Source organism: Podarcis cretensis, assembly GCF_951804945.1.
Source record: "Podarcis cretensis genome assembly, chromosome: 17".
Lineage (NCBI taxonomy): Eukaryota > Metazoa > Chordata > Lepidosauria > Squamata > Lacertidae > Podarcis > Podarcis cretensis.
Genome location: NC_137187.1, coordinates 38,132,676 through 38,252,823, shown reverse-complemented (window position 1 = coordinate 38,252,823; position 120,148 = coordinate 38,132,676). Strand labels below are relative to the sequence as shown.

The 120,148-nt window shown below is 48.0% G+C and overlaps 3 protein-coding genes and 2 long non-coding RNA genes across 7 annotated transcripts; 1 reads left to right on the top strand and 4 right to left on the bottom strand.

Annotated features, from left to right (window-relative positions):
• Positions 1–1,368: 1,368 nt before the first annotated feature.
• Positions 1,369–39,677, top strand: PRICKLE3 (prickle planar cell polarity protein 3). 2 transcript variants are annotated; one of them, XM_079960038.1, is made up of 9 exons: positions 1,369–1,515; positions 11,324–11,409; positions 13,273–13,456; positions 18,379–18,492; positions 29,110–29,247; positions 32,555–32,758; positions 34,681–34,867; positions 36,574–37,089; positions 38,174–39,677. In XM_079960038.1, exons 1-9 carry the CDS (start codon positions 1,474–1,476, stop codon positions 38,824–38,826), a joined length of 2,124 nt encoding a protein of 707 aa, XP_079816164.1. In that variant the 5' UTR covers positions 1,369–1,473; the 3' UTR covers positions 38,827–39,677. The 2 variants fall into 2 exon arrangements, with proteins under 2 accessions (XP_079816164.1, XP_079816165.1); XM_079960039.1 differs by lacking the exon at positions 1,369–1,515 and adding an exon at positions 4,917–5,517.
• A 4,533-nt stretch (positions 39,678–44,210) lies between these two features.
• On the bottom strand, positions 44,211–66,386 carry PLP2 (proteolipid protein 2). Its single transcript, XM_079960164.1, has 5 exons — positions 66,208–66,386; positions 53,250–53,405; positions 49,116–49,211; positions 47,524–47,614; positions 44,211–44,934 (listed from the first exon to the last, which is right to left on the bottom strand). The coding sequence occupies exons 1-5, from the start codon at positions 66,295–66,297 to the stop codon at positions 44,915–44,917; spliced, it is 453 nt and encodes a 150-aa protein (XP_079816290.1). The 5' UTR covers positions 66,298–66,386; the 3' UTR covers positions 44,211–44,914.
• On the bottom strand, positions 45,738–47,517 carry LOC307206786. The gene is made up of 2 exons (XR_013834492.1): positions 47,178–47,517; positions 45,738–46,793 (listed from the first exon to the last, which is right to left on the bottom strand). It is a non-coding gene; the product is annotated as an uncharacterized lncRNA (long non-coding RNA).
• On the bottom strand, positions 56,128–58,260 carry LOC307206788. Its single transcript, XR_013834494.1, has 2 exons — positions 57,572–58,260; positions 56,128–57,202 (listed from the first exon to the last, which is right to left on the bottom strand). It is a non-coding gene; the product is annotated as an uncharacterized lncRNA (long non-coding RNA).
• A 15,544-nt stretch (positions 66,387–81,930) lies between the features above and the next one.
• On the bottom strand, positions 81,931–119,803 carry LOC307206699 (uncharacterized protein). 2 transcript variants are annotated; one of them, XM_079960045.1, is made up of 11 exons: positions 119,567–119,803; positions 113,265–113,440; positions 113,062–113,138; positions 108,621–109,166; positions 103,201–103,530; positions 92,696–92,845; positions 92,373–92,455; positions 89,854–89,997; positions 89,018–89,156; positions 88,211–88,325; positions 85,616–85,752 (listed from the first exon to the last, which is right to left on the bottom strand). In XM_079960045.1, coding segments are annotated over exons 2-11 (1,650 nt in total). In that variant the 5' UTR covers positions 113,330–113,440; positions 119,567–119,803; the 3' UTR covers positions 85,616–85,751. The 2 variants fall into 2 exon arrangements, with proteins under 2 accessions (XP_079816170.1, XP_079816171.1); XM_079960044.1 differs by lacking the exon at positions 88,211–88,325 and having other exon boundaries at positions 81,931–85,752.
• Positions 119,804–120,148: the final 345 nt, after the last annotated feature.

Here is a 120,148-nt window from a genome sequence, read left to right as displayed (position 1 = left end):
TCTCGCAGCTTTCACAGTGTAATGAGCTAAGCTCACTGGACCAAGTTCACCCAGTGGAGATCCAATGTTCCACCTATTATACTGCCCAACAAATCTGCTGGTGCTGACAGTAGTAGGTAATATCAAAATATGATTTATCTCCTGCAGAGGAAGGGATTTGCCATCTTCTCCAGTGTAACCTGCAGGCTGCAAGGATGGAATTTAAAATTATACTCCCAAGATGTTTTTATTCACAATTATAATGGCATCCATTAGCAAATCTAGGCTTGCTCGCTCCCTTGTTTTAATATGCTCAAGTACAAATATGGGCTAGAAGTATATACTTAAACATTGCTTCAGGAGAGAGTTTACACTGGCAAGTCTCCAAATGATGCCATCTTTGGTAACAGCCCAGACTTGGTAGGATTCCATAAAAGTCTCACTTGTGCTACTGTGATAGTAATTGTCTTAGATCTCCCTCGCTCTTTGTTTATTAGAGTCCACAGTCACAGAGCTGGAGAAGAAGTTCTCTCCCAGGTACACTAAAAATCAATTACTGGTCTATATATTGAAATTTGCTAGGATATCTTCTAAAGTGCCTTTATCTGTTTTTGTGTGTGTTTTATAGCAAAATTTGACTCTGAATTTGTTTACCATCATGTTGCAAATTAAGCAGGAGAAAAGCAGCGTTTTAAATAAGCTATTCGTTCGTGCCTCGTGGCACGTTGTTAGGGGCCAGTGGCTAAAGTAATCAAACTGAACGAAACATCTTAATATTCTGTAGGTAAGAGCCGAGGAGGCCCGTAAAAACGCATGGATGGAAGAGGGCAGGTGCCTCGTTCTAAGGTGGTGGGTGGAGGAGTGGCTGGGGGTCTGGAGAGGAAGAATGTGGCAGCGAGGCCAGAGGAAGGTAAAAAGGATCGCGCTGATCGGAAGTGACAGCAGCGGGCACAGAAAGGGTGCGGGGAAGGGGTCGAAGAAGGGTGATGGATGGGAGGTGACAGCGGGAAAGGACCGGCGAGGACGGGGCTGGAGGGACTGGAGGAGCCCCGGCCAGCTTGGTGGCGCAATGCAAAGCCACCCGCTACTCGGGGGTTCAATCCTGCCTGGCGGGTGGTCCCTGACCTCTTCCCGGGAGGCCGCCCCACCGCGCGCGCAGAGGATCCTTTTGCGCTCTTGTCCGGCTGCAGAGACGGGCCATTGCGCGACTCACTCCCGCAGCAAACTGGAGAAGCCGGTAGGAGGAGAGCGGCGCGCCGCGGAGAAGGCGATCCTGCGGGGAGGAGGGACGGGAGCCTGGCGCGTCGCAGGGCAGGCGAAGGGGCGGGCCCGGGTGTCGGGCGGCGGGGAGGGATCGGCACGCAGCACCTCCTCCCCTGGGGAGGGAAGAGCAACGCCGCCGCCGCCGCCGCCGCCGCCGCAGCGCCCGGGCGCAAAGCGGGAGCCTGGAGGTGGGCGCGTCGCCCGGGCGCTGGAGACGGCGGGATCGGGGCCATGTTTCAGCGCGGGTCGCGGCGGCGCCGATCCACCCGAGCCGTGAGTCTTTCTCCCTGCGGAGGCGGCGGGGAAGGCGAGGAGGCGGGGAGCCAGCCTGCCGGGACGCCGACCAGGCCCGCGCCGGTGCAGCGCTGGCTGGCCAGGAAGGGGCGGGCGGGCCAAAGGCACCCCAGGATCGGGGGAAGGGGGGTCCCTAAGGGGCGTTGCTCCCCCCATTTCCTCTCCCCGAGGGAATCGGGACCTCTGTGCCGGATCAGACCCGAGGCCTTTCAGGAGGCGACCCCCAAGCCGGACCTGCTGTTCCCCGGCGGGCTGCTTCTGATCTCCGTCGCGGCCAGGGGCCGTGGGTCGATTTATTCTCCATGCATTTGTCTGATCCATTTTAAAAAGCCACCTAGGTGGTCACTACCACGTGCTGTGGCAGCGCATTCCAGGGTGGGAAGCAGAATTTCCTCTCGTCTGTCGCGAATCTCCCTCCCTTCATTTTATAATAGAGGGAGAAAAGCTTGTTTCTATACACTGACTCGGTGCTAGGTCTAATTTTATATACCTGTGTTATATCCCCACCCCTTACTCACCTTTTTTTTCCAACCCCCAAACACTGCCCTCCAGTCCTCTGATCGTTTGAATTGCACTTTTCTGCATTCTTTCTAGCCGGACAATATCCTTTTGAGTTTTTGCAACCTGAATTATACCCCGTATTCCCAGTGTAGTTCTACCATAGGCTTGTATAAGGGCATTTCAGTATTGACAGTTTTATTTTCAATTTCTTTCCTTATGATTCCCTAAGGTGGAATTCACCCTTTTCACAGCTGCCACATGTCAAGACAGCATTTTCACTGGCCTATCCATCCTTCACAACCTTACAGTCTCTTTTGTGGTCTGGCATCACTAGGTTTAAGTGCAATTAGGATTTTGTGAGAAATGTTGTGAAAACCGTATAAAAACCCAAGTACACAGCTTCTACAAAGATTTGTTGGCACCTTTGAAGAACTCTAGGAGGATAATGAGACAGGATTTGCCTTTGCAGAAGCCATGCTGATTCTTCTTCAGAAAGGCTTGTTCTTCTATATGCTTGATAATCTTATCTTTAATAATTTCAGCAAATTTACCCAGAACAGATGTTAGGCTAATTTGCTTGTAATTTCCTAGATTCCCCCAATTACTATTATTTAAATAGTTTTATATTTGCCACCTTCCAGTCCTCAGGTACAGAGGTCAATTCTAGGGAGAAGTTGCATGTTTTTTTTAAAGACCAACAATTTCATATTTGAGTACTTCAAGAACTTTTAGGTGGATACCATCTGGGCTCAGCATTGTGCTAATTTTTAATTTGTTAATAAGGTTTACCTCTGTCACCACAGCCTTGCTAAAAAAAGCCACTTCAGGCATAGGCATCTTTTGCACTGACATATTGTGAGAGTTTTAAAAGGACTGTTGTACCATAAATAAGGCTTTCTATGGAGCTACTTAGGGACGCAGGTGGCGCTGTGGTGTAAACCACTGAGCCTTGGGCTTGCCGATCGGAAGGTCGGCTGTTCGAATCCCAGCGACGGGGTGAGCTCCCATTGTTCGGTCCCTGCTCCTGCCAACCTAGCCGTTTGAAAGCACGTCAAAGTGCAAGTAGATAAATAGGTACCACTCCGGCGGGAAGGTAAACGGCGTTTCCGTGTGCTGCTCTGGTTTGGCCAGAAGCGGCTTAGTCATGCTGGCCACATGACCCAGAAAAACTGTCCGCAGACAAACATCGGCTTCCTCGGCCAGTAAAGCGAGATGAGCGCCACAACCCCAGAGTCGGCCACGACTGGACCTAATGGTCAGGGGTCCCTTTACCTTTACCTATGTGGTGCAAGGGCCTCCCTTTCCTGTGCTCAGAAGAAGCTATGGGGTACTGAGTTACAGGAGATGGCTGTGAAAGCAGTATAGGTTAGATGTTAAGGTCTAAGTGTTTAGTGGGACACTGAGGTATGGGGAGTATGTGTTGTAAGAGTTATTAAAGGGTTGCTACAGATGTCGGGACTCTGGGCAATATAGGGTTCAGTGGGCCACTGTGTTGTGCCATTGCATGGGCATCCCAAGGCATTTCAGAGGAGTTATATGGCACCAGGATCTCTTCCCCCTCCGTTCTATGGACCAGAGAAGATGCTGAGAAAGGTTGAGGCCTAGAAACATTGTAAGATGTTCTCTAGAGCAGTATGGAGCCTTATGAGATAATGTGTTGCCCAGCTCATTGAAGGACTGCTGCTGCAGAAAACGCTGTCAGTTCCTGTGTTCCTTGGTTTGGTGGTGTGTGTGACCTTGCACACCCTATAGAAACTAAGCTGTGGTTGATGACTTGAGGGAGTTCTGATGAGAATTGTTGTAGCTGTTACCCAAGGTGATTATAATGGCTTACTCTGGGGTCCCAGGGCCCTCTATGGGGTACTGTGTTGCAGAATCCTCAAAAAGTGTTCATGAGTCACTTGGACAGTGCTTGCTAGATATTGGGATTCTTGCAAAGAATGTTACAGAGAGGCTTTGGTTTCATCCAGGAAGACTGTTCTTAAACAAAAGCATATTTTAAGGACCAGACTATTCCTGATCTCTGGAGTAACCCTCCAATTGTTGCTGGACTACAGTGCACATCAGACCTGGCCATCATGGCCAGTGGTCAAGGATTATGGAAGTCGTAGTTCAACAACTTCTATAGGGTACCATGTTGCCTACCGCTGCCTTTAGTGTTAAGAGGTCCTGGGTGTGCATTCTTATGGCTTTAAAAGAAATTTCTGGAGTGGGCCATGCAAGAGTAAAGTACGCTTACTTGAGGACTGCAGCAAATTTACTTCAGTGTCAATGGTTTGGTCCCTGCATACCTCTAAAGCACAACCTCCACACCTATGTTCCATCATGACCAATAACCAAGAGCGTTTGCTTGCACATACCACCCCTGTCCTAAATTTGAGCAGCAACGCCATGTGGATAGAATATTGCATGGGGCCACTTCCTTCTTGAAGGCCGCACCAGAGACAATGCTAACCTTTGTATTTGTGGGCAGGTGGGGAAGCAGTTGGTGGCTGGGAATATGAAAGTGTTTATTTTAATACATTTAAATATGTTGCATATTCCTATGAAATGCTGCCTTTAGTTGTTTTATATCTAGCATATAACCATAGTCTTGATATATCAGTGCTCTGAAACCTGAGACGTTATAGGCAAGGTACATAGGAACTTTCCTTCTACTGGATCAGGCCATTAGCCCATCTAGGCCCGTATTGTCCACACTGATTGACGGCGGCTCTCCAAGGCCTGAACAGAAAAATATAATTGTGTGTATGTGCTGGTAGCTGTTGAGCATCACATTGCCAAGAGATCCAAAATGCTTTGGGGTCTGTTCCAGGGCTCACGAGGAATTCTGGGGGTGTCTGAGCTACTGGAGCTTCTACAATTCCTATTTTGCAGAGGATATAGGTCTGTCCCTAAATCTTGCCGCTATGGCTGACATTGAGTTTTCCCAATGTATGGATTGTGTTATTCTTATAGCATTTTGTATCCCCTTAGTCAAGTGCCATGACGCTCTTGACACTAAATGAGTTAACAGGCAAAGTAACGTTTAAAATTGCCTCTGTGTGCAATTCATTACAGACATCCGACCCTGCCCTGTTGTGGGGGTCTGCAGCACAGGAAGAGGCGATTTAATCTCTTCCTGCTCCAGCTGCAAACTCCCTATCCCCACCCCAATGACTGCAAAGCTTGTGGGGGGAGTGGAATTCCCACTGGTGCCATTAACTTCTCTTCAGCTGGAGTCTGGAGATGAGGACTAAAGAGTTAAATCAAAGGCTTAATGGAAGAGGTGGGGTTTGCCAGAAGAGGTAGAAAGGTGGGGAGTTGTGTTGTGAGAGGGAGGGCGTTCTCCAACTAAGGCCTAAGGGGCAAAGAGAGAATGGGCGGAGGTGTTTAAGAGAGCAGGTGACTTTTCGGCAGCTAACCCCAAAGTCGTGGAGTTGAAGGAGTGAAGATCGCAGCTGGCAGAGATCTCTCCGGACGCAAAGGCAGGGAAATAAGGTGGGAAATGAGAAATCAAGCCTGTAAAGGTTGGGTTTGGGGTGATGGGGACCCTTGTGCTGTTCCTGAAGAAGACAACCGAGGCAATTATACAGCAAAGGTTCCTACGCTGGAGCTGGCCAGAAGGAGATGATGCACCAGCAGTAAGAAATATGAAGGTTGTGTTGGTCAAAAGAAGGCTCCCCTGTAGCCATGGCAACAGATGTGGAGATGCTGTCATCTCAGGACTTATTGTAGACCCTTAGCAGGAGATCTAGGGCAGTATTCAGCAATTAATGCGTCTAACTTAATTTCAGTGGGTCTACACTAATTAAGACTTACGGTAGTTGAACGCTCACCTGTAGCCCTTAATTTGTTGTGCTCATGTCCCAGTGTTGGGGTGTCCATGGGAGTGGAGGTTTCTGTTGTTTTCCTGCCTTGCCTCTGCCTTGGGGTGAATGGGGACCAGGTTGTTAACTCTCTGACTGGCCTCCTGGCTGACCTGGTTAGAGCAATCCAGGTTAGGTCCACACCTCTTGTTTGGTTCTGAGGGCTTGGGGTTGACAGGTGCAGTTCGGCAGCTGCAGTGGACACCTTTTGTGGGTGCATAAAGCTCAACCCCGCATGATTGCCACCTGCCAACTGTCCCGCTCCTCCTCTCTGTTTTCCATCTACTTTTCTTGGAATGTAGATGTGAGTTTTGGAACAAGATATTGGCAGCGGGCAGAGATCCAAATCTCAAGGTGAAATTGGGCCCAGAGACTCACAAAATTGTGTGTGTAGGTGTCGAATGGGGCTGGTGGGCGGGTTGAGATTGAGCAAGAGAAAAGGATAGAGAGATTGTGTAGGAGCAGGAGTTCAGTAGGGTTCTCTGTCTTTACAATTCGTAATTCGGTGCAACGCTGCAGCTGGGAGCGCCACAGACCCAAATCCTGCCGTGACGGATCAGGAGAAGTCTTTCCCTTCCAGTTAACGTTGGGATTATTTAAGGCATTTTGGGGTCACGCTGGGCCATGGGGTGGGTAGAGGGCTGGTGGGGCTGGCGCGGGGGAGGGGGTTCTTGAACAGGGAGCAACTGTTGTGTGGGAGAAAGCATAGGGGTCCTATACGATGTATCCCAAATCTGGGATTTGGGGGGTGGGCTGGGGGGAGATTGCTTATTACGTCAGCCCTGGCAGATTTGATTTCCCAAAGCTGCATCTGATGAAATAGATCTCCGCCTTCCTTGAAATCCCTTCTAAGCTGCAGGAGGATGGGTAGCGGCAGCAGTTGGCAGATGTGAGGGGGAAAGAATCATCTTGTTTGTGGATACTGTGCAATCTCTCCAGCACCACGGAATAAGTTTTGGTTACAGTTTTGCTTCTTCCTGGTGGTGGCTGTCATCTTTTCGTTCCAAAAACCTTACCTCTGTGGGCATGGGTAAGGGGGCCTTTTCCTGAGCAGATATATCTATATCATCTATATCTATATATGAATCAAAGGGTCACATTCGTTTCTCTATGAACAGACAGTTCCTTTCTGATGGCAAGCTCATTTTTAAAGTTGCTGCAACAGCAGAGCCTTTGAGCATATACAGAGTGCTTCTCAAAACTGAAGGGCACACTCTTCTGTTCATAACAACACATGCGTTTAACACACAAACGATCATTTGCTTTACATCTTTATGCTGCGGCAACAGAGTTGAAGACTGAAATTCTGGTAGATGGGTAAAAATTCTGGCCAGGTAGAGATCATGGTTCCCTAGTTTGCTTTTCCTTATTTTTAAAAGTTTCGCGCTGCCTTTCCACAGCTTGAGATGGGTCACATATTATTTTTTTTTAATGAGAACAATATATAGAGTTGACAGCAGGTAGTTAAAAGTGAAACTTCAGACTGGGGGGGGGGGGTCCAGGGGTGCCAGGAATGTCTCACTGAGGCGCCGGAGCTAGCCTTTTCTACTGCCTCCATCTTGACTCTGTCATGCTCGGTTCGCCCTTTTTTTCCAAAGGGATTTTTTTCCTGCCCAGTTTCCAGGCACTGCTTCAGCGATTCTTGCCTTGGGGGAAGTGGGAGCGGCTCCTGGCACCTTCTCCCCCCCCCCCCCCGCTTTCCTGGTGTGTCATCTTAGCTGTTCATTGGCACAAAGAAAAGAGGCAAGACGGATGAAAAGTGGCAGGAAGGGAGACTTAGGAAAGTTCTTGTTCTGCATCGAGGTCTTTCCACTTTTACCCTGTTTCGCCCCCCAATTATTATTTTTTGAGGCACTTAGCTGCCCATTTTCTCAGCCACCTGCGGTGGCAGGAAGCCAACATCTGGCCTGTTTATGTCTTGCTGAACTGAGCTGAGGCAGGTCCTGGCCTGTGGGTGGCTTCCGGCACCCAAATGAAGTTACGCTTCTCCCACAGTGCCTTGCTGCTCTCAGACGGGAATTAGCTTCCTTACTAATCCTTCTTTAGGCCAAAGTGCAGACAGGATTTCACCCACGAGTCTCCAGCTGCTGCGGTTAACAGTCAGGAGTAATAATAATAATAATAATAATAATAATAATAATAATAATAATTTATTTATACCCCGCCCATCTAGCTGGGTTTCCCCAGCTACTCTGGGCGGCTTCCAACAAAATGTTAAAATACAATAGTCTGTTAAACATTAAAAGCTTCCCTAAACAGGGCTGCCTTCAGATGTCTTCTAAAAGTCTGGTAGTTGTTGTTCTCTTTGACATCTAGTGGGAGGGCGTTCCACAGGGTGGGTGCCACTACCGAGAAGGCCCTCTGCCTGGTTCCCTGTAACTTGGCTTCTCACAGCAAGGCAACCGCCAGAAGGCCCTTGGCGCTGGACCTCAGTGTCCGGGTAGAATGATGGGGGTGGAGACGCTTCTTCAGGTGTACTGGACTGAGACTGTTTAGGGCTTTAAAGGTCAACACCAACACTTTGAACTGGCTCGGAAATCAACTGGGAGCCAATGTAGGTCTTTCAAGACCGGTGTTATGTGGCCTCGGCGACCACTCCTAGTCACCAGTCTAGCTGCCGCATTCTGGATTAGTTGTAGTTTCCGGGTCACCTTCAAAGGTAGCCCCACAAAGAGTGCATTGCAGTAGTCCAAGCGAGAGATAACTGGAGCATGCACCACTTTGGCGAGACAGTCCGCGGGCAGATACCAGATGGAGCTGGTAGACAGCTGCCCTGGACACAGAATTGACCTGTGCCTCCATGGACAGCTGCGAGTCCAGAATGACTCCCAGGTTGCGCTCCTGGTCCTCCAGGAGCACAGTTACCCCATTCAGGACCAGGGAGTCCTCCACACCTGCCCAACTCCTGGCCCCCCCAAAACAGTACTTCTGTCTTGTCAGGATTTAACCTCAATCTTTTAGCGGCCATCCATCCATCCTCCAGCCGCCTCCAAGCACTCACACAGTACTTTCACTGTCTTCACTGGTTCTGATTTGAAAGAGAGGTAGAGCTGGGTATCATCTGCATACTGATGAACACCCAGCCCAAACTTCCTGATGATCTCTCCCAGCGGCTGCATGTAAGTGTTGACAAGCATGGGGGAGAGGACAGAACCCTGAGGCACCCCACAAGTGAGAGCCCAGGGGCCTGAACACTCATCCCCCAACACCACTTTCTGAACAGGACCGGTGTGAGGGAATATATTGCCATTAAGAAATATGCCCGGGCGTCCTGATTTTGGAAGCAGCTGCCCATGTTGGTACAGGCCCCTGTCACTGGGGCCACAGTCAGGGGACCTTGTAGAAATGTCTCTAAGCTTAAGATGCTGCTGCTTGAAGGTTTGAGGGGCAGGCTTCATGAGATCTGCTTTGCAACGGCAGACCCTTGTTCCAAGAGAGTGGCCACAGAGTGGGTTCTGCCATGAAGCTCACCTTGGGCCAGTCAGTATATCTTAGCCTAACCCAGCTCACAGGGTTGTTGTGAGAATAAAATGAGGAGGCGCAGGGCCACGTGCACCAACTTTTGCTCCATGGAGAAATGATGCTGATATAAACACAGTAATTAACAAATAAATGCTGAATATCTTCTCCTAGCTGCCTTGTACCCAGCATTGCCTGAGAATTCTAAGAACCCCCCCCCCACAAAAAAACCAGTGCAGTTTTGAAATCTGTGTTTTAAACCAGAGTTCCTTGATCTCAGGAACCATCATGTAAAATTTAGTTACCGCTTTCTTAGCCGCTGTCCGTCCAAATGCATAGCAAATTACCAAAATATATGGTCGAAGATGGGAACAGTCACAAAGGTGTGTATAGCTGGTGTCAATAGGAAACTGGTGTGTGGTTGTCGATTCCTGGTTATTCAGGATTCCTGACCGATGGGAGCAGATGGACAGAGCTGGTGTCAATACTGGTGGAAATGGGGGTTGCATATTGATCGCAATCAACGGGTGCAAACCATAGCGATGAGGGTGTGCTGGCGGGATTGGCAGACCTGGTGAATGGGTAGATGCTGAACCAAAAACAAACCCCTGTGTTGCAATAAGAACCAGTCACAACAATACAAACACAACACGTAGGCTAATAGTCAAGTCAAGTCAAGTAACCTTTATCGGCATCACATAAGAACATTCAGAATACATTTAAAATAGCTAGGCCAGTGCGATCTCGTCGCCACCCCAACAGCACAGTCACCTGCCAAAGGGCAGAAGAGGCGAGCAATCCAACTCATCTTTGTGGGTTTCCAGCAAGGGCAGGATCTTTGGCGACAAAAAATCAAATAGAGGAACTTAGCTACTGTCTTGGTGAGCTCCTGGTCTCTCCCCTGTAGTAATAAGCGCATAACCTCCGTCTCTGGTTTCCATGTTGGAATACATAGATGGTCTAGAAATCGTTGGCAGAGATCATCATACATTTTACAGTTAAGGGCCATGTGAGCTAGAGTTTCCACCTGGTGGGCATCGCATGGGCAGATCCTATCTCCTTCTGCCAAACCCACAAACCTGCCCCAAAGGAAGTTAGAAGGATTAGAATTAATCTTGCGGATTAAACAAAAATTGTAAATAATTAAGATTAAATTCCTGTGCCCAAGGGAGTCGAAAATAAAGAGGGGAGCATGTTTTTTCCGCAGCTGAGATTAGTTCCTGGTGATCTATGTCCCACAGCCTAGTTTTTAACATGGTCTTGGCGACTGGGAAAGCCACAGCGCCCAGGAGATCCTCTGAAAGCCTGAGTTGTAGGCTAATAGTTAGTAGAGAATATATAATAGAATTATGATATCATTCAAATTATAGGAATAATCCAATACTACTGAAGTAGCTCAGTTTTGTTATCATTCATCAGTTGTATGCCTTGTATCTTCTTTCCAGTTGATGAAGACTATTACAAAACAGTAGTATCATTTTGGAGACACTGTCCTTTTGAGGCTTTTGAGACGTCTTCCATTGAAACTTTTGAAAGACTATTGTGAGACTGTCCTTAGACATCTGTTTTGAACACAGGGCTTGACCATCCTTGCTACCACTCTGTTATATTGTACATAAGAACTTTGATTGGCTTATTCCTATAATTTGAATGATATCATTATTCTGTTCTATATTCTCTACTAACTATGAGCCTACGTGTTGTGTTTGTATTGTTGTGATGGATAGATGCTGGCTTCTGGGTAGGAGTGTGCACTGTCACAATAAAACTAACAATTTTATTATTTATGCCCCTCCTATCTGGTTGGGTTCCCCCAGCCACTCTGGGAGGCTTACAGCATCTATAAAAATATAGTCAAATATCGAGCATTAAAAGCTTCCCGATACAGGGCTGTACAGGGTATTATCTGGTGATACTGGTGGATGTTGGTGCTGCTGATGTTTCTGCTGCTGACTTCTTGTCCCTCTGTCCCACAACAGCTGCCTGAGGTGGAGGACCCTGACCGGGGCCAACCGTGTCAGAGGTGCGGAGAGCAGTGCCCAGGCTTCCTAGTGCATGGATGGAGGTAGGAGAATGTGCTGCCCCTCCCTCCATCAAATCTCCCTCCATCCTCTATGAGTTCTGCCCCTCCCCAACTGTCTCCCTGTTTATTGGACCTCTAGGGATTATTTGTGCTGTGTTGCCCTCCTTTGCCATGGGTTGTATCTAACTGGGTCCCTTCTATCACTTGACACCTCCCATGCTGCTTCAAAGGCTCCCCAACCCCCTGGAGCACATATGGGGAGGTGGGCTGCAGAAGGAGGGAATAAGCAAAAAATGGCCTCTCCCCCAGCTGTCCATGGAAGCCTCCGCTGGATTCAAGGGTCTTCTATGGGCAGAGAAACACAGTTGGACCCAAACCCCTGTGGATCCACAGCCTTTCGGGCTGCCATCTGCTTCCTAGGGAGTAAGTCCCATTGAAGACGGCAGGATGGATTTCTGAGCAAGAGGAGAAACTGCAGGGTGTGCATCTCTTTCCTCCTTTTCTACCTTGCTGATTTGATTCGCTCTGTCTTGCCCGCCTTTCATCCCTCCCGTCTTGTACTTAGCGCCCTGCCTGCTGCCCCTCAAGCCTTTCTGAACAGAAATCTAGATAAGCAAGTTAAAACCTTCCCCCCTTTCCTCCTGTCACTATGGATTCTCCTTATTCCACATCCTCTAATTTGTCCCTTGCCTCTCTGTTCGCATTCATGTCTTCCTCTTGCAGACACATCACTCCAGACTCATTTTTCTCTCTTTTTCACATCCAGCCTCCCCCCCAAAAAATTGAATTGCAGCAGGAAAGCAGTGGAGTGGAAGAGCCTTTCCTTTCTGTCTCTTTCCATCACTCACTTCATTTCCGCCCACCCCCTGCCCCCCGCCCTGGCGTAGCCCCCACCCTGCATCTTTCATTGTCCTCGTTCATTTCCAGGCACTTGTCACGCCTTGCCTCGCTGTGGTCTTGCTGCCCGCAGAGACTGTAAGACACGGCAGGCAGGAATCTCTCCCCTTCCTCTCTCTTTAATGAGCTGATGGCCCCGTTTTGCAGGAATAGCACAGCCTGCCGTTGGGGCCCTTTCGCCCCACTCCTGCGTTCCCGTTTTGTGGGGCTGGAGAAATTCTCATGATGAACTTGATCTTAACAGTGCGATTAGGGGTGGGCGATTCATGGGAAGTAAGTGTGGTCTGTGTCATTTGCATTGCAGGGGCCGTGGTAAAACACAAACGTGGGAACTTGCACTGGAAGCCGCCCTTGGGGGATTTGCATGAAGGAGTGGGGCAGGTTAAACCACAGAGCCTAGGACTTGCCGATCAGAAGGTCGACAGTTCGAATCCCCGCGACGGGGTGAGCTCCCATTGCTCGGTCCCAGCTCCTGCCAACATAGCAGTTCGAAAGCACGTCAAAGTAAAATAGGTACCACTCTGGCAGGAAGGTAAACGGCGTTTCCGTGCGCTGCTCTGGTTTCGCCAGAAGTGGCTTAGTCATGCTGGCCACACGACCCAGAAGCACAACCCCAGAGTCGGCCACGACTGGACTTAACAGTCAGGTGTCCCTTTACCTTTACCTTTAAGGATGAATTAGCACAGTGGTCCCCCACCACCACCCTGCTTTCTTCACACCATCAAGTTTGAACCTATCTTGTTATTTGGCTACTCAAACATCCTGTTTTTCCCTTATAACTGGTGGTCACAGCGACATTTGAGGTCTCTGCCTCCGTGTAGACTTGGTGCACCTTTTATATTTGTCAGGGTTGTGTCTCTTAGGGCTCAACAGGCGAGCGAGTTATGGCAAAGCGTTGAGGATCTTGAGGCAGCAGTAGAGCTTTGCTGGGCAGCTTGGTTGTCTCAGGGTCTAGTTGGTGTTCGGGGACTGTATCCCTGGAGACATTACGTTTCCCTTCCTCTGCAGGAAGATCTGCCAACACTGCAAGTGCCCAAGGGAGGAGCATGCGGTGCGCATGGTGCCTGTCGACCTGGAGAGGATGATGTGCCGCCTCATCTCTGACTTCCAGCGCCACTCAATCTCAGACGACGACTCTGGCTGCGCCTCTGAGGAGTACGCCTGGGTGCCCCCAGGACTCAAGCCTGAGCAGGTAACCCTAGAGCAGGGTCTGTTTGGGATCCAGGATTGGAACTTCTGTACAGTGGACGCTCGGGTTGCGAATGTGATCCGTGCGGGATGCACGTTCACAACCCACAGCGTCCGCAACTCGCAGCGGCGTGTCTGCGCACACGCGGGTTGCGATTCGGCGCTTCTGCGCATGTGCGACCGCCAAAACCCGGAAGTAACCCGTTCTGGTACTTACGGGTTTCGGCGGTCCGTAACCTGAAAAACTGCAACCTGAAGCATCTGTAACCCGAGGTATGACTATATCTTTAAAATTATTTGCAAACAAATAATAGGCTTATTATTGAATCACCGTACTTTTCTGTGTATAAGACTACATTTTTTTCTTTTAAAATCATGCTAAAAAGTGGGGGTCATCTTATACATTGGTAGTGCATAGGGTGGACGTTTGATTGGTTGCTGCTGCAGCTGTCAGTGGCTACTGTGCGTGTTATTGGTTGCTGCATCAAAGGTGTTGTTGATTGGCTGATGCTCCGGCAGTTGGGCGGGTGATTGGCAGCTTCTTCCGGTGATGGGACAGACGGAAGGTGGATTTTGCAACACGTGCGGGTGATCCCCCCTAAAAAAAAGCTCAACATCCCTGGGCAATCCTCTGCAAAAACAGCTGAACAACTCTGTGCCATCTCCCCCATTTTCTTAAATTTGAGTCCCCCAAAGTAGGGGGCGTGTTATACACGGGGGCGTCTTATAGATGGAAAATTATGGTGATTTTTTTGGTCATGTTTATATCTTAGGGTTTTGTGTCCTCAAATGCAAAACTGTCTACTTTGGTCTCAGTTTTGTCCCAGTGTGACTGTCATGGCTCCCCCAACACACACACACTATCCACAGGTGGGGGGGCCCATAGTTTGGTGAGTGTCCTGAGCAACGTCACATGCCCTTGCCTTCCCATCCAACTTGGAACTACAGTTCCCAGAGTTCCCAGGAAGAGGAGGGAATGACTTCCAAAGCTAGTTTAAGTCTGCAGCGTAAATTGGAGGCCTTCAAAGCTGCAGTTTCATGTCACGTAGCTTTTCTCTTTGAAGGAGGTCACGGAGATAAGTGAGGAAGTAATTGGTAAATTTCAGAAGGAGAAAAATATATGCTCTGTGCTGTTGGAGCCCTGCTAAGTCAAGAGGAGGCAGTTCTTATGAACCCCCCTGGGCCTTTCTGACCCAGAAGCCTTGCTACACCCTTGGCCACGTCATGATAATCTAAGATTATAATAATACCCTTTAAACTACAAGCTGTTCTCTTTGTGTTATTAAGGCTGCTTGTTAGAAGGGGGAGGGAAAAGCAGAGGCTGGTGACTATAGTAAATAACCACACCGAGACACAAACGCTGGCCTTTGGGATCCAGGATTCCCGTTCTCCTTAAGGAGTTAAATTAGATCCACCGCCAGACAGGAGCCAATTCGACCTGGTAGGGAGTGCAGGCAGCTGCCCTGGAGGCTAGAATTCCACAGGCTCCAGGTTAACCAGGAAAATCTTTTAGGGAGAGCCCAGTCCTCTGCCCACCCACTCAAGACATTTCAGGGTCATGTGGTCTGGAGAGGGAGGGGGAACCGCCCCACCCCTTTCCCCTCATTTCATACAACGGAACGGAGGGAGAACCCCTTCCCTTAGGAACAGGTGAAAAGGAAAGTGCAGTCAGGAAAGCACTTGGGAAGGACATTTGTTATATACCGTATTTTTCGTCCTATAGGGCGCACCGGCCCATAGGACGCACCTCGTTTTTTTTGGGGGGGGGAATGAATAAAAAAAAATTATTTCCCCCCCCCCCAGCTGCGGCTGCCGCCCCAAGCCTTGCGCACACCTGCCCAAAGCACGGGAAGCCCTCCGGAGGGCTCTGCGTGCTTTGGGCGACAGGCTGCCACCCCAAGCCTTGCATGCTCGGCGGGACCTCCCACCGGGCGCGCAAGGCTTGTGGACACTCGCCGGGGCTGCAGGCTGCTGCTCGCAAGCCTTGTGAGCCCGCGGGAATTCCTGCCGAGATTGCAAGGCTTGCAGATAGCTTTCTGAAGCCTGGAGAGCGAGAGGGGTTGGTGCGCACCCATGCCTCTCGCTCTCCAGGCTTCAGCGAAAGCCTGCATTCGCCCCATAGGACGCACACACATTTCCCATTCATTTTTGGAGGGGAAAAAGTGCATCCTATGGGGCGAAAAATACGGTATTTATCGCCTACCTTCGGCAGCATAAATCCTTACCCTCAAGTTCACCTTCACAATAACCCTGTTAGGTAGGTTAGGCAGAGAGATGATGACTGGCTCAAAGTCACCCAGAGAACTTTCCCCCCCAAAAGCTATTTTTTATTAAAGCTCGAAAAACAAAGAAAAAGCAATATACAGAAATAACATCAAATATCAAGCATTTTTTAATAGAAAAACTAAAAGAAAGAAAAAGAACAGGCTTCCCATTCTCCGTCTATCAGCTTAAAAAACTTATTTAAAACTCTTACAGTCATACCTCGGGATAAATGTGCTTCAAGTTAAGTATTTTTGGGTTGTGCTCCACGGCGACCTGGAAGTAACGGAGCGCGCTACTTCCGAGTTTCGCCGCGCGTGCATGCGCAGATGATCAAAATGACGTCATGTGCATGCACGGAAGCGGTGAAACACGACCCACAGATGTGCAGACGCGGGTTGCGTTCGCTTCAGGATGTGAACGGGGCTCCAGAACGGATCCCATTCGCATCCCGAGGTACCACTGTACTCTGTAATAACATCCAACTTGTCTAATCTCCTTAAAGTCAACCAGTGCATTTTTTTGACCGCGTGGGGAATGGAACCGAGGAGGTTCTGCTCAGCGTAGACCCACTGAAATGAACAGACATTAGTAAGTTAGGGCCATTAATAACTAGCAAATACTAATCATTATGAACATGTTCACACATCATGGTAAATCAGTGAATGGTTTACTGTAATGCACCTACCTGGACTGTTTATCTCTTCTTTGCTCGCATCCAGAGAAAACAATTAAGCCCAACCAAGGATTGTGGTCTGTTTCATATCAACAAATGACAATCAATAAAGTGGAGCAAATCTTCAGTACAGATCATAGTTCGTTGGGACAAAGCAAACCACAATTTCTAGTTCAGATGTAATGCTAAGCCAGGGATCTTGGTTTGTTTCCTTCCATCACAAGCAGTAAGGAGAAAGGCAGCTGCAATTCACTTAGACAATAAGCCGTGGATTATTCCTGGCCTACTGTGACGTGCGAACTATGATGGGCTGTGTGTGGGATCAAAATCCCTTGACCTGTCAGTGCAAGGATTCCCACTAGTGCAACAAAACTTCCCCCACTTCTTCTCCCACCGCACACACCCTGGACCCTCCTCAAGTCTGCTCTGGGGGGTGGAGGGGAACCCCCAGAAGAAATTTAGGGGGCTCACAGTGGGAGTGAAGTCCAGTTGCAAAGGGTAAGAATTTTTCACTGAGAGCTCATTGTTGAAAAGCAGTATATAAATGTTCCAAATAAACGTACGAAGGGTTGTTTTTTCCTTTTGTCGCAAGTGTTTTCCTTCTCTGACTAACCCATAATAGTGAATGGCAGCAATTTTTGTGTATTGAGAAGGGGGACTAATAGAATGCATTCAGGGACACATTTCTAGTGAGGAGAAAAACTACTTCTGTAAGATGCAAATTCAGTCCCTCCACTCATCCCCAGAGCAAAGATGACATTGGGTTGGATCCAGACTAGCAGTGCAACCCCATAGGAGTGTATTCAGAAGTGTGCCCCATTGAATTCAATGGGATCTACTCTCAGGTGAGTGAGCACAGAATTGCAGATTCATTTAGTTGTACTTAGGTCCCATTGAAATCAGTGGATCAAGTGATATTCTAAATTTCAGAAGCAATTTACTGGGTCAACTGATGTTCTAAAATTTTCAGGCTAGGATAATCGGTGCACTTTTTATTTTAAAGGAAGTCATTTGGTCTGATCTTTACCTTAATAAAGTTGAGGATTGTTCAGAACAAAATGGTAGGAAGTTTTTAAAAAGAGGCGGTGTCAATTTAATTACAAACTAGTTGCTGCCTTTTTTTGTAGTGTGTTGTGTTGTGAAATCTGATCACTTCAGCAAGGCCAGGCTGTAATCTGATTAGCACAGCTCTTGTTTTAAGCTGATTACTGAGAAACATTTCTTTAAGACTTTCCATTGCTTTCATTGTATAAGGTGTTTACCCTGCTTATCTTGTTGATTATCAGGAGAACCCATGGGGCATGATGACCAAGAGAGAGTGCTTTTTCTGAGGCCATGGGCTGAGCTTATGAGCTCAGAGTGGTCTCTATCCCGTGCACCTGAGTAGCTCTCTCTGTGCACTGTTTGGAGAGTTGCTAGGAGTCCCGTTCTCCTTATAGAGCTACAATTCTCGAGAGTTCCCTGTGAAGAAGGACTGATAGTTAAACCACTCCTGGAACTGTGCCTCTGTGAGGGCAATAGGGCATCTTCTAACAACTCTCAATACCCTTAGCAAACTACACTTCCCAGGATCCTTTGGGGGGAAGCCATGGCTGTTTAAAGGGGCATCATTTTGCTTTAAACATGTGGTATGAATGTAGCCCAGGCATGGCCAAACTTGGCCCTCCAGCTGTTTGGGGACTACAGTTCCCATCATCCCTGACTACTGGTCCTATTAGCTAGGGATGATGGAAGTTGTAGTTCCAAAACAGTTGGAGGGCCAAGTTTGGCCATGCCTGATGTAGCCTGAAGGAGATCACCGCGTCAATCCAAATTCGCTTCCACATTTTGAATGTTCCTGTAAAGAACTTGCCTTCCTTGGACTCCTGGAAAACTTGGAGACGGAGCAGAAGGCCTCTGCTTGGGCTGCTGGGCAGCAGGACTCTAGCCCTTGTGAGCCTCACTTCTGATCTCCCCTATTTGACCCACTAATGACTCTTTACCTCCAGGTCTATCAGTTCTTCAGCTGCCTCCCAGAGGACAAAGTCCCCTATGTCAACAGCCCTGGGGAAAGGTACCGCATTCGCCAGCTGCTCCACCAGCTTCCCCCCCATGACAGCGAGGTGAGAAGGGCATTTTATTATTCCACACTGAGAAGGAACAGGATGATTTAAGAGGGAATGGGTGTGCTTGCGAGCTCAGAGGGGTCGTATTGGCAGTACCTCGGGTTAAGAACTTAATTCGTTCTGGAGGCTTGTTCTTAACCTGAAACTGTTCTTAACCTGAAGCACCACTTTAGCTAATGGGGCCTCCTGCTGCCGCTGTGCCACCGTCACACAATTTCTGTTTACATCCTGAAGCAAAGTTCTTAACCTGAGGTACTATTTCTGGGTTAGCAGAGTCTGTAACCTGAAGCAACTGTAACCTGAGGTACCACTGTACAGATTTTGCAGCAGAATTCAAAAGGATGCTGTAAACTGGGGTCAAATGACGACTCTCATCAGTCCCATCCAGTGCTGGCTGGGGATGATGGGCATTGTTGTCAAACAACATTTGTAGGCCAACAGGTTGATTACGGGTAACCCTGTGGGTGGTGACCAGATGTACGTTTTGCATGCTCCGTCATTGAAGGCTGCAACTGAGGCCCTGCTGTTAGTCCACTACTTTTAGAAATACAGCTGGCAGGCGCTAGGGACAGGGCCTTTTTGGTGTTTTTGCCTCACATTTATGGAATTCCCTCCCTGGAGAGATCCAAAAGGCTCCCTTTCTTTCTGTTTGTGAGGTGGGTTTTGGAAAGTTTTCTTCAGACATGTATTTGTTGCAGATTTTCTCTCTGTGTCTGCTGTTTCCTTATTGCTGGTTTAGTGTGTTTATTAATCGCTTTGAGTGCATTGATAATGATATATTTTTTAATAATCATTTTATTATTTGTACTCGGTCCACCTGACTGGGTTGCCCCAGCCACCCTGGGCGGCTTCCAGCATATACAAAAACACAATAGAATGTTAAAAACTTCCCCATACAGTAGAAAAGCAGGGTAGACTTTTTTGTTTTAAATAAACATTCATTTTCTTCAACTAGGAGCTGGCAACTCTCATTCATTCCTTTGTTCGTTTGTTCATTCATTCATTCAAAGGCGGCAGTGCCCTCCTATGTGGGACTGCCCTTGATGACTGCCTGGAGGTCTCCGTGCAAAGTCCTGGCTGGGGCAAATTGCTGGGAGCACATCAGTTAGGGCTCAATGTCTGCATCGGCTTCACATGACTTTCAGGACTCAATTTTGTATGCGACTTTTGATTTATAAAGCCCTTATGGCCTTCAGGCCTGCATACCTCAGAAACTGCCTTCTCTGCTTTTCATCTTTGCCTTTTCAGATCTACTGAGAGCACCTTTGTGACTGTCACAATCCAGGCACTGTGTTTGAACAGCAAGGGCGTGTACAGAGGCCTTGGTGGCTGCCCCACGGCTGTAGAAAATCCCCCTAGAGGGCTGCTCCAAATCCAAACTTTAAGACCTTATAGAGCAAGTTTGCAAAAGGCTTCTATTAGCAGTCCAGGGTTCTTAATCACAAGGAAGAGGCTTCTATGTGTACCATTCTTTATTATTAATGTTGTATGTGGGACTGCTGGATAGCTGGGGGCTGCAGGCTGGGCTAGTCTAGGGGTTTGGCACACTTCTCCCTCACATGTTAGGGAATGCACGTGGGGGTGCTTATCTCCCCACACCTATTGCTTTTGAGCTTCTTATCCTACAGGTGCCACATTAATACCCATTCCATATTTGTGAGAATTTGATCTTTTTAATGTAGCAGCGCCAGCTAAAAACATCCTCATTTAGGCAAGTCTACACAGGTGGTGCTGTGGGTTAAACCACTGAGCCTAGGGCTTGCCGATCGGAAGGTCAGCGGTTCGAATTCCCGTGACGGAGTGAGCTCCTGTTGCTTGGTCCCTGCTCCTGCCAACCTAGCAGTTCGAAAGCACGTCAAAGTGCAAGTAGATAAATAGGTTCCGCTCTGGCGGGAAAGTAAACGGCATTTCCGTGTGCTGCTCTGGTTCGCCAGAAGCAGCTTAGTCATGCTGGCCTCATGACCAGGACAAACGCCGGCTCCCTCTGCCAGTAAAGCGAGATGAGCGCAGCAACCCCAGAGTCATTCACGACTGGACTCAACTGTCAGGGGTCCTTTACCTTTTTACCAGCTGCTTTGAAATGCTGATGTGAATTTTAACGTATTTTTGAATTTTAACCTTTGATATGTTTTTAAAGTACTGTTGTAATTTTTTCTTGCTTTTATCTTTTTTATAAAATACTTTGGGGGTGGTGTGTTGATTTTTTACAATCAAGTGGTATATAAATTTCATGAAATAAATAAATAAGTAAGTAAGTAAGTAAGTAAGTAAGTAAGTAAATAAATAAATAAATAAATAAATATAATAAACAGTCCTACTTCTCTTTCCAAACTTCATTTTTCGAGATCTGCCCCCCCCCCTTTCCCCAACTTGGGCTTGCCATCCGTTTGGCATGGGGGAGTTTATAGATCCTTTCATGCACACCAAGAGCCCACAGAGGTGGCAAACTAGTGACCTTCTGTATGTTGCTAGACTACAACTCCCATCATCCCTGGACCACTGTCTATACTGGTCGGGGCTGATAGGAACTGGAGTCCAGCAAGATATCTGGAGGGCAGCAGGTTTAACAATTGCCAACTATAGAATGGGAAAGGAATTTCCCCAGGGTGGTTGTGTTTGTTTTGCTTGCTTGCTTGAGGTGGAGATTTTTATTTTTTATATATTTTTTGCCTTCTCACTTTCTGTGTGTTGCTTTTGTCCTCCTGCCTTCAGTCATCAGCAGGTATCTGCTCTGCAGGCAATGTGTTCCCTCTTGCTCTCTGTTTGCAATCTGCACTACTGGGATTAATCTCTCTGTGTGTGACAGGCTGATAATCAGGGTAGAGAAAAGCAGGCATTCTTCTCCAAACGGGTCCTGTGTGTTCTGCTAATTAACGCACAGCACTTCATGTAGTCTGTTTCCCCACTGCTTTCCTTTTTCAAAATTATTCACTAAGGTAATCCAGATCTTTCATCAAGGGGAATTTGAGCTTTTCAGAATGTAAAAACCATGCAAGTCACACAGATGTGTTCCCTCCCCAGCCCTTGCCCCCTCACTTTGGACACTTTTCATGAAGCGTGGTTCACATACTACGTCTCAAGAAGGGCTAGAATTGTTTAATGAAAACTAGAGGTCTTCAGGGGTCAGCAAACTTTTTCAGCAGGGGGCTGGCCCACTGTCCCTCAGACCTTGTGGGGGGCCGGACTATATTTTGAAAAAAAATATATAAATAAATTCCTATGCCCCTCAAATAACCCAGAGATGCATTTAAAATAAAAGCACACATTCTAGTCATGTAAAAACACCAGGCAGGCCCCACAAATAACCCAGAGATGCATTTTAAATAAAAGGACACATTCTACTCATGTAAAAATACGCTGATTCCCAGACCGTCCGCGGGCCGGCTTTAGAAGGCGATTGGGTCAGATCTGGCCCCCAGGCCTTAGTTTGCCTACCCATACAAGCGCTGATTGTATGTATGCAGGGAAAGAGTGAAGGGGGGGGGGAGATCTGTGGCCTGGGGGGTCTCCTCCACTTCAGATTGTAATCCGATGAAAGTTGCTGTGCTAAATACCTTTGCCCTTCCCATTCACAAGGCTCTTGTCTGTTGCTCCCAGGGGGCTGGATTAATGATTAGGCTAAGTGCTCTCCAAAGGAGAGGCGCAGCACAATGCCATTTCGCAGCCTCGCTGCTCGAAATTGCTAGGCCAGGTCTGCACAATGCACGGCTAAGGACGTCGCTAGCAAAACACTTTCCCCACAGTCGTGGGGAAGGGCTGGCTTATGATGGGGACGCGGACAGATGGTGTGTAGTGACCATTAACTGACTGGAAATGTAAAATGCTGTTTGCGCAGGCTTTTGTTTTTATTTTATTTGTATCCTCTCTTTTCGCTTGCTAGGAGCCTGGGGTCTTAACCTGGCTGTTTTTGTGACGTGTGCTGGGTTGCTTGGGTGAATTGTAGAGTGGCAAGGGACCCCCAAAGGTCATCTAGTCCGATCCCCCTGCAATACAGGAATCTCAGCTAAAACATCCACGACAGGTGGCCATCCAACCTCTGCTTAAAAATCTCCAAGGAAGGAGAGTCTGCCACCTTTCGTGGGAGTCCGTTCCACTGTCAAACAACTCTTACCGTCAGAAAGTTTATCCTGATTTTTAGCCAGAATCTCTTTTCTTGTGACTTGAAGCCATGAGTTTGAGTCCTGACCTCCAGAGCAGCAGAAAACAAGCTTGCTGCATCTTCCATGTGGCAGCCCTTTAGATATTGGAAGATGGTCTTCTTTTCTCCATTGTGCTTGTATTCAAACCACCAGGTATGGGCAGGCTTGGGCTCTCTTTATACTTGCTTGTTATCAGGAACTGGTGCTCTGTCCATTGGTTGTCTGGATTTGATAGGCTGCCGGGTGGTGTTGACCTGGCTTCACCTTGTGAGTGGATGGTTCTCCATTTACATCGGTGGTGAGGAATTTGTGGTGGCCTCCATCAACCCCAACCAGCATCGCCGATAGCCAGGGATGATGGTGGTTGTAGTCCAGGGGTAGGCAACCTCAGACCCATGGCGGTTGTTTAACCGGCCCATGAGCCACCCGCTCGGTAAGACCCCACGCGCTGTGCTAAACCAGCATGGCATGGGGACTCACTTCTGTGGTGCCAGAAATCTCATTTGCGCATGCGCAGACGCCGGAAATTGTGTCTGCGCAGATGCAGACGCCGGAAATTGCAGGCACGCGCTCACACACACGCAATCCGGCCCACAGAGGGATCTCCACTGGAGTGAACCGGCCCAGGTGAAGTACACCTCGCCGACCCCTGTTGTAATCCAACAACATCTGGAGGGTTTCACATTCCCCATCCCTGGTGTAGACACACAAAACGCAGAAACACCTTAAACTTTAGGACTCTGTGAGATTTGTAGAGGTAGGAGGGAAAAGTTGGCACCTGAAGTTCTGGTAAGAAAGCTGCCACTGGCCATGATTCCTATGGGCGTGGAGTGGCATTGCTATCCCTTGGCGACTCTGAGGTGAAAATCCTCTGTATTTGGTGTTACGCTAGAAAACCACTTCTCGTTCATATTGGAAGTTCTGATAAGGGTGGCGCTGGGATTATTTCGCAGCAAAGAGGCACCTGACTCCTACAAAAATGGCGTCTTTGGAGGCCTGTGCCCTCTCCACCCTGTATAGACCTCGCTTTTGCTTTCCCCAGTGGCGTAGCGTGGGTTGTCAGCACCCGGGGCAAGGCAAGTAATTTGCACCCCCTAACCTGTGGATTTGCGCCCCCTAACCCGTGGATTTGCGCCCCCTAACCCTAACCCCCAGATGTTGCGCCCGGTGCAGCCGGGCCCCCCTGCACCCCCCACGCTACGCCACTGGCTTTCCCTCAAACACTTTGTGGGTCCTTTCTCTGAAACCAAAGGAACAAGGCTGGCAAACACAGGGAGATGAGGGAACTGGAAGAGTTTCTGTTTTTTTTTTTATATAAAGATTTTTATTAATTTCCAATTTTTTAACAAAAACAAAAGACAACAAAAAACAGACAAACAAAAAACTCATATTTTCATAACCTTATTTTCGTAACCCTCTTTTCCCGGACTTCCCCATACCTTTCCCTTTTTGCATCCTTAATTTAGTACCCTTATTCAGCAACCTATCTTGCCCAATTAAATATAAATTCGTCCTCTTTCTCTATTCCACCCTAAATTTTAAACCCAATTATCGCTGCAATTCTACGTCTTCTTTTCCCTCAGCATTTTAACACTCCTCAATTTTATAATAATTCTTAAGATACATCTTAAATTTCTTCCAATCTTCTTCCACAGTCTCTTTCTCTTGGTCGCGGATTCTGCCGGTCATTTCTGCCAGTCCCATAAAGTCAATCACTTTCGCCTGCCATTCCTCCAGCGTGGGTAGCTCTTGTGTCTTCCAATACTTTGCTAGAAGAATCCTTGCTGCCGTAGTAGCGTACAAAAAGAAATTCTTGTCCTTCTTCGGCACCAACTGGCCGACCATACCCAAGAGAAATGCCTCTGGTTTCTTGTTAAAGGTGCACTTAAGCACTTTCTTAATTTCATTGTAAATCATTTCCCAGAAGGCCTTAATCTTTGGGCAGGTCCACCAAAGGTGGAAAAAGGTACCCTCAGTCTCTTTACATTTCCAGCATTTGTTATTGGGCAAATGATAAATCTTCGCAAGCTTGACTGGGGTCATGTACCACCTATAAATCATTTTCATTATGTTTTCTCGTAAGGCATTACATGCCGTGAATTTAATACCTGTGGTCCATAACTGCTCCCAGTCAGCAAACATAATGTCATGACCTATGTCCTGTGCCCATTTAACCATAGCAGACTTCACTGTCTCATCTATTGTATTCCACTTCAACAGCAAGTTGTACATTCTTGATAAATTCTTAGTATTGGGTTCTAACAATTCTGTTTCTAATTTCGATTTCTCCACCTGGAAACCAATTTTCCTGTCTTGTTTGAAAGCCTCCATTATTTGGAAATAATGGAGCCAATCTCGTACCTTGGACTTTATTTTCTCATAACTTTGTAATCTAAATTCACCACCTTCTTGTTCTAAAATCTCAGAATATTTCGGCCAATTGGTTGTCATATTAAGTTTCTTTACCTCCTTAGCCTCCATAGGTGAAAGCCACCTGGGAGTTCTGTTTTCCAATAAATCTTTATACCGTATCCATACATTGTATAGTGCTTTCCTGACAATGTGATTTTTAAAACCCTTATACACTTTAACCTTGTCATACCAGATATATGCATGCCAACCAAAATTATTATCAAATCCTTCCAAATCTAGAATGTCTGCATTTTCAAGAAGTAGCCAATCTTTTAACCAGCAGAAAGCTGCCGATTCATAGTAAAGTCTTAGGTCCGGCAGGGCAAACCCCCCTCTTTCTTTAGAGTCAGTAAGTATCTTAAACTTGATTCTGGGCTTTTTGCCCTGCCAGACAAATTTAGATATGTCTTTCTGCCACTTCTTGAAACAGTCCAGTTTATCAACAATTTGTAATGTCTGAAACAAAAATAACATTCTAGGCAATACATTCATTTTGATCACAGCAATTCGACCTAACAAGGAAAGCTTCAGGTTTGACCATATTTCTAAATCTTTCTTTATCTCAGTCCAGCACTTGTCATAGTTGTCCTTAAATAAGTTCACATTCTTAGATGTCATGTTAATCCCCAGGTATTTTACACTCTTTGCCACCACTAACCCAGTTTCCTCTTGGAATCTTTCCCTTTCAACATTTGTTAAGTTCTTTTCCAGTACCTTGGTTTTTTGTTTATTCAACTTAAATCCTGCGACCTGGCCAAATATTTGAATTAATTCCAAAGCTCTTTTGGTACTAGTGTCTGGCTCTTGCAAGGTCAGTACTAAATCATCTGCAAAAGCCTTTAATTTGTAATGTCTGGCTCCGACCTGAATCCCTTTTACCAGCTGATCTCCCCTAATCATATTTAACAGGACCTCCAGGACCGATATAAAAAGTAATGGGGATATTGGGCACCCCTGACGTGTCCCTTTTTCTATAGGTAATTCATCCATAACCACATTATTTACAATTAGCTTCGCCTTTTGCTCAGAATAGATTGCACTTATACCATTTTCAAACCTTTGGCCTACCCCCATCCCATGGAGATTCTTTTTCATAAATTTCCAAGATATATTGTCAAAGGCTTTCTCCGCGTCCACGAAAATTAAAACTGCCTTCGTATTAATGTTCACTGTCAACATTTCTATGATGTCAATTATATTCCTTACATTAGTAGATATATGCCTACCCGGGAGAAAGCCAGCCTGATCTTTATGAATCTCCTCCACCAGCACCTTCTTTAATCTTTTTGCCAAAATGTCTGCAAAAATTTTGTAATCCACATTAAGTAATGATATAGGGCGGTAGTTTTTGATCTGTTTTTTATCAACCTCAGTCTTTGGTATAAGTGTGATGAAGGCTTCTTTCCACGTCTCAGGTGCCCTTTTCCCCTCTAATATCTCGTTACAAACCTCCTTAAGTGGCTGGATTATCCAGTCTTTCAAGGCTTTGTAATATCTGGAGGTTAGTCCATCTGGCCCTGGAGATTTCCCCAGTTGCATGTTTTGAATGGCACCCTCAATTTCTTGTTCAGTTATTTTCTCATTTAAAAACGCCATACTTTGTTGCGAAATTTTTTGTAATCCATATTTCTTAAGAAATTCTTCAATGTCTCTTTCGTTTTCCGGCCCTTGTGCATACAATCTTCTGAAATAGCTCTGAAAGCAATTGCTGATCTCATTTGGTTTCGAAATATTCTTTCCATCTACCTCCAAGCTTGTGACTGTGTTCAATTTCTGTCTCTTCTTCAATTGCCATGACAGGAGTTTCCCACATTTATCTGCCGATTCAAATGTCTTTTGTCTCATTCGTTTAATTTTCCATTCAATCTCCTGGTTCATCAATTCCATATATTGCTTCTGGTACAATTTGATTTGTCTCAAGATCTCATGTGACTTTGGGTTAGATCTCAATTTCTTTTCACTGTCTTTTATCTTTTCCAAAATTTTATCTTTCTTCTCCTGTTGTTTCCTCCTTTTCAAGGAATTCTGCTGTATCAAGAACCCCCTCATCACGGCCTTGCTTGCGTCCCAGATCACTCGTTTCTCCACTTCTGTCCTTAGATTTATCTCAAAATAGTCCTTCAAAGTCTTTTGGGCCTTTTGGTACACCTCTGGATCTTTAAATAGGGTGTCATTCATTCTCCATCTGAAGGAGCCAGCTGTTGTTGTTTTCATTTCCATCTTTACTGCATTATGGTCGGAGCATGTCTTTGGGCAGATTTCCACTTTCTTTATCTTAGGAGCCATCCCACTAGTAATCCATATTTGATCTATTCTTGTCCAGGTCATCTGTGATTCTGAAAAGAATGTTCCCTCCCTCTCGAGGGGATTTCTTGTTCTCCAAATGTCGATCAGGTCCAAGTTGTCAGTCATTTCAAAAAACTGGAAGAGTTTCTGCACACGGAGAGATTGAAAAAGATTAGGGCTCTCGAACCTTCCCAAGATGATGATGATGGGGAGGGGGGAAAGGATCAGATAAAGATCCTGATTAGTATTAGAGAAACCAGCTGTGGGGACTGCGGTTTATCCTTCCTTGTAATGAGAGGGCTGGAAGATGCCTGATGATGCCATTCAGCATTCTGGAAACAAGGGTACAGTAGTGATTTCCTCATTCAGGGAGCTATAAAACAACATGGCCCTTTGCCAAGGGATTTTGGGAAGGCCGGCTAGTGCCAGGCAAGGACTGCAGTCCTCATCCCACAGGTGCCAGGTTAACAAAGCTGGGCTGCCATTCCAAGGGTGTGCCTTGTCCTGGGGCAATGGTTGGCTGGAGCCCAAGGCTGAGTATCTGGTGGGTTCCCCCAGGTAGGGAAGGAGGGTGGGGCAAGGACGAGACAGGTAGGCCAGCATTTGATGGGAACTGCAGCGCTGTGCAACCCAAGAGATTTCTATAGGCGCTGTCCCACGTCCGTCCATTGGTAGCCAATCAGGATGGAAGGGATGGAGGGAGGGGGTTAAGGTGGCCTCTGTAGTTTATTTACCTACAGGACCTGGCCTAGAGTTCCCACTTTGAATCTCACCACATTTTTAAACGGGGACTAAAAACCAAGTTTGGGTTTCAAAAAGTAAGACACACCTGTGATTGAGGCGATGGCTGTTAGGGGGACACAAGCTAAGAGTGAAATTCAGAATCTCTCCCGCCCCCCTCAAAAAAAAACCCCTTGTCATTGTCAAAAGCTGAAGGTGAACTCTATCACAATCTGCACTTGGGAATGGGAATGGGAATGGGAAAGAAGACAGACATTTCAAAATGGCGCTGGGAGAGTAGGGGTTGACTTGCACCATTCCCCTGCTGCTGTGTCACAGACACCATTAGATGCTGTACAGTAGTTAAGATGGTAAGCCCATCGGGGCAGAGCCCTGCCTTGCTTCTTAATGTTAACTCTGTAAATCGCCGTGTTACGTCGGTGGTGCTTTGTAAATAATAACAGCATCGTTCCAAAAGGGGCAAATTGTGTTTTCTTAGCAATTTGCAGCTTCAGTGCAGGAAAAATATGATTTTCCAGGGACAGTTTTGATGGTGGAGGCAGCGCTATCAGAACCCCACCCACCTCCATTTGCAGATTGTATGGGTAACCACGGTGAATTCTCTGTGTTAAGACATAGTCTGGAAAAACCTTCAGATATGCACTGACATCTCTTTCCCGCTTTGACATGCTGTGCGGTTTCATCCTTGCAGGGCAAACATTTTATTTATTTTCCTTCTTATAAAGTTTCACCTTCCCTCAGGTCACTGCCTGGCTGCAGGGCTGTGTGGCTCTACTTGTTGCTGCTGCCTTTGATCTTTGTGCCCCAGGCCTGGAACCAGAGTGAGAGCTAAGCAGCTGAGTCCTCTTTTTTTGGTCTTGGTTTTAATTACAACATGTCTTTTTCTTTGGGGGCTCCCTTTGGGGACATAGGCAAAGCGCCTCTGGAACAGCAGCAGACACCCTGCCCCAAAGACGAGAAGACATCTTGACAGTATTGCTTTGGGCCCTCATTGACTAACTCTTCTTTCCCCTCTCCCCAAAAAATCTCTGCACAGGCTCAGTATTGCAGCTCTCTGGAAGAGGAAGAAGCGAAAGAACTGAAGTTATTCTCACAGCAACGGAAGCGAGAGAACCTGGGCCGTGGGACTGTCCGCCTCTTCCCCGTCACCATAACCGGAGCCATTTGTGAGCAGGTATTGGGCCTCACTCTGGCACTGCCAGTGTCAACACAGTTTGAGAACCAGGGCAGGGTTGAAGAATGGTTGGGAGACTGAACACAGAGAAGTCTTCAGAGCCAAGCTAGGTATCTGGCAGAAGACCAGTGGGGCTGGCAGCCCAGTACGCTGCTGAACGTCGAGAAAGCAGCAGCAGCAGCACAGAGGGTCTGGGATTTTGGAGAGGGTAAGTGGCAGGTGGGAGAAACTTAAAGGTAAAGGTAAAGGTACCCCTGCCCGTACGGGCCAGTCTTGACAGACTCTGGGGTTGTGCGCCCATCTCACTTAAGAGGCCAGGGGCCAGCGCTGTCCGGAGACACTTCCGGGTCACGTGGCCAGCGTGACATCGCTGCTCTGGCCAGAGCCAGAGCCAGAGCCACACACGGAAACGCCGTTTACCTTCCCGCTGGTAAGCGGTCCCTATTTATCTACTTGCACCCGGAGGTGCTTTCGAACTGCTAGGTTGGCAGGCGCTGGGACCGAGCAGCGGGACCGCACCCCGCCGCAGGGATTCGAACCGCCGACCTTTCGATCGGCAAGCCCTAGGCGCTGAGGCTTTAACCCACAGCGCCACCTGCGTCCCTATTGGGAGAAACTTACTTAGCCCTTTTTCTGCTTGCCACTTCTCACCATGCATTCCACACTCCCTGGGTCAACTGTGCCCAGCTGGCGTCTCCAGACATGGCGTACTTGGGCCGAGGGGAAGAGAGCAGGGAGAAGCGGTCACTCTTGCCCTTCAAATTGTGGCCTCCTCCTCTGCCCCATACTGGTTTCTTTTTTAAAAAAATTTTTAAAATTATTTTTAACATATCATTTTCAAATAATTAAACATACTTTTACATCTTATACAATTTTTTTGGACTTCCATCAGTCACATCTGAAAATTTTCCAATCTAATCACTTAATATATATTTCTTAATTTCACTAATACCTTTAAATCTTATGACTAATTTCTCTTCTTTCTCTATTTTGCAATATTTCATATATTTTTCCTTACAAAACTTCTTGTAGTCCTATTAGCGTAATTTGTTGATTACAATTGCTCTTCAAATAGTTCATTTTTCCCCCCCAATCTTCTGCAAATCTCTGATCCCGCAGGTTTTGAATCCTTCCTGTCATTTTATCTAATTCTGCGTAGTCCATTAATTTTGTCTGCCATTCTTCTTTCGTCGGGATTTCTTCTTGCTTCCGCCCCATACTGGTTTTTAGAGGGAGACATGTTAACTAAACAAAAATATTCCATCCAATGTCTGGTTTAGCACTCGCAACAGCAGATTCTCAGGGTTCAGCTCAATGTGTAGAAGCCATTACAAACCTCTGGTGGCTTGTTAAATCCACTGTGGCTGAACCTGAATCCAGAAGTTCAGATCTTATCAGTTGGGCTTCATAATTAGATTCATAAAGATAAAAAGGTAAAGGACCCCTGACAGTTAAGTCTGGTTGCAAATCACTGTGGGGTTGTGGTGCTCATCTCGCTTTACTGGCCGAGGGAGCCGACATTTGTCCACAGACAGTTTTTCTGGGTCATGTGGCCAGCAAACCAGAGCAGCACACGGAAACGCCGTTTACCCTCCCGCCAGAGTGGTACCTATTTATCTACTTGCACTTTGACGTGCTTTTGAACTGCTGGTTGGCAGGAGCTGGGGCCGAGCAACGGGAGCTCACCCCGTCGTGGGGATTCGAACCGCCAACCTTCCGATCGGCAAGCCCAAGGCTCAGTGGTTTAGACCACAGCGCCACCCGCGTCCATACTTAGGCCCAATTTGTGTGGTGTGAATGGTCTTTCCTGGTGCTCAGGGCCAGCATCTCTGTGTTCATGCGTGCAAGCGCTACTTAGGCTGGTCTCTTGATTCATGCTGTTCCTTCCCATGCCAGCAGTGCTGGTGCTCTAGGGAATTCTACGCGAGTGGGGCTTGCATAAGTTGCTCTTTCGATGTTGAGGTTGCTTCACTGGAAGTTGAATCAGGGTTGTGATCTGTTGGCAAGGGCAGCAAATTCCAGGGTGATCCCAGAACACACCCTTGCTTCTATTCCGGGTCATTCCTGGGCCATTGTGTGTTGGTAAAGAGCCCCATTCTCCACCCATCTCTGCATGTCGGAGATAAGAATTGTTGGCATGGCTCTGATTCACTCCTTGTTGTGAACCTGGACTATTGTAGCAGCTGGGATTTCTGACAGCTACTACAGTCCGCTGGCGAGAGCCTCCTTCCAGCCTCTCCTTCCAGCCTGTTCGTGTTGCTGCCACATGCCTCCTTCCTCGCCCTCTCATGTTGGTGGATGACAGTTCCCATTGGTCCCAGTGAACATGGTTGCAGGGGGGAGTTACAGCCCCCCAAGCAACTGGAGGGCACCACACTGGCAGACGCTGCAGTAGGCAGTGTGTTATGGCTCCTGGATTCTGTGTGTGTGTGTGTTTGTGTGTGTATGCGCGTGCGCGCGCGCGCGCACGCACACACACACACACACACACACACGTGGCAATTGCCCAAGAAAGTTATGAAGGTAGCTCTGTTCCACTGTATTTGCATTCTGTGATACACAGGAAGGGTTGGTCTCTAAAAAATTTGGAAGAGGAAATATGTGGGCTGTGAGTTGCACCTCCCACATGGAAATTTTGAATTTTGGCTCCTGGTACAAGAGGAGAGTTAAAATACATTGGAGGAGCAACAGCAACATCTAGTGTTCAGATGAGGTACTTGGCTCTTTTAATACACACAAAAATCCCAACTCTCGGCTCTGTTCTTCTCTTTTTTATTTAAATCTTGTTGATTGCCTTTCAGCGAAAATTCTCAAATGAAACAAGAAATGTTTAGAAACACAAACTGTGCACAAAAGCAATAGAGCAGCAACAAGGTCATTTGAGAGCACGCTCACCCTCGTAAAGCTTCCTGTGTAAACCAAACTGTTTTTGTGAGCAGCGCTGGAAGAAACATGGCTTCCTAATGGAGGGTGACAGTTGTGGTGCCACCCCTGAGGAGGCCCTGCCGTGAGCCTTGGGGAGTCTTATTTCTGAAGAGGAAATGCCCCTCTCTGAAGGCCTCTAGTCTCATAGGGTTATATGGGAGAAAACAGTAGCATGGTTAGGGCCTTGTCTGATTTATGGCACTCTGGCGAATAAGCAGCACCTTGAATTAAAAGTCTTGAAAGGTGACCGCTGCCTTGGACAGATTGGGTTTAAAGCAGAGATAGAGAACCTGTGGCTTCTGTAACGTATGTGTGGTGCTTCAAACCCTTTGCAAAGTAATATGTAAGTCTTAAGTGCTCTTGGTTTCTCTTCCCTTGGCAGTGCGGGAAGCAGATATGTGGTGGGGACATTGCGGTCTTTGCCAGCCGGGCTGGGCATGGCGCCTGCTGGCACCCACAGTGCTTTGTTTGCACCACCTGCCGGGAGCTCCTCGTTGACCTCATCTACTTCTACCAGGGTGGCAAGATCTACTGTGGGCGTCACCACGCCGAGCGCCTCAAACCGCGATGTGAGGCCTGCGATGAGGTGAGGGTTTGTGGCAGACACTCCGAAGGCCACAGGGTGGGGATATTGGATGGATGGATGGGTGGATGGATGGATAGATACTAGGGTTGCCATAAATCTGGAATTTCCTAGAGATACCCAGAATACTGCAGTCGGAAGCAGTGTCTGGGCAGAAATCGGCAAAAAACAAAAAAGTGTTGGTGCTGACCTTTAAAGCCCTAAACGGCCTCGGTCCAGTATATCTGAAGGAGTGTCTCCACCCCATTGTTCTGCCCGGATGCTGAGGTCCAGTGCCGAGGGCCTTCTGGCTGTTCCCTCATTGCGAGAAGCAAAGCTACAGGGAACCAGACAGAGGGCTTTCTCGGTAGTGGCGCCCGCCCTGTGGAACGCCCTCCTACCAGATGTCAAAGAGAACAACTACCAGACTTTTAAAAGACATCTGAAGGCAGCCCTGTTTAGGGAAGCTTTTAATGTTTAACAGACCACTGTATTTTAACATTTTGTTGGAAGCCACCCAGAGTGGCTAGGGAAACCCAGCCAGATGGGCAGGGTATAAATAATAAATTCTGTTCTGTTCTATTCTAAAATGCCTGGGAAAATCCATACGTATGGCAACCCATGTCGGTCCAGATTTTCACTTTTTGAAAGATGGCAGTCCTGATACACACACACGCACTCTCACACACACACACACGTTTTGAGATTTCTTCTCCAAATTGTGCACCAGGTCACATGCTTTTATGCCAGATGTTGATCAGACCTAGTTTTGCTGAGTCAAGAAGCAAATTTCTATTTCAGTTTTAAATTATTTAACCCAACGCAGAATGTTAGGAGATATGACTGTGGGACGGGGGTGATGACTAGTTTTTAGTTTTAAAAGCAAAAATTGGGCACTGGTTCACCACCCCTGGATGTCATTAGTTATTATGACGGAAGGGAAAGCTGAGAAAGGGCGAAGAGGAACAAGTGTCCTCCTGGGTACTTTTGTACCCATATATATATATATATATGGGTACACACACACACACTTTTTTGCTTACTTATGGCATTTTTATGCCACTCCACAACATTTCTGGGTGGCTTACAATGAAAACCAATGTAAATATAAAGCACAAAAGCATGAAATCGGAACTACATCTCCCTAGAAAGTGTAGTGATGGCCTTTTACAGTGTTGGCTGTAAAGGGGTTTTGACCAATTCATGGAGGATAAAACCTCCATTATCAGAGGAAGTCAGCCTCTGAATACCATTAGTTGAGAGTTACAAGTTGGGGTAGACCCACTGAGCTCGGGTTCTGCTAGGGTGGGCCTTTGGCCTGATCCAGCTGGACTCTTCTTAATCTTAAAATAAGGGACTTTTTGGCTTAACTCATCTAGTATCTACACCTGCCATCCCATTTCTGCAACCTTGCGTTTTGGGAAAGCCTTCAAGACTCAAGTCATTTTTGCCCTTGTTTCCTTGATGGATCATAATCATGTCATTGGAATTTGGAGTCTGTTTTTATTTCTATGACTGTTTCATTCTTGGTTTTAGTAATGCTGATTTTTAAAAAAATACCTGTCATTTTTATTATTGTAAACCACTTCCAGGGAGGAACCAAAGGGAAAGAGGTGTGTATTTCAGGTTCCCAAACCTCCCTGGCAGATCAGATTTCTACGTGTTCAGAAAGGGCACTTGATATAGCTCTCCTGGGACGTTACTTCATGAAGAGGCAGTAACTTTGCTGTGCCTTGAGTTCCAGAAGGGATTTTCTGGTTGGCTTAATGCCGTTGGGCTCCCCTCCCCCACATTTTCCTCTTTGCCCCTTGGCTCACTTGTCTGAGTTGCTCAAAGTTGTTGTGTTGCGTGTGAGTGGGATTCCCCACAAAGGGCTGCAGGCGTCTGCCTTCTGTTTACTTCCCTCCCCTCTGACTTGTGGCTCCCTTTCTTGCCCTGCCCAACAGATTATCTTTGCAGACGAATGCACAGAGGCTGAAGGCCGCCACTGGCACATGCGCCATTTCTGCTGCTTCGAGTGCGAGGAGGCGCTGGGCGGGCAGCGGTACATCATGCGCCAGAGCCGCCCCTACTGCTGCCGCTGCTATGAGAGCCTCTACGCAGAGTACTGTGACGCCTGTGGCGAGCACATTGGTATGGATGCCCAAAGCTATTTTGAGTAGGCGGGTGCTTTCTGCACAGTTTATTTGGCTTCCAGAACTAAGGTTTCCAGGTGGACTTTTTGTAAGAAATGGGGCAATAGATGAGATGGGCACTGGGCAAGGGGGGAGTTTGGGAAGAGGGTTCTCCTGAGGGGCCATTTGTGGGTTCCTTTTTATGAATTATCAGATAATTGGATCAGGCTATGCTTCACGTGGGACGAGGGTGGCGCTGTGGGTTAAACCACAGAGACTAGGGTTTGCCGATCAGAAGGTTGGCGGTTCGAATCCCCGCGACGGGATGAGCTCCCGTTACTCGGTCCCTGCTCCTGCCAAACCTAGCAGTTCAAAAGCACGTCAAAGTGCAAGTAGATAAATAGGTACTGCTCCGGTGGGAAGGTAAACGGCGTTTCTGTGCGCTGCTCTGGTTTGCCAGAAGCAGCTTAGTCCTGCTGGCCACATGACCCGGAAGCTGTACGCCAGCTCCCTCGGCCAATAAAGCAAGATGAGCGCCGCAACCCCAGAGTCGGCCACGACTGGACCTAACGGTCAGGTTTCCCTTTACCTTTATGCTTTACGGGGAAGGAAGCCAAGGTTTGTCTCCAGAACATGGTTTCCATGCCAGGACTCAGTCAACTTGAACACTGTGTTTGCAGAGTGTTTCTTTAGCATTGGGAAAACTCAGTTACGGCTGCGGTGCAGCCACAGACAGCTGCAATGGGAAAAACTCCCAGCAGTGGCAGACTTTGGGGTTTAGAATTTCAGCAGCGCCCGTGAGATGCCAAAATTTGGCGCCTCTCACCTTGCAATGTTTGTCATTGTTGTGGTGAGCTCTCAGTGCCCAGGGCAGGCAAAAACCTGTCGCACTCCCCCGAAACTCAGCTTTGCTCCCAGCCCAGAGATGACATGATTCCCAGATAGGGCGGATTTGATTTAAATAAAATCAATTTAAATCATGTTTTAAATCTCAATTTAAATCACATTTTAAATCACAATTTAAATCATTAGTCAGTAAGACTTGATTTAAATCATTTTTTTAACAGAAAGATTCATTCTTGCTGGTATAATCTTAATATTTACAAGCAGATGAAGGTTTCATTTTTGGAATAATAAATTTTCAGAGTAGTTTTTACAGTTATATCCAAAATTACAGATTTGGTTATACTATTAGAAATACATAGATAATTATGAAATTATTGTGAGGTTTAATAAGTTAACTGGACAACTTTTCTGCTGTACTTTATTGGAAGGAGAAGAATAATCATTTCCTTAATAACAATTTATTTAACTAAAACAGTAACATTATAGCATATGTATCCATGTTTGTTAACTGATGTGGTTAAACATTTGTTGTTGTTTTTTAAAAAAACTTAGACTGAGTTTTAGCACACATGAAAAACTTAAAACAAATCCTTATTTCCAGATGAATAGCCTTTGGACTATAATGTAACTTAAATGGAAAACTTTCTTTAGAAAGATTTTTCCTCCAAAAGCATTTTATTTTAAAAATGCAATTTAAATTTTAAAAAATCTGATTTTTTTTAAAAAAAAATCTGATGTAAATAAAAAAAATCTGATTTTGTTTTTATTTTTTAAAATCACTGATTTTTATCCACCCTGTCCCCAGATCTTTGATTGTGTGCTTGTGTAGTAATGAAGCACTGACCTGTCCCCTGGTTTGGCCTTTTCCTTTCCCTGCAGGCATTGACCAGGGCCAGATGACCTACGAGGGCCAGCACTGGCATGCCACAGATGCTTGCTTCAGCTGCTCCCGCTGCCACCAGCCCCTGCTGGGGAAGCCCTTCCTCCCCAAGCAGGGCCAGATCTTCTGCTCTCGGGCCTGCAGCCTGGGCGAGGACCCCAACGGCTCGGACTCCTGCGACTCGGCTTTCCAGAGTGCCCGCTCCCAAGACTCCCGGCGAGCCAGCTGGCAGCAACGGCGGGTTCAGGCCCAGCGCTCGCCCTCCTCCTCCCACGTCGCCCGCTCCATTTCCTTTGGAGGGCAGCCGGCACCCGCTAGTTCGGCCCCGAGGATCCGAAGGAGCTGGAGTGGCTTATCTGGAGCAGGGGAAGAGGTGCCGACGGAAACAGAGGAGCTCTCGGATCCAGATAGCAACGGCTCAGGCTGCAGCCAGAGTTGTGAGGAGCCCGTCAAATGCACCTCTCGGGGTACTTCCACTTGTCCACCACCAGCCATGGACCAGGAGCCAGGAACAGGTGAGGCAGAACCAAGTGTGTTGGTGGATTTTGGGGGAGGGAACGTGGCATCGTATCACCACCACAAACTTCTGGATGTTATTTGGGAAGGCCTTCCCTTGAGGCTGACCCAGAAACTCCAGCGGGTGCAGAAAGCCGCGGCGAGACTCTTTACGGGGTCCTCGCCGTGGGATCACATTCACCCGGTGCTATACCAGCTGCACTGGCTCCCGGTGGAGTACAGGGTCAGGTTTAAGGTGCTGGTTTTAACCTTTAAAGCCCTATATGGCCTAGGACCCTTGTACCTACGGGACCGCCTCTCCTGGTATGTCCCACGGAGGACTTTATGGTCTTCAAATAAAAACATCTTGGAGATCCAGGGCCACAGGGAGATTAGGCTGGCCTCAACCAGAGCCAGGGCTTTTTCAGCCATGGCCCCGATCTGGTGGAATGCCCTGTCACAAGAGACTAGGGCCCTGCGGGACTTGATATCTTTCCGCAGGGTCTGCAAGACAGAGCTGTTCTGCTTGGCCTTTGGCCAAGGCACAGTCTGCCCCCCCCCTTTTGTAATCCTCATAGAACTCTAGCCCAATGGTTGCCATTAATTTGACTCTGAATTGATTTTAGAATGAATTGATTTTAGAATGTATTTCAATTAAATGATTATCATTTTTTGTAAACTGTGTTATTTTTACTGTTGTTAGCCGCTCTGAGCCTGGCTTCGGCTGGGGAGGGCGGGATATAAATAAAATTGTATTATTATTATTACAGTCATACCTCGGGTTGAAGTAGCTTCGGGTTGAGTGTTTTCGGGTTGTGCTCTGCATCGACCCGGAAGTAATGGAATGCGTTACTTCTGGGTTTCACTGCTCGCGCATGCGCAGACGCTCAAAATGACGTCGCACGCATGCGCGGAAGCAGCGAATCGCGACCCGTGCAGGCGCACAGACGTGAGTTGCGTTCGCTTCAGGATGCGAACAGGGCTCCGGAACGGATCCCATTCACATCCAGAGGTACCACTGTATTATTATTATAATTATTATTATTATTATTATTTGGAGTCTGGGCCTCTTTCTCTAACAGTCTTGTTTCTCCCTTCCCCCAGGGACTGAGAAGCGACCATGTTTCCAACGCACATCCCCCTTGCGCCATTCTATGCCGGAACTGGGCATCCACCCCTCCAAGATCCCAGACTGGAGCAGCAGCTCAGCTTCCAAACTCCAAGCATCTGCCCAGCTGCGACCCAGCGAGGGGCCTGAACTGGGGATGGCAAGCTTTGCCCGGGGAGGGGCACCCCGAGTTAGCTTCCGGGAGCCCCTGGTCTCGGGGGAGCCCAGTGCTCCTGGTCTCAAGGAGACCTCCGTCGATGCTCAGCTGCTTCAGAACGGAAGCGTTAGCCGGGGACACCCTCGCTCCACCTCGGACAACTCTCTCAACCTGGGGAGCCAGGGCTGGCGGCCGCCAAGGAAAGGCGCAGCGGAGGGCAGAGGAGCGAGCCTCTCCTACTCCGCTTCCGAGGGGGCTTTTCCTGCCTGGCACCGGCGTTACCCGCCCCGGGGATGGGACTTCAGCTCTTCCGATTCCTCTGATTCCTCCTCGGAGGAGGAAGGCTATTTTTTGGGGGAGCCGATACCCCTGCCTCCTCATTTACGAGGTGGAGCTAGCCCCACAGAGTCCACGCCACCCACTGACTCGATACGTAAGCGGCAGCGCCGAAGGCTGCGTGTGGTCCGGGACAAGAATTGCGTCGTTGCGTAGACCTGACTTCCACCTTCTGGACTTTGGCCACAAGAATCCAAGTATGAAATCGGGATTTAGGCTTGGAACCACGGACCTTTGCTCCGTCCGCCATGACTGCTTTGACTCACGACCCCTCGCCAGGGATCCTCTTCAAGTGACCTCTCCATTGCAACCGTTGAAATCCCCTCACCTTTCCTCAGGGACCCTTGTGTGCTCTCTTTTCCATGGTGACCTTTGATCTTTAGATGTGACCCTTCTGTGAAGAACCTTATCTCCTCTCTCTGGTGGTCTTTGAACTTTGGTTGTGTTTCTTTTCCATTGTGGCCTTTTGACCTCTCAACTGTGACCTTTTGAACATGAATTAACCCTTCTGTCTTGAACCTTCGGAGTGATGGTCTTTTGTACCTCTGCACTGTGCCCTGTGAACTTCCAACTGCAGTCTCTTACCTGGGAACCCTTGAACTTTGGTTTTGACCTTTCCACTGTGACCTCTGAACTTATCTCACCTCTCCTGGGTTGACCCTTGTTGATCATTGACTTTCAAGTTGCCATTATTAATTGCCTGCTTTCAAGCTCTGGGTGCTTAATTCTCTATAGATCAGGTGTTTGGTGTGTGTAAATGTTGTGGGGGGTGAACTCCTTTCTACATCTGGTACAGGTTTGCACCCAATCGAAGATGGACACCAGGTGTCTTCTATAGGGCAAAGCCTGCAACAGATCTTTTTGATCCACCTCAAACTACTCTTCTCTGTCCTGTCTTCTTGCACTTTGTGCATCTCTTGAGTTTGCAATTTTTAAAATTTGGATGGGTTTTTTTTCTAATTGAGGATTTAATTTAATTGAAATTTAAATAAAAATATATGAAAACACTTGTGTGCTGCAGTGGATCGTCACAGGATGTTGGGCCTTAATCAAGGAAAGCAGGATGCTGTGCAGCGAACATGCAGAATGGTCCTCTGTGCAGGAGGGATATGGTGACTTCTTGCATCCCTGTCTTGAACCAAGGAGCAACAGACAAAACACTTCAGTGCACTCTTCGCTAGTTTCATAACGAAGCCCCTGGAAGCTAACCTAAACATACAGTCGTACCCCTGGCTGAAGTCGCTTCCGGTTAAGCCTTTTCGGGTTGCGCTCCGTGGCGACCCGGAAGCCACGGAGCGCCTTACTTCCGGGTTTCGCCACATGCGCAGACGCTCAAAATGACGTCACACGAATGCGCGGAAGCAGCGAATCGCAACCCGCACGCACAGATGCAGGTTGCATTTACTTCAGGATGCGAACGGGGCTCCGCAACGGATCCCATTCGCATCCAGAGGTAAATATATATTTATTTACGGCTATTAGCCCATAAAATATGTACAAACATAAAAACACAAAAGCATAAAAACCAATACATCTAACAACAGAAGGGGAACACCACGATGCAAGGGTGGGTCATTGAGCAGTGACAAATAACAGGTTGGGGCCCGGAAAGATCCAAGGGACGGTTCACAGAAAAAGGAGAACTGGAGACGAGATCCGTCATGCACTCTCATCATAACTGTCCGATTAGTTTTTGTTGTTGTTTTTGGGTGGTTTTTGTGTGTGAGATAACCGCATTCAGGAATCTCGCCACCTGCAGAGTTACAGAAGGATCTGTATCCTGCAAAAGCAGTGCGGCATGTGACTCAACAGGCCTGCCAACCAAGCGCAGTAAAGCAGGACCCAGGAATTTAGTCCTAGCTATGCTATGTAAGGGACAGTTGAACATTATATGTGGAAGAGATTCAACTGTTTTCCCGTCACACTCGCATAGCGGAGAGATCCAGAGGTAAAACTGTACAAGGCAATTTTCTCTGCCCCCCCCAACTGTATGGCAGGCTAAAGGTAAAGGTAAAGGTACCCCTGCCCGTACGGGCCAGTCTTGACAGACTCTGGGGTTGTGCGCCCATCTCACTTAAGAGGCCAGGGGCCAGCGCTGTCCGGAGACACTTCTGGGTCACGTGGCCAGCGTGACATCGCTGCTCTGGCCAGAGCCAGAGCCAGAGCCAGAGCCGCACACGGAAACACCGTTTACCTTCCCGTTGGTAAGCGGTCCCTATTTATCTACTTGCACCCGGAGGTGCTTTCGAACTGCTAGGTTGGCAGGCGCTGGGACCGAGCAGCGGGAGCGCACCCCGCCGCAGGGATTCGAACCGCCGACCTTTCGATCGGCAAGTCCTAGGCGCTGAGGCTTTAACCCACAGCGCCACCTGCGTCCCAGGCTACTGTGGAGTAAATCCTTTGTTCCTTTATAGTCACCTCTTCTGTTTTACACTCAGCTTTAATTACCGTAGACCAGGCATGTCCAAAGTCCATTTCAGGGACCTAATCTGGCCCGCTGGTCGATTTAAACGGGCTCCCGTGGCAGTATATGTTGTGAGGTAAAATTCCCAAAAAATCCTCAGCAGCTTCAATTCTAAAAAAAGCTCACGGCCCTCACGCATGTTCACTTCATCAAATCTGGCCCTCTTTGAACACCCCTGCTGTACACTAAGGACACTAAGTAATGAGAAAGTTTCAAACAACTCAATGGAGGCTTGTACCCATTTATTTAGTGGAGATTTTGTGTACACAGCACTTGGGTGTGTGAGCTGGCTCTCAAGGCATTCGCGTTTAAGGATAAAAATAAAGCACAGTCATTCACGCAGCAGAGTTAAGCTCAATATAGCCGCAGTGTGCTGCTAAGTTAGACTTAGTCCTCTAGGGAGAATTTCCCTCCTTCTAGGGGGGCAGCCCCTTGTTTATTATTTATGCTCCTGTGCCAGATTCATAGCCCCAGCTATAACAAACATCCCTGGCATATTAGTGCTGAATTTGCAGCCAGGTTGTTGCCGTTCTGGAGTTCCCTCTGCCCCACATTCTATCTGAGCACATTTTATCATCTTCATTTGTCTCCTGTTTGCTAAAGGAGCACGCATGAGAATATTACGCCAATTTAGTCTTCCAGTAAACAACCCAAAGAATGACCAAGGCTATTCTGCCAACTTCATGGTGGAACACGGATCCGGCCCAAAATCCAGTGCTGTAGCTGCTGTTTCCTGCACCCTGTGAGTTGCCTTCTTTTTTATGATACTCTGCATGTACAGTGGTACCTCGGGTTAAGAACTTAATTTGTTCTGGAGGTCTGTTCTTAACCTGAAACTGTTCTTAACCTGAAGCACCACTTTAGCTAATGGGGCCTCCTGCTGCTGCCGCGCCGCCACTGCGTGATTTCTGTTCTCAACCTGAAGCAAAGTTCTTAACCTGAGGTGAAGCGTCTGTAACTTGAGGTACCACTGTACCGTGTCATCGAAGAACATGGAGCTTGACGATAGCCCCTGTGTAGGTAGTTTGGGGATTGGAGAGCTGGCCTGGCCTTTGTTAACGCTTTCACTTCCTACTTTTCCTTTTGGGTGCTGTGTGCAGCACATATCTGTTTTTTTAGTTGGTCTCAGGCATTCTGTAGAGTCTGCTTCACTTCAGCAAAGTACCTTTGGATCACTTCCTAGCCCCAAGCATTTATGAGTGTAGAACGGCAATGGCCACATCAATCTAGCCCCTCTGAGATGGCAACAACTTAAAGGAGGTCTTCAGTGGGATGGGAGCAAGCAAAGAGCTCATGATTGTCCTTCTGAAGGGGATCTTTTAGGAGACTTCTCTCTCCACCACATGCACAAAATCCAATGCAATTAGAGATTTAAAAAACAGAAGCCCTGCCAAGCTGCTCCAGGGGCCACATTTGGCTGTTCCATCTGGCCCTCATGGCAGCAGAGAAACTAGACTGAGGGAAAGAAGGCCGGTGGGTAGGAGAAGGAAGAGAAGGATAAATAAGTCACAGAGTGCAGTGATTTTGGCCCCTGCAGAATGCTGCCTTGTCTGTATAATCAGAATTTTATCTCTTCACGAGGGCTAGATACCGTGTGCTTTAAAACAGAATTTCTTTCAAAGGGCAGCAAGGAAAGTCTTACAGTGGCCAGAAGTGTTTATAAAGGCACTCAAAAGAGCAAGCAGATGTTAGTACTAATTCAGCCATGTTTTATTTGCGTTTTAAAACATTTGTTTCACTGAACAAGCACGTGCACACACACACAAAATCAAGCTGCATGAGGGACGGATAGGAAAGGGAAGAAAGAGCAATAGAGAAGTGAGGGTGGGCTAGGGAAAACATACCTCCCCCTTCCTCCCTTCTCTCTGCCCACAAAGATATAATCTTAAGGATAATGTGATGCTCCTCATGACAGCTCCTCATTCCCCTAGAAGCAAAAAGCACCTGTACCCTTTTGCCTGTTTGCATATACAGTGGTGCCCCACAAGACGAATGCCTCGCAAGACGAAAAACGTGCAAGACGAAAGGGTTTTCCGTTTTTCGAGGCACTTCGCAAGACGAATTTCCCTATGGGCTTGCTTCGCAAGACGAAAACGTCTTGCGAGTCTTGCGATTTTTTCCCCTTTCCCCCCTTTTTCTAAGCCGCTAAGCCGCTAATAGCCGCTAAAAGCTGCTAATAGCGTTAATCTGCTAATAGGGATGCTTCGCAAGACGAAAAAACCGCTAGACGAAGAGACTCGCGGAACGGATTATTTTCGTCTTGCGAGGCACCACTGTATATCTATATCACCCAGAGCCCATAATCAAGGCTATGACCACTTTGCATGACACCAAAATAAAAAGCAGAAGGTCTACACCAAAGCAATCCAAGTTTTCTTCCAAGGAAACTGGATTCTGTGACCGCTATAAAGTGGGCATATTTGCATCTATTTCCCCATTATGAAATGTTTGCTCATTTTACATTAGAGTGGAAGCAATAAACTAAGAGGAAATAAAGCTAAGCAGAGCATTGGAACCTCACTCGCTGACCCCCCCAAGATATGACTCAGGACCCCCCCGATATAAAATTTCAGCAGGTGTCACCCACCCAACTCCAAAACATCTTTGCAACCACATTTTTGTTTATGCAGAATTGCAGAACATGAAGCACAGATGTGCAAGGAGTGGTGGGGAAGTGACTTTATATATTTATATAGTTGTGAGTTTTTTTGGGGAACCCCCTAAATCCTAGAAATTAATAAATGGTAGGATTTTGATCATTTGGAATTGAAGGGAAAACTGCAGTCCAGCGCAAAAATTCAGGCTAATCTTTTTCCAAGCCAGGGCCTCACCTGGGAAAGAGGGGCTAACATGACAGAAATGTGTTGATGGCCCATTTAAGAGGGATCTTGGGGCAGGGCAGACAGAAAGTTGCCAGGGTAACTGGGTGTGAGGTGAAAGGTAAAGAATATCTTTAGCAAAATGTGCCTGGAAGGAGGAGAGAAGACAGTTCCATATTGGGCAGGTTGGCTGAAGGCTGCCTGGGAGAGATGAAGTTTGAGTGTTAGTTCAACAACAAAAAAGGCAATCACTTCCATTATAATTGGCAGTCGAGGTGGTTTAATAAATTCTCAACAACATTCAAAGGAACTAGGTCCATTGTCTTCTAGAGTCATCAAAACACACGCTCCCTAAGCTTTTTTTTTATTATGTTTCTTAAAAATAGTGATCTCTTAGGCTGGAGACCCCAGAGTGAGCATAAGCTAACTAGATGCAAGCACCAGCCTCTGGTCCGCTCTCCCCATTTTAAATGAGGAGAAACTGAGGCACAGAAAAAGGAAGGCACTTAAAATGATTCTGTGGAGTTCTCTTCCACTCCATTCTCCACCCCACATTTCCTAGAACTGGAGATAGAATCCAGGGGTCCCATTTCCTCCCCCCTCAGCCCACTGTGTAAACTGCTTGAGCCCCTAAACTGATTTGAAGCTTCCCCTCTCCGTCCTCCCTCAATGAGCCCATTTATTGGGGGCCAATAATTCTTTTATCAAGTTGACAGAAGCTACCTTTGTTTTCCACAATTACGGTAAGTCAGAAATAGGAGAGAGCGTTGGCAGAAATAAGAGTGGAATTATCTTTCTCAAAAATTGGTGAACCTCACTGAGACGTCCAGAAGAGAGGGGTGACATTGTCAAATTTATAGACTGGGGTAGTTTTCTACCAGGAGATCCAGCAGGAAACTAAAGGTGATGGGTCCAGGATTGGGGCCTAGTCATGATGTGGAAGCAAGAGAACGGCGTGTCTTCAGATCCCATCTGAAGGACCTGTAAAGGAGCAGACAAATGCCAAAATCATCATGTTTTCAATGTAACAAGTAATGATAAAGAACAAGGAACAACAAAATCGGCAGAAAATAATATAAGATAAAATAGCTCTATCACTAATACTGAGAAGAAGTGAGATGGCAGTCCTCTCTGGAGGGCAAAAGAGGCAGACACCACACCACTGACTTGCATGACTGCTACATGAAGAAAGTGATTCTTCGCACTCAGTATCTCCAGTATCTTTAACACAAATGACCATTCAATTTGGTCAAGTGCTTTGAGTATATCTAGTTACACTTAAGGAGATGGGGGTCTTCTGGGAATGGCTTTAGTATATAAGCCAGTGTTAGAAACTCAGATATATAAGCTAGGGCCCAAATGTCTCCCTAAACCAGGCACCCCCAAACTCAGCCCTCCAGATGTTTTGGACTACAACTCCCATCATCCCTAGCTAACAGGACCAGTGGTCAGGGATGATGGGAATTGTAGTCCCAAAACATCTGGAGGGCTGAGTTTGGGGGTGCCTGCCCTAAACCAAGCTTACAATTGCCAAAACGGAATGTCTAGTTGCCATTTTGGGGCAAGACAGCTTTAAAGTCTTATTTTTCAAATGTGGGACTGACTGGGATTGGTTCACAGTTAAACATCTGAGTAGTTCAGAGGACAACCTTGAGCTCAGTTAAGAGCCTGGAGAACTTAAAGAAGAAAAGGCACTTGATCCAGGGACAGTCCACATAGATATCGGCCTATTCCGACCTCTTTTTCTTAACTGTGACTGCTCCTGCTCAGGTTGCACAGAAAAAGCATTTTGGTTCCAGAAATTCATTCCGATTGGGCAGATAAAATATAACGGATAGAATTTGACAGGAAGGGCTATTAGTGTGTGAAAACAGTCCAGATCCAAGGATCCCCAGGCATGCACCTCCAGGTGGTGGATATGTCAGACACCATCCTGGAATCCAGGCATCTTCACTTGGTCGAAAGCCAGGTGCAAAATGTGCTAATTTCTAAGGCTGTATATAGCAGTTAAACATCTGGTAGACTGGGCGAGACAACAACAACAAATGAACAACCATCGCAGAAACACAGACAAGGCACCATCAAGTGAGTGGTGCATTAATTAACCTACAAATGACTGCACCTTGCAGTGCAGAAGAGGGGCTTCACCACTACGACTGTAATACCATACAAAACATAGCTCCTGCCCCCCAAGTGGAACTGTGAACCTTCAACAAGGGAGATTAGACAAGTGGTGTAAGCAGCAAAAACATTAGTCAGTGTGACTTGCAAAATCACAAGATCAACTTGCAAAACTTCCCTTTTTCCTGGACTGTTGAATAGGACCTGGCTGCTGTTTCACAATGTTTTCCCTCTTCTCTTCTTTGCCTGGCTTGTCCATCCTGCTTCTCCATCATCTGGTTTCACTGCATGTTCTAATCCCAAATCCATCACAACTACAATTTGAAGGTCTCCAAGCATGGAGATCACCTCACACAGAAAAAGTGGAGAGAAATTTGCTCTGGTGTCAAACTCAGGTTAAGAACTTAATTCATTCCAGAGGTCCGTTCTTAACATGAAACTTTTCTTAACCTGAGGTACCACTTTAGCTAATGGGGCCTCCTTCTGCCGCCGCACAATTTCTGTTCTCATCCTGAAGCAAAGTTCTTAACTCGAGGTGCTATTTCTGGGTTAGCGGAGTCTGTAACCTGAAGCGTCTGTAACCTGAGGTACCACTGCATTTTAAAAGGGAAGTTCCAGCTGTGGGGAGGCCTGATGAGGCCCATACCAGACATGGGTAGGCTGTGGGATATTGAGGGGACCTTGTCACCTGCTTGAAAATTTTAGGGCCCCCTCAGCCCCTTCTAGGGACGCAGGTGGCGCTGTGGGTTAAAGCCTCAGCGCCTAGGGCTTGCCGATCGAAAGGTCGGCGGTTCGAATCCCTGCGGCGGGGTGCGCTCCCGCTGCTGGGTCCCAGCGCCTGCCAACCTAGCAGTTCGAAAGCACCTCCGGGTGCAAGTAGATAAATAGGGACCGCTTACCAGCGGGAAGGTAAACGGCGTTTCCGTGTGCGGCTCTGGCTCGCCAGAGCAGCGATGTCACACTGGCCACGTGACCCGGAAGTGTCTCCGGACAGCGCTGGCCCCTGGCCTCTTAAGTGAGATGGGCGCACAACCCCAGAGTCTGTCAAGACTGGCCCGTACGGGCAGGGGTACCTTTACCTTTACCTTTACAGCCCCTTCTACATGGTGCCCCTGCTAGGGAAACATATCAAAGCACAGTGTTTATGGTACTCACAAACTACCACACCGGCAATGGGAATGAATTGGAAAGGGCACCCAGCTTCTGAGCAGTTAGAACTTGAATGGCAACTCAGCCAGGGCCTTGAGTGAGGAAGGCCGAGGCTTGCAAATGAAACAAAACAGAGTTGGGCTTGTTCAGCATGCAAACCCTTCAACCGTGTGTGTGTACTAGCTAGCAAGTTCTCTTATGTCTGGCTGGCTGGCTGATTACTGATGCACCAAGCAAAAGCCATCTAAGAGCCGCCAATTGCCACAGGATCACACTCTTCCTTGCACAGAGAAGACCTACCAGTGGGAGCTGCTGCATGTGATTTCCTGAGGGTTGGTAAGATGGTGTAGGCATCGTAGCCAAAAAGGATTCCTGTCAGCATTCCAATCACCTGTCGGAAGGAAGTGGAAGTTTAGTATGGGCCTTTATCTGCTTTTAAGAGTACATTTCTGCAGTTGTACTCCAGGTAGGAAGTGGGCTTTTTATATTATTATTGGCAGTTGCTTTTGGTAGAATGGTCCCATTTATTCCTCTATTTGGGTTGTCAAGCTTCATTTTGCTTCTTCTAAATTAAAGTAGCTACTTGCGCCAAGAGGCATGGCAATTTTGATTCGGTTGCACTGATTGTGCATTTATTTGGGGCATGAGCTAGACAAAGTTAAGCTCTCTGAAGTCCCACTGAGTTCAAGTGGGAGTGATTTAAAGCGCATGCTCACCAAAAAAATCAGCATGGCTTGAAAGTACCCAACAGTATATCCATTGTTTCAGACTCCTGTTTGGCAAAATGGTGACTGCAAAAGTGAAAAAGCCATAAGCTAACTTCTTTGTGTTTGGGAGATGAAGAAAAGACCCAAGAACTCAACAGGAGGAAACCCAACGCAACACAAAGCTGTAGTGCACACTGGACCTTTGAAGACCCTGCAAAGTGCAGTTTATCCTTCTGAGTTACAACTCCCAGGAACCCTTAAACTTCAGTGCCCAGAATTATTTGAGGGAAAGAATGTGCTTTGAATATGCTTTGAAAGCATAATGTGTATGCAGTACAATGGGCCCCAGTTGTGTTTATACAGGATTCACAGTGCAGAGGCACAGCCAATCATTCATGCATTGTTTCAGAAATTGCTCCAAATTTAAACCATTGAAGGACCATACATAGTGATCTCTTTTGGGTACGGAGGCATGCGATCTTGTACAGCCAGTTGGGCACAGTATTTGGGGATTACCCATGCATATTGACAAGACAGTGGTCCATGCTGGCTAATCTGCCACATACTGAAGGAGGCAACTGGTTCATGGAGACTAAGCCAGACTGCTTGCTGCTAGGGTTGCGAATTTGTCTAATCCTCTTTTAAAGCCACCCAAATTGGTGGCCTTCTCTGCCTCCTGGGGAGTGACTTCCATAGTTTGAATGCACACTTTCTTTTATCTGTCCTAAAACTTCCAAAGTTCAGCTTCGTTGGATGTCCACAAAGTGCTATGAGAAAGGATGAACAACTTTTATCTCCCCACTTACTGCATGCATGCCATATAGCTTAAGGTTACCAGACGTCCCCGTTTCCCGGGGACAGTCCCCAGGTTTACAAATCAGTTCCCTGACAAAATCCATTCATTCCTACTGAAGTTGAAAAGTGTCCCCTGATTCATTGAAAAAAAATCTGGTAACCTTAATATAGCTGTGCCTGCAGAGAGCCCTCTTATTGTATCTTTCTCAAAGGGGCCTGCTAAATGGGTGTAGAGGAGATCCTTACAGGAGTTCTCCAACTAGCAAAGCCCAAATGTGCCTCGTGTCTCCCCGTTCACAGCAACATTCCTACATATTCCTGCTGCTGGCCAAATTAGCACTCCAGCTTCCTTTCCCTCCCCTCCATGAATTTTTGTTAGCTTCTATGTACCGCAGCTGCGATGCCAGCTCCATCTCTGTGTCCTATGAGAACGATAAGGGATGTGATGAGGAAAGCAACAGCCCCAATGAGAGCCCTTATGAAATCCTAAAAGGAGGCAACAGAAAGGGAGAAAAAAGTTAATACTGGAACTAGGGTTATCAAAGAAGTTAAAGCAGGATTAGCTGAGCCAACCACCTACCTCTGAGCCAATCCTTGACACACATTTTTAATACCACCATAACTTCAAGGTAGATGGGTTTTTTTTGAGACTTAAGGTGGTCCAACAGAGAAGAGGACAGGGTCCTTGCTTTTTTTAAATAGCGAATTATAAAGGGAAAAGGGAAAAGGACCCCTGGATGGTAAAGTCCAGTCAAAGGAGACTATGGGGTTGCGGCGCTCATCTCGCTTTCAGGCCAAGGGAGCCGGCGTTTGTCCGCATACAGCTTTCCTTGGCCAGCATGAATAAACTGCTTCTGGCGCAATGGGACACCGTGACAGAAACCAGAGCGCACGGAAATGCCGTTTAACTTCCTGCTGCAGTGGTAGCTATTTATTTGCTAGCACTGGTATGCTTTCGAACTGCTAGGGTGGCAGAAGCTGAGACAGAGCAATGGGAGCTCACCCTGTTGCGTGGATTCAAACTGCCAACCTTCCGATTGGCAAGCCCAAGGGGCTCAGTGCTTTAGACCACAGCACCACCCGCGTCCCTAATAGCTAAGTAAAGAACATACAAACACATTGTATGGGTTGCCAGGAGGTCGCCCTCCCCAGTTCTACTCAGCGCAATGTAGGCAGGATATTTTAAAATGCAGAATTTGGTTTGTTTCAGTGGAGAACCCTTAGCACAGATAGACACAGTGGCCCAGTTTGCTCATTGCTTCAAACCAGCGGTGGGAATCCTCAGGTCTGGGGGCTCAATGCCATTCTCCAGGACTCTACCTGGCCCTCGATCAGCTTCCCAGTCCATGCCCAGACCACCTCCCTCACTGGTCCTGCTCCGCACTCTCCTCAGCTAGTAAGAAAGTGTCAGTACCAGATTACTAAATAGGTTGAGTAGGCACCAGTCTATGGGTCCCATGCCTTTTCGGGGCACCATGACAATGGCTCAAAATAATATTGATTTGATCTTGAAGGAAATGTACAATCAATCTTTCTTAGTTCAATGCCATCCCACCAGAGAGCCTTTACAAGGGGGTGGGGCAGGATTTTGCTTGCCTAGGGGCCTCCACAGGGCTTAATCCGGCATTGGGAAGTGTCCGTGAACCACAACAACGTCTGTTGCTTGCCTGGGTGGAGATGGGGAGCTGGTGCGTAGAAACTTCAGAAGTTTGCATGGCTGGAACGAAGTCTACTCTACAAGGGCAAGAGTCACCTCTTTCGCCCTGACTGCCACTAGCCAAGTTACACCCAGAAGGGTTGTCCGCATGAGCGTAGCCAAGAGAGGAGGCAGCTACCCCCCATCAAGTAAAACAATAGAAATACTTAACTAATTGACCAATCACATAGGTTCTGCCCCCCCAACAAAGTCCTGCCCCCTCAATAAAAATATTGGCTACGCCCATGGTTGTCCACAAGGAAAACCTCCCCACCCCACCCCACCCTTTAAGCCAGGGGTCAGCAAACTTTTTCAGCAGGGGGCCGGTCCACTGTCCCTCAGATCTTGGGGGGAGGGAGGAAATGAATGAATTCCTATGCCCCACAAATAACCCAGAGATGCTGTCAGAGCTGCCCAAGGTCCCAGCTCACAGAGGACCAACGCCAGGTCGTGGTTATATACAAAAGTCTTTATTGAAGTTCAGTTTCCATTCCAAAGCCGTAGCGCGCAGCTCTACGTCTTAAACCCTAGACCGCCGAAGTTCCGTCTGAGTCTCCTCCCCCTAGACACCAGTTTAAGACTCTAGCCTTACTCCACCTCTTCCGTTGTTCTTTCCTCCTCTGGGTCCGTCTGGCCGCCGGGGAGTTGTCCTTTCTGGACTCTTCTGATGCTGAAGAGTCCCCGGATTCTTCCCCCTGCCTCCGGCGTGCTTTAGGACCTGGCTCCCAATCCGAGCTCCCTGCTGTCCCGCGCGCCTGTACATTTGAACTTGGCGCGCGCGCCCACCCGGCCACCTTCCTCCTGACCGTTACACTGCTCCTGTCACTGCTTCCCCCTTCGGGGGGGCTAGCTGGATCTGACTTCCCCTCCGTTCCCTCACTCAGCGATAGGGGCGTGGTCAGCCCTGACTCATGGGACTCTTCCCCCCCCGCTACGCTCTGGTGGGGAAACTGGTCCCGATCTCCAGCTGCTGCTTTGGGAGTCGCTGCTGGCCCCTAGCTTCTGGTGCGTCCCTCCCGGGACCCCCCTTGCCCTGGCCATCGGAGCCCCCTTCTGTGAATCTTCCGATTCGCTGGAGAGGCTCATGGAATCTCTCGGGCCACTGTCATCTTCCCCTACGCTGCCCTCAGATTCTTCCCCTTCGCTCTCCATCTCCCCTCTTCCCTGTGCTTCTGCTCCTGAGCCCCTGACAGATGCGTTTTAAATAAAAGCACACATTCTACTCCTGTAAAAACACGCTGATTTCCGGACCGTCTGCAGGCCAGATTTAGAAGGTGATTGGGCCGGATCCGGCCCCCAGGCCTTAGTTTGCCTTCCCATGCTTTAAGCAGTTTCAAGTAAATGAACAGCAGGTCAGCGCGCAGTGCTCGGATCACGGTCACTCCCTGCCCTCAGCCAGTCAGCATGGAGTGGGGGACAAACTGCAGAATGATTTCATAGGTAAAGGTAAAGGTAAAGGTACCCCTGCCCGTACGGGCCAGTCTTGACAGACTCTGGGGTTGTGCGCCCATCTCACTTAAGAGGCCAGGGGCCAGCGCTGTCCGGAGACACTTCCGGGTCACGTGGCCAGCGTGACATCGCTGCTCTGGCGAGCCAGAGCCGCACACGGAAACGCCGTTTACCTTCCCGCTGGTAAGCGGTCCCTATTTATCTATTTGCACCCGGAGGTGCTTTCAAACTGCTAGGTTGGCAGGCGCTGGGACCGAGCAGCGGGAGCGCACCCTGCCGCAGGGATTCGAACCGCCGACCTTTCGATCGGCAAGCCCTAGGCGCTGAGGCTTTAACCCACAGCGCCACCTGCATCCCGAATGATTTCATACTGGTGTGCAAAGTGTTTTTCTTGAGTTGGGGGGACATCCCGTGAGTGCTGGTTGACAAGCAACCTGAACACGGCCTCCGGTTTGTTTCCTCTCCAGCACACTGGAGGAAGGAGCAGGGCAGGGACAAAGCCTATACCAGGCAGAGGCAACTTGAACCTCCAGATGTTTTGGGACTACAACTCCCATCATCCCTAGCTAACAGGATCAGTGGTCAGGCCCAGACCGGGGGGGCGGCATATGGGCCACTTGGCACGGGCCTCCAATTCCAAAGGGGGCCTCGGTCAGCGTATTCACAATCGCAGGGGATGCACTGGGGCGAATGCGGAAGCGCAAAGAACGCCTAAATGGTTTAGCAATGATAAACATAAACCACGATAAGGTGAAGTTGCTTGATTTTTCCGAATTCAAGAATTCGCAGAAAAGAAAGCTAGGAAAGCATTTTTAAATGTAAATACTTAAAATAATCCTTTTCCCTATGTATTTTTTAAAAAGCACTATTGTATATCCATATTATCCATTTTGTCTTTCTATGCAAATATGGTTCAAGCCTTGAAATAAAATTATTTGTCAGCATAACCTTTGTGAAAATTATTTATATACTTGTTTATAAGACTTCAGTTATCCCCAGGGTAAAAAAAGGGGGGGCACATTATCTACCTGGCCCGGCCCCTGCCTGGCTCTGCAAGGCCCTGCCAGTGGTCAGGGATGATGGGAGTTGTAGTCCCAAGACATCTGGAGGGCCAAGTTTGCCTATGCCTGGTCTATACTTTTAAGCAACAGACACATGCAAGCTGCTCTCCCCCCCCTTGAACCACAACCTAATCTGCCCCCCTCTCACCCGCAATCCAGATGATTTGGGCATGCTGACTGGGGATGATGGAAGTTGTAGTCCCAGGTGGGGAAAGCTCTTGTAAAGTGATGTGGGCCCCACATTCCCAGGCCCTTTGGGCATGCTGTGCGAATGCCCTGCCCCACATTCCCAGTGCCAGGGGCAGAAGAGAAGCTTACCGTCCATCCCCAGTGGATGAAAGTGATCTGGTGGTGCAAGTTACACATGAAGAAGATGAAGATGACAATGCCGTAAATGAGCATGAAGCAGGCTAAACCCGAGTAGCCTGGTGTCACGGAGGCCCCATAACAGATCAGGATGAGGATGCACGCAATCTGGCAGAGAAAGGAGAAAAAGAGCCGTCAAAGGGCAGAACTCATGAAAAGGAGCGGCGAAGACAAGCACTGAGAGAAGAACTGGCAGTCAGGTGGGTGGGGTACAAATAATCGACTTAATAGTAATCATAAATGAAGCATTTTTCAAAGATCTAATATTGTAGGTTGGGGTTCAGAAGTGAAACCCTGGGACTGAAAATTACCTGTTCCAGCAATAATAATAATAAATAATAATAAATATAATAATTATTAATAATTATAATAATATTATATAATATAATTATATTGTATAATTATTGATAATAAAAAATAAAAATTATTATTATTATTATTATTATTAAATTATAATATATACTGCCCGTTGAAGATCGCAGGGTGGTTCACAACATAAAAATGCAAAATGAGAACACAAAATACATAATAAAAGCAAGAACAAAGCCAAACCAGTAATGCTCCCTCCCACAAACACATTTAAAAGGACATAGAATCAGCCAAAGGCCTGATTAAAGAGAAATAATTTTGCCTGGTGCCTAAAAACATATCAACAGCCCTTGTTAGCTAGGCAGGCAGGTATTTCCCTTTGCCCTACTGTACCCTATTGCTATTACTGCTCAGCCAGCAGCCACAACGGCTATATTCTCCCTCCACTGATGGAGCCTGTGGGTGGAATTCAACATCGTGCTCAGGAGATTGTTCTGTCAGTGTGAGCATTTCTGCTTGCACAGTGGAACAATCTCCTCACTCCTACCCTGGCATAGATCAATATATCATAATGTTTAGATGGTGATATATCACAATGTTGAAAACCGGGTATCACACAGCCCTAGTTAGTTGTTGTAAACAGGTAATATAATGACATATCATTTTATGAGGGGAGAGAGACTTTCTTCCCCATGTCGTTTCCACATGCTTTGCCCCATATTCCAGCCCTCTAAGCCTTTCCCAGACCAGCAGCTGGGAAGAGAGGAGTTCAGGGATATTCTTTTTATTTTTTAAAAATAGTTTTATAAGTTGTGTTTCCTTGTTTCTCAATTTGATCTTTTTATATGGTTTTGTATGTTTCATGGTATTTTATGCACTGCAACTTGCTATTGTTTTCATTGATTTTTGTTGTTTAGTCGTGTCCGCCTCTTCGTGACCCCATGGACTAGAGCACGCCAGGCACTCCTGTCTTCCACTGCCTCCTGCAGTTTGGCCAAACTCATGCTGGTAGCTTCGAGAACACTGTCCAACCATCTTGTCCTCTGTCGTCCCCTTCTCCTTGTGCCCTCCATCTTTCCCAACATCAGGGTCTTTTCCAGGGAGTCTTCTCTTCTCATGAGGTGGCCAAAGTATTGGAGCATCAGCTTCAGGATCTGTCCTTCCAGTGAGCACTCAGGGCTGATTTCCTTAAGAATGGATATGTTTGATCTTCTTGCAGTCCATGGGACTCTCAAGAGTCTCCTCCAGCACCATAATTCAAAAGCATCCATTCTTCGGCGATCAGCCTTCTTTATGGTCCAGCTCTCACTTCCATACATCACTACTGGGAAAACCATGGCTTTAACAATACGGACCTTTGTTGGTAAGGTGATGTCTCTGCTTTTTAATATGCTGTCTAGGTTTGCCATCGCCAAGGAGCAGGCGTCTTTTAATTTCGTGACTGCTATCACCATTGATTATAGATTGGTAATTCCTTTTTGTGGTTGATAAGTGTAAACTGTTTAATTATTATTTGCTGATGTTTAATTTTACTGTTTACTATTAGATTCTGATGGATTGCTGAATGCTGCTTTCTTTGATATAATTTATGTTAAAGTTATTGTGACTTTTTATATTGGATCAGATTGTTACTATTAATGTTTGATGTTTTTGTATGTGTTGGAAGTTGCCCAGAGTGGCTGGGGCAACCAACCAGATGGATGGGGTAATAATAATAATAATAATAATAATAATAATAATAATAGATTTTTTTTATATATATATATATATATAATATTATATCGGTATATAGTTGCAGTAGACAATTTATTTCTCTGATACCTGGTCAGGTATTACTAGGATTGTTGCAGGATTAGCTGAGAGTCAGTATAAACCGTTAGTAATTCCGGTGTGAAAGCAAAGAAATGACAAACACTCAGCAGCCTTCTTGGGACTGCGCCACTTGGAATGCCTGGGCAACAGGGCTGCTCCAACCATGAGGCAAGGTGAGGCAGCCGCCCCAGGCAGCAGGATTGACAGGCAAAGCAGATCCAGCCCCCAAGGAATGCCCCGTCCACTGCTGCTCTTGCAGTGGCAGCAACGACTGCAGCATGCTTCTGCAAGGCTGGATCTGCCCCCTCCTTGGCCACCACCTCTATACAGTGGTACCTTGGGTTAAGAACTTAATTCGTTCTGGAGGTCCGTTCTTAACCTAAGACTGTTCTTAACCTGAAGCACCACTTTAGCTCCAGTGCGCGATTTCTGTTCTCATCCTGAAGCAAAGTTCTTTCTTTTTTTAAAAATAGTTTTATTAGAAATTTCAACATAACAATTTATCAAAAACATGTCATCATCATTTCTCTCCCCCTATTATCCCTCCCCCTCCCCCCAAAAAACCCACCCTCCCCCAGACTTCCCTCAGCTCCTCTCTGTTTTTTTCAACACATGTTATTCTCTGCATATTATAAAATCGTAAAGATCCTCAATTTATCTGTCTATATGTTATCAATAATAAATTTGTGTATGTTTATTCAAAACCTCCCAAGGAGTCCAGTTCATTTTGTTGTTTCTTTAAATAGTTTTTAAAAGGTTCCCATTCTTCTTTAAAGTCACAGTTGTCCTTATCACGCAATTTGTGTGTCAATTTCGCCAGTTCCACAAAATCCAACAGTTTCTCTTGCCACAGTTCTTTGGTCGGGATTTCTTCATTCTTCCATCCTTGTAATATTAAGACTCTTGCTGCGTTGTCTCATACATGAAAATGTTCTTCAGTTTCCTTGGCAGGGCAGGTCCTGAAGCAAAGTTCTTAACCTGGGGTACTATTTCTGGGTTAGCGGAGTCTGTAACCTGAAGCGTCTGTAACCCGAGTGTAATGAATGTATGGGGGTTGCTCGTGCGTAAGTTGCCACCACTCCTGGCTAGGTAGCCTGGTTAAACCTTTCCTGACTGGACAGCCCTTCACTTCGTGGCTGTTCAGTCGCTAGCAGAATCCGTCAGTGGGCGTTTCTTAAACTTCTTCCAGCACAGAAGCTCTTTGACGCCAAGTCTACGCCTACTTTCCCTGCGCGGAAGTCTTCTGCGCAGGGTGGGTGTGGGCAGAGGAGGACCTGTGCTCTCCCCGCTGGTCTCCAGCGAAGAGTCCTGGAGACCCCTCTCCGATTCCCCCATCCGCCCCCCTTTATCCCTGGTGTTACGCTGATTTCCTTCCCCAGCCGATGAGTTCCCTCTCTCCCTGCTTGGCCCTTCTCCGGCATCGCTTGGGAGCCCTGCCTCCACTTCTGGCTCCGATGTCAGTTCCCTGACACCGAGGTACCACTGGCAAATTGGAGGTTCTGCTGGTCTCCTACCATCCTTGTTCTCGATATAAATCTTCACTCACACCATCTTCCCTGTGGAGGGCGCCATTTTACGGTTCGCCTCAGGTGCCAAAATGTCTTGGGCTTGCCCTGCTGAGCAGGGTGGTCTGATATGCTCAGATATTTTCTTTGTAAATACTCCAGCGCATTGGGTACATCTCTGCCTGCCTCAGTATGCTAGCATAGCACAACCTAGATGCTTTTGACAAAGAAGCATTCAGCCATAATCCTCACCTGCATTTTAAACTAGTATAGCCTAACCTTGGGACGCAGGTGGCGCTGTGGGTTAAACCACAGAGCCTAGGGCTTGCCGATCAGAAGGTCAGCGGTTCGGATCCCCGCAACAGGGGGAGCTCCTGTTGCTCGGTCCCTGCTCCTGCCAACCTAGCAGTTCGAAAGCATGTCAAAGTGCAAGTAGATAAATAGGTACCGCTCCGGCGGGAAGGTAAACGGCGTTTCCATGCGCTGCTCTGGTTCGCCAGAAGCAGCTTAGTCATGCTGGCCACATGACCCGGAAGCTGTACGCCGGCTCCCTCTGCCAATAAAGCAAGATGAGCGCTGCAACCTCAGAGTCGTCCTTGACTGGACCTAATGGTCAGGCGTCCCTTTACCTTTACCTTTTAGCCTAGCCTCAGGTTTCCCTACATGGGAGATGTTTGGTCCAGTCTGCCAAACTTCTGTCTCCAAAAGTGACCATGCTCCATTGACCAGGAGTTCCAGCCTTTCAGAAAGAATTTCTCCACAATTTCACTTAGATCGGCTTTGGTGGAACTGAACCAATCTTGGAAGGAAGGTGGACGAACCAAGGAAATTGGTGGGAAACTCTGAGTCAGTGAGTTGTGCACGACGGCATCAGGGCCTGTTTTCCTTGCCAAGAATTTGATTCATGAAGCTACTTTCACAGCCCATGAAAGGGATGAGCGCCTTTAGAGATTGCTGAAGGCAGACTGTCAAAAGCGTGGCTTGGACGCACACTAGATTTCTCACTCTCAGGCTCTACCTGGCCTTGCTTCTCTGCGCGAAACCAGCATGTGGGGCACCAGGATAAATTAACAGCTTAGTGGATTTCCAGTCCCCAAACAAAAAACCAGAGATTTGTATTTGCTTGCATTCCAAGTACAGTGATACCTCAGTTTACATATGCTTCAGGTTACAGACTCCGCTAACCCGGAAATAGTGCTTCAGGTTAAGAACTTTGCTTCAGGATGAGAACAGAAATCGTGCTCCAGCGGCGCAGTGGCAGCAGGAGGCCCCATTAGCTAAAGTGGTGCTTCAGGTTAAGAACAGTTTCAGGTTAAGTACGGACCTCCTGAACGAATTAAGTACTTTACCTGAGGTACCACTGTAGCTGGCAGTATGCCTGTGCGCGCGCACCCCCCCCCCCCAAATGCAGGCTACAAAGTGACATTATGCTGCATGTAAGATGAAAAAGTTTTCTAGCTTGGTAACATAATCTAGCAGCCATTTATTATCATACGTCAATGTATCAAGAGGGACATCCCATGGCAAGAAAAATTGAGCTATGCAGAGTTGGCTAAATTGACATACAAACTGCGGGACAAGGACAACTGTGACTTTAAGGAAGAATGGGAGCTTTTTACAAATTATCTAAAAAGACAACAGAATGAATTGAAATCCTTGGCATGTTTTGAATAAACATCCACAAATTTATTGGCTGATAACATGGCAGATAGATAATGTAAGGATATGTATAATTTTTTAACATGCAGAGAGTAATATGTGGTGAGAAATCAGAGAGAGGAGCTGAGGGCAGTCTCTGGGGGAGGGAGGGAAGGTTTGATGCGGGGTGGGGAAAAGGGGGAAAATAAAGAATATGATATGTTTTGATACTTTGTTATGTTGAAATTGCTAATTTTTTTTTTAAAAAAAGAGGGACACCCCAAAGGATATCTGGGTGTAGTGGGGATTGTTGCTACATAGGTACCTTGGGGGGCAAGGGGTTTTCCGTCTGCTTTGTGGCAAATTAACCTGCCAGAGCCTGAAGGACTAGAATTCTATTTACGGGCAGATCTTAGAGAGAAAAATAAGCATGCCTTGGCCTCGAGTCTCACTCACTTGTGCTCTCTATATATAGATGGCAGAGTCTCTACCTCTCCAGTTCTCAAGCATGGGTCTCCCTGCCCGCCACTCACCACCCAGCCTTGCTACCAAATACGTTTTTAAGCTAAACATGCCAGGGATTTAACATGGGTTTCCTAGGCATGCATTCTCCAAAGATGTCTGAGGGCACAGGGCTTCTCCTCCAACGAAGGAAGAGCACTTGCAGGAGATGTTCCAGCTGTGGCAACTGGTAGACACAATTACAGCTAGACATTCCAGTTGTGGACCTTGGAAACAAAGGGCCAATCTGTTCGTCAGCACACTGGGGTTGCCAGCGCGCCAGGCGGAAGCAGCATGTGTGTCTGTGTGTGTGTGTGAAGGGAATCACTGGGGCAACAGCTAAACAAACTAGGAGCCTCCTGCCAAGTATGCCAAGGTCCAGAATAAAAACGTAAAGGAACAGGCCTCCACTTTCACAGGCCAGAAGTAAAGAGCGGGGAGAGAATTGCCACGGGAAGAGCCCAAGAGGAATGCCAAAGAGTTAAAAGCAGAAGCACAGACAGAACTTCTAAAATAGGGGGTGGCAGAATCAAAGGAAAGGCACAAGATAGAGCTGAAGAGGGATAATAATAATAATAATAATAATAATAATAATAATAATAATAATAATACAGTAATTTATTATTTATACCCCGCCCATCTGGCTGGGCTTCCCCAGCCACTCTGGGTGGCTTTCAACAAAATATTAAAATACAGTAATGCATCAAACATTAAAAGCTTCCCTAAACAGGGCTGCCTTCACATGCCTTCTAAAAGTCTGGTAGTTGTTGTTTTCTTTGACATCTGGTGGGAGGGCGTTCAACAGAGCGGGTGCCACTACCAAGAAGGCCCTCTGCCTGGTTCCCTGTAACTTGGCTTCTCACAGTGAGGGAACCACCAGAAGGCCCTCGGCACTGGAGCTCAGTGTCCAGGTAGAATGATGTTCCTTCAGGTATACTGGACCGAGGCCACTTTGAATTGTGACCGGAAACGTACTGGGAGCCAATGTAGGTCTTTCAAGACCGGTGTTATGTGGCCTCAGCAGCTGCTCCCAGTCACCAGTCTAGCTGCCGCATTCTGGATTAGTTGTACAGTAGTTTCTGGTCACCTTCAAAGGTAGCCCCACGTAGAGCACATTGCAGTAGTCCAAGCGGGAGATAAGCAGATAGCAGCCAAGGACAGAAAACATGTACCCCCTCAGGCACAATCCTGACAGATGAACCAAGAATGCAAGCTGGGACCGTCCCCAGTTTAAAAACACCCCCTGAGCCATGAACTCACCAGGTTGCCTTAGGGCACCAAACCACTCTCATTCACAGGAGCAGTTGGATTACTATCAAGCTAATGTATGGGAGGTACTTTGAGCACCAGGGAATCCCTGTATGTGCCAAATCATTGTAATTACAGCAAAAAGGTGGGATATGTTGAGTTTTCCCATAACACATGGGAAGGAATTAAACGTGTGTCCTCCACCCCAGGCACGGGATACAGAGCTGTTACATGGGCAAAGTTGAGAGAGAAAAGGAAATGGGTTTTTTAAAGGGCTTGGAACAGACAACTGAAGTTATCTTGCCAACTGTGCAGAAACGGATATAAGCTCTTGATCAGATGAGGCCAACCAAGCACTGCTTGTTGCATAGATATAAGCAAGTGAAACTTGTGACTGAGTGGCAGTCGCCATTATCTCCTGCGCATTGAGCTGCTTTCAAATACTGATGTGTGGGCTGGTTTAAAAAACCCCAAAGCAAACCCAAACCCTATGGGAGACGGTGACATTCAAACACTAGTGTGGTTTTTAGTTAGTCCTAACAGAAGTTTTGTGATATTTGAAAGTGTTCTCCCCACCCACCCCTAGTGAATCAATGCTTGTGCCTGAATTTATTTATCTACCTTGGGTAATTCTGAATTTAGTTACCTGACAGGAGGAGGGGAATCACAGGACTGGGAAATTAGCTTAAATAATAGAAATGTGTCAGTGAGTGGGGGAAGATTACAGGCCCTCCAACTACTAAGCTATACTACCCAATTTGGCTTCTGTGGATTCCATCCCTCCTGTGATTTTTAATCCAGGTTTCGTAGGCCAAGAACCAGCCAAATATCTTCATACTTGCTCTCAGCATTACAAGGAACCCATTAGTTCCAATGAATGCTAACTGAATTAACTACATGCTTGTACATTTTCCAAAAGGGAGAGTGCGTCTTGTTCTAACTAACTAACCTAATTCAACCCACAAGTCTCAAAACGATGAAAAATACTGTGTAATGTATAATGTTAATAACTTCTGTTAATAACAGAATCTATTTTCCTGTAACGTATAATAATAGCTACTGCTGATCCAGATTAGTTTGTGGATATTTCAGTGGCGTAGCGTGGGGGGTGCAGGGGGGGCCGGCCGCACCGGGCGCAACATCTGGGGGTTAGGGAAATCCACGGGTTAGGGGGCGCAAATCCACGGGTTAGGGGGCGCAAATCCATGGGTTAGGGGGTGCAAATTACTTGCCTTGCCCCGGGTGCTGATAACCCACGCTATGCCACTGGGATATTTGCAGACAGGGGTTCTCAGATTTATTCTACCAGGAATGTATTTTCCTTCACTCTTTCCCCCCCTTTTAACATAAGGCGTGAAGGATATTTCTATGGAACTTGAAAGATAGTTCACTGTTTGCTGTTTCACTGGTCCTTAGTAAAGCTGGTTGGAATTTTCCCCCCACTCCCAAAACATGACTAAAAGATGTTGGAGAGGTGTATGTTTTCTGCAGCTTGCCATTTGCTCCAGTTCAGCAGCAAAACATAGGTTTTCCTGAGGAAAGCGCTAGGACAAACCAAACCAAACCAAACCAAACCCTACTTGGTTGCAGAGCTTTAAAGTATGGAGTTGTGTCTGGAAAGCACAGAGCAAAAGGCAGTCTGGAGGAACTCTAAGACCAGAGTCAGAAATCGCCTAACTGCAACCTTGAGCGGGAGCAATTTGCTCTCGATTCCCAAATGACAGCCTTGCACAGTCTCAGAACCATCCTTGAATGTGTGTCACCTATATAGAATGGCAAGGAATACATTCAGAAGATACTGTCAACAAAAGACTGGGTAAAAGTAAAGAATGGGTTGAATGGTCTAAAATAATAGTTTTCCTTTGCCAGGCTATATCAGGGATGGGGAACCTGATATATAAGAAGGGGTGGCTCAGTTGGGAGAACAGGGCCATGGGTTCGAGCCCCAAGTTGGGCCAAAGATTGGAGGTTGAACTAGATAACCCTCATGGTCCCTTTCCAACTCTACAATTCTACAATGCTATGATTGGCCATCGGACCGGTCAGTGGTAGAGTATCTGTTTGGCATGCAAAATCTCCCCTGTTGAATGCCTGGCATCTCCAGTGAAACAGGAGCAGGTTTTAGGTGACATTAGGCTGCTACATTATTCCAACTTCTCAACTAGCCCTCCAAGCAGTGCTGGACTCTGACTCCCATCAGCCCCAGCCACCAGGGGCCACCTTCAGACATGATGGGAGATGCAGTCCTGCAACATCTAGAGCACACCAGGTTCCTCATCCCCAAACACTACACTGGCGTGATTCTAATCCAGGGGTCAGCAAACTTTTTCAGCAGGGGGCCGGTCCACTGTCCCTCAGACCTTGTGGGGGCCCAGACTATATATATATATATTTTGGGGGAATGAACAAATTCCTTTGCCCCACAAATAACCCAGAGATGCATGTTAAATAAAAGGACACATTCTACTCATGTAAAAACATGCTGATTCCCGGACCGTGCACAGGCAGGATTTAGAAGGTGATTGGGCCGCATCCGGCCCCCAGACCTTAGTTTTCCTACCCATGTTCTAATCTGACACAGCAACTGTATGGAGACTAAGCAGTAGGACTTACTTCACCTCAATCGATATGGAACAAATCCACATTCTCTTCTGTATTTGGGCCTTAATGGGGCAGACACAGAGAGTGTTGTTTTGTTTATCCCACGAAGACAGGAGCCACTGTGGCTTCCAATGGATAAAGAGAAACTGACTCAATGAACATGTGGTCTTTGCTTGCTATTTTAAAAACAAGGCAAGGCAGCACTCGCACCTGCACCCAGAGCCCTTGGGAGTGACAGGGCGTAGCACGGCACAGGCAAGCACAAATCCTTCCCTTGTTCTCTTCACCTTCCTTGTGGGCCTTGTTGGGACCTGCTATTTATTCCTAGGCCCAGCTTTTTTGAAAAAAGGAAAACCCTCTGTCATTCCCACGCAGATACAACACCCAGCCCTGCAGCCTTAAAGAGCATGCTCTCTTCTAAGATTAAAAAGTAGATTATTGGTCCTGCAGCATTTGAGTAATAGCAATCTCCTGTTTGGTTTCCATAACACAGGATTCGTGTGGTGCTGCGGTTACAGAGGGTTGGATTTAGACTGCAAAATCCCAAGTTATAAACTCAACTCAGCCATGAAGCTCAGTGAGAGTTGTTGGCCCAGTCGCTCTCCTCAGCCCCACCTCACAGGGTTGTTGTGAGGATAACATGGCAAACAAGGAATCATGAAAAAGGAGGGAAGTCACAACTGTGCTTTAAGCCCTTAGAACAAAGATGTCTAAAAAGCTGGCTAAAGCACATCCTTTTTGGACCAACCAAAACTTTGCATGAGGCAGTTTTCTACATTCCTAAGATCCTTCAGTTTGTGAAGGTAAAATACTCATATTAGGACTCAAGATGTCCAGGTTCTGCTTCCAATTCTCAGGGCTGAAAAACTGAATGAGAAAAAAAACGGTTTCTGTTAATTATTAATGGAGGTGGCAAAGATTTGTGAAAGAGGGAGGGGGGAGAGCAACAACTTCTCTGCCACAGATGGCAGAGAAAGGGCTACACCCATAATGGAGACAGAAGCCATATTGTCCTATCCTTCTTTGAAAAGACAAAGGGAGGATCCTGCCCCACTCCTAAAAGTCACTCTCCAGGGGTAGGTAAAGAACAGACAAGTGGGATTTGCACAGAAACGTAGCAAGGTGCCTTCGACTGAATCAGACCTCTGACCACCTGCACTGGCTGGCAGCAGCTCTCCAGGGCTTCAGGATCTCTCCCTGCTGTGTTTGTAGATGCCAGGGGTTGAACCTGGACCTTCTGCGTGCATATCAGATGCTCCGCCACGGAGTGACAGCCTTTCCCCAATGCAAAACGTTACCCTGTATGTTGCTCAGGGTTCCTGCCAGCTGGCTACTGGTATTCACTGACATTACTGCCACTGAACGTGGAAGCTCTACTTCCTTGTCTTGCTGTTAATAGACCTATTGCCCCAATGATTTGTCTAGAGGCTTTTTAATAAGCATTTTTTTTGGAGGGGGGAATTTAAGACCCCCAAGAGCTACAGAGCAAAGCTGCCAATCCCAGGTGTGTGGGTGTGACTCCACTACCCCACATGCTCAGAAACACTCTCATCCCTTCCACATATTCCAGCGCTGAACCCTGGTATTGAAATAGGCAGTGCGGCTTCTTTGGTCTGGCTTACATTGCCAAAACAGGTTTACTTGGAAGCAGTTCTTGTGGGCAAGTTATGAGAGAGCAAGAGGGTTGTTGCTTTTATTTTTCTGGAGAAACTTGTACCCCTTGAACAACCGCATGAGAAGCAAGAATTCAGCGAGAAGAACCCCTCTGAAAGAAAGAGGCCGTGTGATGGGTGGTGGAAGTTCAGCTCCATTTTCAGAAAAATAAAAGCTGTACTAAGTCCCAGGACAACTAGTGAGGATAAATATACAGCTATTCAGAAGGGTGGGGAGGACCTATCCTTTCCCATATATGTCATAGGGAGGTGGAGCAGGACCACATGGTCCTACAAGCTTGCAACTGTTTAGCAACTACTGCTGTAAATTCAAACCGCAAAGAGACACTCCCAATTACCGTGCCAGACACACACACTCTGTGCCCAGAGACGGGAACGGTGAGTCACCCGCGATGCGCGCACCCGGCGCTCCGGGGAGGCGACCAGCGAGGCACACGCTCAGCCGCACCCAAAACCAAGGCCCTGCGCGGGCAGGGAGAGGCAAGCAGCCAGACTTGGGCACCCCAAGGCCGTCGAACAACCGCCAGCCGCGGGGATAGGAACCTGCCTGGGACTGCAAAGCGCCTTTTCCTCCTCTGCCTCGCCGCTTTTCCAAACCTGCAGGCATCAAGGGGGCGGGGGCGGGGGGGGGGACCCGGGAAGCCCGGCTTGTTGAAGTCTGACTCCCTATGCTCGCCCTGCCCAGGGGACGCAGCAAGCGATGGGTCTCTGCCCCGCGGAGCTTAACGATGCCGAACTCGCGCAAAGCAAAGCGCCAGGGCGAGATCGAGCTGCAACAGGGAACAGGAAGGGAAAGCGCAGCGAGCGGCAGGAAGAGAAAAGCGGGGCTCAGCGAATGCAAACCGACGCGCTTCAGGCGTCCAGGGCTCACTGCCGTTGGAAGAAACTTAAGGGACAACTGCCCTTCGCTCATCCATCCCCTTTGGGCTTGCGGAGGCCCCGCTCGGTCTCCCAGCACCGTCCCTCCCTCTCTCCCCCTGGACAGCAGCCGTCCCGTGACCCTCCTCCACCCGCGGCCCGACGACGCGCGGGAGACACGTCCGCCGCCCCTCCTCCTTAACTCTTCCTCGGCCGAGGCAGCGCTTAGCTGTCTGCCCCGTCAGGGCGTTTCCCCGCCCGGCACAATCTCCGGCGGGGCCGGGGAAGCCACCTCGGACGCCTGGGTTCCATCCCCAGCGCGGGGAGGCGGGCTGGCACAGGCATCGAGGATACTGGGGAAGGTTTGGGTGGCGAGGGGCTCGAGGGAAGCCCCTCCGCCCGGTGCCACACATGCCAACAACTTTCGGCGGGCGCCACTAACGGACGTGACCGCCTGTTCCTGCCCAGCCACTTACAAAGTGGGAGGTGGGGGGCAGACTCCGCCCGACCCACACAGTCATGTTGGAGCACCCCAGCTGCAACTCCTCCCAACCACTTTGGAAAACCTGAACTTCGTCGATTTGCTGGACGTGGGGTCCGGAGGGAGCCGGGTTATGGAAACGCGAGAAAGGAGTTTTCTGGGCAAAGCGCAGCGTCCGCCGCCCCGCGAAGTTAGGGACCCCCCCCCGTCTCCTGCCCTGGGCGCCCCCCGCCTCCTTTGCAGATCGCGCCATCCCTCCTTCCCGCCCGTGCGCGCCCTCTTACTATTTCGGCCAGCAGGATCATTCCCTTGTGGGTGCGCATGAAGCCGGTGCATTGCCCCATGCACCCTTCGGCGTTGCTGGACGACTCCATGGCAGCGCGGCGCCCCTGCTCGGAAAGGGGAGACGTCGCTTTCGCTTCCCGCCGCGGCTCTGCTCCTTCTCTTGGCAGCAGCCTCCTGCCAAGCGCGGGCTCCGCCAGGCAAGGGAGGGCGGGCAGGGCGGCCGCGGGGTGGGGCGGCGGCGGCGGGCTGGGCAGGGCGTCTTGGGTAATCGCCGCTGCCTCTTTAAGGGCAGCCGGAGGAAGAGGGCCGGTGCAGTGGCGTAGCGTGGGTTGTCAGCACCCGGGGCAAGGCAAGTAATTTGCGCCCCCTAACCCGTGGATTTGCGCCCCCTAACCCTAACCCCCAGATGTTGCGCCCGGTGCGGCCGGCCCACCCTGCGCCCCCCACGCTACGCCACTGGGCCGGTGAAAAAAAGACCGTCACCGAACCAAGAAATTACACAGAACAAAAGAAATGACCGTGAAGATCCCTGAAACTAGAAGTAATTGCCTATAGAATAACAACTTGTCATTAGTAGTTTAGTCCTGTCCGCTTCTTCGTGCCCCCCTGGACCAGAGCACGCCAGGCACTTCTGTCTTCCACTGCCTCCCGCAGTTTGGTCAAACTCATGCTGGTAGCTTCGAGAACACTGTCCAACCATCTCGTCCTCTGTCGCCCCCTTCTCCTTGTGCCCTCCATCTTTCCCAACATCAGGGTCTTTTCCAGGGAGTCTTCTCTTCTCATGAGGTGGCCAAAGTATTGGAGCCTCAGCTTCAGGATCTGTCCTTCCAGTGAGCACTCAGGGCTGATTTCCTTCAGAATGGAGAGGTTTGATCTTCTTGCAGTCCATGGGACTCTCAAGAGTCTCCTCCAGCACCATAATTCAAAAGCATCCATTCTTTGGCAATCGGCCTTCTTTATGGTCCAGCTCTCACTTCCATACATCACTACTGGGAAAACCATAGCCTAGAGCTTAAAAAGGTAAAGGGACCCCTGACCATTAGGTCCAGTTGTGGCTGACTCTGGGGTTGCGGCGCTCATCTCGCTTTATTGGCCAAGGGAGCCGGCGTACAGCTTCCGGGTCATGTGGCCAGCATGACTAAGCCGCTTCTGGCGAACCAGAGCAGCGCACGGAAACGCCGTTTACCGTCCCGCCGGAGTGGTACCTATTTATCTACTTGCAATTTGACGTGCTTTTGAACTGCTAGGTTGACAGGAACAGGGACTGAGCAACGGGAGCTCACCCCGTCGCGGGGATTCAAACTGCTGACCTTCTGATCGGCAAGCCCTAGGCTCTGGTTTAACCCACAGCGCCACCCACGTCCCTTTTAGTAGTGCTTGTACTTCATGCCAATCAGGTTTAACTTATAACTCATAACTGCTGCCTCCCATATTATTTTTGTTGCATTTGCAGCACCAAAGTGCAAGGGTGCAAGCCTAGGACTGCCCAGATGACAAGACCCCCCCTCACTGATGTGGTCCAAAGGAAAGCAAAGTAATACATTTGGCACCAGCTTGGCTGCAGCAGTTGCTGGAAAGAGGCATACAAGTCCTTAGGAACTTCACTCTGGATTTGTGTAGGGCAGTGGTTTTCAATCAGTGTGCTGTGGCAAAGGTACCTTGAATGATGGTCAGGGGTGCAGCGGACAACACTGGCCTCTATCCCTCTTTCCTTTCCTCCCTCCTCTGATGCCATTTCATGTCTCTGCCTCCCAACGGCTTCCATGCCAACAGCTTCTAGGAGCCACAGGTGAGGGCTGAGGGCAGGATGGGGACCAAAGGTGGGCAAATTATCCAGAAGTGCACAACTGTCCCCCACCAGAGGTGGAACAGCCCACTTCAAAGGCACTTTTTCCTGTTGCTTACATCAGGCCAATGGTAAACCTATCCCAGAAGCTACAGGGCAGCGGGTCTTATGTTTTGCGAGTGGCTTACTATTATCAAGGGATGCGGGTGACGCTTTGGGTTAAACCACAGAGCCTAGGACTTGCCGATCAGAAGGTCGGCGGTTCGAATCCCCGCGACTGCAAGTAGATAAATAGGTACCACTCCGGCGGGAAGGTAAATGGCATTTCCGTGCGCTGCTCTGGTTCGCCAGAAGCGGCTTAGTCCTGCTGGCCACATGACCTGGAAGCTGTACGCCAGCTCCCTCGGCCAATAAAACGAGATGAGTGCCGCAACCCCAGAGTCGGCCACGACTGGACCTAATGGTCAGGGGTCCCTCTACCTTTACCTTTACTGTTATCAAACAAAACAGGCCATTATCAGCCTTTTATTTCTTCAAAAACTCACCCCGCACTGGCCTAAAGAGGAAGAGGGCCTGTATTATTTCTAGCCCTTGCTAGATCCTTGAATTTATGAGTTTGCTCAAATTCTAACCATTGAATGTAGAGATTACGAGGGGTCTGTCCCCCCCTCGCAAACTCATAACAATATTTTCTTTCTCTTTTTCCAGATTATTTCAATCTTTCGAAAATGTACTAGGTTTAAATCACCACGCCTCCATATAAAGTCTTTGCCAGTTTAACCAACGTGGGTAGCGACACTTTATCAGGGTTTTCTGCAGGGCAGAGTGACACGGAAATCAATCGGGATCTAGTCAAACAGGGTGGAAATGTTTGCATTTGACAGAGCCTGGCTCCACTTCCTGCCCTCAGACAGGAAGCCAACATCACCACACAAGGCAGAGAAGCAGTGGGGAAGTGGGCTAGATGGAAAAGAGAACTGCTTGTCTGCATCTTTAGTAGTGGGAAAGGAGTGGTAATTTCTACAGGTGCAGCCCTGGGCAATTTTCACCCGTCCCCCATGCAAAAGCGTCTGAGTTCCCAATTTGCACAGGACAAACAACCACAATTCTGTGCATGCTTACCTGGAAGCAGAGATGGAAAGATCTGCCAGTTGCAGTTCTCTCAATTCCTCATTTCTTCCAGTAGTAAATTCAGCTCCCTAGATTTCTACAGCAATTTGTGATTACTATTATTTAGTGCAAATTTCACATTTTGTTGTACAGTGGTACCTCGGGTTACATATGCTTCAGGTTACAGACTCCGCTAACCCAGAAATATTACCTCGGGTTAAGAACTTTGCTTCAGGATGAGAACAGAAATCGTGCTCCGGCGATGCGGCGGCAGCAGGAGGCCCCATTAGCTAAAGTGGTGCTTCAGGTTAAGAACAGTTTCAGGGTAAGAACGGACCTCCAGAGTGAATTAAGTTCTTAATCTGAGGCACCACTGTGCGCTGTTTTAATTGAAGTCAGCAATTTAACACAATACAATGTATTTTGTTATATTCAGGAATATATTTCCTTTTGGTGCACACTTTGCCTTTGTGCATTTTTGTAAACTTTGGTTGGTTGGAGAGCCACATCACAACATTTGGTTGAGTGTGAATTTCAAAGGTTGGTTCTCACCTTGTTTTAGAAAGTGCAAATTTTACAGGCTTGGATTTAAATGAGAACAGAATCAAAATTTCTCCCCCGTCCTGATGTGAAACTAAATCCCACTGTGTGCAGTGGGAATTATTCCAGGCAAATGCATATAGGATTGTACCCTTAGGCAATCTAATCCAGAAAGCATTCACAAGGGGTGCTCATTCATCACCACTGAGTCCTCTCCTCTCCCCAAGTCCCCAAGTCAGTGGCGTCGCAACGGGGGTGTGGGGGGTGAATCGCCCCGGGTTCCACATCTGGGAGGGTGACAAGGCGTCACCCCGTGGGGTGCTCACCCTGCCGCCCTGGCCCGGGTGCGGCAGCGCGAGCAGCAATTGTGCTGCCACAGTTATATATTCCTGAATACAACAAAATACATTGTATTGTGTTAAATTGCTGACTTCAATTAAAACAGCATACAGTGGTGCCTCAGGTTAAGAACTTAATTCATTCTGGAGGTCCATTCTTAATTTTTAATTTCATTTTGCAAAATAAGAAGTGAGAGGTGACAAGCCCACAGGACCATTTTTAGCTGTGTGCGCGTTTATGCGTGTATGTATGGAACTTTATGGCGTTGGGATATCAACTGCACATATTTCTGTTTTAAACTCTTCGGGGGGCTCTTTTGGCTAAAGAGTGACTCAAATCAGCCTGTAGAGCATGAGACTGTTAATCTCAGGCTTGTGGGTTTGAGCCCCATGTTGGGCAATTAATTCCCTCAGGGTCCCTTGCAATTCAACAGTTCTGTGAATGTGTCTAAGTCCCAAATGCTTTTTGAATTTAGGCAGTTGGCCATTTTTCTTTTGCACTTTCCCACATTATGGGACTTCACTTATTCCCCAAAGTGCATCCTTTGGGGGGAAATTGCAGGCATAACGGGGACAGCCAGGGAAGATGATACTTCTCCCACCTCTTCATTTCTAGGCTATTGCTCTTGTCCAGGTATCTGGCAGGTTTGCCAGTCCCCCAGAGAAAAGAAACAAGGCAACAATTATTTCTACAGTGTCTCTGAAGCACCTGACGGCCTCACTAGAGAGCAGGATTGCCAAATGATGGACGGTCTGCAGAAATCAGCAGGTGATGTTTTTCTCCGTATGGCACCGCTAACAAACATTATCATCAACTAACGTCTGCGCAAATAAAAACTACCTGTCTTAAAGACACAAGTGTTGTGGCCAGTTGAAAAGATGGAAATCCTATTGGAGATATGAGCGTAGGAGTCTTCTCTCATGCTTTTCATAACCCTGGACAATACCCTTCTCCGCCTCATGGATGTGGTCCAAAGGGAAGCAGAGCAACATGTCTGGCACCAGCTTGGCTGCAGGAGATGCCAGAAGGAGGTGCACAAGACGCCATTCAACTGCCTTAGGGACTCCACTCTGGATCTGAGTAGGGTTTACTCTTTAGCCTTTTCTTCTCCCAGAGATATCCCACAAGGCAATGGTTTAGGATCAGAGTTTTCCTTCTCTTCGATGAGCTCCCTTCCCAGGTGGACGAGCCCCATCTGCCCTTCACTTCCTTCTGCAGCACATGCAGAAACCACCTTCTTGACCGTTGGACCCACCATTGGTTTCACCCACTCAATCTGCCCAAGCCTGTCTTTGCATGCAGGGGAAGTCCCTGCCTCAGTGAGGGTTTGAGATCCATCGGCTACCCTCACCTGGTTTAGCTGGCCAGTCAAAGCTATTTCTGGGGTGTGGCCACTGTTGCATGCCAACAGCTTCTAGGTAAAGGTGAAGGACCCCCAGATGGTTAAGTCCAGTCAAAGGCGACTATGAGGTGCGGTGCTCATCTCGCTTTCAGGCCGAGGGAGCCGCTGTTTGTCCGCAGACAGCTTTTCCAGATCATGTGGCCAGCATGACTAAACCACTTCTGGCACAATGGGACACCATGATGGAAGCCAGAGTGCATGGAAATACCATTTACCTTCCCACTGCAGTGGTACCTATTTATCTACTTGCACTGATGTGCTTCTGAACTGCTAGGTTGGCAGAAGCTGGGCCAGAGCAACAGGAGCTCACCCCCTTGCGCAAATTCGAACCGCTGACCTTCCAATTGGCAAGCCCAAGAGGGTCAGTCGTTTAGACCACAGCACCACCCACGTCCCATTTACCTTTACAGCTTCTAGGAGCGACAGGTGAGAGCTGAGTGCAGGATGGGGACCAAAGGTGGACAAACTATTCCAGAAAGGGCACAATGTGTTCCACACTAGAGGTGCTACCTGTACAGATACACCCTAGTTACGGTGTACATACACATAAATAAGCCACAATACATGAAGCAACAATCACTACACACTTCCCGGTGCTCCATCAGAATACATCTGTAATTCATTAAGAGTGCTGAGAGTTGTTAGGAGATCCCTATTTCCCTCACGGAGCTACAATTCCCATAGTTCCCTAGGCAGAGGGATAGAGTGTCAGACCACTCTGAGAATTGTAGTGCTGTGAGTAGAATAGGGGTCTCCTATTAACTCTCAGGCCCCTTAATGAATGACAGCTCCCAGAATTATTTCGGGGAAGCCACAACTGTTTAAAGTGGTAACCTAGTGTTTTAAATATACATTGTGCATGTTGCACTAGTCTCTAGTTCAACCCATAGCTGTATGTTGAAGTCTTCTGGCAGGTGGGAACCAGAAGTGTAAGCTCAGCTGGCCAACAGGCCACGGCACCGTTGACCAGGGCAGTAGTTGTGAGCACCATGTTACACACACCGCAAACACCACCAGCTCTAGGAAACCTTGAGGAGGACAACCTTCTCCTCCAGTCAATAAATTAGGTAAAGATAAAGAGACCCCTATCCATTAGGTCCAGTCGTGGCCGACTCTGGGGTTGCGGCGCTCATCTCGCTTTATTGGGCAAGGGAGCTGGCGTACAGCTTCCGGGTCATGCGGCCAGCATGACTAAGCCGCTTCTGGCAAACCAGAGCAGCGCAACGCTGTTTACCTTCCCACTGGAGTGGTACCTATTTATCTACTTGCACTTTGATGTGTTTTCGAACTGCTAGGTTGGCAGGAACAGGGATCAAGTAATGGGAGCTCACCGTTTCCGTGCGCTGCTCTGGTTTGCCAGAAGCAGCTTAGTCATGCTGGCCACATGACCCGGAAAAACTGTCTGTGGACAAACGCCAGCTCCCTCAGCCTGTAAAGCGAGATGAGTGCCGCAACCCCAGAGTCGTCTGTGACTGGACTTAACTGTCAGGGGTCCTTTACCTTTAGCTTTCAGTATGTTTAAAAGCACCTGAGACACCCCTCTTGATGACAAAACTACTTTGCTCAGTTGCTGGTAATTACATCCAAATTATGGGGAGTTTATAGCTCTATGGTGACTGGAGCACCCACGAGTCAAAGAGCTTTGGCACGTTTCTTGTGAAGATTGGGATTAAGGTGAGGCAGGATCCTTAAACATATTCAGATGCTTGTAGCGATAAGACCCTTATCGAAAAATCTTTCAGTGGCTGACAAGATTGTTGAAGCATTGGAAGTCATTAACATGCTCCAGAATGGCTGAAGAAATCACTTTAGATGGGCAGAATTGGCAAATTAGCTGCTTTAATTAACTGTCACAGAGATGGTTATCGTGGTATCATTTTGCTGAGTAGCTATGGAAAGTGTGCTCAGTTAGAAGAGCATATGTTTTCTGTTTGGTTTGGGTAATGTATGATTTTATTTTATTTTATTTTATTTAAAAATAACAACAGGACTTTGCTGACTTCACCTTCTATAGCTGTGTTTTTGTACTATGAAGACATGAATAAGAGAGATGAGTTTCCAGTGACCCCACAAGTATGAATCTCTGGTAGTTGGCTGGGATGTCACAGCCCACGGTACTTTGTAATGTGCCCAGCCACCTTGTGAGCAAAGGGTTTTTAATTTTATTTTTAAGTGTTTAAAAGAAGTGAAGGGGCAGGAGATTTGTAGCCTTGCACAAAATACCTTGGGCTCAAGTCCACACCACACCCTTGGGCTGTGTGCATTTAAAGCGCATTTAAAGTGCACACATACCAAAGAATTCTGAAAACTGCAGTTTCTTAAGGGTGCTGGGAATTGTAGCTCTGAGAGGGGGGAAATTACAATTCCCAGATTTCTTGGAGTATGCTTTAAATGGATGGTGTATATTCAGCCCCCTGGTCAGGCCATCACAGTTTCAGAAATTCATGACCATCACAATTGCCTCAAATGTATGCAGGACTCTCAGAGTGCCAGAGACACCTGGCCCCTTTGCAGAAGTGAAGGTTTGTTTATATAATCAGCTGATCAGAAAGGAACATATACTGGTACATCATGATCTAAGCTTGTGCCATCAGAATTTTCAAATAAAAAGTATCTATTAACAATTATTGTTAACAATAGCAATTAACAAAAATCTGTATCACATAACAAAAAGTATATCTTCTGTCAAATTACATTATTTGCATAAATTTGCATCTCTAAGCAGTGAATATCACATTTTAGTTTGATGTGCATAAAAACACATGTTGCAAAACATATCAAATGCAGGAAAACCCACAAGAGTCTAAATCTGAGGGCCCCTTTGAGCTCAAGGCCAGTTGGCCCTGAATGTGTATCTACTTCAGTATATTTATGCAGAATGGAAAAAGCTACAACCTTGCCCCATCTCTTGTTAAATCCTGTCTCCGTGCAATGACTCAGCCTAGGTGCGCTGGTTCCTCAGACACTCCCTCCAGGACTCTCCATTCCCAGGACCAACAGGATTCCCTGCACTGCATTCCTCCTTGACTCAGATGGGTCCCAACTCGCTTGCCTGGAACTCCACTGGAACCCTCAACTCTGGCAAGGGAGGGGCATGGAAGAACCGGCAGTCTGCCAGGGCTGGCATGCTGCAGCTCGCCTGTTGCAAAGGAAACGAAAGTAGAATGGCACAGACAGAAGAAACGCAGAGCTCAGAGTGTCCCATGCCTAACGTTTAGGTGGAAGACCTGTGTGGGTCCCTCTTCTGATCCTGTAAGGGCCAAATCACACAACTAAAGCGGAGGACATGTGAGTGGAATGAAGCAGGGCTGAGCTGCACCATGTATCACCAGCAGGCCGGTTTCTATCCTGATTTACACCCAAAGGCTGCGCTGTAATGTGCCATCTGCCACACAGTCCCAGAGGCATCCGCTCGCTGTTCCTTAGCTGCTGCAGTCAGTATGGATTTGGCAGCTGGCACTGGGAGCATCACACGGAGCTGTCTTTGCAGAGTGCTGCTGTCAACAGAGCCAAACATTTTTGTTGATTAGTCACCTGCCTTTTAACCAGCTAGTTAACAGATGAAGATGAAATACGCGCAAATGTTTTCAGATCCTCTCTCACGAGGAAATTGGAAAAAGCAGAGGAGACAACCCTTCCTTTTCTAGATACTTAAATGACTATGCCCAGAGCAGTTGGCCATAGAACTGACCACAGTGACCCTGGACTTCATCTTGAGTGGAGTCCGGGATGTGGAGCAAGATGTCCGTGTTGTCCAGGCAATTTGGAATATGGTCACATTGTGCTGTTAAATGGATTAGGCATGTAGATGGGCAATTGCCAAGAAAATGCAACATGGTCTCGTGTGCTTTCAAAAGAGTGCCTTTGATCTTGGCAGCTGGCTGGGTCACTGCGAGACAGGATACTGGACTAGACAGGCCATTGATCTCATCCAGCAGGCTCTTCAAATATTAAATTATAATAATTGTAAAGGGTTTGGGGTGTTATTGTTTATGTTTGTTACTATGTGGTGCATTTTTGTGTTTTTATATTGTAAACCGCCCTGTGATCCTCAGATGAAGGCGGTATAGAAATTTAATAAATAATAAAATTATAAAATGTTCTCCCGTATATGTCCAGTGCCATTGGGGTGTGGGGGTTCAACCCCCCATTGGTGGGATTGCCTCCATCTGTTTTCAAACTGACACACTATACAGACTCAATGCGCAACAAGGTTTTATTTTTGGATTGCAACCAGTTTCTCAAGAAGCGCTATTTGGGGACCAAAAGATATGCAATAGATCTAGTTTGTGTTTGTGGGCTACACAGAAGAAAGAATTCTGCACTGTTAAAAGCATGTCATGTGCATGCTGGTGTGTTGGGACTCATACTGGCTGACCATGTTTTGGCAGGGGTGGGAATCCTCAAGCCCCAGGGCCAAATGCAACCTCAAGAACTGTCTGTCTGGCCCTCCAAATCCTCTTCTGGCTGCATCCCAAACAAGACCATTTACAGTGGTACCTCGGGTTACATATGCTTCAGGTTACATACGCTTCAGGTTACAGACACTGCTAACCCAGAAATATTACCTCGGGTTAAGAACTTTGCTTCAGGATGAGAACAGAAATCGTGCTCTGGCAGCACAGCAGCAGCAGGAGGCCCCATTAGCTAAAGTGGTGCTTCAGGTTAAGAACAGTTTCAGGTTAAGAACGGACCTCCGGAACGAATTAAGTACTTAACCCGAGGTACCGCTGTACTTGGTCTTGGCCACTTTGATCACAGGGACAGCCACATAAGAGCAGAATATATGTCATAAGCTATTGAAAAAAAGGTTACAAAGAACTAAGAGCATACAAGATTATTACTCTTATTTTATTTGTATCTCACCTTTCCTGCAAGGCACTCAAGGGAGTGTGCATAATTCTGTCCCCTCTCTGGTTATTCACAACACGCCTGCGAGGTAGGTTAGGCTGCAAAACTATGACTGGTTCAAGGCAACGCAAGAAGTTTCATGGCTTGGTGGGGATTTGAATGTGTGCTAGTCTGACAATTACTACTATGCAACACACTGACGTCAAGATGATACACGGTTTAGTTATTTACAAAGTCTGTCTTCATCTTCCTGTCAAGCACTTCAAATGATTATGCAATCATCTTGTCCTTAGCAAAAGCAAAACAAAGCAGTTATTTGCCCCTTAGACAAAATCATTGTCCCAGCGGCAAGCACATGTACAACAAAACAGATGTATATCTTTTGCTACCTGTCTTGCTTCTTGTTTGCAGGTGTGAGTTGGCCATGTCCTGCAAACCCCCTCTCCAAGCCCAATTACTTAGGCAGTTTTCTAAGATGAATGAAATTTCACAAAAGCAGGTAGGGAAAGGATTGCAAGAGTTCACAGGGTATCAGTAAGAGGGGCAAAATAGATGAGATGCCAGAGATTGGCGATCAAGATCTACCCCCCCCCCTTTTTTTTAACTTAAAAGCTGCCATAGTGCAGGCAAAATCAATCTGCACTCTCACCAACTGAGCTAGCTCTTATTCTCCTGATTTAAAGCTCTCACCACAAGTTGCTTTGGGCCCTGCAAGTGCAAGCATTCTTAGTACAATATATGGGTGCTTTATATTTTTCCACTGCAGAGCAAATGTGCGAGGCAGGGTAGGGATTGAACTGGGAAGATGACACCAAGATGAGATTTTACACCCATCTCTCTCAAGTCCACGAAACTGATCTGAAGAGGAGGGGGAGCAAGCTGAGGCTGTCTTTTTAACTTTTTAGGAAAGTCCTAATCTCAAATGTGGTTCTCCCTAATGGTTAATGTGTCCAACAACTAAACTTCCTCCCCTGCCCCCTCATTAGTTCACTGCCCCAGTGACACAAAAGCTTAGCCATTAAAACTTAGAAGCCATTTGTTCCTGGGCATCCCAAACCCTCCTAAAAACAGCAATAACAACAGAACACACTCACTTCTCTGAAGTTACAGTTCAGGATTTAGTTTCCCACAGGTGAGAGTGCACTGGATATTTATGCTGTCTTTTCCAGAGTTGTGGATTCACTGACAAAATTAAAAGTGGAGTGCAATGGTAGCAATGTGAGACTCCTAACAGCAGGAAGTAGATCCACTAACCCATCCTCAAATTCCCAGAAAGGGGCCACCCCAAGCGCTTTCACCTTTGGCTAGCTCCTGTCTCTGACCTACTCTTTCTCTAGGTGGAATCTACACACGTAGAAAAAAACGCTGTGAAAATGTGTTTTTTTTAAAAAAAAACGTTTTGAAAAATATATTGAAATTTGCATAGCTCACTGTGGCCACCTAGCATCACACTTGTATATTGCACATCACAACACATTTAAAACTTTTAATTTGCAGCTGTGTAGATGAGTCCATCAGATCTGGCTCCGAACAGTCTTCCTCTCCCTCCCTCTGCGAGGTGATCCTGTGAAAGCAGGGGAGAGATTCTCCAACGTTCAAGACACATTGAGTTGTTGTTGTCAAATCCTGCAGTGCCCAGTGAGCAGAGATCAGCCAATCATTTCATTCTATTTTGTTTCAACAATGTATGCCTAATTACAGTGCCTCTAGGCGGTGTACAAAAAACTCAGCACAATGAATATAAAATTGAGTTAAAATGATAATCTGAGTTCTGTTAAAATGCTTGTCGGAATAAAGAAGAATTCTTCAGTAAGTGCTGGAAGTTCAACAGGGAGGGGGCCTGTCTGACCTCCAGCTAGTACCGATCCACCTCCCTAACAAAGCATCAGGGACACGGCTGAACACAGTGGAAGGATTGCTCTTCATAGATTAATTGGACTAATCCTTGGGTGGTAAATATGTGCTGACTGAACGGCTTCTTTTTCTTGTTTAAGATTGTACTCTGCACTTCAAGTGGCAAGGCAGTGGCTGAGTTGTTTCTGCTGTGTCCTGCACAGCCAGTTTCAAACAGTCTGCTGTCTTGGTGGCACCAAGTGGATCTGTGTCCCCCTGAAATCTGTGACAGCCACTGCAGCAAAGGGCTTCAGGGCAGGCATCAGGGCCGTCTTAGCCATAGAGGCTAGTGGAGCGCCACGGCGCCAAGTTCTGAAGGGCGCCAGGGAAGAGGTGGAGGTGCTCCCGGCATCAACTCGGTGCCCTCACCCACCTCTGCCATGCCGCGCTGCGCCCAGAGCCTCTGCCCTGCTGGAGGAGCTGCCCTCCAGCTGCTGCCTGCCCAGAGGGAAACATGGGGGTGGAGGTGGGGGGCGCCAAAGGGATCCTTGCATCATGGTGCCAGATATGCCTAAGATGGCCCCTGGCAGGCATCCCCTTCAGATATATTTCTGGGATAAGGTTACCAGATTTTTTTCAATGAATCTGGGGACACTTTAAATCAATCAATCAATCAATCAATCAATCAATCAATCAATCAATCTTTATTATGGTCCAGAGACCCAACAAATCGTTACAAAGCAATTCACAATTCAGACAGCCTACTTCCAGGTTAAACAAGCATTTTGTTCAGACTTGAAGATAGGGATCATTGGTTCCTGCAACCACCGATAAAAACTTTGCCACTGCTAATGCTCTAGTGTTTGTCCGGTCTTCCAGTAGGAACCTGACATAGTGAGCCTCTGAGTTTCTCAGGAAAGGTACCAGCAAGGGTAATATCAGTTCAGCCCTGGCTTGCTCATATTTTGCACAGTGCAGCAAAATATGTTTTATAGAATCGATGTCTTGAGCATACGAGCAAAGTCTGTCCTGGAAGGGAACTCCTAAATACACGTTTGGGATGTTGATGCTGCAGCTATGGCAGTGGCAGAGGGGCGGCCGCTGCCTTGACCTCAACCGCCACTTCCTCCAAGGCTTCTATCTCCTTTCTCCATGAGCCTGGGCAGCCCCTGAATTGTTGGTTCTTCGGTGGTGGTGGTGGGGAAGCAGTGGGTCAGGCATGGAAGGCGGAGGAGGCCGAGAGCAGTGGCGGCGAGGCTTTGGCAGTGTGATACCTCCCTTCCCATCGGAGCAGCCCCAATCCCATTCCTACTTGCGTGCAAGCAGGAGGGGACGGGGATCCCTCAGCTGGGAAGGGAGGCTTCCAGTTGCCTAACTGAGAGATACCTGCCCCCTCCTGCTTGCTTGCATGCAAGTAAGAGTTGGGAGGCTGTTCTGATAGGCAGCATGAAGCCTCCCTTTGCAGCTTAGTTGCTGGGGTCAGGGAAGGTGGAGGCAGCTGCATCTTAGAGCCCCTGAACCACCATCATATGGGGACTTCCGAGCAGCTCCTGAAGCCAGCCAGAGCCAACTGCTCCGGGCTGGTGAGACCGCTGCTGCTGCGTTTCCCAGGGACATTAGATGAAATCCAGGGACATTCTGGGGATGGAATTTGTCTGGTGACTTATTTGCAAATCCAGGGACTGTCCCCGGGAAACGAGGACGTCTGGGAGCCCTTTTCTGGAAACACTTTAGGGTTGGAAGGAACAACATGGTACTTCCCAAGGCTTTGGAAATTCATGCTGAATAAACCAGTTTACGAGGTGGCAGGCAGGAGCCTTTCCTAGAAAACCAATCTAACCAGCAGAGCAGGAGTTGTCTCTGGCCATTGAAATTGTGTGCTGATTTGTAAGGAGGTTTTTCCTTCAATGGGGTGTTCCAGGTTGCAGGTTGAAACTGAAGCGCTTATCCATATCTTCACTTTAGAGCAGGGGTCAGCAATCTTTTCCAGCAGGGAGCCGGTCCACTGTCCCTCAGACCTTGTGGGGGGGCCGGACTATATAATGAATGAATTCCTATGCCCAACAAATAATCCAGAGATGCATTTTAAATAAAAGCACACATTCTGCTCATGTAAAAACACCAGGCAGGCCCCACAAATAACCCAGAGATGCATTTTAAATACAGTGGACGCTCGGGTTGCGAATGTGATCTGTGTGGGATGCATGTTCGCAACCCGCAGTGTTCACAACCCGCAGTGGCACGTCTGCACGCGCGGGTTATGATCCGGCGCTTCTGTGCATGCGCAAAGCATGATTTAGCCTTCTGCGCATGCGCGACCGCCGAAGCCTGGAAATAACCCGTTCCAGTACTTTCGGGTTTCAGCGGTCCATAACCCGAAGTGTCTGTAACCCGAGGTATGACTGTAAAAGGACACACTCTACTCATGTAAAAACACATAGATTCCTGGACCGTCCGTAGGCTGGATTGAGAAAGTGATTGGGCCGGATCCGGCCCCCGGGCCTTAGAATCATAGAATCACAGAGTTGGAAGAGACCACAAGGGCCATCGAGTCCAACCCCCTGCCAAGCAGGAAACACCATCAGAGCACTCCTGACATATGGTTGTCAAGCCTCTGCTTAAAGACCTCCAAAGAAGGAGACTCCACCACACTCCTTGGCAGCAAATTCCACTGTCGAACAGCTCTTACTGTCAGGAAGTTCTTCCTAATGTTTAGGTGGAATCTTCTTTCTTGTAGTTTGGAACCATTGCTCCGTGTCCGCTTCCCTGGAGCAGCAGAAAACAACCTTTCTCCCTCCTTACTTTGCCCACCCATGCTTTAGGGCTTCTGACTTCCTTGCCAACTCTGAGTTTGAGGAAGCCAAGACAATAAACCAAAAGCAATTTTTTAAACAAAATCAGAATCTTTTAATTGATAGATTTTATAAGATTTTTATTTATTTTTTAAAAAAGAACATTTCCTATGGCATACCTGCACTGCCAGACATATCTAAAGCAATTTCTTGTGTCACTGACATTCCCACCTACACCCAAAAGGCTCCAAATGGCACCTGCACAATCATCAGGTGAGCCAAAAGCCAGCTATTTCCACATCTGGAACAGTAGAAGAACCAACTTCAGTCCTTGTAAGTGGGGGTTCAACCAGGGCAGGTCCTAGAGCCTTAAGACTCTCATGTCATGCATTGCTTAAAACTGTGGGTTGGGATTGCAGAATGCTTCTGAGCACGTGAAGTGAGCCGTTCCTTCTCACCTCTGAGATGACCCACTCCTATAAATGCACCAGGAAATAGGTGCCAGGAGAATACTTTGATGCAGCCTCCAGGCAGAATTGTGACCCAGCACCTCTTTGCCCATTGTGTGGGTGGTAGTATTGCATGATAAGATAGCTTCTGGGGCTTTGCATGGTGGGTTTCAAGCTTGAATGCTGGGTCCACTGAAGGCCTCCTGAATGCAATGGGGCTGGGCTTCTTAGGTGTGCCATGGCCTTTGACATGCATCTCCCCATGGGTTTGTCTTACATGTGCCCATTTATGTGAATCCCCCTCCCCAGTGTTGTATAAAGCCAGAAGCCCTGCCAAGAGTTTATCCAAATGCACCCTGTGGACACATGCACATTTCATGTCAGTTCATGTTTTGCATACAGCATGCAATGCGTATGACCTCCCACCCCCCCACCCTCCCCAGACAAAGGGTGGTGACACAAGGCACAATTTTGGCCTGTGTGCCCCAGGATTGTGCTAGCACCACCTCCGGATATGCTGTGAAGTGTCTGCGCACAGATATATATCAGAGAAGGAACTGAGAGCTAAACAGGAGATGCAATGTGAAACCACATTTTTTTAAAAAAAAAGTAGTGAGAAATTTAGATTGTAAATTTCTCTCGTTTTATTCCATCACGCCACCTGCAAAAAAAACCCTAGGAGTGTGCTGTCTCACTTCTTTACCCCACAATCCTTTACCAACACAACAACCCCATGTTTGCTGTGCCTTTGCAGAACAGAAGGCCAAACAATGCTCGCTATTAGGAGCAAACGGTGCCCGTGATTGATTAGGAGAAGCTGAAATAACTTGCCCGGGACAATACATTCTCCTTCGCCAATTAACAATAATCTATATATTATACTCTTTTCATAGCAATGGGTGGTGGCATGTCTGGGTGTGCGCATGGCACAGAAATACATGGCTCTTCTGAGCCACAGGCATCCCGTATGGCATGCGAAGTCTGCATTTTAGCGCATGAGGGCTCTCATGCACACCGTGGTTGGCACTAGCAGAGTGAAGAGGACCATTGCATTCTGAGCGGCTGGGCAAGGATCACCAGCCCATGCAATTGTAGGGTGGCTTGAGGCACCAGTGGAGTAGAAAGGTCCGTGAGGCTGGTGGACCACTGCACAGCCTGCGGAAAGGAGGAGAATGAACTGTGGCAAAGGGGCAGCGAAGGGGAGGTGGTTCAGCAGCAGAGTGGCACAGACCACACTGCACAGTCATGGGAAGTGATGTGATAAGGGACACTAGACCGGTGGTTTTCAAATCATGCTCCAGAGGTTCCCTCAGAAGCACACGAGTCTTCTGGGAGAAGATCAGTCATGGCAGAAGAGGCTGCCCCTGGATTGCCCACTCCAACCAATTGTCAACTTCCCTGCAAAGGAGGAGTGTTGGGCATGTTCCAGCAATGTGCTTTGCTTGTGTGGGGTAACTGACTGCATGCCCTAAAGTAATTCTATAGAATCCTCTGAAACATGTGGGCTTTTAAAAAAAAACAACAACAGGTGCTTAAGGGTTCCTTAGTAGATGAGTCACTATGGAATGGGTTTGTTTGTTGATCTGTTGCAATTATACCCAAGGAGCTCAAAGCACCATACCTAGTTCCTCCCTGCTATTTCATCCTCACAGCAAGCCTGAGTGATAAAGGTAAAGGTAAAGGGACCCCTGACCATTAGGTCCAGTTGTGGCCGACTCTGGCGCTCATCTCGCTTTATTGGCCGAGGGAGCCGGCGTACAGCTTCCGGGTCATGTGGCCACCATGACTCTGCCACTTCTGGCGAACCAGAGCAGCGCATGGAAATGCCATTTACCTTCTCGCCAGAGAACCTATTTATCTACTTGCACTTTGACGTGCTTTTGAACTCCTAGGTTGGCAGGAGCTGGGACTGAGCAACGGGAGCTCACCCCGTCGCGGGGATTCAAACCGCTGACCTTCTGATCAGCAAGTCCTAGGCTCTGTGGTTTAACCCACAGCACCACCCGTGTCCAGCCTGAGTGATACGTTAGGTTGAAATGAGTTGCCCAAGGTCACCCAGAGATTCGAACCCTGGGCTCCCCAACACTCTAACTGCTACTGAGCCTCAATGGATTTTGTGAATGGAACATTGAGTCAGCGGTTTTCAAACGATCAAGTCTCAGGGAAACCCTTTTCCGTTAACTAACTGCTGACAGACTTCCAGTGTGCCTCCCACAGAACATTCTGGGCTTGTTGTTGGCAGCGTTGCACCTTCGGTTTGTGCCAAGTCCCAATGAGACCCATTGGATGCAGCAACTGCATTGTGCAAATTGAGAGAAGCCTAGAACAGCAGCAGGAAAATGGATGTGGATGGAGGGCCGGTCGCAGCAGCCACCTGTCAGTCACCTGGTGTCAGGTGATCCAGAGGTGACACGCCCCCTCCATCAGCCGCATTGACAGTGGCAAGCTCCACCCTGCTGTCAATCACCTGACGTCTGGTAATATTAATTTTGAAGGGATGCGGGTGGCTCTGTGGTCTAACCCACTGAGCCTCTTGGGCTTGCTGATCGGAAGGTCGGTAGTTCAAATCCCTGTGACAGGGTGAGCTCCCCTTGCTGTGTCCCAGCTCCTGCCAACCTAGCAGTTCGAAAGCATGCCAGTGCAAGCAGACAAATTGTGGGATGTGAAACACAAGAGCAGTCAAGTACAACATCCCTAGAGTGGACATAAAAGGGGATGTCTGGACCAGCCAGTCGGAACTTCCTGTTTCTCCTAGTCTGGGACAGACTTCCTCTGCATGTGACTAGAGGTGGGTGTGACTTCACCTGCCCAGGTAACAAAAGAGCAGGACTGGTCAGCCATCTCTCTCTCTCTGACTACATTCATCAAAGAAGCAACATCTGCTTAGCCTAAGATGCAGCCAAGAGAGGACAAAGGAGCTGTCTCCTTATGGGATAGTTTCCAGCTGTATATTACTTTTGTAACTTAAGTCTGCCTTCTAGGATCCATTTGTGAACAGAATGTGTGAGTAAACTCTTTTTATACTTTTAAAGAAGACTGTGTCATGTCTATCTTTTTATGAGGGCCTAAAGGGGAAATTACCAATGAAACTTATTTTAGAGGCTTTAACGAGCCTGAGCAAATGCATCCGCTGTGCAAGTTTAAAAGGGGAATGTTACTCTGCTAAATTATAGAACTTGTAAACACAAGTTGAAAAGGATATCATCAAACAACATATCCTCTCCTGCATTCCTGAACATTCCCATACAAATTTTGATCGGGGCCACAAAGGAAGAATAAGGAGTATACCCTAAGTGCACTTCCAATTCCTGCCTTTGCAGGCAAAAGTTGACCTTTTAAAAACCTGGTGCTTTCTTCTGCCGCTGTAAGCCATAGTTTGAAGTTTCCTGTGCCTGACATCATATATAAAATAGGCCTAGCTGCCTATATTAGGCCGCAGGTTTGCCACCATGCCCTGGGACATGGCCACCATCCCTCCTCTGGCGCTAGGCATTGCAGGGTAGGCAATCGCAGGCATTTTCTGTCTGCCATTATGGATCTTCTCCCTGGAGAAAACTTCTCATAACGCCCCCTGGGATCTTCGCAACGCAGCTTCAGTAGCACTGCAATAGGTTCTAGTCCGCCCAGGGTAGGGGGCTGCATAAGGGATGTTACCACCGCAGTCCTTGGGAGCGGCGGAAGCAGCAGCAAAACGGGAGATTGCCTTGCAGAATCCCAAGAAAGGTGGGGAAGGAGGCTTGTGTTTGTGTTGAATCATTGCATAGTATGGATGGGGGCCGGGGAGCGCAAGACGGAAGCTGCCATTGCATAGTACGAATACGGGGAGCGGGCAAAGGAAAGGAAAAAAGAAAATCATATTGCATAGTCCGGATGGGGGTGGACAGGGCCATTGCCCCAGGCACTGAGTAGTTCTGCGTTGTGGAGCCGCAAAGAGTGCTGGGTTTAGCTGCGCCTCTTCACCTCCATGCTTTTCCCTCTTCCCGAGTCCCCCTTTTGCTCTTCCTCCTCCCCCTGGCCCATGCAGACGCCCCAGAGAGCCCGCGACAGGCGCTCCTTGCTGGGCACCAGCCAGGGACCAGGGACCAGGTCTGAGCGCAGCTTCCTGCTCGGCCTGGGGGAGAGGAGCTTACAGCTGTCCCCTCCTCCCTCCACGCCCTTCCCTTGCTCCCGCAGCCTCCAGCCCCCTTCTCCATCTTCCTCTTCCTCCCCTGGAGCCTTGGTGGAGCTGCAGTGCGGCCAGCTAGGCTGGCGGGCTTTGGGGAGCTGGAGCTGGAGTCGCTGCTTGTTGCTGGGCGATGCCTCCCGGCTGCCCCCGTCACAGGGGGGCTGACCCAGATATTGGGGACCCCCAGGCGGGTTTGCTCTCCGGTGCCGGTGCCTGCCTTTGTCCTCGGTTTCCGGCGCCTGCTGCAACCTGGCAGGGCTCTGACTGTACTCTCGGTCTGCGGGGAGAAAAACACAGAACAGGAGAGATTAGACTCTGAAGACATCCTTCCTCAGGAGGCATAGGCAAACTTTGGCCCTCCAGGTGTTTTGGGACTACAAATCCCATGATCCTCAGCTAACAGGACCAGTGGTCAGGGATGATGGGAGTTGTAGTCCCAAAAAACATCTGCAGGGCCGAGTTTGCCTACGTCTGGTATAAGGCAAGGTGGGCTGCATGGAGTGCAGGTTTTGTTTTGAAAAAGAAAGGAGACAAAAGAAAAACCTCTCATCCCAAGCTACACCCTGCCTTGGGGGTAAAGTTGCCAAGGTTTGATTTCAAAATGCTGGCATTCTGGGCAAGGCCAGGCAGGTAGCGCCAGGGCGGGCAGATACTGGTGGGTGGAGACAGGACAGAATGTGGATTGCGGCTGCCTCTCCATTACCTAAAATAATCACCAGCTATATTTAAAAAATACTCCTTAAAGCAGGCTTCCTCAAACTCAGCGCTCCAGATGTTTTTGGCCTACAACTCCCATGATCCATAGCTAGCAGGACCAGTGGTCAGGGATGATGGGAACTGTAGTCTCAAAGCATCTGGAGGGCTGCGTTTGAGGAAGCTTGCCTTGGAGCAACGTTGTGGAGCTCCAGCGTCCAATTCTGCCCAGGAATCCACATCCCTCAGGATACTCTGATACGACCCCTCATCTCTGAAGCCTTAGGGCAGCCTTCCTTGACCTTTGGTCCCCAGGTATTGTTGGACTACATCTCCCATCATCCTTGACCATGCAGCCATGCTGGCTGGGGATGATGGGGGTTGTAAAAAGGTAAAGGGACCCCTGATCATTAGGTCCAGTTGTGGCTGACTCTGGGGTTGCGGCGCTCATCCCGCTTTATTGGCCGAGGGAGCCAGCGTACAGCTTCCGGGTCATGTGGCAAACCAGAGCAGCACACGGAAACGCCGTTTACCTTCCCGCAGGAGGTACTTTGACATGCTTTTGAACTGCTAGGTTGGCAGGAGGAGGGACCGAGTAACGGGAGTTCACTCCGTCGCGGGGATTCAAACCGCCGACCTTCCAACGGGCAAGTCCTAGGCTCTGTGGTTTAACCCACAGCGCCACAAACAATATATGGGGACTCAAGATTGGGGAAGGCTGCTTTATTAGGGGGTGGGGGAGAGATCTGCTGTTTTCTGGGATCTCCCTGAGAGCTCCCTTGGGTTACTTCTACTGCCCCTTGAGGTCTCCAGATTACATCTAGGCTCTAGGAGTATGAGAACTTGCCTCTGCAATGTTTTCCACTGAGGAGGCCTCTCTGCCCTACCAGTTTAAAGTGGTTCAGCTGTTGTGGCTTCCCTCCAAGGAACCCTGGGAAGCGTCCTCACACCTCCCAGGCTGCTTTCCTGCCCTTTGGGCTTCTAGAGGCAGGATCCTACTCAAACTTCCCTTTTGCCTTGGGGTCAGCTTGGCAACCACAGGCCAGCTTGGCAACGTGGCATTTGGGCGGTTTGTGTCTGTCGTAGCTGGGCTGGAGGGAGGCTTCTAGGGGCGGGGGAGGAGCTAGGTGGGTACAGCAAGTTGGAAAGAGGTTTGGGAAGGAATCCAGTATTACATAGACAGGTCTAGAACGTTTCACAACGTGCTAATATGTGGAGGTGGAATCCCAGACAAATCAGTGAGAAATGGAAAATGGGGGAGGCAACCAGAGGCAATGGTAGCTATGGCCAGGGCACACGAAAAAAAATCACAATTCTGCACTGTGAAAGCTGAATTATGCAAGCGTGAATATTTAGATTGCATAATTTATTCTCTTTCTACTAGCCAATGGCCTCCGCAAGGCACAGAAGTATCTGCCTTTTAAGGTTTTTTTAAGCAAGCATTATCCGCATGCTTTAAAGACGGTCTTCAAAACCCCAAGGGTAAGGAATTTGCTATTAAAAGAGAAATTATAATGTGTCACTCAGCCAAGACTTGCAATTTAACAAGTGATTGCATGGGGGAAGTTGGCTCTGTGACATTACAACCACCAACCAAGCAGTGCTGCTCGCGGCTGGCTTCTGCTATTTCAGCACTCAGCCCTGCAGAATGGAAATATGCTTGGACAGAATGCCACATGTGCCCCCTTGCTACGGAAAGGGCACGTCTGTCTTCAGCCCGGGAGTCTGAAGAGGCTGCATTATGCAGCTCATACCAAAATTCTGCTCCTTTTCTGTACTTGTGCAGAACTGCAGAATACACACAGCTTTGGCTGGGGGGGGGGGAAGGTCTGTTGGGGTGATGCTGGGGAAACAGGAGCAGGGAGACCAGGGAAGGGTCCTAATGTGGTGGCGGGAAGTGAGGGGAAGAAGGAGAGGTGGCTCCACCTGTTGCAAAGTTCTCGTTGCTCTTGTTGTTTGAGGATGATTCCCTGGGAGACTATGGGAGAGAAAGGGACTGGGCTGAGTGGTTCTGCTGGTCCGGCTGGGGGCTGGACACCCACCATTTATGTTCGACCCGTCCCACGAGGCAGAAGCAGGGCTCCCCCCGGGGGGAGTTGGTCACGCAGAGAGCCAGACTGGCCAGCGGCTGCCCTGTGGGGCGGAGACAGATGGAGACTTGGGGGGAGAGAGAGGAAGTGATAGGGAAGTTACAAGGCCAGCACAGACCAGGAGTAGGGGATGGAGCCATCACAGACCAGGAAGGCAAAGCAGACCAGAAAAGGTTAAGGTGAGGTTGGCACAGATTAGGCAGAGAAGTGGGGGGGAGGGGGGTCAGACAACACCATGAGTGGGTCGGGGTGGTGTATGGTGGGTCAGACGGACGAAGGACGGCAGGGCAGGAAAGAAAAAAGAAGAGGAGAGAGGGGTGAATATTGCAGACCCGGAACCTGCCTCTCTGCAGAGAAAAGGCGGGGAGTTTTGAAAATCTGTTTTGTCCTTAGTGTTAGTATGTATACTTTTTATTGTTGTAAGCCCCTTTGGACAGACTTTGCTCAGAAAAGCAGCATGTAAGCATATTTTTAAAGAAACTGGGAGAAGTCCATTACAAGGCCTATCATCCTGGGTTACGGCACCTCTCTTGAAACAGAGAAACTAATTGTGGTTTTCCTCCTCTCCCTTAAGGGTCAGGGGAAAATTTGCTGGTGGGGCGGGGAGCGTGCCAGACTATTTCCACCTGAAATTTCCACCTGGGCCATCCCATCTCCCCTGTGATCAGTTCTCACGTGTTGCATTAACCGTGGGGTCGGCTTGAACCTATCTCTACTGTGGAGGAAGAGAGGGATGGGCAGAAAAGACCATGGACGTACCATAATCAGGAACGAACCCGTTGCCCCTCTTCAGCACCAGGCGTATCCGGCTCCCCCCGTTGCGGATGTGCTCCACAGCTTGAGCATGCGTCATTCCTGCTGTAGGCTCTCCGTTGATCTCTACCAGCTGGTCGCTCACCTGCCACGGTGTAAAACTCACCATCACTGCCAAGAGCTGGCTGGGGTTTTGCTTTGTTCTGGAGATTTCACAATGTGTTTCCACACATTGGATAGGCATGACAATAATGGGCCTTCTCGGTAGTGGCACCCGCCCTGTGGAATGCCTTCCCATCAGATGTCAAGGAAATAAACAACTATCTGACTTTTAGAAGACATCTGAAGGCAGCCCTATAGCGGGAAATTTTTAATGTTTAATGTTTTACTATCTTCTATGTGCTGTAAGCTGCCTAGAGTGGCTGGGGAAACCCAGCCAGATGGGTGGGGTATAATAATAATAATAATAATAATAATAATAATAGTAATAATAATAGTAATAATAATAATAATAATAATAATAATAATAATAATAATAATAATAATAATTGTAATGCTGAATGCAGAATATGCTGAATATAGAATATGCACAGCTCCACACAGAACACACACATATTGGTGCCCATTCAGGGGAACCTGATAAGTGTCTTGCTTAAGGGTACTTAGCAAGTTCATGGGTGATGGTAACTGGGCACTACCTGATTCACAGATCTCATTTTTAGAGCAGAACCACATTTCTGTCATGTTCTGGGGTGAGGCTCTCCTAGTGGTTTCGCATTCAAGGAACCAGCCAGGTTCACACTTGCCCGCAACACTGGGTGTTCCCAGACCGCATCACATACCTGAATCTTGCCACACTGCTGGGCTGGTCCACCTTCCATGAGGGCCAAGACATAGATGTCCATGTTATATTCACTTCCGCCTCTCAAACTGAAGCCAAAGCCGCTGGGTCCTCGTTGCAGCTCCACAGAATATTGGCCAGTCTCCTGAAGAGCAGAGAGTGAGAAACCACAAAGGCAGGTATAAGGATTGCCCCGAGTTATTGTATCAGACTAGGGGATACAGCAAGGGCAGGGAAGCTGTGGCTCTTCCAGGTGTTGTTGGAGTCCATCAGCCCCAGCCAGCACAATAAATAATCAGGGATGGTGGGAGCTGCAGCCAAGCAACATCTGCAGGGACACAGCTTCCCCATCTCTGTAGCGAAGCAAACTGTCTCCAACTGCGGCAGCCATGGGTGCTTTTGAGCGCTCACAAGTGTATGCGCCAAGTTACGGCTGACTTTGGGGGCTTATTGTGTGTTGGAAGGCCTGGTTGGGTCCTCCACCTCTGTGGGGAGTCCCGACAGGGCTTTCCACCATCGCAGCCCAGTCCTCACATACTTTTGGGGGGAGCTGAGGTGTCATCAGCCCCACAGAGTTGGCCCCTATGCTCACAAGGAGGGTTTGAGGGTGGTAATCATCCCCCTTCTTGTAGCCTCCCCTCATCTGATACTCAAAGAGGAATACTGCCCTAGATCATGGCTGCTTCCACTTGGTTCACATGGGCAACAGGTGTGAATAGTTGCAAATTTCCACAGTCCTTTTTCAAAACTATCTAAAGGGCCTGTTCACACCTGAATGCAGGAGGTGAAGGAAGGTGCCTGACTGTGGCAATAGGTTTGCAATGGTACATTCACACCTGCAAGTCACCAGTGCAGTTACGTGTGAGGGGCCAATGCCAAGGCATCGTGGTGGCATTCCCACTTGGCTCAGAACTGAACCTGAATTATGGTGACACCCAGCAACCTAATCCAAACTAGAATTTAGTGGCTCTTGAGTCATTATGTTAAAACAAAGCCATTTGCTCCTTTCTTCTACAGATTAGGATGCAGAGGTATCACAAGAGAAGCTTTCTCTTTCACAACCCAGATAGAAGGAAGTGAGGGGCTGTGTCCAATTCTTGAGAGAGATGAGCTGACTATGGTTTAGGCTGGCACAACACCCAATCAGATCACTTCATCTCTCAACGTACTAGATCTTCTAGCTCATCTTTTCCCTGTCCATCATCCTGGAGGTAGAACAAAGCCATCGGGACAACCTGTAGCCATTCTCACCTCCCTTTAAAGCCCTCCAAGGTGGCTATTACTGCATTGTGTCGTAGCATAAATAAGTACCATATTTTTCGCCCTATAGAACGCACTTTTTCCCCTCCAAAAATGAAGGGGAAATGTGTGTGCGTCCTATGGGGCGAATGCAGGCTTTCGCTGAAGCCTGGAGAGCGAGAGGGGTCGGTGCGCACTGACCCCTCTCGCTCTCCAGGCTTCAGGAAGCTATCCGCAAGCCTTGGGGGCCCGGCGGGAGTTCCCGCCGGGCTCCCAAGGCTTGCGGATAGCAGCCTGTTCTGGGGGCTGGGGTCGGGGGAAGCTTGGGCTTCCCCCGCCCCAGCCCCGCGCCTGGGGGAGGAAATTTTTATTTTCTTTATTCCCCCCCCCCAAAAAAAACTAGGTGCGCCCTATGGGCCAGTGCGCCCTATAGGGCGAAAAATACGGTACTTCTGTTTGTCTGATCTGCCCCATCTTTATTACATTAATTTGTGGTTATTATAACTACTGCCAGGAGGCACGTGCTCCTTGACTGAGCGACACCGTTTTTCTTCACAATAACCATAGGTCTGCCTTTCCCCTATGCAAAGTGAAGTCTGTCCAGCTCCACCAATCCTGGATCTCTCACAGGCAGCAACAGTGGAACGGGCAAAGACAATGGAGCCCACAGGTCACTGTAGACACGAGAAACTGAGTGGCACAGGCCAGCAGGGATATAATTGCAAGGCGCCAAGGGTGGAATCGGAAAAGGGTTGCAGGGCCAGTCCTTGCCGGGGGCATAGACCTGCCAGCCAGCCCTTACTCCCCCTTCGCTCCAGCTCCATCTTCCCCCACTTCTGTTTTGTTTTTTTAAATAATATTTATTACTTTTAAAGCTTACAAAAAAGAAAAGGAAGAAAGAAGACAAAAGAAAAAAAAGAACAAAAAAGAGAAAAAACAACACAATACATAAACAATACAAAACACAACCTTAACACATTAAACTAACACAATAAACTAAACCAAACCAAACAAAAACAATTTAAAAACATACATCATACCTTTTCCATATTCTATCTTTCATTCCCTTGTATCACTGATCTCCTCTCACCTCTCTCTTTGTATTCCACTTCCATTAATTGTTTCAGCAATTTCTTTCCATCTTTCTCTATTTTCTATCATATAAATGTCTTAACATATTTTTAATCTTCCCCCACTTCTGACCACCTTTCAAACCTAGCACCCAGAAGGCCCCTTCCCCATCCAGGGTCCCCAGCTACCCATTCCCAGGGTCTTCAATACCTGGGGCTGGGAGAGGCGGTAGGTGGGGCTCCGGGGACATTCGCCTACATCAATATCAGCTGTGTTCAAATCGCTGGAAACTCCTGGAAGTGAATCGAAAGAGTCAGCATGAGTCACCTTTTCTCCCCTTCCTTCCTTCCTTCCTTCCTTCCTTCCTTCCTTCCTTCCCTCAGCGCCTGCCCTACCTCCTCCCTCAGGCCTGCTTCTGCAATGCTCCCACCAACCCCCATTTTCTACCCTTGCTCACCTTTCCCAGGCTCCTTTGCTCCTCACTTTATGCCACTCACCATCCCCTCCCCCAAATGCCCACTGCAACTGCTTACCCGCGTCCTTGCGGTTCCGGACCCTCATTCGCACCCGGCTCCCCGCCTGCCGGAAGATGCCCCCGACATCGCCGTGGGATAGCCGTGCTAAGAGCCCACCATCCTTCTGATGAGAGGGACCCTCTTCTGGATGGGGCAGCAGGGAGCTGGCTGGGAGGAGAGAGAGCAGATGGATCAAAGCACAGCCTCCCACTCTTTGGAGCCACAGAGCCTAGGACTTGCCGATCAGAAGCTCGGCAGTTTGAATCCCTGCGACGGGGTGAGCTCCCGTTACTCGGTCCCTGCTCCTGCCAACCTAGCACTTTGAAAGCATGTCAAAGTGCAAGTAGATAAATAGGTACCGCTCCGGTGGGAAGCTAAATGGTGTTTCTGTGCGCTGCTCTGGTTCGCCAGAAGCACTTAGTCCTGCTGGCCACATGACCCGGAAGCTGTATGCCGGCTCCCTCGGCCAATAAAGCAAGATGAGCGCCACAACCCCAGAGTCAGCCACAACTGGACCTAATGGTCCGGGGTCCCTTTACCTTTACCTTACTTGACTTTTTCAGACCTAGGAGACACGATTAGCCCCAAGGTCCATTTGGGGACTCATTCTTCAGCCACAGCGCTGCTGGTGTGGCTGTTATTGAAATTGGAAGTGGAGTGAGAAACCTCCTGTCAGAGCTGCCCCTAGGTCCCAGCTCACAGAGGACCAACGCCAGGCTGTCGTTATGTACAAAAGTCTTTATTGATGTTCAGTTTCCATTTCCAAGCCGCAGCGCGCAGCTCTACGTCTTAACCCTAGACCGGCGAAGTACCGTCTGAGTCTCCTCCCCTATGACACCAGTTTAAGATCCTAGCCCTGCTCCACCTTTTACGCTGCTCTCTCCTCCTCTGGGTCCTCCTGCCCGCTGGGGCATTGCCCTTTCTGGACTCCTCCGACGCTGAGTCGCTTAGCTCCTCCCCCTCCCTCCGGCGGGCTTTAGGACCCGGTTCCCAATCCTCATTCTCTGCTGTCCCGCGCTCCTGTACATTGAACTTGCCTCTCGCGCCAACCCAGTGACCTTCCTCCTGACCGTTACACTACTTCTGTCACTGCTTCCCTCTTCCGGGATACTGGCCGGATCTGACCTCCCCTCCGTTGTCTGACTCTCCGATGGAGGTGTGGTCAGCCCTGCCTTATCTTCTCTCCCTGGTGGGGAATGCACTGGCCCCGATCCTTGGGACTCTTCCCCCCCCACTATGCTCTGGTGGGGAAGCTGGTCCTGATTTCCAACTGCTGCTCTGGGAGCCCCCGCTGCCCCCTTGCTCCTGGGGCGTTCCCCTTGGGAACCCCCTACCCCTACCCCTGGCCACTGGTGCCCCCTTCTGTGAATCTTCCGATTCGCTGGAGAGGCTCATGGAATCCCTCGGTCCACTGTCCTCTTCTCCTACGCTCCCCTCGGATTCCTCCCCTTCGCTCTCCATCTCCTCTCCTCCCTGTGCCTCTGCTCCTGAACCCCTGACACCTCCCATGAACCTTGCCTCTCCACAGCACAAGGCAAAGACAAAGAGCCTCCTCTGCCTATTACCAAATGTAGCAATTCACTGATAAATGTACAGTGGTGCCCCGCAAGACGAATGCCTCGCAAGACGAAAAACTCGCTAGACGAAAGGGTTTTCAGTTTTTCGAGGTGCTTCGCAAGACGAATTTCCCTATGGGCTTGCTTCGCAAGACGAAAACGTCTTGCGGGTTTGCTTCCTTTTTCTTAAAGCCGTTAATACCCGGGGAATCCGCGCTCCGCAAGACGAAAAAATCGCAAGACGAAGCAACTCGCGGAACGAATTAATTTCGTCTTGCGAGGCACCACTGTATCTACGTACTGCCTCAGTGGGAAAACTTTAGAAATTCATCAGAAATCACATCGTTGTATCAATCTTCTCAGTTCCAATGGCATTTAGGACCCAGGTGATGTCTAAGGGGGGGTTAGTGAGCCCACCATAATCCCAACATCAGCAGGACCTTCCCAAGGAGTCATGGCAGATGATATCCTGCCATGATGAGTGTCAGACCATCTCAATCACAACCATTTCAATCACAATGCCTACCCACCCCGTAGTGGGATGAAGACCAGACAAGACAAAGGGGTGTATTTGACTTAACTCACGTATGTGTGAAAGACTATATTTGAGTCTCAGGGACATGCCTGGATCTCAGGTTCTACCTGAGGCCAAACCTTTTCTGACACGTATCTATGATGTCTTGATGATGCACCCTGAGGGGTATTATGGGAAACTTTGGGAAACTTTAAAATACGGATGTAACCATTGCGCGGTGCTTCTGGCTGCTTCATCTCTACGGTACTGGGAAGCCTTGTTGCAGCAACAAAGATCATGCCTACAGGCCGCTGTTTTGCTTCTATCTCCTGGCTGAGGTCTCTTGCTTGTGATATAAGTAAAAAGGCCTGCTCCTTTTCCCTTATGGGGTATCCAAGAGCCCAAATAGAGTCCTTTTGTAGGTTCTCTATCGGTAGGAGAAAGTAACAGAGACCAACCAGAGAATATTGAGAAGCAAAGCAGCTAGTAAGCCTGATCTTTATTTATTTTTTTTAATGAATATTTATTAGGATTTTCAATAATAAAACAAAGACAAAAGTAGAAAAAAATGACAGAAATACAAAAATACAAAACTTAAAAACAATTAAAAACACATAGAATTTCAATTGCTTATTTGCCTTTAACTTGTTTCTCAGACCTCCTCACACCTCCCCTTCTTGTATTCCAATTTAAATTATTAGCTCAGCAAGTCCTTATTGCTTATTTCTCGACTTTACTCAATCATTTATTTTAACATGTTATTATTTTACTTTTTCTTTTTCTTCCACTTCCTTAATTTATTTTTGCAAACCTTATCTTCATTTAATTTAAACCATTTTAGAGACCAGTTTTAACTTATCCAAACTTAGACATCAATACTTATACAAAGCCTGATCTTTATTAAACTGTTGCAACAGGGTGCTCCCCTCACACGCAGGAAAGGAGGAGGACCTTGAACAATGGTGTGCAAGGCCGTATATATTCATTTTGAAATTCCCTGCCATCGAGCTCCAGACCACCCCTCCATACATCATACATACAACACAGAAGGGGTGTAGCCCAAGACACCCCCCACAAACATCATACCTACATCACAGAAAAGACGGTCTACAGCAGAAATTTGAATGTTGTTGTTTTTCCTGTCTGCCAGGTTATCTGATAATGCCTTATCTGATTGCCTTTTCTGGGAGTTTGGCCATTCCTCTGAGATGGTAATTACTTAATTCCTGAGACAACGGGAAGGTTTTTTTCCATTTCCTCCCCTCCTTGCAGAGAAACATTTGGTCAGTTTGGGAGTTAAGAAGGTTTCAGGACTGTCTTCCTGTGCTGTGACATGTGGTTTATATATTTATATACGTGTTTGCTTGGTACATTTATGAACATTTTATATCTAAGACCTTAAAATTCTTATAACACTTGTGACCCCCCAACCTGAACCTGTGGGAGTCAAGGTTAGGCAATTGTGGGGTGTGCCAGCTTTGGGTTAGGCTGCGAAGCAGCAGCGAGCACTAAACCACCAGCTGAAGACGACTGCAGCTATGACCCAGCTGCCCCATGGTTTATGGCCCCCCACACCAGAATCTTCTGCCCATGAAGTCACATGAGTTGAGTGCCAGACTGGGAGTGCGAGAGGGGAACTCACTTAAGAAATTCATCAGATGCGCCAGAGACAGAGAAGTTTAAAGCGTTAAAATCGAGATGTGGAAAATATGGAAACAACGAGGAGAGGCAGGACTGATATTTGGAAATATGCTTCAAGGTCTAGACTATGGGAAACACCCCCAAAATTAATAATTATAATTTGGAAGATAATTTGACCCTTTTTATTTTAGTTTTTTATTTTTATTGGATTATGATTTGATATGTTAATTGGATGTTTTTTATTGGAAAATTAATAAAAACGATTTAACAAAAGAAAAAGAAATTCATTAGAAGCAAGACAACTTATCCGATGGAACGGCCCCCAGTAACTGGTATAAAGAAGCATCATGACTCTGGCAGGGGAGGCAGAACACAGCTCCCATGGCTAGTAGCCTTCAATAGCCCTCTCCTTCAAGAACCTGCCTATTTTAAAGACATTCCAGTTGGCTATTGCTGCCTGTTGTGGCAGTGAGTTCCATAGTCTAGCATTGCACTGCGTCCGCCCAATAACATTGGTCTCAGTCTGCCAGGAAATTTTCTCACCCAAAGCTGCTAATCAATCATACATGCATTTTGAATCACCTCACTTATCACTCGGGAATCTTCCCTTGCATCACCAAAGCTCACAAATTGTGCTTTTCTCACTTTAAATATCTTTACATCCCCTTGAGCTTATGTGGAAGAAGATTCTCCCCAATCTGCCTGCTCTGGATGCTGATCTCCACTGCCATGTGACTTGAACCAGATGCAGTCGGACTCTCTGTTCTCCATCGAAACTGGCAGGAACAGGAGAGGGACTTGGCAGCTTCACTGATGCCTGAACACTTTTTTCTTCTTTCTTTTTTAAAAATCTGTGCAATATTGTGTGCACCAGCAAGGTTATGCATGCATGTCCTTGAAGGGTCAACCCCCCTCCCCGTCGTCCTGGGGATGACAGCCACAACGGTGGCAGGGAAAGGGGTGGAAAGCAGGTGAGTGACAAGGCTATTCCTCCAGTCTTGTCCAGTTCCTGGGAGAGCAGATTGGGGAAAAGTGAAAGAAATCAGTATAGCTGGAACACTATCTAGTTTATAGGGAGATAAAAGTTAAAATGTGTTTCAGGAACAAAAAATATTGTTTGTTTTCTTAAATTGCCCACTCAGAGTAGACTAAAATGTATGTGCCATTCTTAAATACAAAATGAATGTGGCTTAAAAAGCTGTGTTTTCCAAGGAACTACAGCAGGGGTAAGCAAACTTGACCTTGTGGGTGGCTGGACTGTATTTTGAAGGGGGGGGAAAGAACAAATTCCTATGCCCCACAAATAACCCAGAGGTGCATTTTAAATAAAAGCACACAATCTACTCATGTAAAAACATGCTGATTCCCGGAACATTCGCGGGCTGGATTTAGAAGGCGATTGGGCCAGATCCGACCCCCGGGCTTTAGTTTGCTTACTCATGAACTACAGGATTGGTGTGGACTGTGGCTCACATCATGAGTGTGGAGCTTCAAAAAAAGGCAGTGGGAGCACACAGGATGTGGAGTATGGGGAAAGGTGAACATACCTGTAGTTCTTCTCTCCCCAAAATACTGAAAACAAGAGCTGCCTTTGAAACAAAAACACAAGCATGTTCCAAAAATGCGCTTCCCCTTTCCACATACCCTGCCCTGGGTGTTGTTCCAGTCCATGTTTACTTGCCAGAACCTGAAAATTTAACTCAGTGCTGGGGCTTTCTCACAAGCAGACACACTTATGTTATGGAATCATAGAACTGAAGAGTTGCAGAGTTGGAAGGGACCCTGAGGGTCATCTAGTCCAACCCGCTGCACTACAGAAATCTCAGCTAAAGCCATTCATCCTCTGCTTAAAAACCACCAAGGAAAGAGAGTCCATCACTTCCTGAGGGAGACAACTCCACTGTCAAACAGCTCTTACTATCAGAAAGATATGCCTGATAGATCTCCTTTCTTGTAACTCAAATCCATTGGTTTCATGTCCTTAATTCACGTAAGTAAATGCACGTACACACACACACACACACACACAACCTAAGACACAGTCGATCTCTCTCTTGTCTTCAGTACAAACTTCATACAACCTTTAAACACTAAAGGGATTCTCCAGGATGGTTCCGGCTGCTTTCTCATCCACACAACAGGGGATGCTGATGAACTTTGCCAACAAAAAGTGGACGAGACCCAAGTTCACATCAAAGCCATGTTCTGCTGAACAATGTAGCTTTAATGATAGAAGTCAGAAATGCTATGGGCACCATGTCCACAACTCCCCCCTCGAAAAAGCTTTCAGTCTCATCTGGCCTCTAGCATATCCTCCATTCTTAGGTGGGTTCACATAACACCCTCACTGGCTCTTCAGTTTCACCTCCCCCCCCCCCCAAAAAAAATAGTTGACTTGCCTGAACTAGAAAGACCAAAAGGCTTTCGCAAGGCTAAAGTCGTGACTCCGGTTCCTTACAGATAAACATCACCCATACACACACATTTGCAATGTGAACAATATGCAACCACCCCAACCTGCCCAATTCCTTCCTCTCCCGCACAAGAAACCACAACACCCTGGTCTCACCCTTATAAGTAAAGAGCCCCCTCCTCCCCCCCCCTTTGGCAGGAGAGACTAAATCACTTTGAAGTATTCCTCCCCGCTGCGCACCCCCGCCACACTTTCTACAAGGTAACACTTCCCTCCCGTCCTTCAACTACAAAGCAGAAAGCGGAGGCAGGAGTTAGGTATTTACGCTTGAAGTCCTGGGTATGGCGCAGGAAGGTTTGGACTTGCTCAAACATTTTCAGGGTAGATGCAGGAGGGAAGCGGCCAGGTCCAGGGGCAGAGTGGGGAGTGGGTTAAAATCCACTGCCACCCTCCCACCCCAAGGCTGTGCCTGCTTTTCCAGCAGGCCTTCCCCACCCCTCTCCTCTGCCCCCTTCACAGGAATTCCTCCGCACAAGGCTTTGCCTGATAAGCCAAGGGCTTTGGGGGGTGGGGGGCGGAGTGGCTGAAGCTTAACCTGTTCAGAGCCACGAGGGACATTTTGTTCCCTGGGCGTACAATGAGAGTTCCTGGTTACGCCACTTACAACAGTTCCTGCTCCAGTTTCCCCAAGCGCAAGGCAGTGTGAGAGACAGGTGCTTCTTCAAAAGCAGCAGAAGCTGCCATTTCCCCATCAAGAACCGTGGAGGAGAGAACTCTGCCTTTATTCTATGCAGACAGGAGACAAAAATGTATGTCTGTACTGTTGCATAAGCTTTTATATCAGTTTCTGGGAGTTGTGAAGAAGGTGCCTGACAATCCTTAGCTATCTGATCCCAGCACCCAAGAGCTGGAGTTCTCCGAGTTCCACGGGGGAAAGGAATGGATGTCAAAATCAGTCCATCAAAGGGTTTTGTGGCACCTTAAAGACAAACAGGCTCATTTGTCAGGTGCATCCAAACACGCTGGAAAATGGCACCAGTTTTAGAATCTGTGACATATATATGCCCAACGGGGATAGCAAACCAGGAGTTATGCCCCCATGGTAAAAGGTAAGGGGACCCCTGACCATTAGGTCCAGTCTTGGCCGACTCTGGGGTTGCGGCAGTCATCTTGCTTTACTGGCTGAGGGAGCCGACGTTTGTCCACAGACAGTTTTTCTGGATCATGTGGCCAGCAGACAGATTTTCTGGGTCATGTGGCCAGCATGACTAAGCCGCTTCTGGTGAACCATGCCATTTACCTTCCCGCCGGAGCAGTACCTATTTATCTACTTGCCTTTTGATGTGCTTTCAAACTGCTAGGTTGGCAGGAGGAGGGACCGAGCAACGGGAGCTCACCCCGTTGCGGGGATTTGAACCACCGACCTTCTGATAGGCTCTGTGGTTTAACCCACAGTGCCACCCGCGTCCCACACCCACATGGACGCAGACATTAACAAGTTGTAGTTATATATTGCTGTCAATGTTGGTAAATGAGAGATCACTTGCCACACTTTTATTCAGGAGAAGCTTCATATTCTGCTTTGTGGGTGACTCCTCGCATTGTCCTATTTTGAATAAATTATCCAATAAATTTTAGTTTTCAGACCTTATCCATATGTTCACGTAAGCAGCTCCTTTATAGGAGTGCAGGAAGCCGCTGCCTCATACTGTGTCAGTATTGTCTACACTGATTGGCCGCACCTCCAGGGTTTCAGACCTGGAGACGGCCGGGATTGAACCTGGCAGCTTCTGCAGGTAAAGCCAATTCTCTACCACTGAACTCTGACCCTTTCCTTTCTATGGGCATCATTAAAAGCCTAAATCCCTACATAGCCCTGGTAGGCTTCCAATGTAATGTATGATGTAGTTTCGATGAGGGGCATGATCCTTAAATACTCAGGAAGATCTAAAGAAAGGGTGTATGAAACAGTCCACATAATCCATATCATCTGACACTGTAGCTGTACAGCTTTCTGAAACTGAATAGCAGGGAAATTTGGAAAAGCACAGGCTGTGTCTGCTGACCCACAAATCAAAGGGGAGCTTGGAAGTTTCCACTGAATAGGGATTCTATTCAGTGCATAAAGGACCTCTGACAGTGAAGTCTAGTCACAACGACTCTGGGGTTGTGGCGCTCATCCCGCTTTACTGGCTGAGGGACCTGGCGTTTGTCCGCAGACAGTTTTTCCGGGTCATGTGGCCAGCATGACTAAGCCGCTTCTGGTGAAACCAGAGCAGCGAATGGAAACGCCATTTACCTTCCCGCTGGAGCGGTACCTATTTATCTACTTGCACTTTGACGTGCTTTCGAACTGCTAGGTTGGCAGGAGCTGGGACCAAGCAACAGGAGCTCACCCCATCACAGGGATTCGAACCACCGACCTTCCGATTGGCAAGCCCTAGGCTCAGTAGTTTAGACCACAGCACCACCCACGTCCCTTCATTCACTGTTTTCTGTTCAGCCTTTTACCATTGATCACAGTACAATATCTTCTAGATGGGACCCTGTTTTAACCCCCCTTTCTACCCAACTAGACTGATGTCAATGAGGAGAAGGCACAGACCGCTCTGAGAAGGCCCTTTGCAGCACAGAACGCTCTGAATGGCACTCCCTCCCAAAGACTTGCTGTGTTTTGACTTTCAGTCTGATTCAGAGGGGGGGCAGCTTTTTATTTCAGCTGCCTTTCGAAACAAGAGAGAGTGAGGATGGCTGATTTCAATTTGAGGTGATGTGGTTGGGCTGCTTTTAGGTTATTTAATTTTCTTTAGCATGCTGCCTTTAAGCAGCTGAATTTGACATGGGATTTTGCGATCTTGTGTTCTCCCATGTCTCTTGGCAGCAGCGGACCTTGGCGTCTCAAATTTCAATCGGCCTGACAACAACATCCGGTGCCCCACTGCCTCTTGCCTTCCGCTGGATGTCATAGCTGTGGTCCCCCAGCCCAGAAGCTCTGCACCCGGTGCACCCAAACTGGCCACATTCCCCTACATTCACCTTTGCTCTCGGCATGTTGTGAACCACCCTGAGGGATTGGTAGAACAACACAGTGGGCTTAAAAAATAAAGATAAAAGAGCAAACGTGCTATTTTACTGATTCTGTATTAAAGTAATTACCGCATTTTTCACTCTATAAGACGCACCAGACCATAAGACACACCTAGTTTTTGGAGGAGGAAAACAAGAAAAAAAATATTCTGAATCCCAGAAGCCAGAACAGCAAGAGGGATCGCTGCAAGAGGGATCGCTGCGCAGTGAAAGCAGCAATCCCTCTTGCTGTTCTGGCTTCTGGGATAGCTGCACAGCCTGCATTCGCTCCATAAGACGCACACACACTTCCCCTTACTTTTTAGGAGGGAAAAAGTGAGTCTTACAGAGCGAAAAATATGGCATTTAAACGAATAGCACATTAAAACATGTCATTCAGATATGCAGAACCCATTTGAAGCAGACTGAATGCACAATTTGGAATGGTGGGGGCAGTGGTAGGCGCAAACTATTCCTCAGTAGAGATAGGTCCATTACGGTGAATGGGGCCCCACCAACATGTTTCTGCCCTCAGCAAGCCCCCACCTGCCTGCCTTCTTTCTTACAGTCACCCCAGAGAGTGGCTCTGCCGGTTTCCACCTTTTTAGGTGGAATCTACATACATATAGTGGGACGCAGGTGGCACTGTGGGTTAAACCAGAGAGCCTGGGACTTCCCAATCAGAAGGTCGGTGGTTCGAATCCCCGCGACGGGGTGAGCTCCCGTTGTTCAGTCCCTGCTCCTGCCAACCTAGCAGTTTCAAAGCACGTCAAAGTGCAAGTAGATAAAAAGGTACTGCTCCGGCGGGAAGGTAAATGGCGTTTCCATGCGCTGCTCTGGTTCGCCAGAAGCAGCTAAGTCAGCTGGCCACATGACCTGGAAGCTGTACGCCGGCTCCCTCAGCCAATAAAGCGAGATGAGCGCCGCAACCCCAGAGTCGGCCACAACTGGACCTAATGGTCAGGGGTCCCTTTACCTTTTTTACACACATATAAAAACCGTTCTGAAAATGCTTTTTTTCTAAAAGTGTTTTTAAAAATACATTGAATTTTGTATAAGGCTCACCATCGCCGTCTAGTGTCACATTGTATATTGCGCTTCAGACACACTTAAAGCGTTTTATTTGCAGCTGTATATCTGAGTCTTTAGTCTCAGTGTTGGCTTTGTGGAACTCAGTGGGGAAGAGGATGGGGCCAAAGCCAGAATGAGTTGGCTCTGCCTGGCTCCACCTACTGTTTGGGCTCCTCCCCTTCCACCCAACCAGTCCCAATGGGCACCCGTCACCACTGCTCTTCCCTGCTGCAAAGGGGTGTGCCTTTTCCCACAGCCTCACCTGCTCTCACAGCTCCACTTCCATCTGTTGCTATGGCGACGCCGCTGTTGCACCCATGGTCTTCTTTGGGGCCATCCACATCTCCTGTGGGCTCCCCAGCCCCTCCCGCTGGCCGGGGCCTCCTCAGCCTCTGGGAACAACGAGCAGGACACACAAGTACATCCCGGGGCTCGGGGCCCACAAAACTGGTCACAGCCAAAGTGTCAGCTGGGGGAGCACCCCAAGTGTTAGGAGTATCTCGGGAAACTCCTTTGTTGTGGCAAGAATCAGGCAAGAGGTGTTCTCGTCGGAAAGAGCAGTTTTCCTGGGGATGTCTCCGAGAATGATGACCTGTAGGGACAAGTAGGTAGGGTTGAGTAGGTCTGAATTGACACCAGACCCCGTCACATACCACAGTGGTCTCTCTGGGGTTTGCAGTGCTTAGCAAGCCCTCACCTCAAACTTGTACAGTGGTACCTCTAGTTACAGACTCAATCCGCTCTGGGGTGCAGTTCACAGCCCGAAAAGTCCACAACAAGAGCACCGCTTCTGCGCATGCGTGCGGTGCGATAGAGTGCTGCTGTGCACGCACAAGGTGCGCAGAGCACTTCTGCGCATGTGTGAGATGTGCAGAGCACTTCTGCGCATGCGGTGAAACCCTGAAGTATACACTTCCGGGTTTGCCGTGTTCGTATCCTGAAAAAATGCAACCAGAGACTGACGTAACGAGAGGTACAACTGTACATCCACTTCTAGCTATCAGAATCACATCCTAGTTCTGATAATTCACATTTGTTTCAGTTACAGGTGTTTTGTGTGTGTAACTGCTCTGTCCATTTGGCAAATTGCCAGGAAAAAACAGGTCGTGGCTTTCAACAATGCAACTAAGCATGACATTCATTTTGTAAGAGGTAGCGTCTTTCTGTTGCAGCTGAAATGAATTTGCACCTCTAAAATTATCCTGTGTGAATTTTGACAGGCAATAGTTCCTTTATTACATTTATAGCCTACGTTTCTTCAATTAAGGTGGGATCTATATGGATCCCAAGTGGCCTGCCATCCATGTACTGACTGTGGATCTGCAGGCAAATCACAGACTGCATGGTGGCTAAACAGTCACACACAAGGGACTCTAGGATATTTAAGGATTGTTGCCTGCCTGATTTTCATCACTGTATGTGTTGAATCCTGGCAAGACTTTTGATGTGAGTAAACCTTGTATTTTTCTTGTTTACTAAATGGTCTGAGAGTGATTTCTTTCTTAACAGGGAAACATAAAACAGGAAAAAAGATAATCCAAGCCTGCCTATAGCAAACTTGGATATCATAATTGTTCTAGAAGGTTATGCAACCTTGTCCTAATAGCTTCTAGAGATAAGCTGTGCACGGATAGTGATTTTAACTCTGCTAAAATAGATATTTGCATGCTCACAAAAATGAAAAATGGAAGGGTAGTTATTAAACAGAATATCCTCTCCTACTCATCTAAATCCATCTAACAGTGACCAGACCCAGGCCTGCCTCAGCAAAGTTTATGACTTCATGCCTGTTCAGATCACAGCCCTCTGCATGTATGCACGCTCACTGAATATTTGATATTCCACATTAGCGTTCATCATCCAGTGATCTTTTCAGTAGCTGTCAGACTTACAGTATCTGTCAGAATTTGGCAGCTGACATGCAGGAAGAGACAGCGCTTTGACAGTATCTTACATGTACCAATCAATATCTGACAGTATCTAACAGTTAGTGTGCAGTGGCATTTAATACATTTTGTACTAAAATAATTCATTTATTTACCCAAGCATGGAAAAAAATCCCATCCTTCAATAGGTTAAAAAAACACATACACGCTAAGCAAAACAGTTAAATTGCAAATGTTGATATAAAAAATTGAGTTTGAAATTCAAATGTTGATTGGGGGGAGGGAATCAGATGTTGAAGTCAGCATTTTTAGATTTGTTGAACTTCAGTTAAGAAAAAAAAATTCGCACTGCTTTCTGTATAATCAGATGATGATGATAGTTTTTGGTTTTTTTGCCCAGCAAATTCTCATTGGTCTCGCTGCACATCTTTCTTTCAAGGTGCTACTTTGGGGCTGTCTCATTTCCTGAGCATTTACTACTTTGTACCTGGGAAAATGTGAGCCTCCTTCAGAAATCACTATTGGTTGCGTTTGCGATTAGTGCATGGAATGAGATGGTGCAAGTGTCACAGGCAAGATGTTTATTTATTTCCCACATCTATGCCCCACTTTTCCCACAAGCCTGTGAGGTCGACACTCACAATCAAATTAAGATGGCTTACAATCAAATATTGGATCTGATCTCTGCTGCCTGTATACACAAATAAAGCATTTTTATAGCACTTACAGAGAGAATATCTCTGCAAGCATTACAACAAGCTGGTACTGTATTGTTATTCCTATGCTAAGATGGTGTTTGAGGTTAAGGGAACAGTGGCCTCATACTTTCTAAACCACAGACTGCAAGTGCAGGATTTACATGACGGCTTCCTGCTATAAATACGCTAAACATGAATCACAATAGATGTGCCTACTTAAACACTCCAATAACAAATCCTTAACACACCAAATCCTGGACATTATATTGCAACATAAACCAAGCGCATTTTGGCACAAAGGTGGCCAAATATGATATCAGAACAAAAAACTAAACATAGCAAATCTATAAAATAAAATAAAAAAATTCATGAAATCAGCACTTCAATAATAATAATAATAATAATAATACCACATACCTAACCACCTGCCCTGCCCCATCCTGATGGGCTTATTTATGGCTTGTGTTGAAAAATAGGGTACACAGGATTTGGCCTAAGAAGGATTTATGACTGGAGTGTTTGTATTTGCGATCCCTCTTTATTGTAAGAAAGGATTCTGATTCCCCCCTTTACTCCATGTATAAAAGTTTGGGTTTTTTTTTTTTGTTGTTGTTAAAGATCATTTGGTTGTTTGTAGGGCAAGCTCAACCATTTGATGGCGTGAAACGTCTCAGGAAGTTGCGTTTTTCTGCTAGTTCCGTCAGTGCAATCGTTTCAGCTTGCAAACAAAACCATCTCCCCTCATTATCCCCTAATGTATTATCATTGCATTTTTATCTTTAGCTTGCCTTGGGTATTATACACTTTGACTTGGAGGAGTGGGGGGGTGAGGTGTGCAGTGAGAAGGGCGCCATTTGCTGCTATGCTTTGGGCAGCAACATGTTTTGGGTCAGCCCTGGTTTTTCACACTTAAACAACCATACACCTGCTTGAGAGTCCTGAGTAACAGGTCTTTCAACCCAGTGCATCTGCCATCAACATCTGCCATGAATTTGCTACTGGGGGAGGGGAGAGAGGAGATAATACTGTGGCACTCACACCCTCAAACATTTCTCTAATGGAAATAGGGACGTCCCATTCCATAATGATAATTTTACTATTTATACCCCACACATCTTACTGGGTTGCCCCAGCCACTCTGGGTGGCTTCCAACATATATAAAAACACCACAAAACATTAAACATTCAGAAAACTTCCCTTTACAGGATTGCCTTCAGATGGTTTAGGAGTCGGATAGCTCCATACCCTCCAACATTTCTCCAGTGAAAATAGGGACATTCTAAGGAAAAGGGACTCGGGTGGAGCTGTGGTCTAAACTCCTGAGCCTCTTGGGCTTGCCGATCAGAAGGTCGGCGGTTCGAATCCCCGCGACGGGGTGAGCTCCCATTGCTCGATCCCTGCTCCTGCCAACCTAGCAGTTCGAAAGCACGCCAAAAAGTGCAAGTAGATAAATAGGTACCACTCCGGCGGGAAGGTAAACGGTGTTTCTGTGAGCTGCTCTGGTTCACCAAAACTTAGTCATGCTGGCCACATGACCTGCAACTGGACCTAACGGTCAGGGGTACCTTTACCTTTGCCTTTTTAAGGAAAAGTGGGACATTCTGTTCTGGGATCAATTTAGAAACCAGGACAGCTTCTCTAAATCAAGGACTTCCCTGCAAAATAGGGACACTTGGAGAGTCTGTGATACTCGGTGCCATATAAAGTGTGTATCTGCTCTGCCCCATCCCATGGTTTCGTGACTACAGGTCCAGTTTGAACTGAGGGACCCTGGTCCCACGGCTAGCACTGAAGTCACTTGACAACACCAGCTTATTATTATCATTAGCACCATTATCTCACGCTTGCAGACATTTCCGTGATTTTTTTTAAAATTAATACAACTATTTGTTTATTTTAATCATTTATTTAAGGTCTATCTACTGCCTCTTATGCAACAGGGGCTTTGAATTCTATCCTGCTGTCACACAGCATCCAATGACCCAAAATGCTGCTCCCTGGCTGCCGCGGCCAAGTTAGCCATGAAGGCAAACTCGGAACCTGCCTCTCTTGCTAAAGGAGCAGCGCCTGTCTCAGCGAGGCAAAACTCTTGGAGGAAGAGCCACGGCCTCTCTTCCTGGCGGAGGGGCACAAAGACACCTGGGGGGGGTGTCTGCTGCATTTTTGAGGACATGCCTGAGCACCTCAACCAGCAGCAGAGGGGAGGGCAGATATTCATAGATGAGTGCCTTGCTTCTAATCCCTTTCCGTTGTCCTGCAAGTTGTTTTTTAAAATAATAATAATAATAATAATTTATTATTTATACCCCGCCCATCTGGCTGGGTTTCCCCAGCCACTCTGGGTGGCTGCCAACGAAACACTAAAATACAATAACCTGTTAAACATTAAAAGCTTCCCTAAACAGGGCTGCCTTCAGATGTCTTCTAAAAGTTATTTTTCTCTTTGACATCTGCTGGGAGGGCGTTCCACAGGGAGGGTGCCACTACCGAGAAGGCCCTCTGCCTGGTTCCCTGTAACTTGGCTTCTCGCAGCGAGGGAACCGCCAGAAGGCCCTCAGCACTGGACCTCAGTGTCTGGGCAGAACAATGGAGGTGGAGACGCTCCTTCAGGTATACTGGACCGAGGCTGTTTAGGGCTTTAAAGATCAGCACCAACACTTTGGTGACCGGAAATGTACTGGGAGCCAATGTAGGTCTTTCAAGACCTACGTTATGTGGTCTCGGCGGCTGCTCCCAGTCACCAGTCTAGCTGCCGCATTCTGGATTAGTTGTAGTTTCTGGGTCACCTTCAAAGGTAGCCCCACAGAGAGCGCATTGCAGTAGTCCAAGCGAGAGATAACTTGAGCATGCACCACTCTGGCGAGACAGTCTGATTTTTTTATCGATTTCCAACGGGTTACAAGCATAGCATTGCTATAGGAGCCATTGGAATTGGCAAACCAAGATAATCCTGGCGAACCCTTGGCCATTCATGCGCTAATGTTGCGAAGCAAGATGCCCAGCAGGTGGATAAGATGAGGGAGGATGGTGGGAAACTTGAATCTGCCCAGGGCTGTGACAAAACCTCGTGGTGGCCCTGCCTGCTGTCATGGCTCACCTTTCCTTTCCACCAGAAGGATCACATCTCCTGTCCGCGTATGCTCCTGCAAGACACTTTCCACTTCTCCCGGGCTCAGGTCCCGCACGTCAGCCCCATTCACCTTTGCAATGACATCCCCTTCCTCCAGCAAGGGGCATCGCTGTCGGTCCCAGATCTTCACCACCCGAGCCCCCGGCCTGCCCCCACTGAGAGACCCCACTCCAAACCACGGGCCAGAGGGGCTGCAGGGCAAGGGCACTGGGGTGAGGCGGCTGCAGGGTGGCCCCCGGTGGAGGTGCCGCTCGGCATGTTCTTCTTCGTCGCCCAGGCAGGCTTTGGTGCAACAGCGGACGCTGAGTCCACGGGTCCTGCGGGATGGGGGCGGGCCAGCTTCTTGGCCGCAAGCTGGACCCCTGGGGACAGTGGGGCTGGGGGGCACAGCCCCGTACGTTGGCGGAGGGCGTCGGGACAGGAGGGGCTCCCCATCAGAAAGGCAGGAGCAAGGTGACTGGCGATGGGTATATTGCAGGATGCAGTTCCCGTCCACCACCACTACGACATTCACTGAAAAGGTGGAAGGAAAATAAAAGAGAGGCAGCAAGACAGTACCTTTCAGAGCCAAGATTAGGGCTGAAACAAATTTTCCGCCATACAAAATCTCTTCCAGATTCTGCAGAAATCCAGTCAAATATTCATTTGCCAAACAAGTCACCCGATATTTGATATCTGCATTTGACGTCCTATGATATTTGACGCTGCTTGGTATTATTTGGAACTGGGTGACATGTAATGGTATTTAGTACTTCATTTAATAACTGGCATGCAACATTTTAATTTTTTTTTTAGTAGTCAATAATATTTAACAGCTAATAAGCAATGGGATTTAGTATTTGATGGTTGGCAAGCAATAGTATTTAGTATCTGATTGTATTTGGTAAGTGACATGTAATGGTATTTAGTATTTAATAACATTTGATAGATGGCATGCTGTGGTGTTAAGTATTTGACAGCTGACAGCTTATGTGGTTTCGTATTTCTTTATACTGTATTATGGATGTATGTCATGAGCGGCTTTAATAATCTAGTGGAGCTGGTTTTAACGAAGTATATATGTGTAAATAAACAAAGAAATGCCTGCCAAAAGCACCAAGAGATGCCAGCAAATCTAAACAGTTCTAATTCAGAGGCACAATGTCACATTCCAAATGCACATGTAAAAATGGTGAAATTGGAAATTTCAGTGAATTTCAAATACCCATTTCAGCTCTAGGCAAGATGAGGCATTGCTATGGAATGCAAGGCCATAAACTCGTTATAAACTAGCCATTCATACATTTAGAAGGACTAATATTCTGGAATCGTCTGCTTGGAGCAGTTGCAGGAGCCAAGATACCCATTGACTGCAAAACAGAATTGGATACATTGGTAACAGGTATATCATGATTTCCTATTCTGATATCTCATTGGGGCCCTTTGGATTCAGAGAAGTTATCCCCTTGCCACAAAGACCTTGGACATTTTTTATCCTTCCTCAGGAGTATCAGACATGACCACGGTTGAAGATGAGGTGTGATTTTCCCCTGGGGGTAGGCTTGAGGGCACTGGTTTGGGATTGCAACACATTGCCGTATTTGTGGCTGCGAAGGAACTGTTCCAGGTAATCCTAAATAATGTGGAATGTACCGTATTTTTTGCTCTATAAGACTCACTTTTTCCCTCCTAAAAAGTAAGGGGAAATGTGTGTGCGTCTTTTGGAGTGAATGCAGGCTGCGCAGCTATCACAGAAGCCAGAACAGCAAGAGGGATTGCTGCTTTCACTGCGCAGCGATTCCTCTTGCTGTTCTGGCTTCTGAGATTCAGAATATTTTTTTCCTTGTTTTCCTCCTCCAAAAACTTGTGGTCTGGTGCATCTTATAGAGCGAAAAATACGGTAGTTGTGCTGTGTTGTAATAAACAGATATGATTCTTCTACACAGGAGTGTCAGCTTGGCCCTGCCACCATGGGTGCCCGGGGCTATGGGAGCCATGCAGTGTGCATGGCCTTGGGACTGAAATTTGGGGGTGCCCGGTCCCTTCATGGGGAATTTTGTGGGTGCTTGGGCACTTTGGGGCCCCAGGGAGTTGGCACCTATGCTTCTACAGAATGGTTCCCAGACAGTTCTCTTTCATTAAAACAGACCGTCTTGACCAGGCATAGGTAAACTCAGCCCTCCAGATGTTTTAGGACTACAACTCCCATCATCCCTAGCAAACAGGACCAGTGATAAGAGATGATGGGAATTGTAGTCTCAAAACATCTGGAGGGCCGAGTTTGCCCATGCCTGGTCATGACTCTACTGCCAGAAAAATATTTTTTAAGTCAAAAAGCATGGGTTTTATTCCACAAGACGAAACTTTCAATGTTTCAGGCTTCTCTCTCTTTTTGCCTGTGTTTCAGGAGAGAGGCTGCAATTCTGGTCGTTACATTTGGGGTGTACAAACTTTGCAAGGGTAGGAGAAACCGCCATAGCTCCGACAAGGAGGTCACGTTGTAGCATGTGCAATGGGCACATGTTCTTAAGAAAGCCCTACAGTGCTTCGTTTGGTGAAGCTGGGGAGGAACGGCAACACTACGTTTTGGAACATACAGCAAAGTTCAGCCCTGGCACAGCCCTGCGCACAAGTCCACAAAATGTCTCCCTAGCCTGCCTGTCCTATCTGATGTCCAAAGGCTTGGTGGACGTTTGAAGCACATTCTTTCCCTCAAAGAATTCTGGGAATAGCTTGTTAAGGGTCGCTGGGAACTGTGACTCCTGTGAGGTTAAACTAGAGGGCCCAGAATTATTGGAGGAAAAAACCCTGCCATGGATGTGCTTTAAAAGTGTGTGCACGGTCTTTTCTAAAGGCTTCAGGGAATTCTTGTTCGCCACAGGCAACCCGTTATTGACAAGAATGCTTCAACTGGAGGAGAGTAGGTTCTCCTGCTAGCATGACTTAATGGTGGCATTCACACAAACTCTAACTCAGGGATCAGCAACAGGAAACACAGGGGACAAATCTCTACCCCCTGCAATCCACTTTACTTCTGGTTCCCAGAGTAGGCGCTGATGTTCTCCCAAGCTGAGAGGCAGGTGAGGGATTCTAAGTCCTTCCTTTCAGCTTGGGCAGCAGAAGTGGCTTTGGCAGTGCTCTTCCTTAAATCACCTCTGCTCCTCATCATCACATTGAAGCCAAGATACAAGGAAATGGTAAAGAGAAGGTCCTCAAGCAGAGGACCTCACTCAGCCTTTGGGGGGACAGGGACCCAAAATCCAAGAAATGGTTGTGGGCACCACAGACATACCCATTTCACAGAAGAAAAACTGGCAATGCTTAGACTCCCCCCCCCCCCACAAAAAAACCGCAACCACACACCCCCTCAAAACAAATAAAACACGCAGAGGGGAAAAACAAGCGACAACCCCCCCAAAAAACAGAAGAATCAAAAACAAAACAAAGCTCACTCCTCGATTTAAAATATACTAGGAGGAGCAAGTCCCAAGAAACCATTTTGTTTCTCACACACAGGTCCTACTTTGCAGACCTGGGTTCAAAAGGAAGAGCTCTACCAAAGCCTGCAAGGTAGAGGGAATACAGTCCTTTGCCTCCATCTTGGTTTGAGTGGGAAAAGGCCCCATCTGCACTATCACATTCAAAGCAGTATCACATACCCTCCAACATTTCTCCGATGAAAATAGGGACATCCCATTCCATTATGAAATTTTTACTATTTATACCCCACACATCTGACTGGGTTGCCCCAGATACTCTGGGCAGCTTCCAACATATATAAAAATATAATAAAACATCAAACATTTAAAAAATCCTTCCCTATACAGGATTGCCTTCAGATGGTTCGGGGGCTGGGAAACTCCATAACCTCCAACATTTATCCGATGAAAATAGGGACATCCTAAGGGAAAGTGAGATATTCTGGGATCAAATCGGAAACTGGGACGGCTTTTCTAAATCAGGGATGTCCCTGGAAAAAGAGGGACACTCGGAGGGTCTGGTATCATATCACTTCAAACAATCATGGCTTTCCACAAAGAACCCTGTGAGTTGTAGTTTGCTAAGAGTGTTGAGAAATTTTAGGCGATTCCTATTCCCCTCAGAGAGCAACAAATTCCAGAGTTTCCCACAAAGGAGGGATTGACTGTTACCCCACTCTGATAATTGTATCTCTGTGAGGGGAATAATGGTCTCCTAGCACCCTTAAGAAAGTGAAGTTTCCAGGTTACTTTGGAGGAAGCCATTACTGTTTAAAGTGCTATAATGTTGCTTTAAATGTGCAATGCAGATGGGGTCTTAGAGAGCCAATATTGCCGATCATTCTGCACTTACTGGGCTGAAAAGGACCCCATTAAAATCAATTGCCAATTGCAACCCCCACCGTAGGGCGTCCTATTTATAACAACACCCAAAAACCCTCCACACTCACCTCCTGCAGCTGGGGTGGTCTCTGTTGCAGGAATACGAGCCTCACAAGTCACCTGGGGGCTTTGTCTTGTGCTGCAGCTTTTGGAAGGGGGACAACAACGAGAGGTGAGTATTTCTCAGGAAGGCAGACTCCTCCATTCCCTCGCTCCCCACTTCAGTTGATCAGCCCTCTCAGGTGGAGGACGAGTAGCGCATTGGACTGACCTGATGCCACAGGGCTCGATCCTCTCTGAACCCCAGTCATGGACATGGGGGCCAGCACCCCCCATGACTGCCCCACAGTCAGCGCAGCCAGGGATCTCACTTCGGGGACCCAAGCTCAGTCCCCCACATCCAATAGGGGGGCTTCGTAGGGTCCCCAGAGGTTGCCTCACTTTGTCCTGTGCAGAGACACAAATGTTGACATACAGCTCAGATTCCAGGATAGTTTGTTCATTGACTAAGTTTTTACTCAGACTAGACCCACTGAAATAAATGTGATTGAGGCGCCTTAACCCCAATAGGGGACGCAGGTGGCGCTGTCGGTTAAAGCCTCAGCGCCTAGGGCTTGCCGATCGAAAGGTCGGCGGTTCGAATCCCTGCGGCGGGGTGCGCTCCCGCTGCTCGGTCCCAGCGCCTGCCAACCTAGCAGTTCGAAAGCACCTCTGGGTGCAAGTAGATAAATAGGGACCGCTTACCAGCGGGAAGGTAAACGGCGTTTCCGTGTGCGGCTCTGGCTCGCCAGATGCAGCTTTGTCACGCTGGCCACGTGACCCGGAAGTGTCTCCGGACAGCGCTGGCCCCTGGCCTCTTAAGTGAGATGGGCGCACAACCCCAGAGTCTGTCAAGACTGGCCCGTACGGGCAGGGGTACCTTTACCTTTTACTTAACCCCAATAGGCCTGCTTAGCTGAAAACCACCCAGTGAGAGCCATAACATCAGAGGGCGGGGAACCTTTTTCAGCTGGAGGGCCACCTTCCCTTTGGTACAATCTCCGAGGCCGCACGTTGGTTGTGTAAAGGGCCAGAGGCAAAAATGGGCAGAGCAATGAGTATAAATTCCACCTTTGGAAGTTGCAAGCAAGGGTCGTTCGACAAAAAGCACTCAAGGAGGATGTGAAGCAAGGTCAACAAGCAGTGTGGCTGGGGAAAGATGGTGTGGCGTGGAGTTCCCATGGCCCAGAGAGCACTGAAAGGCCCCATGAAAGAGAGGTTCTGGCTAGTCCAGCTTCAAATGGGTGCTTGTGGGAACACCTTCTCCTGACCGCCAAGTGCATGATATTCCCGCCTTGAGTTCTGCTCTTGTTTGTGCAACCACAGAAAAGCTGGGGGAAGAGGGGGCTTCTCAAGCCCCTGACAGGCTGCCCTATAAAGCAGGTGGCCTGTGCCTAGCCTGGTGACACACTCTCCTGAACGAATCCCCTCTGTACCCAAAGGCAATATGAGGAGGTTCTTGCCCTGCCCTCTACCTTCAGAGAAGTGAAAGGTATGGCTTATTTGTTTGTTTGCAACATTTACAAGGTTATTACCAACAAAACTGGGATTGAGATAGCCGAAGAGCACAAGAAAGAAATCATATCAGACTGGTATTGTTACATTACCTTATATCGCAAATATAAACAATTACAAACGAAACCTGAAATTACTCCACTCAGTAAAATCAACCCAATTGTAAAGTGTTTCAGAAAAAATGAATCAAACCATGAAAAAGAAAATGTACATGGAAGGGCTTATTGAAAAGGGGAGAAGCTTTCTTGTCCATGGGAGGGGACTTTTTTAAAAAGCAGAGGGAGAAGAAGTGCTGCAGCCTGTTTGCTTCCTCTTTGCTTTGCTGCCTGCTGGCCTTGTAGAGCAAGCAGTGGTCCTGTCCCTGGAGCAGTTTTTGGAAAGTGGGTGTGAAGCGCAGGAGCCATCCTTTTGCTGCTCTGCTCTGCTTGTTTTGTTTTGCTCTCTGCCAGCCACATGAAGTGGTAGGTCAGCAACTACTTTTTTTAAAAAAGTGTGGGGTGTGTGTCAGGGGCAAGCACGGCAACTGCCTGTTGGCACATTTTGCTGCCTGTCAGCCATGTGGCAGGCAGCTGCCTGATGGACGTTTAGAAAAGGTGGGGTTGCAGGAAGAAATGAAACCCATTGCTGCTATGTTTGTTTTGTTTGCTGCCACATGCAGCAGACACAGTGTTAGAAACTCAGATATATAAGGTAGGCGCCAAATGTCTCCTTAAACCAAGGTTGTAGCTGCCAAAACAGAATGTCTAGTTGCCATTTTGGGGCAAGATGGCTCTGAAGTCTTATTTTTCAAATGATGGTCTCATTGTGATTATCAGTTAAACATCTGGCTAGTTCTGATGACAATCTTGAGCTCGGTTAAGAGCTTTGAGCACTTAAAGAAGAAAAGTTAATTGATCCAATGACAGTTCACATATATATCAACCCCTTTTTCTTAACAGTGACTGCTCCTACACAGGCTGCACAGAAAAAGCGTTTTTCCCCAGAAATTCATTCCGATTGTGTGGATAAAATATAACGGATAGAATTTGACAGGATGGGGTATTAGTGTGTGAAAACAGTCCAGATCCAAGGATCTCCAGACGGTGGAGATGTCAGGTGCCCTCCTGGCACCAGGAATCTTCACTTGGTTCCAATGGCCGATAGTCAGGTGCGAAATACACCTGGCACCTGGCTAATTTTGAACACTGAGCAGGCAGCAACCAGAGAAGAGCATTCCTTGAATAGAAGGGTAAGGAGGAGATGTGGAAATCCTTTTTGTTTATGTTGCATGTCATACAGCAGGAATTGTTCCAAAGCTGTTGGTGCAGGAAGGCCAGTGCAGAGGCACTATTATCTCATTTTTCTTATATTTCCCCAAGTTGTTTTGGGGGTGGGGAAAATTGCAGAGGCATTATCTCTGTTACTGCTTCAGAGGTTTTGAGACCACCTCATCTAACCTCCCCACAAAAAACCCAGAAAGACTGTTCATGAAATAGCGGGTGTTGTCAAATCACCCTGTAAACAAATCAGGATGAATGCTCAATAAACAGGGTATTTGGAAGTGCCCTGTGAAAAGTGTGGCACAGCTGAGTACACACAATCTCACTTTCCCCCTCTCTACGCATTAAAATCGAGGGATGCGGGTGGCACTGTGGGTTAATCCACAGAGCCTAGGACTTCCCGATCAGAAGGTTGGCGGTTCAAGTCCCCGCGATGGGGTGAGCTCCCGTTGCTCAGTCCCTGCTCCTGCCAACCTAGCAGTTCGAAAGCACATCAAAGTGCAAGTAGATAAATAGGTACCGCTCCGGCGGGAAGGTAAACGGCGTTTCTGTGCACTGCTCTGGTTTGCCAGAAGCGGCTTAGTCATGCTGGCCACATGACCCGGAAGCTGTATGCCGGCTCCCTCGGCCAATAAAGCGAGATGAGCGCCACAACCCCAGAGTCGGTCACGACTGGACCTAATGGTCAGGGTTCCCTTTACCTTTACCTTTACGCATCTGAAATAACATCTGAAAGGGGCCGTACAATCAGCAGAGTCAAGTGGGAAACTTTTGTCAGGACTGGACTGCTCTCTCACTGAAATAATTCTCAACCCTGCACACTGAAAGCTAGCATGTCAGGGAGAAGCCAATATTCCAATGGATACGCTTTTTGTGTGAAGGGAGTTGGAGGGGAGTATTTAAAATGGTAAAAGTACATATAGTATGAGAGACAAAACATGCTATGTTTTATACAATATGACAATATTTTCTGAATCCCTGCGGCGGGGTGCGCTCCCGCTGCTCGGTCCCAGCGCCTGCCAACCTAGCAGTTTGAAAGCACCTCCGGGTGCAAGTAGATAAATAGGGACCGCTTACCAGCGGGAAGGTAAACGGCGTTTCCGTGTGCGGCTCTGGCTCGCCAGAGCAGCGATGTCACGCTGGCCACGTGACCCGGAAGTGTCTCTGGACAGCGCTGGCCCCTGGCCTCTTAAGTGAGATGGGCGCACAACCCCAGAGTCTGTCAAGACTGGCCCATACGGGCAGGGGTACCTTTACCTTTACCTAGAGCATGCTCAGTAGTAGATGGTATCTTTGGTTAGATCACCTTCTGAGAGAGCTCATGTGTGGCCATGAGACAAAGCCCTGATCCTGGAAATATTTTGCTCAGGTGTCACCTCTGCCATAAAACACAGTTAAGTACCACCCCACTGGCAATATGAGAATAATAATGACACAATTTTACTGGACAAGGCTGTTGTAAGGATTACTGATAATGCATGGGAATTATTCATAGGCTAAGTAATATTATTATATTTATAAGGTTAAACCTTATATCTAAAGGCAGCCCTGTTTAGGGAAGCTTTTAATGTTTAACAGACTATTGTATTTTAATATTCTGTTGGAAGCCACTCAGAGTGGCTGGGGAAACCCAGCCAGATGGGTGGGGTATGAATAAATTATTATTATTATTATTATTATTATTATTATTATTATTATTAACAACCTATTGTTGAACCCACTAAGACTGAACCATTTGAAATTTAAATGCCCATTTTGAATCCCCATAAAGTAGAGCTGTATGAACTACCCTGCAGAATGCTTGCTGAAGAGTTATGTGTTACTAGAAAGCCTGCCTGAGGCTAGAGTATGCTTGATGCAAAATGGGCATTAAACCCCCACATAGCTGATTCATGTAAAACAACAATAACACACAAATTCACTTCTTTTCTGTCTCTAGAACCCATGGGATAATATCTGCACTGATACCTGATTTCTAAGATTCTCTCTGAGGTTCTGACAGCAAATACTGCAGTATCTTGAATGTTATCAGTTTTACAGTGATTCTAAAATCACAAATCTCTTTCTTTAGTGGCAACTACAACAATCAGTTCCAACACTACATCTAATAATATTTTGTCTCAACATGCATGTCTTCTCACCAGTGCTGTGCTACATCTGCCATTTTACTGGCTGATCACCTATGTACACCACCCCCCAAGAATCCTGGGAAACGTAGATCGGCCCTCACAGCTACAATTCCCAGTACCCTTGGAATAACTACAGTTCCCATGGTTTTTTTGGGTGTGTGCGATTTAAATGCACTTCAAATGTATGGTGAGAGCTCAGAGAGAAAGACCATCTCCTGCAAGACCACCACAGTGCATTTGGATTTCATCCTCTTGAGTCATATATCATCATGCGAAGGGCAAACATCACTGGTCCCTTTTCAGAACTGAGGCAATAGTTTTGGGGGAAGTGGAGAGGGGAGAAAGAGTTTTACTGCTGGGTCCTGGGACCTCTGCAAAAGGAAGGGGTTCCTGTCAGAATTTATAAGGGGGACACTCTAGAAAGCAGTCGGATCCCAGGAGACCCAGGAAAGGAAACACTCTGAGCAGTGGAAAACAGAGATTGGGTTTAGCACCTAACTAGTCATGACGCGGGGGGCGCTGTGGGTTAAACCACAGAGCCTAGGACTTGCCGATCAGAAGGTCGGTGGTTCGAATCCCCATGACGAGGTGAGCTCATGTTGCTCGGTCCCTGCTCCTGCCAACCTAGCAGTTCGAAAGCATGTCAAAGTGCAAGTAGATAAATAGGTACCGCTCCGGCGGCAAGGTAAACGGCGTTTTCGTGCGCTGCTCTGGTTCACCAGAAGCGGCTTAGTCCTGCTGGCCACATGACCCGGAAGCTGCACGCCGGCTCCCTCGGCCAATAAAGTGAGATGAGCGCGCAACCCCAGAGTCAGCCATGACTGGACCTAATGGTCAGGGGTCCCTTTACCTTTACCTTTAGTCAGGTGGAAGGATGGAAACAGGGAGCAAATGCTCTGCTGAAAAATCACAGCCCCTCTCTTTCCCTTGTTCCAGGATCAGCAGTTAAAGAATCCTAGGATATGGAGTGGGAAATCACTCCGTGTCAGGATCTGCTCCTTACCTGAATAAAGGCCATGCTCCTGGAGTAAAGGTCCAGGCTAATCTCACCCCCACCCCCCACTCTCCACCCAGAGCTGTCTGCCTAGTTAACCCCCTTGTTGGTTAGTGGGGTTGCAGCAGGTACTAAGCAGGTGGTTTCGTGGGGGTGGGGGGTTGCTTCCCACTGAACCCGCTGCCGGAAAGTGCCCTGTCACTTCCACTCTCCTCGCTGGCCTGTCACATCCTTCTCTGCTCGTCCCCAGCACCCCTCCCCGGCCCGGCTGTCAGGTCCTATCCATCTCTTGACATCATCCACTCACCTGCCCCCGCCTCCCCGCCCCCCCCCCCCCGGCTCTCATCCCTTCCCTCCCATCAGCAGCCACCCTCATCCAGCCCATCTCCATCCATCACCCTCCCCGCAGGCAGCCACCTGGTTCTCCCCCCTCCCCCCACAACCAACTTTAACCCACTGCACTACAGGCCGGCTACTTATCTCCTCCTCGTCCTCCCGCTACCCCTTCCCTCCCCACCCCTGCAGGGTAGACCCGGGAATCCTATTAGAAGGGCTGATCCTCCACCCATCATCGCCATGCTGGGGGAAGAGAAGCGAGGAGGAGGAGGAGGAAGAGGAGGGGGCGCCTTTTCCTTACCTCTGTGGATGCCCCCGCCGCCAGCGCTGTTCTGGCTGGCAGCAGCCCCCGGCCTCGGCTCCCCTAACCTCCCAGGCGGGCCCTGCCAGGCAGCGGCAGCAGCGGCAGCAGCAGCAGCCAGAGCCAAGGAGGTTAGGAGCAACCTTGGATGCTGATGCTGCCCGAAATAGCAGCAGTTAGCAAGAGGAGGGACCATGGGCCGTTGCCAAGGCAACGCGAATTGCTACCCTCCTCCTCCTCCTGCCCGGCAGAAAGTGATGCGGAGGGCGGGGGGGGGGGAGAGAGACAGACAGAGACGCTGGCCAATGGGCAGAGCGCAGCAGAGGATAATCCGCAAGGCTGTGGGACAGGAGCGCCCCCCCCCGCACCCTGCGCGCATCCCTCCCCGTCGCTGCAGCGCGTCTTCTAGCCTCTAGGGGGCGCCTCGTGAGCAGCGGCCTCGGGTTGCAAACGCTTTCTTGGGTACGAGCACGAATTAATTTCCTGCTTCCCAGACCCGCGTTGCGTGCGTTGCTTTGTGATGCTTGGTGGAAGTAAAGGTCAGGAAGGGTCAGAACAATATTTATGTATGCAGCTACGGCG

Coding starts and splice junctions, on each gene's coding strand:
- PLP2 (XM_079960164.1), bottom strand. CDS start 66,297: ATGGAGTCGTCCAGCAACGCCGAAGGGTGCATGGGGCAATGCACCGGC. Junction 53,406..66,207: donor TGATCCTGCTGGCCGAAATA/GTAAGAGGGCGC, acceptor TTTCTCTGCCAG/ATTGCGTGCATCCTCATCCT. Junction 44,935..47,523: donor ACATGCAGCAGCTCCCACTG/GTAGGTCTTCTC, acceptor GCTCCTTTACAG/GTCCTTCAGATGGGATCTGA.
- PRICKLE3 (XM_079960038.1), top strand. CDS start 1,474: ATGTTTCAGCGCGGGTCGCGGCGGCGCCGATCCACCCGAGCC. Junction 13,457..18,378: donor CAGGACTCAAGCCTGAGCAG/GTAACCCTAGAG, acceptor CTTTACCTCCAG/GTCTATCAGTTCTTCAGCTG. Junction 29,248..32,554: donor CCGGAGCCATTTGTGAGCAG/GTATTGGGCCTC, acceptor TTCCCTTGGCAG/TGCGGGAAGCAGATATGTGG.
- LOC307206699 (XM_079960044.1), bottom strand. CDS start 113,329: ATGGGGGGTGCTGGCCCCCATGTCCATGACTGGGGTTCAGAGAGGATC. Junction 113,139..113,264: donor ATCGAGCCCTGTGGCATCAG/GTCAGTCCAATG, acceptor CCCTTCCAAAAG/CTGCAGCACAAGACAAAGCC. Junction 92,846..103,200: donor AAGTGGAGCTGTGAGAGCAG/GTGAGGCTGTGG, acceptor CTCTCCTCCCAG/CCAGCTCCCTGCTGCCCCAT.